This window comes from Symphalangus syndactylus, chromosome 21 (assembly GCF_028878055.3).
Source record: "Symphalangus syndactylus isolate Jambi chromosome 21, NHGRI_mSymSyn1-v2.1_pri, whole genome shotgun sequence".
In the NCBI taxonomy this organism is placed as follows: domain Eukaryota; kingdom Metazoa; phylum Chordata; class Mammalia; order Primates; family Hylobatidae; genus Symphalangus; species Symphalangus syndactylus.
This window is the reverse complement of record NC_072443.2, coordinates 34,770,994-34,915,172: the sequence shown is the minus strand read 5'-3', so window position 1 is coordinate 34,915,172 and position 144,179 is coordinate 34,770,994. Positions and strand designations below refer to the sequence as shown.

General features: G+C 37.2%; 1 protein-coding gene across 2 annotated transcripts; it reads left to right on the top strand.

The window, feature by feature from the left end:
- The first annotated feature begins 25,462 nt into the window (after positions 1 to 25,462).
- On the top strand, positions 25,463 to 99,262 carry LOC129471079 (uncharacterized). 2 transcript variants are annotated; one of them, XM_055259326.2, is made up of 3 exons: positions 25,463 to 25,616; positions 97,296 to 97,982; positions 98,520 to 99,262. In XM_055259326.2, the coding sequence occupies exons 2-3, from the start codon at positions 97,758 to 97,760 to the stop codon at positions 98,892 to 98,894; spliced, it is 600 nt and encodes a 199-aa protein (XP_055115301.1). In that variant the 5' UTR covers positions 25,463 to 25,616; positions 97,296 to 97,757; the 3' UTR covers positions 98,895 to 99,262. The 2 variants fall into 2 exon arrangements, with proteins under 2 accessions (XP_055115301.1, XP_055115300.1); XM_055259325.2 differs by lacking the exon at positions 25,463 to 25,616 and adding an exon at positions 88,540 to 88,630.
- The last annotated feature ends 44,917 nt before the right edge of the window (positions 99,263 to 144,179 follow it).

The following is a 144,179-nucleotide window of genomic DNA, read 5'->3' as shown; positions in this document are numbered from 1 at the left end:
ATAATGTTCGTGAACATTCTTAGATATTTGCCCAGCAGAGGGATTGCTTAGTTCCATCAAAAAAATTTATTTTAACATCATGAAAATCTTTGCACATAGTAGGCCCTGAGAAATGTTTGAATGAATTAATTTCAATAATTTGATAGTAGATTAAAGTCTCTTTAATATTCCCTAGCAAATATGTACTGGGGAACAAATACATAGGACATATTTGGAGGTAGAATCCAAGGTAAAGACTTAGTAATTGCTTAATTTCATTTACATTTTCCAGAAGGAACTAAACCCTTGTTGAAGAAAACACAGCACAACTAGAAAGGAATAACTCCTTGTCATTAAGTGTGTTCATGCTAGACCACCAAGCAAGAACATATTTGCTCTGCTAAGCTCTTTTAAAACCTTTAGGGGCAAGGACAGATAGAGACAAGCACAGTAAGTCAAATATTTGCCCAGCTGACTCTTCCTGTCATGTTGTTCTTTATATAGGTGGCAGTAAATTTTCCCTTCAGGTCTCTTCATGGTCCTTCTATTATGATTCATTACATTCCAATTCCCATCAAAAAGCATTTATTAAGTGCTTAGTTATTCATTGTATTGCAAATGAAATCATGGCTACAAAGTGGATTAGTATTCTTTGTTGCTGAAAAAGCTGAATAACTTTGTTTAACCTCCATCTTATGTTAGAACTCCAGCTGTACTATCAATTCTTCCCACAGTTTGAATGATTTATATGATATGCAAAAGCCTACACATTTGGAACACAAGGGTAACTATGATGACGTCCCTGTAGTCACTTGCAGCCCCAGGGAAACTAGTTTAGTCACCATCTCCCTCTGGCAGGAAATATTAAGAAATCAAGTACTTCCTGCCTTGGAATTAAGCTTTTCTGAGTTCTTGTGGCAGGGATGTTGATTAAGACACAGTTTTCGGGGTTCCACATTTGCTTGCCCTGATATCAGTTACCTATCTGATTTCTTTAGCTTCCAACCTGAATTCCTGGCTTGCAAAGCTTAGCTTATTTCTTTAATTGCTTAATAATTCTAATTCTTTATTTCCCAAATGATCATTGTAGATGTAATTGGAGGTGTCCTGACTTATAGCTTGAGTATGAATAACTGCCCCCAGCAGTGAACCACATTTCCAAGTATTATATTTGACTTCACTAATTTATATTAGTAGGAGAACAAGAAATCCAATCTCTCTCCCTGACACTCACCTAACCTACCTTTTGTATTCCAAGGGCTGAGCCTATTTTTGTCTTGTTGCTAGCTCTACTGCTTTTATTTTTCATGCAATTAAAATGCCCAAAACAATTCCTATGGTTAAAGTTCTCCTTTAAATCTAATATGCAGTGACTCCTAGCTCAAGAGTAATAGGACCCCTCTTAAAAAGTGAGCTCAGCTGCCATCTGCTATCTTTTCTCTTTTTTGTAGTATCTACTTGACAAGGTATTAAAGACACCATGAAGTCTAATGCTAATGTTTTCTATTATAATATTTTCTTTATTAATATTTTAAGTTAGAAAAATGAGAAGTAATATATAATTACCCTGCTAGAGTGTGAATTTGGGTTCATCACCTGATATAGTTGCTGGAAAACGGATGCCCAGTTAATCATGAATTTCAGATAAACAACAAATAAATTTTTAGTATAAGCATGTCCTTTGCAAAGTTTGAGACATACTTACACTAACAAAATTATCCATTGTTTATCTAAAATTCAAATTTAACTGAGCATTTTGTATTTTAGTTTGCTAAATCTGGCAATCCTACCTCTTGAGCTGGAGGACTTTGCAAATGACAGTAGATGTTGCTTATTCTTAAAAACCACTACCTTCTCCAACAGCATCCATCTGTGTACTTCCTTGTAAAATCCAGTTTTAGTAAAGAACCCAACTAAGTCAGTTTAGCAAGAACCACCCCTGCAAACATCTGATCATCCTCAATATCTGATTGGGTTCCTCATCCTCCACTATTCCCCAGGTGATAAATGATCGCTTCAGCCTGTCTTCAGCTAGAATCCTGTTAGGTCAGCTTAGCCAGAATCCCTCTAAGCCCTGATGTTTCCTCTTAGTAATTTTCTGTCAACTGACTCCCACCTTGCTCCTTGGCTAGAAACTCCCACTTGCCCATGCTATATTCAGAGTTGGGCCCAATTTCTCTCTTTCACTGCAAGACCCAGTTGCAGTGGTCTCTATACCTATTATGATTGTCCTGAATAAAGTCTTCCTTATTGTGCTTTAACAAATATTATTGAATAAGTTTTAGCAATGTACCGTAAGATGAAGCTTATGATGATGAACTATAAAATCCAGTAACTTTTGTATCAACCATTGCAGATCACTGCCCAGTGATTCTTCAATATTTCTGAGAAGGATAACCTTTCTCCCTAACATCCTCCTCAGTACTCTCTGATGGCAGTGGTATTCCAGAATGAAATTGTCCTGAGGTCCCAATATTCTAGCTCTTTAGATTTATGCACATAGTTACTTTGGGAAGACATAAGACTGCCCATGGAAAGACTAATTTGGGATATGCCTGGGCCCCCTCACCTATGCAGAACCACTCTTCTCCCAACAGTCATGTGTCTTGGGCTTAGCTTTTTCTGCCCTCATTGTGACCAAATTTCTGTGGCTTCTTTGCCTTTCATTGTCACTGAATCTCTGTTGGTGTTATCCTAATCTAACAAGTTTTAATAGTCTTGAGTCTTGGGGGGAATGTAGTTTAAGCTCCTATACTTTTACATATCTCAGGAAGCCACTAATCTTATTCAAATATGTTTCCTTCAAGCAATCTCAAAGATACAGCTAGTAGTAGTAGTTTCTCTTGACAAATGAAGGAAGGAAAGAAGGAAGAAAAAGGATGGGAAAGGGAAGAGGGAAAGAAGAAAGGGGGAGGGGGGAAGGAGGGAAGGAGAGAGAGCAAGAGAGAAAGAGGAAGAGAGAAATAGAAAGACAGAGGGATGGAATGTTCCACCTCTGGGCATACCAAAAAAGGAAGAAAGGAAGAGAAAAGTATTTGAAGTTCTATTTCAATGGACACAGTTAAATTAGTATTAAACACAGTTTAATACTTAATCAATAATGATTAAAATTAGGGGAAAATGAAGCAACAATGATTCCCAAATCTAGCAGTGATCACTATTACTATAACATCTTTGGTCTTTCAAAGATTTTTCTATGCATGCTTGTGTGAGTATATATGTGTATTTTTCTGTGGGAGTGTCTACATACTCACACAAACAAATGGATTCATACTCTGTATTTTCAAATATATATATATATATATATTCACTTAATAGTATATTATATTTTTTCCATATCATTATACTACAATGATATATCTAAAATATCATTGTAGTAACTATGGAATATTTCACTGATTGTAATGCTTAATGAATTTATGGATTGGATCCTTAACAGAAAAAAAAAACCCTATTTTGTACTTTTATTTCCAATTAACATCTTGTGGCTAAATTTTTGCACATATCTTTATTTCCTTAGTGTAAATTGTCAGTTGTAGAGTGTCTGAAACTGGGTAAAGGATATTTTTCATATAGATATATATATGTTTAATTTTATTTTGAAATAGTTTTAGATGTAGAGAAGAGTTGCAAAGATAGTGCAGACAGTTTCTCTATACTCTACATCCAGCTTCCCCAATGGTTACTATCTTAACCACAGTACATTTATCAGTACTAGGAAATTAACACTGATAAATACTCTTAATTTAGCTACAATTAGTAGTATTAAGACTAATGTCTTTTTTTTCTGTTAAGAATCCAATCCATAAAAGCATGTTGCATTTAGTCATCATGTTTTTTTAATCTTTTTCAAATTATTTTTCATGACCTTGATATTTTTCAAAAGTACCAGTTAGATAATTTGTAGAATGTCCCTCAGTTTGAATTTGTCTGATTTTTTTTCATTATTAGGTTGGAAACGTGTCAATATTGTTTAAAGGTTTTTGACATATACATTAGAAGCCCTCTCACCCAATATGAGTAATAGGTTAAAGAAGTTGTTTAAAGCAGGAGATCTTTCAAAATTATATATATATAATTATTATATATATATAATTATTTTATATATAATTATTATATATATAATTATTTATATATAATTATTATATATATAATTATTTTATATATATATATAATTTGCTTTTCATGACTTCACTTGGCAATATTTTTATGTTGGGCCAAGGTTTTGTTTGTTTTTTGTTATTAGTAAATTCTACTGCTTGGAGTTCTAAATCATCTTCCTTTCATAAATCACATGTAGAATTAATAAATAATTCATGATTTTAGTTTCAATTTGTTTAAAATGGAGAGAGAACTTAAAGCACTTGAAATTCAAGATTTTTACCATTTTATTTTGAATGTGACTCACCCACATCTGACAATTTTCTTTTTCTATTTTCTTTTGAAATGCATATTCATTGAGTGTTTTCAAAGCACTTAGTTTTCATTAAAAAACAAATCACTTTTTAATCTCATCATGCTGTATAATATTTACTTAAATAAGCATTATAATAAAGAATACGACTGAAATGAGTAAGTTTAGGAAAAACAAAACTGACTCTTGGTAGATAAATCCCTTTGGTCACTAACCATTGAGAAAGCAGCAGTCCTTAGGTGAACTTGAGAGAAGCCTGCTAGCTTCAAGTGTTCTGCATGCAGAGAGTACCTGGTGCTTTGTAGAGGCAATGGTGAGTTCCGATTAATCTAGAAAGCTGTTTAGGAAGAGACCAGTTAAGAGAGCTGCTGATGTATTTCCAATTGTCCTCCAGTGGAATTGTAACCTATTTATGTTCCCAATTACATTGTAGGAGAATTTCTGTTCCCTATCTTTGGTAACAGTGAATAAGAGTATATCAAACTTGTAATATTTCAAAATAGATTACATAGAAATAATTTATGTTAATAGTAGAAAATTATTTCTTGGTGATGACCGAAAAGACTGATTCTCTTGGTTATTTTGCTTATTAATCATCTGTATTTCTCTATTTGTTTCTGATCTTAATGTGTTTTTATGCAGATAGCAACCAAATTCTCTGACCTGATTTTATTTCAAAGTTTCTAGACGGTGACCCGCTTCAATTACCTGGTAACAATTGTTCTATTAACTGCTGTATTATGAATCTGGGACAGAATTATGTTTCTTTGAATCACTCTCTGTCTGGTGACTTCCAGTATGAACATTATAAGTATCTTCTGTATTTAAAAAGCCAGATAGAAAAAGAAAAGAATCATTCACCAACAAAGGGGGGATTTAACATGGGGATTAGAAACAACATGTCCAGATAAGCCATGCTACTTGCATTTATTTCATCTATCACCTCTCTACATACACTCCTACTACTATTCTTTCGCTGGCCTTCCTACTGTTCTTGGAACGCACTGGGCACATTCCCACTCTGGGTCTTTCTGCTGGCTGTTCCCTTTGCCAGGAACATTCTTTTCCCAGTTATCTGCATGGCTAGCTCCCTTACCTCTTCCAAGTCTTTGCTCAAATGACATATTTGCACAGAAGTCTACACTGATTACCCTACTTAAAACTTGCTACTCCAACCACTTTTGACTACCCTGACTTGTTCTTTATTTTTATAGCACTTACAACTTTCCTCATATTATACCATTTACATTTTAGTCATATACATTAGTTTTTAAAAAAAATTATGAGTGTATAGTTGGTGTATATATTTATGGAGTACATGAGATATTTTGATAAAGGCATACGATGTGTACTAATCACATCAGGGTAAATGGAGTATCCATTATCTCAAGCATTTATAATTTCTTTGTGTTATAAACCTTCCAATTATACTCTTAGTTTTTAAAAAATTTATTTATTTATTTATTTATTTATTTATTTATTTATTTATTGTTTGAGATGGAGTCTCAGTCTGTCACCCAGGCTGGACTGCAGTAGCACGATCTCATCTCACTGCAACCTCCGCCTCCTGGGTTCAAGCAACTCTCCTTCCTCAGCCTCCCAAGTAGCCAGGACTACAGGTGTGCACCACTATGCCTGGCTAATTTTTGTATTTTTTAAATAGAGACAGAGTTTTGCCATGTTGGCCAGGCTGGTCTCAAACTCCTGACCTCAGGTGATCCACCCACCTCGGCCTCCCAAAGTGCTGGGATTACAGGCGTGAGCCCCCAAGACTGGTCACTCTTAGTTATTTTATTTTATTTTTTATTTATTTATTTATTTATTTATTTATTTATTTATTTATTTGAGACAGAGTCTCGCTCTGTGGCCCAGGCTGGGGTGCAGTGGCGCAATCTCGGCTCACTGCAAGCTCTGCCTCCCGGGTTCACGTCATTCTCCTGCCTCAGCCTCCTGAGTAGCTGGGACTACAGGCGCCCGCCACCACGCCCGGCTAATTTTTTGTATTTTTAGTAGAGACAGGGTTTCACCGTGGTCTCGATCTCCTGACCTCGTGATCCGCCCGCCTCGGCCTCCCAAAGTGCTGGGATTACAAGCGTGAGCCACCGCACCCAGCCTACTCTTAGTTATTTTTAAACGTACAATAAATTATTGTTGGCTGTGGTTACTCTGTTGTGCTATAAAATACTAGATCTCATTCATGCTATCTGCTATTGTACTCATTAACCATTCCCACTCCCCCTCCCCTTACTACCTTTCCCAGCCTCTGGTAACAATCATTCTACCCTCAGTCTTCATCAGTTCAATTGTTCTAATTTTTAGATCCCACAAATGGGCGAGAATATGTGAAGTGTGTCTTTCTGTACCTGCCTTATTTAACTTAGTGCAATGAGCATCCATGTGGTTGCAAATGACAGGATATCATTCTTTTTATGGCTGAATAGTACTTCATTGTGTTTATGTACCACATTTTCTTTATCCATTCATCTGTTGATGAACACTTAGGTCACTTACAAATCTTTCCTATTGCGAATAGTACTGCAATAAACATGAGAGTGCAGATATCTCTTTGACATACTGACTTCATTTCCTTTGGATAAAGAACCAGTAGTGGAATTGCTGGGTCATATGATAGCTCTATTTTTATTTTTCTCTGGAAGCTCTATACTGTTCTCCATCTTGGCTGTACTAATTTACATTCCCACCAACAGTGTACGAGGATTCCCTTTTCTCCACATCCTCACCAGCATTTGTTATTGCATGACTTTTGGATAAATGTAAATTTTACTGAGGCAAGATGATACCTCACTGTGGTTTTAATTTGCATTTCTCTGATGATTAGTGAAGTTGAACACCTTTCCATATGTCTGCCATTTGTGGATCTTCTTTTGAAAAATGTCTATTCAGCTCTTTTAACCATTTTAAATTGGATTATTAGATCCTTTCCTATTGAGTTGTTTGGGCTTCTTGCATACTTTGCTTATTGATTCCTTGTCAGATGGATAGTTTCCAAATATTTTCTCCTATTCTGTGGGTTGTTTCTTCACTTTGTTGATTGTTTCCTTGCTGTAGAGAAGCTTTTTAACTTGATGTGATCCCATTTATCCATTTCTTCTTTGGTTACCTGTGCTTTGGGTGTATTAATTAATAAATCTTTGCCCATTCAAATTTCCTAAAGACTTTCCCTAATGTTTTCTTTTAGTAGTTTCATAGTTTTAGGTCTTGGATTTAAGTATATAATCTATTTTGTTTTGATTTTCGTATACTGTGAGAGATAGGGGTCTAGTTTCATTCTGCATATGGATATCTAATTTTCCCTGCACCATTTATTGAAGAGACTGTCCTTTTCCCAATGTATGTTCTTGACACCTTTGTTGAAAATGAATTCACTGTGGATGTATAAATTTATTTCTGCTTTCTCTATTGTGTTCCATTGGTTTTTATGTCTGTTTTTTTTCTGCCTGTACCATGCTGTTTTGGTTATTAAAGCTATGTAGTATAATTTGATGTCTGGTAATGTGATTGCTACATTGGTGTTCCTTTTGCTCAGGATGCCTTTGGCTTTCCTGGGTCTTTTGTGGCTCCACATACAGTTTAGGATTATTATTATTTTTATTTCTGTAGAGAATGTCATTGGTAATTTTATAGGGATTGCATTGAATCTGTACATTGCTTTGGGTAGTATGAACACTTTAACAATATTGATTCTTCCAATCCATAAACATGGAATATCTTTCCACTTTTTTGTGTCCTCTTCAATTTCTTGCATCAATGTTTTATAGTTTTCATTGTAGATACCTTACACTTCTTTGGTTAAATTTATTCTTAGGTGTCTAATTTTATATGTAGCTATTGTAAATGGGATTACTTCCTTGATTTCTTTTTTAGATTGCTGCATATAGAAATGCTACTGATTTTTGTATGTTGCCTTTGTTTTCCTGAAAATGTACCAAATATGTTTATCAGTTTTAATAGTGTTTTTGGTGGAGTCTTTAGGTTTTTCCAAATATAAAATCACATCATCTGCAAAGAAGGATAATTTGATTTCTTCCTTTCCAATTGGATGTCCTTTATTTCTTTTCTTGTGTGATTTGTGTAGTAGTTGTGGGTCTGCAATTTATAGCTTATATTGTTTTGAAGTAAGGTCTTTCTATCCCCAGTTTTTTTTAGGGTTTTTATCATGATGGTCTGTTGAATTTTATCAAATGCTTTTTCAGTATCAGTGGAAATCATCATACCCTTTTTTTGTCCTGCATTCTGCTGATGTAATGTATCACATTCATTGACTGGTGTATGTTGAACTGTACTTACATCCCTGGGATAAATCCCACTTGGTCATGCTGGATGTTATTTTTAATGTGTTATTGAATTTGGTTTGCTAGCATTTTGTGGAGAATTTTTGCATCAATGTTCACCAAGGATATTGTCTTTTTTTAATGTATTTTTTTCTGGTTTTGGTATCATGGTAATATTAGCCTTGTAGAATGAGTTTGGAACAATTACCTCCTTCTCTATTTTTGGAATAGTTTGAGTAGGATTGAATTTAGTTCTTTAAATGTTTGATCAAATTCAGCAGTGATGCCATCGGGTCCTGGGCTTTTCTTTGCTGGGAGATGTTTTATATGATTTCAGTCTCATTACTTGTTATTAGTCTATTCAGATTTTGGATTTTTTCCTGGCTCAATCATTGTAGGCTGTATTTGTCTAGGAATTTATCCATTTCTTATAGGTTTTCCAATTTATTGTCATAAATTAGTAGTTGCTCATGGCAGCCTCTAATGATCCTTTGCATTTTTGCAGTATCAGTTGTAATGTCTCCTTTTTCATCTCTGATTGTATTTATTTGAGTCTTCTCTCTTTTTGTCTTATTTAGTATGACTAAACGTTTGCTAATTTTGCTTACCGTTTCATAAAACTAACTTCTTGTTTTGTTGATCTTTGGTATTATTTTTGGTTTCAATTTCATTTATTCTTGCTCTGATATTTACTATTTCTTTTCTTCTGCTAATTTTGGGTTTGGTTTGCTCTTGCTTTTCTAGTTCTTTAAGATGCATTGTTAAGTTGTTTATTTGAATTTTTAAAAGCTTTTTCAATGTAAGCACTTATTGTTATAAACTTTCCTCTTATTACTGCTCTTGCTCTATCCCAAATGTTTTGGTATGATGTGTTTCCATCTTCATTTGTTTCAAGAAATTTAAAATTTTCATTTTAATGTCTTCATTGACTTGCTGTTCAGAAGTCAGGAACATATTGTTTAATTTCCATGTGTTTGTATAGTTTCCAAAGTTTCTGTTGTTATTGACTTCTCCTTTTATTCCATTTTGGTCAAAGAAGATACTTGATATAACTTCAATTTTTTGAAATTTTAAAGACTTGTTTTGTGGCCTTACATATGGTCTATGCTTGAGAATGATCCATGTGTTGAGGAGAAAATGTATTCTGCAGACATTGAATCACTATCACTATTGAATATCTATCAGATTCATATGGTCTACAGTGCAGCTTAAGCCTGATGTTTCCTTGCCGACTTTCTGTTTGGATGATCTGTCCAATGCTAAAAGTGGGGTGCTGAACTCTCCAACTGTTACTTTATTGAGGTCTATCTCTCTCATTAGCTCTAATAATATTTGCTTTATATATCTATGTGTTCCAGTGTTGGGTGCATGTATATTTACAATTGTTATATTCTCTTTTTTGACAAAATTGACACTTTTATCATTGTATAATTACCTTCTTTGACTCCTTTTATAGTTTTTGTTTGGAAATCTATTTTGTCTGATATAAGTATAGCTACTTCTGCTCTTTTCTGGTTTCCATTTACATGAAATATATTTTTCCATTCCTTTATGATACTTTGTTTGTATTTATAGGTGATATGGGTTTCTTGTAGACTACAGATCATTGGCTTTTGTTTTTTTATCCATTAAGCCATTCTATCTCTTCTGATTGGAGAGTTTAGTCCATTTACATTCAGTGTTTTTATTGATAAGTAAGGGCTTACTCCTGCCACTTTATTATTTGTTTTCTAGTTGTTTTGTGCTCTTCTATTCCTTCTTTCCCATCTTCCTTTTACTAAAGGTGATTTTCTCTGGTGGTATATTTTCACTTATTGCTTTTGATTTTTTATGCATCTATTGTAGGTTTTTTGATTTGAGTTACCATGAAGCTTGCAAATAATATCTTATAACCCATTATTTTAAACAGATGACAACCTAACACTGATTGGATAAAGAAACTAACAATGAGACAACTTATAAAAATTCTACACCATCCCCCACACAACGTTTTAACTTTTTGTTGTTTCTATTTACATCTTATTATATATACTATGTCTTGAAAAGTTGTTTTTCAAGTTATTTTTGATAGGTTCATCTTTTAGCCTTTCTACTGTAGATATGAATAGTTGCACACCACAATTACAGTGATATAATGTTTTCTGTGTACTTACTGTTACCAGTGAGTTTTGCACCTTCAGATGATTTCTTATTTCTCCTTAACATCCTTTTCTTTCAGATGGAGGAACTTTCTTTAGCATTTCTTATAGGACAGGTCTGGTATTGTTAAAGTGCCTCAGCTTTTGTATGGGAAAGTCTGTATTTCTCCTTCATGTTTGAAGGATATTTTCACCAGATATATCATTCTAGGATAAAATATTTTTTTCTTCAACACCTTAAATATGTTATGCCACTCTCTTCTGGCCTGAAGGTTTCCACTGAGAATTCTGCTGCCAGACAAAATGGAGCTCCTTTGTATGTTATTTTTTTTCTCTTGATGCTTTTAGAGTCCTTTCTTTATCCTTGACCTTTGGGAGTCTATTTAATGTATTGAGGTAAGTCTTATTTGGGTTAAATCTACTTGATGTTCTATAACCTTCTTGTACTTGAATATTAATATGTTTCTCTAGGTTTAAGAAGTTCTCTGTTATTATCCCTTGAATAAACTTTCTACCCCTTTCTCTCTTTCTCTACCTCCTCTTTAAAGCCAATAACTCTTGAATTTGCTTCTTTGAGGCTATTTTCTAGATCTTGTAGGCATACATTATTTATTTATTTTATTTTATTTTGTCTCTTCTGACTATGTTTCCAAATAGCCTGCTGTTTGCTTGTGAGGGTTACTGTGGTTCTGAATGAAGGGGGATGAATGCAGAAAGGAAAACTAAGATAAAATAATCTGTTTTAAAGAAGGGGCCAGGGGGCTCCTTGCTTCTAGTGAGCAAGGGCCCTGAGCTTCCACAGTCCTTCGTATTTATTGGGTAGAAAGAGCAGGGAGGAGGAGCTAATGTTGGCCAGCTGCTTGATTTATCACAGGTTCATGTGATTGCTAACAGGCTTCAGATGTGCCTGTAGATAATCACCAGAAACACTGCGCCTGGGGTGTGACTGCACTCAGTATTCCTTCTGGGTGGCAGACACAGTTTGCTAGCTTGCCAACATCCTGCTTTCATGAGAACAGTTTGCTGTTTGCTCATGTAGCCTCCAGCGGTATACTGAGTTGATCATGACCCTCATTCCTTCAGCCTCCAACATTTGCTCACGAATACTTTCTTCTGTTTGATGAATTCTGCTGTTAAGAGACTCTGATGCATTTTTCCATATGTCAATTGCATTTTTTAGCTCCAGAAATTCTGCTTGACTCTTTTTAATTATTTCAATCTCTTTGTTAAATTTATCTGGTAGGATTCTGAATTCCTTGTCTGTGTTATCTTGAATTGTGTTGAGCTTCCTCAAAACAGCTATTTTGAATTCTCTTTGTGAAAGGTCACATATCTCTCTCTCCAGGATTGGTCCTTGGTGCCTTATTTAGTTTATTTGGTGAGGTCATGTTTCCTGGATGGTCTTGATACTTGTGGATGCTTGTCAGTTTCTGGGCATTGAAGAGTTAGATATTTATTGTAGTCTTCACAGCCTGAGTTTGTTTGTACTTGTCCTTCTTGGGAAAGCTTTCCAAGAATTTAAAGGGACTTGGGTGTTGTGTTTTAAGTCTTTGGTCACTGTATTAGGGGCACCCTAAGCCCAGTAATACTGTGGTTCTTGGGGACTTCTAGAAGTACTCCCTTGTTGGTCTTGAGTAAGAGCTGGCAGAATTCTCTGGATTAGCAGGCTGAGACTTTTGTTCTCTTCCCTTAATTTCCTCCAAAAGGAGTCTCATTCTCTGTGCTGAACTCCCTGGAGCTGGAGGAGGGGTGACATAAGCACCTCTGTGGCCAACACCACTAGGCCTCTGCTGGGTCAGATCTGAAGCCAACACAGCACTGGGTCTTGCCCGAGGCTGGTGGTGACCACTGTCTGGCTACTGCCTATGTTTACTCAAGGTCCATGGGCTCTACAACCAGCAAGTGGGGAATCTAGGGAAGGCTTGTGTCCTTCCCTTCAGGGTGGAGAGTTCCTCTGGACCCTGGGAAGTTCCAGAGATGCTGTCTGGGACCCAGGGCCTGGAGTTGAGACTCTGAGGACTACCTGCTGCCCTACTCTACTGTGGCTAAATTGGTATCTAAGTTATAAAACAAAATCCTCTTTACTCTCCACTCTCCTCTCCTGAAGCAGAAAGAAGGATTCTCCCTTGGAACTACAAGCTGAACTGCTTGAGGTTGAGGTAGGGTATCACAAGCACTCCCTTGGCTTCCCTTGCTCGTGTCTCACTAGGTAATGTGCATCCCAATTCCACTGGCTCTGAGCCCAGCACAATACCAAGACTTGCCCAGGAATTGCAGTTCTTGTAGCCCAGACTGCTTTCAAGTTTATTTGGGACCCTAGAGCACTTTAGCACATGGCAGTGGGGCTTCCCAGAACTCCAGTTCTGACTGGTAGCATGGACAACTTGCCTTTGGCCAGGGCTGGTTTAAATGCTCCCTCCATGGGGCATTTAGTGTGAATAGTTGTTCAATATTGTGTCACTGTGTGGGGAATGATTGCTGGAGGCTTCTGTTCAGCTATCTTGCTCTGCCCCCTCAACATACATTGTTTAATTCTGACTCCCATTACTAGAATGGAAACTCCATATCATAGGTAAGAATCTTGGTTTTGTGATCTGATATAGTCCAACATCCCAGGGCAGTGCCTAGAACATGGTAAATACTCAACATTATTTGTTAAATGAATAAATCACTTTAAAAAGAAGGTTTCTACACATGCAAAGGAGAGACACAGTAAAGGGACGTCCCTAGTAGGATACTCTATCTGGGAAAACGTAAGTGTTTTAATCAGAATCTTTTGAAGATGTTGTCCCTTCTTTGTTGGCCATCTTCACGGGAGTGACTTTTGGATCTTTAAGGCACATAGGTCCATCCTACATATCTCTTCTAATGGTTTGGTTTACCCAAGCAAGCCTATCTTGATGTTATACAAAAGCCACTTCTAACTAAAATCTCTCTAGATTACAGATTTTCATAGTCCAATGCCAAACCATCACAGTTTTTGTTGGTATAAGGAATTTTTCTAGACAAAATTCTTGATTGTCAATACTGAGTGATCAGGACCCTGAGTTATGCAGGCCTGACTATGAGAAGCTAGAGGAAACACTTCTCACACCCATCTTTTAGAGCTTACCAGCAGGGTATTTGGCCTAAACAATAACGTTTTTTTCTAAGTCCTTTGAGGAAAAATCCAGAGAAAGTTCTGTAGGCAAAGACACTGTTGTTCCTCATTTTCTTTCAATTCACTGTGAATATTAAAGTCTGATTTAAAAATTTTATAAGAAAGTTTTAAGAATGTTTTCTTTTAGATAATAATGAAAAACTGGAGGTTCCACTTCTGCTTAAGGATGTAGAAAAACGCAAAAAAATGTTGCCCCCATACTAACAAGAAGAAAAGTCCAGACATAATCTAAAAAAAATCTTTTCTTAAACTCATCATATAACTGAAGTTGCAAAACAGCTAAGGGAATTGAATCCCAATAAGTATCAAGCCCCTCTGTGCAGGGATAGGGCACATGATCTGTTTCATCTTTAGCACAGTATGGGAGGAAGAGGTGGCTTCCATGAAAGCAGGGAAGAGAACAGCTAAAATTTCAACACATTTCTAAATGCCAAGTGTGGGCTAGCATATCAATTTAGAATAACTGGGAGCTCCATTCACAGTCATTTACAAAATCTCCTCCATGGGCTTACACTGGATGCTCACAAGAAAGATTGGAGGTCAAGGAGAAAGAACAATAATAACTGTTCTTGTTGCTGCCAGAAACAAGAGGAGGTTTGTTTGCAAGGAGATAGAGGCAGGCATGCTAAGAGGGCCCTGTTTCCAAGGCCCAGGTGCACAGATTCTGCCTAACACTAAGGCTAGACGAGAAGAATGGGGCATTACTACAGTTCCCAGCATTAGCTCAGCATCAGATAATAAGCAATAAAAGTCTACTGCTGAGGGAGGGGGCAAGCGTTTGGAGAGACATGCCCTCTGAGGCATATGCGTACAGGGTCTGATGAAATCTAGCGGTAGAGCAGGGACACTGAGAAGAGCCCTTCAGCACTTCCATGCCCCACACTACATGCAAACCCATCACTGGAGAAATATGAAGATTGGTGTGCTGAGAAAATGACAGCAACAACAATATTCAAACAGGGCTATTAGATTGGTTGCAGAAGAGTTAAGAAAACATAAATCTGATGGTATAATTTTTCAATATTTTCCGCATTACATCTGGATCAAGGCTTTTGATCTTAAAAAAAATAAGTATTTGTGTTTGAGATTTTTGGTAACTCCACTGTTGGCAGTGGAGGCCCTCCCATAGGAGGTAACTAGGAAAACAGTAGGTTCAGGGGAGGAGGAATTAAGAAATTATCCTTCTGCACTCATCTCTTTGGTCCTCAGTTATATCAATCTTCAGCATTCTATGGTTCTAAATCAAATGTTAAGGGAAAAATCTAATTTTTGGAGTCCCATGCCTGCTTTCACCTGTTGCTGCAGTTGTCGTGGTTTGATTTGGTATCTACTGCCTGGTCCTTGCACCTATATTCATGATATTGAAGCCAGACTAATGGCTATGGCCAGAGTGAATTATAAGGTAATTCATTTGTCATCATTTCCAGTGGAATGATTTTTTTTGAATATTACATGCTGGAAAACATGTACAGGCAATTTGGCTTTATAAAACTTCTGCTAAGGAAATCAATATAACATAGACAATGTTAAATGTTAAGGTTATTTTTTAAAGCAATATTTCCCTAGATTTTCTAGCACATTCTCTAGCAATTCTCCTCTAAATTCTGTAAATATTCATAAAAGGCTGTAAATAGTTGAAGAGATAATTCATTTTTCAAGATTAAATTTACTTAGAATGCCTTCTTCTTAGAAAGCTCTCCACTTTATATTCTGCATGTAAACATAATAGCACAGTTAGGAAACACAAACTCCAATATGTTGATTACAATATAATTCCCATCACTTCATATATGAATTGCCCAAGATTTCAACTTCAACTTTAAATATAACATATTTAATACATAAAAGAGAGAGAGGAAGAAAACAGTAACAACATTTACTCATACTGTTCTTCAGAATTTCAAATGAAAATTTGTTGATTACTAAATCGAAGTTGGAATTCAAGATTACACTGAATGTGTACAGACACAATTTTTCTAAAAGCAACAACCACCAAAAATAACTGTTTTGTATTTAAATAATGAGTTAAAAGCAACTGACAAATTTGGTTTGTTTATAAATTATAACATAGGCCTGTTATATGAAAAGCAGAACAAATACCTCTATCTTACATCAATTTCCTTCCTATTCTGAAGAAGCTGGGAAAAGACAACATAAGCAAATTAACATTTCTTTTGTTTGTGGTAATGACAGTCCTAAAACTAAAGTCAACTCCACCTATATTAGAACTTTAGTATAAGAATATGATGATTTGTCAGTGTTACAGAAGGTAGTCAGAAGAGTAAAAGAAAAGAAAACTCATGGCATCCGTCCTCCTAGCCTATCTTCAGACATCAGTTTTCACCAAATAAAAATTGGTTGGGAGTATACACTCTGTTTTTCTCATGTCTTTAGGGCAAGGCTGGTCTTTTTCAATGTCTATATACCAACATAAGCAAAAATGTACAAATATATAGATATACAATATTTACATATTTTTTTTTCTTCCTAAGATAGTCTTTGATCTTCTTGTTAAGGTATTTTAACCTGTAGAAAAATGTAGTAGACACTTGATTTGCTGAGGCCCACACAGTGCTTTAGAACTAGCTCTTGTTATAAAAGCCATTTACTTCAATAATTAATTGTCAACAACTTCCGAATTAGTAGAACTTCAATTTTATTCCAGTGTAATTTGAACATCTAGCAGATTGCATAAATCTTATCTTGTTTTTTTTCCATGCTCTCTTTTTTTTTAAGTACAGGAGTAATACATGTTCATTATATATAATTCAAATATTACAGAATTTGTCTCCTATATGCTTTCCCAAAGACATTAATAGTTTACACCAGTGGACTTTTCATTTTGTAGTTTAAAGCAATGTGATGATAGTCTGGGATATGGAGAGAGATGATATTCATAGACAATTAGAATATTTGTTAGGTTTCTAAGATATTACCACAATGTATGTGGCTCTAAAGTTAAATATCTATCTTCTGACCCTTCTTAGACCATATTTTGAGTATATTCTTTCCTTACAAATTATGATATGGCTATTTTCAATCCAGCATAAAGAATAGCTTCAGGCTGAGCTCAAAATTTCAATGATGCTATTAGTAGTTTTCCCAAAGGAATCCATTTTGTTTGAATTTAGATCTTGGCTCACTAAAAATATCTTTAGTTTACTTTCCAAATGATGAAAAAATATATAGGCCAAAAAGAAAACACTAGAACTGAAGGAGTTTTGGCTTAGTATCATTCATTTAAAATTTACTAAAGGTTAATTATTTAAATTAATCATATTTAGTAATTTTATTATACTACTTATGTACAGTAATACCTTACCTATTATAACTTTGCCAGTAACCTCACCTCCCCAGAATGTAGACTGAAACAAAAAATAAAACTAAAATGTATGACATGAACTAAAGCTCTTGTGGGAAGAACTAAAGTTTTCTTGTGGGAAGGTTTTAATTTAAATTTCCTTAATTTATATGCCATTATTCAAATCTTCTTTCTTTCTTTCTTTTTTTTTTTTTTTTTTTTTTTTTTTTTTTTTTTTTTTTTGAGATGGAGTCTCACTCTGTTGCCCAGGCTGGAGTGCAGTGGTACAATCTTGGCTCACTGCAACCTCTGCCTCCCAGGTTCAAGCAATTCTCTGCCTCACCCTCCTGAGTAGCTAGGATTACAGGTGCCCACCACCACGCCCAGCTAATTTTTGTATTTTTAGTAGAGACAGGGTTTCACCATCTTGGCCAGGCTGGTCTTGAACTCCTGACCTTGTGATCCACCCACCTCAGCCTCCCAAAGTGCTGGGATTACAGACATGAGCCACCACGCCCGGCCCTCTTTTTCTTTCTTTTTTGAGACAGGTTCTCACTCTGCCACCCAGGCTGGACTGCAGTGGCATGATTACCGCTCAAGGTAGCCTGAACCTGCTGGGCTCAAGGGATCTTCCCACCTCAGCCTCCTGAGTAGCTGGGATTCCTGTTGCCTACCACCACACCTGGCAAATTTTTGTATTTTTTTTAGAGATGGGGTCTCACTATGTTGCCCAGCCTGGTGTCAAACTCCTGGGCTCAAGCAATCCTCTTGCTTCAGTCTCCCAAAGTGTTGGGATTACAGGTGTGAGCTACAGCATCTAGCCAGATTTTGTTTTTTTTTTTTTTTTTTGTATTAGTTTGGACTATTTGTCTTTCATGAAATTAGTTCATTTCAATGATGTTATCCAAATTATTGACATAAAGTTATTCATATTTCTGTCTTTCTTTTTTTTAAGACATGGTCTCATTCTCACACCCAGGCTGGAGAGCAGTGGTGCAATCATAGCTAACTGTAACCTTGAACTCCTGGGTTCAAGCAATCCTCCCACATCAGCCTCCTGAGTAGCTAGTACTACAGGCACCTGCCACCATACCCAGCTAATGTTTTTATTTTTTGTAGCTATGGAGTCTTTCTATGTTGTTCAGGCTGATCTCAGACTCCTAGCTTCAAGGGATTCTGCTGCACCGGCTTCCCAAAGAACTGGGATTACAGGCATGAGCTACCACACCTAGCCTATAATATTTCTTTATTATAATTTTTATATCTGAGTTACCCCATGAGATATCCCCTAATATACACAATATACTATTATACTTTGATATGGGTAATTAATGTTTTCTCTCTATTTTTTTCTTAATCAGTCTAACTAGAGATTTATTGATTTTATTAATCCTGACAAAGAACCAAATTTGTTTTTGTTGAATTCATTTTTAAAAAATTGATTTCTCCTCAGTTTTTATTATGTTCTTTCTTCTACTCACATTAAATTCAATTTGTTCTTTAGCTCCTTAAGGTAGAAGCATAAATAATGAATTTTAAAACATCTTTCTTTTCTAATATAAATATTCAAGGCTATTATTTTTTCTCCAAGCCCTGGATTAATAATATTTCATATATTTGTGTATATTTTGTTTTCATTATCATTTAATTCAAAATTTAAAAAATTGCTCTTATAATTTCTTCTTTGCCCTAACGATTATTTAGAATTTTGTTGTGTAATTTCTAAGCATATGCATCTAATTTTTTTCTTCTAATTTAATTCTACTGTAGCCAGAGAATATGATGTGTATTGTTCTGATTCTTTGAAATGTATTTCTGTAAGGTCAAGTATATTCCTTGTTTTAGTAAATATTCCATCTGTATTTATAAATAATTTGTATCCTCCCGTTTTTGAATGTAGTGTTCTATAAAATCAATTAGTTTAAGTTGGTAGCTACTGTTGTTCAAATCTTCCATACACTATTTACACTTTATTTTTGCCAACCTAGTTTTTCTGTCAATGCCTTAGGAGAAGTTTTAGAACCTCCCACTCTAATTTAGCTATTTCTATTTCACTCTTTTGATTTTTGCTTTATTTTGAACCTTTGTTACTAGGTACATACACATTAACAATCATTATGTCTTTTTGGTAAATTAATTCCTTCTTAATTATCAAATGTCCCTCTATATCTCTACTACTTTTTGTCTCAATGTCTATTTTGTCTGCTATTAATATAGTCACTTAAACGGCAGCTTGTCACATTTTCATGTTTTTTTTCTCCTTATCCTTTTACTTTTAACCCTCTATGTCAACTTATTTCAGTGACATTTCCTTTAAACAGAATGTATTTTTATCTCACTTTTTAAATCCAGTTGACAATCTCTGCTTTTAAATTTGTATGTTCAGTGCTACTACATTTAACATGTTTATTGATATTGATAGATGTTGATATTATAACATTTAACTATGCCACTTCTCTTTTAATTTTCTATTTGTCTCATTTGTTCTTTGTTCATTTTTTCCTTCCCTCTGTTTTTTAGACTAATTTATAAGTATTTCATTTTATCTCATTTCTTGGCTATGTAGTTTTGATATAACTCTTTGGTTTCTTGTTTATGTATGGTCTCTGCAAGATTTACTATATGCATCCATAACTTGTAACAGTCTACCTAGAATTAATATGCTATCATAGGATGCATAAGTTAAGACTCTTAGAATATACTTACATTTATCCTCTTCTAGATTATTGTGTCATTGCTGTTATTCATTTTACTTGTACTTTTATATTTCCTACAATTAATTTTAATTATATTTTATTTTAAAAAGTAAATTTTCTTTTAAAGATATTGAGAAACAGGAAGAAAATGTTTTCTATTTACCTGCATATTTACCATTTCTGGTGCTCTCATTCCTTGGTATAAGTCTGAGTTTCTATCTAGTCTCATTTCACTTCAGACTAAAGAACTTCCTTTAAGATTTCTTGTAGTACAGATTTACTGATGTAAAAAATTTATCCCTTTCTTTTTATGCCCATAGCCATGGCCACACCTCCAGGGTCATTAGATCTTGCATTACCAGGAATCCTTCAGTTGGCCCCTAACTTGTCCTTTTATCACTAATGTCATATTCTTGGTATCTACTCTTCACATTTCTGCCAGAATCATCCTTCCAAAATGTGAGTCTGATCCTATAAGTTTCTCCTTAAAATCTCCAATGGCTTCCAATAGTCTTCATGGTAAATGTCAAACTCCTAATCTCGGCATTCAAAATTCTTTATTTTCTAGTCTATGCCTACTTCTCCACTACTATCTCTTGTAATTCTATGACCTATACTCCATTAAAGTGCCAAACCAACCCTTTGAGTTCCTAGAATTCCAGCTGTAACTTGTTTTTAGTTACGTAATTTTAGCAACAATGAAGACAACCATTTTGTTGTATAGAATAGAAGAAAACAAAACCTTAGATTATCAGGCAAAATTACAAAGTATTGTCTAAAATATAGAGCAGAAGGGAACAGAGATTTCTTGCAAAGAAATCTGTCAAAATTTCTCTTCACTTAAATTATCTCTTTTAAGACAGGCAGGTTCTGCCATTTTGAGTAAGGATGAACAAGTCTTGGCCCATTGTTAAGTCTTACCTCTGTTACAAAAGTTAATAATAGTCTCCATTTATTATTTGATTTGGTACCTTTATATATATCAGTAAACTGAGAAGTGAAGCAATTTGCCTCAGGTAAAACAGAGGTGATAGATAGTATTTAACCTCGGCCCTGTATGACTATAAACCCTATAAGTATCCTACTGAACACTCTGGAGTACCAGAACCCCTTCTGTTTTCATGCAGTAGACTATTGTTCACCTAGATAGTTGTCAAAACTATCCTACTTTTGTTGGTAACCATGGATCATAAACACAGAACCTAATGTAAGAATTGTTGCTACCTGTTTAGCTTTTTTACTAGTGAATAACTCCATCAATATTCCAGTTTTCTTATTTGTAACATTTTATTCATAATCATTCCTTACAGGAGAGAATAAAAATCATTTGCAAGATATTATAAGATATTTCTAATACAAACAAATGCCTTATAAACCCCTTTGAGTTGCTTGAAGAAATGTGTAATACGAAGACAAGTTTTTAGTGGTTGAAATGTATTTTCCACAAATCCCACCAGTTGTTTTAAACACAATTTCATGGTAACAGTTTGTTCATCCAAGATTAACATAAGCCAATATACACATTTGTAGAAAAATGTAACCCAATTACTTTGAGGAACACTGATATATTTTAGATCAAAATGCCAAAAAAATGAATTTTCTTAAGAATTAGTTTCAAAAATGACATTTTTAAGATAAAAACTGTTCTGAAAAACACCTCTATGCCCTTATGTTACATCTATTTTACCAGATATTGAGTAACATAAGTGGGCAAAAATAACAAGAGCAATCCATCTCAATAGTTATAGCTCACATTTTTTTCCTTGTTGACATATGAGGCAAATTGCCTTAAAGGTCATTAACCACGTGTTCTGCAGATAAATCTCACAACTGTTGCTGTTTATCTTGGCAGCACTGAAAAATATTAGAAAGCTTTCATTAAAATTCTAAGTTTTTGTAAAGCCCTAAAACTTTAAAATTTTAAGCTATGAAAGGGTTTATTCAAGTTTTTATGTTGTAAAATCAAACAATAGCAACTTCTGGCTCTTTTACCCGCTCAAATACAAGTATCCCTTTCTTGTTCTAGAGAAACATATCTAAAGATATATAATGGCTAAGAATTCAATATGCATATGTGATATTTATTAGAACTTTGGGAAAAAGCCTCGAGAAATATACCCATTATATTACTTTATTTTGTTATTCAGAAGATTAAAGCAAAATTAACAGACTATAAGGCTAGATGAGTAAATTTTAACAAAACATTTTGGAGATGAACACTAGGCAAGAACTAGCTAAAAATTATCATAATTTCAGATGTTGACTGTATGAAAAAAATTGTAACAAATGAATTAAAGCATTTTAGAAGTTATGAGAGCTGATAGGGAGAAGGACATTTAGAATAGATCAATTCTAGACTTAAATCATATGTGTAAAATGTGTTAGAATTTGAAGTTCTTATTTCATCACAACTTGGTGTAATCTTTCATACACATAGTTCTTTAGCTCCCTGGGCCTGGAACACAGTCTCAATTCTTCCTAAATTTTTAGAGCCTACTGATTCTTCAACATCGAGGTCACGTATCACTCAATCCTTCATCTGAACAGTCATATTATTTCTTGTCTAGACCATTCATTTGGACTACCTGGGGTTACTCCTGAACTATTATCTAAGAGTCTAATTTAATTCTTCAGATTTTCATGCAGAAAGCAAATCCTTTACTTATTGCTATGCCTCCTATCACCTAACCTAGTAGAGAAACTTTAAAATTCACTGAAACCTGTCAGGTAAACACGGCTGATTAAACAAATGTGTTAATCTCTGCTCCCTCTCAAGTTTCCAGCAAAATTACAAGAAGGTATAGAAAATATACTGATTCATACATGACAAGACAATGAAAATTGAAGAGAAGACTGCAACAGGCAAGAAAGAGAAAAGTTAGAGAGGAATATGACAAGGGGATGAAAGAAACAATAAGGCACAGGAAAATGAATCTTAAAAGCAGGCAGAAGGAGATAACAAGGTGCAAACCTATTGATGTGTCAAACCATGGAAATATTGAGATAATAGAGGTACCAGTTATCAAGAAGGAGGGGTATCATGGGGATTAAAAACAAAGGAATTGGTTTGAAATATATATAGATTTAAGATATGAATTAAAATTAGGCAGACATCCAGGCCTTCACCCCTATCTGAGAAGCATGTGCCCATCCTTCTGCCACCTCCAAAGGAGATGAAAGGTTTGATTTCACAGAAATGTCACCATAAGGACTAGACTTGTGGTTAGCAGTCACAAAGGGTAAGTTGTCTAAATCAAATCAGAATAGATTAAGTGAAAGTGTACAATATATGATGAGAACACATCTTTCCCCCTTTCCTGCACAGCTCTCAGAAAATCAGCAGTCACCTCCTTCCTGAGGCAGGAACCTGGAGGGTACCTCTCTGAGGATATTGAAGAGCCAAAGTGAAACTAACCACAGATATTGACATGTTGTATACCCTAAAAAAGGAGCTAGCTGGCCAATCTGCACAGTGAAGTGAATATTCTTAAAAGACTCACCCACGTATGGAGTTTCCTATCAGCTTTATTGTATATCACTTTCAAATATGAATAAATCATCAAGGATAACCTGACATTTGAGGAACTCCTCCCAACAAGAAAGAAGATAAAACAAAGAAAAAGAAATTGACAAAAATAGAAGCAATACAAGAATCAGAGAAAAACTAAAAACAAATTGTGATTCTCATTCTCAGAAAAAAATGAAATGATGTCATTTTAATTAAAGAACTAGATGCTAAAAAGGTAAATTATTGAAAATTAAGAATGAAGTCATAGAAAATAAAACATGATACCTGAAATAATAAAAAAACCAATATGCTACTTGGAAGTTAAATCAAGGAAATTTCTCAGAAAATAGAATGAAAAGGTAAAAAGGAGAGAAAAGCTTAGAAAAATCAAAGATCAATCCAGTAGTTTTTATAGTGGATAAGAACACATCCCCCATCTATTATAGATGACTAATAGATGATCTAGAAAGAGACAATAAATTAAATGAGAAAAAAATCTCAAGAAAATAATACAAGAAAATTTCCATTAATAAAAGGCATGAATCTCGAGATTGAAAGGGACTTCTGCGGGATTAGAATAATTCATTTACAAAAACAAAAAGCAGAAGAAAAAAAAGTAAAATAGACCCAAACCAAGGTATGCCCTCATGAAATTCATACCAGCAGGATAATGAGACAATCCTAAAATTATTCACAGAATGAAACAGATTGCATACAAAAGATTGGGATTAAGAATGCCGTCATATTTTTCAACAGCCATCATCAGAAGGAATTCCTTAAAAACTCTGATAAAAACAATTTTCACTCCCCAGACTCAATCTACAAGCAAATTATAAAGAAATTGTGAGAATACCATAATGTCTAAAAACGTTTACTCTCCTACGCTATTTTTTAGGTAGTTACTCTAAAATGAGGGGTTAATTCCAAAACCACAACCACCAAACAAAAACAAGACAAAATCTGGAAATAGGAGATTCAACACTAGGGAGGTGAAAGCACTTTCCATGATGATGGCAAAGAAAAGTGCCAGGATGAGAGCTTTTGTGCTTCAAACTTAGCAACAAGCTAAGAGAAGGTAGAGTGACTTTGGAAAAAGCATAGAACTCATGGATATTTAAAAAAATAAATGTGACTGTGTGGAAAAGTGAAACAAGAAATTGTTGGAAGCTGCAAGTAAAGTTATAAATGGACCAAAAAACGTTAAAGATGTACAAAAAAAGGAAGAAACTGTTAACTTTAGGGGAAACTGAAATTAAGAAAGAAAATGTAATAGTACATGGTCTTGCAGAAAACAATGTTGATACTAAATACCAACTTTATAAAAAATATATTTTAATCGTATTAGGTGGAGAAAGAGAAAGCAGAGTAAGACTGCTATTGTCTTCAAATAAGATAAAATCAGAAGCCCAACTTGATAAATCAGGACATAACAGATTAGGCATATTATTTTTTAACATGAAGTTAAATGTCAGAAAAAAGATCCACCACCTTGTAAGTGACTGTATGGTAGGATAAGTTAGAGGCAGGGGACTGCAGTTTCCATTACAACCCTTTAAATTCTGTGCATATATTACTCTGATAAATATAAGAATTAGCAATTAATTATTAAATATTGGGATTTAACTTATTTACAATAAGAAGGTTCATTCTATTTTACCTTGTTGCCTATGGTGTCCAAAGGTCTCTGGTTCCTAAAGGAGGGGCAAGGAAAAGAGAGGCACCTATTTCTCCTTTCACCCTGAAATATTGCTTGGAGTGTAAACTGCAGGCCTCCACACTACCTCCATACCATGATCTCAAACATCAACCCAGAGAGAGGGCCCTTTCTCCTTCCAAATATTCTTTAAAAAGGCCACACTGATGTTCTCAGAGGCAAGGTTCAGGATCCCTGTAAGGAACAATCTTCATTTTCAGCTCCTCTGGTTTCCTGGAGGAAGACTTTTCTTGTAACACTTACGGTATCCTCTACCTCTCACTGGCTCCTCCCTGAGCAAGGAAGAAGGACTTGATCATATTAAGGGATAGGAGAGGAGGAACTGGGCATGCCTGTTTCTGCTCCTTCCAGTCATCTTGGAAGTGCACTTCTGAGGATGTGCAAACCGAAGCCTGCTCCTCTGTGTTGTACCAGGTATCGTCTCTTACCCGAAGGCTCTGAATGGGGAAGTCTAGCTGTTTATCCAGTGCTGCCAGTGACTGCGTGGGGTTAGTTTGCTCATTTCTGCAGTTCACAATTAGGAAGTCCATTACTGTTCCATACCTCTACTGGAGCTTTCAATAGTAGTAAAGGTAATGTTTTGTTTCCATTAGCCAACTATCTAGTTGTCCGTAGTTATTATTTATGGGGCCAGATCTAATTCAACATTAACTCTGTCAAATATCTGACTGTGGTGTCTTTGTGTTTCTTGGTTTTCCTGTGAGATTTTCTGTGGTCAACTTGGTGGCAGTGTATAAATACCATTCTAGTACATTTTAAATGCTATGGTCTTATGTAAAATTTCTTTGCATTATTGGGGTTGTAAAGTCAACTACTTAATGAAAAAAATGAAGAGATTTAGTTAAATTTTCTTTATTTGCAAGCAACCAACGTTGAAAATGTAAATAAAAGCTGTCAGTTGAAAGATAGAATAACACTTTACATTCTCCTCCTGGGAAAACATGAAAATTAGGAATTTGAGGATTCAGTTAAGGGAAAAGATAATGAAAATGTCATATATTTTCATATTGTATCCCAAGAGAAGTTGGGATTGTAATATTTCATATTGTATCCAAGAGAAGTTGATCATCTTAAATTAGGTAAATGATTTATATAACAAACATACTTTGTAACATAGAATTATTGAGCATCTGCTGTGTGCCAGACATCTTCTGTGTACCAGGCACTGTTTTAACGTTAATGATACAAAATTTGATGGTGATGATACAATAGAGAACAAACAGACAAAAATCCCTGCCCTTGTGGAGATTACTTTCTGATGGAGATTACTTTCTAAGAGAATAAACCATAAGTAGGTAAAACATATGGTATGTTAGAAGATAATGAGTGTTATGGAGAAAAAATAATTTATCTAATTTTGGTCATTGTAGAAAATAAAATAAGTAGAGGTTCTTCTTCAAAGGGACTTTCCTCCAAGTCTAATTGAGAATAGATAGTAACCTCTCTTAGAAGCAAAATTTACTCAAAGAATTGTGCTAATATTCTTAAACATCTGCTAGCTGTAATAAAGAAATCAATATACTCTGTGTTCTTAGCTCCCACATTTTAGCCTAGATATTCGCCCTGGCATGCCTGAACAAGTCCAAGCAAGCATTAGGTCATAGCCTATTCCTCTTATTTGGAAGTGCTTTTGCCTCTCTCAGCACTCCACAAGTTACTTCCTCTCTTCCTTTGTTGTCCTCTGCCTTTGCCTCTTTTGGGAAGTTCTAAGTTGCTAGCCAGTCGGGTCGAGTACAGAATGTAAGGTCCCATTCCAGCCAATGGAAATCGAACACAGCAGTAGGGTGGACGTGTCAGGTTATAAATGACCCTGTCTCCTTTGTTCATGTGTGCTTTCCTGAAGACTGCTAGTGAGCAGCACCTTTTCTGCAGAAAGTAAACTAGCCTTGCTGAGAGATTCTTTGTCTCACTGTTGATTTTTGCAACACTGAGCACGGGTTCCCAACAATTTGGTGACCCGTATGGGGAATAACATTCCCCTCTGGGACAGTCTTTGCCCCTCTCTCATGGGGAGGTGCCCTGCCAACCGTTGTTGCCGCGGCCCCAGCAGGAGAGCCGGGACCTACCTGGTGCGAGGAATATACTTGGATTCTCAGCAATGCGGGGAAAGAGAGAGGCTTGCGGGACCGTGGTGACCAGGTGACTCCGTGCGTGGGCCAAGGTAGGAAAAGCCGCAAGAGGGCGGCAAAGTACTTCCTTGGTGGTCAGCTTTTGGAGGCTGAGTAATTGTGTGTATGTGTAAATGATTATCCGTGCTATTCGGCACGGATTATCCTGCTGTTCGGCAGAATGTGTAAACACAGACAGAAAGAATGAAAGGGACCTCCAAAAGGGAGAGGGAGAAAGGCTAACCTCTTGGGAAAGAGAATCAGCGAGACATCTCTGGTTTGAGAGATTGAGCCTTTAGCAAGCTTTTAGAGACTGGACAGGCGAGAAATCTCCAGTATGGAGGATCTGGGGGATTGGGCCTCCCTGGGAGAAAGATAGGTAAGACATCCCTAGTATGTGGGATTGGATTTATCTAGGATCAAACATGGGAAAAGGCCCTTGGCAAGCCTCCAGAGGAAGGGAGGGTGAGAAGCCTCTAGTAGAAGAGGTTGAGCCCCCTTCTGTGCACCCAGGAGTGCTAGAAATCTCCAGCAAGGGGGGTTGAAAGCTCCAGGGAAAAGTCTATTCTAGTTAGGCACCACCCCAAACCTTCAAGATAGGAAATGTTCTGAGTAAAACAGGGAAAATAAAGAGCTGCGGCTACAGCAGTATTAGTTGAAGAAGGTAGAAAATTAACCTTTGGGGGGGAAATTAATTGTAAGCATGCCCCACCAAGTTAGAGCTGTTTTAAATCAAAAAGCAGGAAGGTAGCTTACTGACTCCAGAATCTTAAAATATAAGGCTATTTTGCTAGGAAAAGATGATTTCATCTTGACTACTGATAATTCACTCAACCCAGCAGGTTTCTTGTCAGGAGACCCAAATCTTAAAAAAAAAAAAAAAAAAAAAAAAAAGAACACTTGTGTCTAGATTTTATTGACTACCAAACAAAAGTCAGGCCAGATCTAGGAGAGGCCCCTTTTAAAACAGGGCAACACTTGTTTATAGATGGTTCCTCCAAAATAGTCAAAGGATAAAAACATAACAGGTTTTCAATAATTGGTGGAGAAACTCTTGAAGAAGTAGAGTCAGGAAGACTGCCCAATAATTAGTCTGCCCAAACCTGTGAACTGTTTGCACTCAGCCAAGCTTTGAAATGCTTGCAGAACAAAGAAGGAACTGCTTATACTGATTCTAAGTATGCCTTTGGTGTAGCACATACAGTTAGAAAAATTTGGGCTGAGCAAGGTCTTATTAACAGTAAAGACCAAGATCTAGTCCACAAAGAACTAATTGTTTGTGTTCTAGACAATCTCCAGTTGTCAGAAGAGATAGCTATTGTACATGTCCCAGGGCATAAAGAGGACTTTTTTTTTTTCACAAGTTGGGGAAATAACCAAATGACCTTGCAGATCAGATAGCCAAACAAACTGCTGTTTCTTGTGAAATGTCTTTCACTTAACTCCTTGCCTTCCTTCCCCTACTGTAGTCCCCATCTTCTCTTCCACTGAAAAAGGAAAGCTAATAAAAATAGGAGCTAAACAGAACACAGAAGGAAAATGGATATTACCAGATCAAAGGGAGATATTATCCAAACCTCTCGTAAGGGAGGTCTTAACTACGGTTCTCAGAGTTTATAAGTGTGTTGGAATTTATACCCTAGACAAACAGGTCACAGACAATTGTCTAACATGCAGGAAAACTAATAAACAAGCCCTAAGAAAATCACCCCTCTGGCAACGAGATCCGGAGCTAAGACCATTCCAAAATGTTCAAATTGATTACACTGAAGTGCCTCCAATCGGTCGCCTCAAGTATTTATTAGTAATAGTAGATCATCTCACTCGCTGGATCGAAGCTATCTCCTTTCCAAATGGAACAGCTAATAATGTAATTAAAGCATTAATTGAGAATATACTGCCCCTTGTGTTAATAGAGAATACTAACTCAGACAATGGAACCCATTTTATGACACATATTATTAAGAAGGTGGCCCAAGTGCTAGACATAAAATGGGAATACCATATTCCCTGGCATCCCTCATCCTCCAGACGAGTAGAAAGAATGAATCAAACCCTTAAGAATCATCTGACTAAATTAATTCTAGAGACTTGTTTACCATGGACCAAATGTCTTCCTATTGCCTTATTGAGGATCAGGACAGCTCCTCGAAAGGATACAGGCCTGTCTCCATATGAAATGTTATATGGATTGCCCTATTTACATTCCTAGCTGATGTTCCTATGTTTGAAACTAAGGATCAGTTCCTCAGAAATTACATACTTGGTCTCTCCTCTACCTTTTTTTCTCTTAAGATCAAAGGTCTCTTAGTACAGTTGCCATCACTAGAATTTCCAGCACACCAGCACCAACCCAGGGACCACGTTCTCATCAAAGGGTGGAAGGAAGGGAAACTCGAGCCCACCTGGGAAGGCCCCTATCTTGTGCTGCTAACCACTGAGATTGCTGTCTGCACAGCCGAGAAAGGACGGACCCACCATACTCGAGTCAAGAAATCATCTTCCTCATCAGAATCATGGGTTACTGTACCAGGATCGAGTCCTACCAAGTTAAAATTAAAAAAAGCTTAATTTTCATAGCCTTGCATATTGCTTCCTTTCCTTTCCTTATTCTGTTACTAGCTCCTTTGTTATTAATGTAACTAAGTCTGACTCACCTCAGACCATTGCTTTTGATGCTTGCTCTGTCATACCTTGTGGAGATGTGAAGGATCAACAATAGCTAGCCTTTTCACACAAATATTTATGCCCCAGCCCGCTAACTGACACAGTTACTCCTAGCACTCATCGTTGTGATCACCTGTAGCTGAGATGCCAACTTACTGCTCCAACAGCCTGGCAACCTTGTAGTAGACGGGACTACATCCTTTGGACTACTCAGGAGCTAGGTTGGACTTCTAAGGAAGAGGTTTGTGCAGATCTAAAACCCTTTATCTATTTCACTAAAGGGACTACCCCTTCTCAGTCTTTCTCTTTATTACCACCTCCACCTTAACTGACTCTAGACCTGCCCTTAGTTGCTTCTATGGTATGGGGATTGATGTAAATGGGAAAGACCCCCTAGGCATTTTTAAGATATGCAATATTCCCCCGTCTTCCCCTTCTTCAGTAGCTTCAGTTTTAGATCCCATACTGGTTGCTTTTACACCTAATAATAAAACCAGGGTGTCTATTATGAAGGTAAAAGATCTAAGACATACCTTAGCCATTGAGACAGAATATCAGAATGCAAATGCCTGGCTGGAATGGAATAAATATTCCATTCACACTTTAAATGAGAGTGATTGTTAAACTTGTGCTCACGATAGGCCAGAGGCTCAGATTGTCACCTTTCCACTTGGATAGTCTCCTCATTGACTAGGTACGGACTGTATGGTGACTCTCTTTCAGAATCCCACTGCTTGGGATAATCCATCATGCTGAGCTCTCTCTGCTGTTTCCTGAAGTTCAACACCCTGTGGGTCAGCCCCTGAGGGCAATCCAACTTCCACCTCTAAATGCGAAGTTTACTTCATGCCTCTCTCAGCAAGGGGAAAATTTGATGTTCCTTGGAGGCATAAAAGGATGCAAGGAGCTCAAGCCTTTCCAGGAGCTTGCCCATCATTCCGCGCTTAGCCATTGCCAAGCAGATGTATGGTGGTATTGTGGTAGACTTTTACTAGACACTCTGCCAAGCAACTGGAGCAGAACTTGTGCTCTGGTCCAATTGGCTATCCCTTTCACCCTGGCATCTCAACAGTCTGGGAAAGTAAAAACAAAATGTCATAAGCCAAAAGAAACTCCTTATAAGTCCTTTGATCCTCAAGTTTATAAAGATGCTACTGGGGTTCCATGAGAAGTGCCAGATAAATTCAAAGTGCAAAATCAAACAGCTGCAGGATTTGAGTCTATGTTATTCTGGTGGGTAACTATTAATAAAAATATAGACTGGATAAACTATATCTATTACAATCAGCAACGATTCGTAAATTACACTATAGATGCCATTAAAGGGATAGCTAAACAATTAGGACCTACCAGTCAGATGGCCTGGGAAAATAGAATAGCCTTAGATATGATATTGGGGAAAAAGGAGGTGTTTGTGTTATGATTGTGACCCAATGTTATACCTTTATTCCTAATAATACTGCCCCTGACGGAACTATAATGAGAACACTGCAGAGATTAACAGCTCCATCTGATGAACTTGCCAAAAATTCTGAAATTGATCTTTTTTCTAAAATAATAGAACATTGGTTCAGTGGATGGAAAGGAATTTTGACTTTAGTTCTCACCTCGTTTGCTCTTGTTATTGGTGTACTTATTCTTGTAGGCTGCTGTATTATTCTCTGTCTTCAAAGTTTTATACAAAAACTTGTCTCTGCTACTCTCAAAAAATTATTTCCTAACTCTCCTCCACCCTATTCAGAAAGATTATTTCTCTTAGAAGGTCAAACAGCAGTTGAGTCAAGACATAGTATACAAGTTTGAAGAGGAATTGTAAAAGAGGGGGGAATTGTAGAAAATGAAATAAGTAGAGGTTCCTCTTCAAAGAAACTTTCCTCCCAGTCTAATTGAGAATAGATAGTAACCTCTCTTGGAAGCAAAATTTACTCAAAGAATTGTGTTAATATTCTTAAATATCTACTAGCCGTAATAAAGAAATCAATACACTGTGTGCTCTTACCTCCCACATTTTAGCCTAGATATTTGCCCTGGCATGCCTGAACCAGTCCAAGCAAGCACTAGGTCATAGCCTATTCTTCTTCCTTAGTTGGAAGTGCTTTTGCCTCTCTCAGCATTCCACAAGTTACTTCCTCTCTTCCTTTGTTCTCCTCTGTCTTTGCCTCTTTTGGGAAGTTCTAAGTTGCTAGCCAGTTGGGTTGAGTACAGAATATGAGGTCCCGTTCCAGCCAATGGAAACCAGACACAGCAGTAAGGTGGACCTGTCAGATTATAAATGACCCTGTCTCCTTTGTTCATGTGTGCTCTCATGGCAAGACTGCTAGCAAGCAGCACCCTTTCTGCAGAAAGTAAACTGGCCTTGCTGAGAGATCCTTTGTCTCAGTGTTGATTTTTCGACACCGAGCACCAGTTCCCAACAGCCATTCAATGCTTTTTTGCTTTGTCAAGCGTGTATACTGGTTCCTGATCTTTTAACTGTGAGCAAAAAAAAATTGCTTACCTGTTAAATAGGAACATTGAGGCCAGGCACGGTGGCTCACGCCTGTAATCCTAGCACTTTGGGAGGCAGAGGTGGGCAGATCATGAGGTCAAGAGATCAAGAGCATCCTGGCCAACATGGTGAAACCCTGTCTCTACTAAAAATACGAAAATTAGCTGGGCGTGGTGGCGAGCGCCTGTAGTCCCAGCCATTTGGGAAGCTGAGGCAGGAGAATCGCTTGAACTAGGGAGGTGGAGGTTGCAGTGAGCTGAGATTGTGCCACTGCACTCCAGCCCTGGTGACAGAGTGAGAATCTGTCTCAAAAAAAAAAAAAAAGAACATTGAATATATCTGTTATGAAGATTCCCAAATGTGCTTCTTTCTAAACTGTCTTTGTATTTTTATGCATCTTCTGAACTGTCTTTTGCAGTTTTATTCATCTTCCAATTGTTTCTGTTTCAAAGAAGGATGTGTTCCTTTTCCTTTTCAAAGCTGGTTCACTTTCTGTGCCTGGGACCCTATAACCTCAATCTTTTTTTTGGACTTTGTCTAAACAACCACTCTCTCTTGCATCTTTTACCATCTCCTTATATACTTACTCTTTTTCCTGAACCTATTCATTTTATGAAATTTCCCCTGTCCTAAAACAAGAAAAAAAAAAAGGACCACTGGCACAAAAATGTCTACCTCTATTGTTACTATTTTTCTGCTTCCTTTTATTGCCTAACCTCATTTTTAAAAAACTTAATGGTTTTGTTTTAATTACAAAAGTAGTAAACACCTCAGAAAACTTGGAAAACAAAGAGCTCAAAGGAAGAACATCCACAGTTGAAAGATTATTAACATTGTAGGGCATATTCTTACATTATTTTTCTAATACTGTACTTTTTTCTGTGACCAATATGGTATTATTCAGTTTACATATATCTTTTTTTTTTTTTTTTTTTTCTGAGACAGAGTCTCGCTCTGTCGCCCAGGCTGGAGTGCAGTGGCACAATCTCAGCTCACTGCAAGCTCCGCCTCCCGGGTTCACGCCATTCTCCTGCCTCAGCCTCTCCGAGTAGCTGGAACTACAGGCGCCCGCCACCATGCCCGGCTAATTTTTTGTATTTTTAGTAGAGACGGGGTTTCACCATGGTCTCGATCTTCTGACCTCGTGATCCACCCGCCTCGGCCTCCCAAAGTGCTGGGATTACAAGCGTGAGCCACCGCGCCCAGCCTCAGTTTACATATATCTTATAGTGCACATTACAAATTGTGATATATTGGCATGTCATTATTTTTGTTTGCTTATTTTGTTTGCTTCAATGTTGTTTTAATGGCTACATAGCATGCCATTGTATAAATATACCAAAATTTACTTACCAACTTCATAAATTTTCTTATTGCTACCAGAAATTATATATGTATTGTTTAGTTTTTAATGGTTTGTCTCTCCCACTAGCATAGAAAATCTGTGGAAGTAGGGAACTTGATTTGTCTTACTTCCTACTGTCCAGTGCCTAGAATGGCTCTTACTACATAGTGGTCACTGAATATGTATTTGTTAAATGAGTTTATATATGGTTGCATATTTAAATCACTTCTCATTTTAACTATTATAGATAATACTGCAAGAAAATTCTTATACATATATCTGCACATTATGATTTGTTTAGTATACACTTTTACAAGGTAAATTTCTAAGTCAAATTATGCAAAATTTAAGGTTTATAATAAATTGCCTAATATTCTCTTGAATAATCGTGCCAATATACACTTCCATTGGCTGTGCATGAGTGTGTCTATTCTAGCAATTTTTTCCAAAATTGTATTTTAGTATTAAAAAATTATTTCCAAGTTAGTAGGTAGATTCATTTTTAATGTGCATTTATTTGATTATATGATGTTTGAGAATATATTTGTTTAATGTTTTTGTATATGCTCAATTTTTTTTTATAACCCAAAATATGGCCTATCTTGGTGAATATTTCCTGTACTCTTAAAATCATGTGTATTCTGTTGTAATTGGGTGGAGTGTTATACAAAATATCAGTGAGGCCAAGTTGGTATTAGGTTTCTATATCCTTTATCTACTTATTTATTCAATTACCAAGAAAGGAGAATTAAAATTTTCAACTGTAATTGTGAATTCATCTATTTTTCCTTTCATTTCTATTAGTTTTTACCTTACGTATTTTGAAACTCTGTTGTTAAATGCATAAATATTTGGATTATTATGTTTTAGATTAGTACGTTTTCTTGAAGAGTTGACCTCTTTATCATTTTCTAATGTTTCTGTTCATCCCTGGCAAGATTCCTTGTTCTGAAGTTAGCTTTGGCAGATATTAATGTAGGTACTCAGTCTTTCTTTTTATAGTGCTTACACAATAAATCTTTTACTTTAACCCCTCTATGCCTTTATATTTAAGATATCTTACAGACAAAAATAAGTTGTGTTGTACTCTTTTATCCAGTATGATAAATTTGCCTTTTAACTTGATATATTTAGACCCTTTACATATAATGTAATTATTGAGATGATTAGTTAAAATCTACCGTTTTGCTGATTGTTTTCTATTTGTTTTTTCTTATTTTTTCTGCCTTATTTTAGATTGAGCATTTTTTTATGATTCAATTTTTAACCACTTTTGCCTCATTATTTGTTCTTTTTCATAAACTATTTTAGTGGCTTGTCTAACATTTTTAGTATTCATCTTTAAATAGTCAAGGAATATATTATGGCACTTAACATGTTTTGTAAGAACATTATAACAATATACTCTCAATCCTTCACTCTCATTGTACTATTGTCATACATTTTATTTTTACACATACTATAAGTTTTTATACATACATACACACAATACATACAATACATTGCTACTATTTTTGCTTTAGGCAGTCAGTTATCACTTAGAACCAATTAAAAATAAAAAATAATTTTATATCCACATTCATTATTCCATTTCTAGTGCTATTCATTTCTTTCCGTATATCCAGGTTTCTGACTGGCATCATATACCTTTGCCTGAAGAACTCTCTTAAAATTTAGTGTAATGCATTTCTGCTGGCCATGAATTCTCTCTGAGTTTATTTGTTTCAGGAAGGTTTTATTTCTCCTTTATTTTTGACTGATATTTCACTAGATATAGAATTGAGGATTAACAGTTTTTCTTTTGGCGCCTAAGATGCCACTCAGTGTTTTTCTTTCTTGCATTATTTCTGATGAGAAATCTGGTGCATTCCTTATATTTTTTCTTCTGTACATAATGCATCTTTTTTTCTGCCCCTGGTTGTGTTCAAGATTTTCTCTTTGTTTCTGGTTTTCAACAGTATGAATATGATATGCCTAGTTACTTTCTGTTCTTTTTTGTATTTATCGTGCTTGATGTTCTCTGAGCATCTTGGATCTATAGTTTGGAGTTTGTCATTAATTCAGAAAAATTTTTACCCATTGTTTCTTAATTTTTTTTGTCCTATCTTCTTCTCTTTTTGATATTTTAATTGCACACATTTTAAACTGTTTGATATTGTTTCATTACTCTCAGATGCTCTGCTCACTTTTTTTTTTCACTCATCATTCCCTTTGTGTCTTTTTCTTCTTTTGGTTAATTCCTATTGACTTATCTTAAATTTCATTTATTCTCTGCTGCGTCAAGTCTATTGCTGAGCCTATTGAAGGCATTCTTCATCTCTATTATATTTTAATTTCTTGGATTTCCATTTGATTTTTTTGTTGCAGTTTCAGTTCTGTTACTGAAATTACCTGTCTGGCTTTGCATGTTGTTTAATTTTTCCACTAAAGCCTTTTATATATTAACCATAGTTATTTTTAATTCCTAGTCTGATATTTTCAACATATATCCTATCTGAGAGTGGGTATATTTTTGCTTTGTTTCTTGACAATTTGTTGTTTTTTATTTGCTTTGTGGAATGCCTCTTAGTTTTTTGTTGGCATTTGGACACCACTTCTAGGATAGCAAAGACTGAGATAAACAATTTTTATGCCTGGAAATGGTGTAGTACCTTTCCTTTTGCTAGCCCTTTTGTATAAGGGGAAGTTGAGTCAGTTAAGTCAGAAATTGGGCTCTAGTTACATTTTGTTGTTGCTATGGTAACTTTTTTGTGCAACACCAGCTTTCAATCTTAGAGTAAGAGCTGGTTTGCCAGAGGTTGTTTTTTGAATGTTTACCCTACCTCTGCTTTATATCTTCTCAGAGAGCTTCTCTCTTCAAGGTCTTGCTCCTTTTCTTTAAGCACGCTGTTGTTCCTTGACGGATAGTTCAACTTTAATTGCACGGCAGTAGATGTGTGTGTGTTGGGGGTGGGGGTGGTTGGGGGGCTGACGTCGGTGGTGGAGGCAGTATTTTCTGCTGTTTTGATAAAGCTGCAGACTTAGACAGGCACTGTGTTCTGGGTCACAGGAGTGGGACTTCTCAGGATGTCTCTGAGGAAACCTTTAATGATCTGGGCCCAGCACTTGTTCCAGCCTCTCCCCTAGTGGTAGAGAGTTTTTTTTCTATTCCCACTCCTTAAATACAATTGATTTTCAACAGCCCCGCCCAACCCCCTTCCCCTCCCCAAGGCAGGGAGGATTTGTTTTACTTCCTTCAACAATTTAAGGCCTTTGATTCCAGGAGAGTTAGGAGAGAAGGATCCAGATAGGGTTGTGCGCTTTTCCAGCAGGAGCTGTCCCCTTCCAAGAACTGCATCTCAAGAGAGGTTTTCTTAGTATCCTCACAGTTGTTTTTCTGACATGTGACAAGGTCTTTGGAGACAAGCCTACAAGTGGATGCAAGTTCTCCTTGTGTCTGCAGGTCACAGGAGTTATGTATTTTCTGGTTAGCCTGATTCTTTAAATACTTTAGCTAAATTCTATTTATGTTTGCCCAGCAGCGTCTGCTTCAGGTCAGCAAGTTCTTACTTTCCATCTGTCTTTGGAGGTGCCCGCCTTTCCTTAGATTTAGGTTAGTTTGTTGCTCTACAACCTTAGCTAAATGATGAAAGTATTCCTGACTTTCTAATATTTTATTGTTGTGAACTCATTGTGAGGTGATCTGAAACTTAAATAATGAACCACTATACTTTGAATGTAGAATTGAATCAGGTATTGAACCCATAAGGACTCAAGCAGGTTAGCCAGTCCGTCCACCTGTTCTATTCATAGCACTTGGCCACTGGGGGACACTCACAAACTGAGAAGTCGTATACCTTTTCTAGAGAAGACACATCTTGTTGAGACTGCTTGTAAGAAGTGGGAAGAATGATTTCTGATCTCTTTAGAGTAGTGACAACACAAATAGTTGGATTTTACAATTCTTGTTTTCAAGTGCCCTTGATACATGTTTAAACAAAAAGAAGAAAAAGAATAAAATGACAACTGAGATCAGAATAATGCTGAACATTGCTGGAAAACCTCTTGGCCATCCCAGTTATCTCATATCACAGCATCCATTTACCTATAATCTTAAAGGACATTTGATAAATTCAACATGGTTAATATGTGGCAATAATACAGACAGGATGCAGGACAATACTGGGTAGAAGAGGGTGGTTCCCCGACAAAGGCCCCACCCTCAAGCCTGGAGACCCGTGGCCCTAAATGGGGACAGGCATTCCTGTTTTTGTGCCCAAAAAGTTGTCTTTTGGCCTGCCATGCGCACTATCCTGTACCCATATAAACCTGAACCCCAGGCTCCAGAAACAGACAAACAGACGAGGAGACAAGCAGATGAACCATGGAATGACACAGCAGAGAAAGAGAGGAGGAGGAATATCTGAACACTGAGAGGAATTTGACTGGGGGCGGTCAGAGAGGAGTTTGGCCGCTGGATGGCCAAACTCCAGGGGAAGATATCTTCCCACTCCATCCCCACTTCTGGCTCCCCATCCATCCTGATGAGAGCTACTTCCACCACTCAATAAAACTCCCACATTCATCCTTCAAGTCCATGTGTGACCCTTTTCTTCTAGGAAACTAGACAAGAGTTCAGGATACAGAAAACTGTCACACTGGTCCTCTGCCTTGCAGAAAGACAGAGGGTCCACTGAACTGGTTAACGCTCAAGCCATGCACAGACAACAAGACTAAAAGGACACACTGTAACACATGCCCATTCGGGCTCTTACACCTCTCTGTCTGCGTATTCCTCCTCCCATCAGGGGTTTCAGCAGTGGCGACGAGGGAACAGATGAGCCACACCCCTGTCACATGTCCTGTGAGGAGGATCTGGGAACTCTCCTGTTTCAGCGAGACTGGTGACTTTTTGGCATATACATATATACCAGCTGGATAAACAAGCATGGAGCCCTGTTGATTAAAAGACAGTACAGCTATTATTTTATTTTTTTTATTGTGAAATTTAGCCATCTCATTATAGGTGAACGAAACTCAAATTGTCACAGTATCAAGTATATGAAAAGCTTTATCTGCTTTCCTGTCCTTCCTGCCAACTATATACTACAAACACACATTTCACTTTAGGAAAAGACTTAAAAGTGCTCTGAAGTGAAAACTATACAAAGGTCTCCAGTTTCTGCAATAAGAACACATAACAGCAAGGCAATTGCAGATCAGACTGATTTTTAAGGTAAAAGGATACTCTTTAAATCCCTTAAACTGTGTCTCTTTTGTATATTGACACTACAGAAGTATCAGAGAAAAGGATGGAGAATCCCATAGTACCTTTGGATCTGAAGTTTTAAAAATTGAATTCATTTTATATTCAGTCATAAAAAATGCAGGTCCTTAAAACCTGATGTTCTGTACAGTTTACTTGATAGGATTGTATTGTTACTGAACACTGCCAGTGATACTCTTTAAATAGGAGTCTTCTTTGTTCTATTTCTCTGCCTTCTGTCACACCACGGCCCATCCTTTGTGCCTTAAAATTTCTGCACAAACTCTCCATTTTTTTGCAGCTTTCAGATACATGGCCCCAGGGCCTGGTCTCTCAGCAACGGTGCAGCCCTCATGTTTGATCCTTTACATAGGTGAAACTATCTGTGTGTTTTTCTCTGTGTTTTTATATACTTACATATTTATGTTTATTCTATCAAGCAGTAGATGATCTGCTTTTCAAGTACAGAAAACATATCTACTTCCTTCACAGCTTTCTACAACATCTGTTGCACTGCTCTAGTGTCATATTTTTCCTTTGAATTAGAAATAGATATAAAAATCAAGCTACAAAGTACTGACATTTTGGAAAATCTTATTAGCCAATTATAATTGCAAACTGACTGTCTGGGGTATGCAAAAGAAAGATGCTAATGTTTATTGAGCACAGGGTAGTGGACAGGCAGTAATTTAATTTAATATTTAGTTTTCTTTAAATTCCCCATATGTATATGTGGTGTGTGTGTGTGTACATGTGTATTTGGCAGTCTTTGTTATTCTAATCCTTATAGATGGGACAAATGAGCTCAAAGTTAATGAACTTTTTCAAGATCACTCATGTTATATTTGGAAAGAGAGAATTTAAACAAAGAAAGAAGTGTTCACTTATTAATACATAGCTTGTGCTGTAGCCATCTACTGCCTGTCTATATAAACTCACCAGTGATTATCTTGAAGTCAAGATGGGATGCCTATTCAGTGAATTACTTATTGACCACTTCCAAGGGTGAGATCTTGGCATATTAGTTTAAGTAGTAATTAGTAATTTTGTAAAGAGCACATGTCAGGGTACCAATTGTAGAGCAGCCCCTTTCCTATTGGTCTTATTGGTAATACCTGATGCGTGAAAAAATCCACCTGAGTTTAGAAATTTCTGCTAAAGTTTATACTTAAAGACACTATTATATTGGGCCTTTGGAAATAAAAGTGTAAATCAACACTGTTTTACTAAATAGTTGTCTTATACACATGTATAACATTCTATAATTGGGATGGAAAATTGCTGTTTAGAATAAGAGCTAACTACAGAAGTTTTAGTATACAAGGGAAGCTGCAAGATTCTTATCTGTGAGCTGCTATTGGTTTGGAAATGGAAACGATGACAGATATAACAGACTCACCCTTCCAGGATTCATGGTTCAAAATAAGGATTTGGAAGCACCTAGGAAATTTTTACAATCCTAATATCTGGAGCTGGAAGCCAGACAGTAGTAGTTCCTAAAGATGTTCAGGTGATACTAATGTGGAACAAGTTTGGAAACCACTGGTCTAGAATCTTGCTACTCAAAGTGTGGTCCTTAGTAATTGTTAGAATTGCAGAATCTTGGGCTCCACTCTAGGTCTACTAAATCATAATCTGCCTTTTAAAAAGATCCCCAGGTAGTTCTTACAAACATTAAAGCTCAGGAAGCACTGGGCTAGAAAAGTTTTCTAGCTTGTACATTAGAATCTCCTAGGGAACTTTTAAAGTATAATGATATTCTGGCCTTCCTTACTGAGACTGTAATTCATTTGATATACGGTGGGGCCTGGTCTTTGATATGCCATATGCTCCTCAGATGGTTCCAGTGTGTGGTCATGATTGTGAAATAGAGGGCAAAGCTGAATGCTGATTAACTTTGCATAAAAAATCTACAGTTTGCTCAGGTAGCCTGGGAGATACAGGTTAAGAACACTTAAAAAGGAGAAACTTAAGGATGCATATGGTGGGGGATACAGCAATGTATTAGGCAGCTTCACTTGGAGAGAAAATATTTTCCAGTGAAAAATTTCCTTGGGGAGAGGGCTTGGTGGAGGGAGGAAGAGGTGTGGGTTGAAAGACTTTAAAAATACAGAAGTGTAATAATTGATTTTAGGTTGTTGGTAGTGCTGTTATGAAGCAGGATAAGAGGTGACCATGAGAGCATTCGACTCCAGAAATTCTCAGATTTCTTGTGAAAAGTGTCCAAATTCTCAGAAGATTAAGAAGGATGGAGGCTTGAGTTATTTAAAATATAGCTAAAGGAAGACTGACCCCAGAAGCCTGGAGGACCAGAGTTGGAGGCATTTTGTCATTAGTCATTTAGGAAACAAACATATTGTGTAAGGAGAGTTCTTCATTTTACCACCGGCTGCTTCTTCAGAATAATGAGTTGTATCTCTCTAGCCTGAGTCTAGGTTAGCGTCTCATTCTTGTCTTTTGTTATCTAGCCTTCTCTTCTTCGGTTACTCATGCTGATGACTTCTTGAGTACCATGTTGCCCTTTTACTTGGAGGAATTTTCAGAGTTTCACATGTAGTTATTAAGCCATTATGAGTTTTCATTATAAATTAAAAACACTTAATGCTGCTGTTTCTCTCTGGCTCTTTGCCATTACATTCAGATACTTCCTAAGCAATGATGAAACTTGTCGGGCTGTTAAGTTCCGGATACCTCACTTCTAAAAAAGAAGACAAAATAACACAAAGAAATGACAAACTCAGAATTCTTTCCCTCTAGAATAAGAGGGGTTATTTATCTCTACCTTCTGATTTCAGAAGGAACTGTAAAAATAAAACCTCATCTTGAGGCATTCAAGTCATTTTCCTTAAGTTTGGGTATACATTTACATTGTGTGGCTATTTCCTGTAACAAATACTCTTAAACAACAGAAAAAGAAAGAAAGAAAGAAAAAAAAGCTGTAGTAGCAAGAGCTCAAATTATTGAGCAAACAGATTTTCAAGTGGGGAAATGCTTTACCTCATTGCATCTAATTTCTCCTGTCCCCTTCTGAAAGAAGGAAGGATGAATATGAAATAGGTCTTGGGGAAAATTTTGCATTTAAGGTTGTGATATGTTTCCCAATTGTATTATTTTTGTGTACCACCTATCCTGAACTTCATAACAGATCAGGGCTTCTTTGGAGCTTTTGTGTGAACACAGAAGTAGCCATGTGAGAAATAGGAAAATGATCAAGGCTGAGTATGGACAGTTGGAATAAAGTTGAATGTAAGGGGAAAATCAGAGATGAGGGAAAACAAGGTAACACCAAGGCACACCACCCCTGTAGCTATCAAGTAGTATATAACTTTCATTATCCAAAATTTGGTAGGAAATACCTTTAAAAAACAGCCAGTGCACAAAGATATGTTTTGCTACCTAAAGTAAAACCACAGTTTTCCTCTTTTTGAGTCAATACTACATAAGATAAAAACTAATTTTACCACTGTCAATCTTTACTTAATGTGAGGTTACAACCAGAAAGCAAGCAAGGTGGAGGGGGGCTGTCTAGAAAGCCAACCTGGGGATTAAGGGAAAAAAACTGATTAAATAACTGGAGCAGCAGACAGTCTAATGTCATTGGTGTTGTGAACTGCCCTCTATACCATTGGAACTACCACATAGGGAAGAGATACCAAAATTGTCCACCTGAATAGACTTAGTAGGTGGGAGGAATTCAGTGAATCCGGTCTGAAATCTGTAGTCCTCACTGGCATTGAGATGTTCAGAACAGCATGATGTTCATGATAAGGATTCTGTGTTGCAGGAAAAGGTTAAATCTTATTCTTTCTGTTGGTTTGAACAGGAAAGAATATTATACTTGGTGAGTTTTGTTTTGAAACATATTTTAAAATTGTAAATTTATAAATTATAGTTATATATATTTATGGGGTACAAAGTGATATCATAAATTATGAATTATGAAACAGAATATTAAATCAAGTTAATTAACATATCCATCACCTCAAATACTTACTTTCTGTGGTGAGAAGATTTGAAATTTACTCTCTTAGGAATTTTGGAATGTACAATACATTATTATTTACTATATTCATCATGCTGTGCAGTATATCTCAAAGAAAAAAAAAGCTGTTTTCTAATTGAGCCTTTGTTGTCTTTGACAATCATCTTTCCACCCCACCCCAGTGGTCTCTGGTAACCACCATTATTCTCATTGCTTCTTTGGGTTTGATTGTTTTAGATTCCACGTGGAAGTGAGAACATGCAGGAATATCTGTCTTTCTGTGCCTGGCTTGTTTCACTTAGCATAATGTTCTTTAGTTCCATTCAGGCTGTCACAAATGACAGAATTTCTTTCTTTTTTAAGGCAGAATAAGTGTTCCATTGAGTATATATCACATACTTTCTTTATCTATTCATGTGCTGATGGACACTTAGGTTGATTTTATAGCTTGGCTATTATGAATAGTGTTGCAGTGACCGTAGGAGAGGAGTGCCGACAACTCTTTGACATACTGATTTTAAATCTTATGGATAAATACCCAGAAGTGGAATTTCTGGATCATATAGTAGTTCTATTTTTAGTATTTTGAGAAACCACCATAGTGTTTTCTGTAATGGCTGTGCTAACCTACCATCTCATCAACAGTATACAAGGATTTCCTTTTCTCTGTATCCTTGCCAACACTTGTTTTTTTTTGCTTGTTTGTTTTGATAATGGCCACTCTGACAAATGTGAAGTGCTATCTCATTGCATTTCCCTAATATTTAGTGACGTTGAGCATTTTTTTTTCATTTAACGGTTGGCCCTTTGTGTGTATTCTTTTAAGAAATGCTTATTCAGGTCCCTTGACCATTTTTAATCAGCTTGTTTTCTTTCTATAGAGTTGTTTATATTTTTATTTTTCTTTCTCTTGTCTAATTGCTCTGCTGAGGACTTCCAGTACTATGTTGAAAGAAGTGACAAGAGTGAACATTCTAGTCTTGTTCATGATCTTAAAGGCAAAGCTTTCAACTTTATAGCATTAATTATGTTGCTATGTATGAGCTTCTTGTATATGGCCATTATTGTATTGATGTACCTTCCTTCTATACCTAATTTGTTGAGAATTTATATCATGAATGTATGTTGAATTTTGTTGAATTCCTTTTCTGCATCTATTGAGATGATCATCTATTTTTTTCCTTTGTTCTGTTAAGGTGGTGTATCACATTTATTAATTTGTTTATGTTGAGCCATACTTGAATCCCGGGGATATATCTCACTTGAGCATGGTGAATGATCCCTTTAAGGTGCCATTGAATTCCATATACTAGTACTTGTTGCAGAATTGTGCATATATGTTCATGAGGAATATTGGGACTGTAACTTTCTTTTCCTGTAATGTTGTTAGCTGGCTGATATGGTTTGGCTGTGTCCCCACCCAAATCTCATCTTGAATTCCACATGTTGTGGGAGGAACCCGGTGGGAGCTGTTCTCATGATAGTGAATAAGTCTCATGAGATCTTATAGTCTTAAAAGAGGAGTTTCCCTGCCCAAGCTTTCTTCTCTTGTCTGCCACCATGTGAGACATGCCTTTCACCTTCTGCCATGATTGTGAGGCCTCCCTAGCAACATAGAACTGTAAATCCATTAAACCTTTTTTTCTGTATAAATTACCCAGTCTCAGGTATGTCTTTATCAGCAGTGTGAAAACAGACTAATACACTGACTTTGGTATCAAGGCAATGCTCACCTTCTCAAAGGAATTTGGAAGTATTTCCTTGTATTAGTCCATTCTAACATTGCTATAAAGAAGTACCTGAGACTAGGCAGTTTATAAAGAAAAGATGTTTAATTGCCTCATGGTTCCACAGGCTATACATGAAGCATAATGCTAGCATCTGTGTGTTTTCTGCGGAGGCCTCAGAAAACTTATGATTATGGTGGAAGGTGAAAAAGGAGCAGGCACATCACATGACTGGAGCAGGAGCAAGGGGGCAGGGGGAGGTGCCACACACTTTTAAACAACCAGATCTCGTGAGAACTCACTCACTGTCATGAGAGCAGGATGAAGGGGATGGTGTTAAACCATTCATGAGAAATTCACCCCCGTGATTGAATTACCTCAAACCGGGCCCCCACCTCCAACACTGGGGATTACATTTCAATGTGAGATTTGGGTGGAGACACATTCAAACTATATCATTTTGTCCTGACCTTCCCCAATTTTATGTCCTTCTCACATTTTAAGATACAATCATGCTTTCCTAATAATCCTCAAAGTCTTAACTTTTCCAGCATTAACGGAAAAGTCCAAAGTCTGTTCTGAGACAAAGCTAGTTCCTTTTGCCTATGAGCCTGCAACATCAAAAACAAGTTAGTTACTTCTAAGATACCATAGGGTTATAGGTCTTGGATAAATATTTCCATTCCAAAAGGGAGAAATAGGCCAAGAGAAAGATGCTATGGGCCCCATGCAAATCCAAAACCCAGCAGGGCAGTCGTTACATCTTAAACCTCCAAAATAATCTTTGACTCCATGTCTCACATCCATGGCAGCCTGATGCAAGGGGTGGGCTCTCAAGGCCTTGAGCAGCTCTGCCCCTGTGGTTTTGCAGTATTCAACCCCTGCAGCTACTCTCACAGGTTGTAGCTGAAAGCTTCCAGCTTTCCCAGGCACAGGGTACAAGCTGCTGGTGGATCTACCATTCTGGAGTCTTGAGGGTGGTGGCTCTCTTCTCACAGCTCCACTAGGCAGGGCCCCAGTAGGGACTCTGTGTGAGGACTCCAACCCCACACTCCCCCTCCACACTGCCCTAGTAGAGGTTCTCCATGGGGACTCTGCCCCCACAGCAGGCTTCTGCCTGGGCACTCATGCTTTTCCATACATCCTCTGAAATCTAGGTGGAGGCTTCCAAGCCTCAACTCTTACGCTCTACACACCTGAAGGCTTAACAACACATGGAAACTACCGAGGCTTATGACTTGCCCTCTCTTAAGCAGCAGCTCGAGCTGTACCTGGGCCCATTTGAGCCATGGCTGGAAGTGGAGTTACTGGGAGACAGGGAGCAGTGTCCCAAGGCTGCACAAGATAGTGGGGCCCTGGGCCTGGCCCTTGAAACCATTCAGTCCTTCTAGACCTTAGGGCCTATGATGGGATGGGCTGCCCTGAAGGTCTCTGAAATGCTTTCTAGGCCTTTTCTTCATTGTCTTGGCTATTAGCATTTGGCTCCCATTTGCTTATACAAATTTCTGCAGGCTGCTTGAATTTCTCCCCTGAAAATGGAATTTTCTTTTCTACCACATGGCCAGGCTGCAAATTTTTCAAACTTTTATTCTCTGCTTCCCCTTTAAATATAAGTTCCAACTTTAGATCACTTCTTTGCCCAAGCATATGAGCATACATTGTTAGAAGCAGCCAGGTCACAGCTTCAGCTGCTTTGCTGCTTAGTAATTTCTCCTGCCAGATACCCTAAACCAAACCTCTCAAATTCAAACTTCTGGGGCAGGGGCAAATTGTAGCCAAGTTATTTTGCTATGGCATAACAAAAGTGACCTTTGCTCCAGTTCCCAATAAGTTCCTCATTTCTATCTGAGACCTGCTCAGCCTGGACTTCATTGTTCATATCACTATTAGTATTACGGTCACAGCCATTTAACCAGTCTCTAAGATGTCCCAAACTGTAACTAATCAACCTGTCTTTTGAGCCCTCCAACTTTTCCAAACTCTACCTGTTACCCAAATCCAAAGCTGCTTCTACATTGATATGGTTTTGCTGTGTCCCCACCCAAATCTCATCTTGAATTATAGCTCCCATAATTCCCACATGTTGTAGGAGGAACCTGGTGGGAGATTATTGAATCATGGGGGTGGTTTCCTCTATAATGTTCTTGTGATAATGAATACGTTTCACGAGATCTGAAGATTTTATAAGGGGAAACCTCTTTTGCTTGACTGTCATTTCTCTCTTGCCTGCTGCCATGTAAGATGTGCCTTTCGCCCTCTGTCATAATTGTGAGGCCTCCCCAGCCACATCAAACTGTTAGTCCATTAAACCTCGTTTTCTTTATAAGTTACCCAGTCTCAGATATGGCTTTATCAGCAGCATGAAAATTAACTAATACAGTAAATTAATACTGGGAGTGGGGTGCTGCTGTAAAGATAGACAAAAATGTGGAAGTGACTGTGGAACTGCGTAACAAGCAGAGAATGGAACAGTTTGGAGGGCTAAGAAGAAGATAGGAAAATGTTGGAAAGTTTGGAACTTCCTAGACACTTGTTGAATGGCTTTGACTAAAATGCTGATAATGATACTGGCAATGAAATCCAGGCTGAGGTGGTCTCAGATGGAGAAGAGGAACTTGTTGGGAACTTGAGCAAAGGTGACTCTTGCTGTGCTTTAGCAAAGAGACTGGCAGCATTTTGCCCCAGCCCTAGAGATCTGTGGAACTTTAAACTTGAGAGAGATGATTTAGGGTATCTGGCAGAAGAAATTTCTAAGGGTCAAAGCATTAAAGAGGAAGTGGAGCATAAAAGTTTGGAAAATTTGCAGCCTGACAATATGATAGAAAAGAAAAACTCATTTCCTGAGGAGCAATTCAAGCTGGCTGCAGAAATTTGTAAAAGTAACAAGGAGCCAAATGTTAATCACCAAGACAATGGGGAAAATATCTCCAGGGCATGTCAGAGACTTTTGCGGCAGCCCCTTCCATCACAGGCCTGGAGGCCTAGGAGGAAAAAATGGTTTTGTGGACTAGGCCCAGGGCCCCTCTGCTGTTACAGCCTAGGAACCTGGAACCCTGTGTCCCAGCCAGTTCAGCCATGGTTAAAAGGGACCAAGGTACAGCTCAGGCCATTTCTTCAGAGGGTGCAAGTCCCAAGCCATGGCAACTTCCATGTGGTGTTGAGCCTGTAGGTGCACAGAGTTCAATAATTGAGGTTTGGAAACTTCTGCCTAGATTTCAGAGGATGTATGGAAATGCCTGAATGTCCTGGCAAAAGTTTGCTACAGGGGCAGGGCCTGCATGGAGAACTTCTGCTAGGGCAGTGTGGAAGGAAAATGTGGGGTTTAAGCTTCCACAGAGTCCCCACTGGGGCACTGCCTAGGGGACCTGTGAGGAGAGAGCCACCATCCTCCAGAACCCAGAATGGTAGATACACTGACAGTTTGCACCATGCACCTGGAAAAGCTGCAGATACTCAGTGCCAGCCCATGAAAGCAGCTGGGAGGGAGGCCATACCCTGCAAAGCCTCAGGGGAAGAGCTGTCCAAGACCATGGGAACCCACCTCTTGCATCAGTGTGACCTAGATGTGAGACATGGAGTCAAAAGAGGTCGTTCTGGAGCTTTAAGATTTGACTGCCCTGTTGGATTTTGGACTTGCATGGGACCTTTAGCTGCTCCATTTTGGTCAACTTCTCCCATTTGGAATAGGTGCATTAATCCAATGCTTGTACCTTTATTGTATCTAGAAAGTAACTTACCTTTGATTTTAAGGTCTCATAGGTGGAAGGGACTTGCCTTATGTCAGATGAGAATTTGGACTTTGAACTTCTGAGTTAATTCTGAAATGAGTTAAGACTTTGGGGAACTGTTGGGAAGCCATGATTGGTTTTGAAACGTGAAGACATGAGATTTATGAGGGGCCAAGGGTGGAATGATATGGTTTGGTTGTGTCCCCACCAAAATCCCATCTTTAATTGTAGCTCCCATAATTCCCACGTTATGGGAGGGAACTGGTGGGAGATAAGTGAATCATGGGGGTGGTTTTCCCCATACTGTTCTCATGGTAGTGAATAAGTCTCAGGAGATCTGAAGGTTTTATGAGGGGAAACCTCTTTCGACTGACTCTCATTTCTCTCTTGCCTGCTGCCATGTAAGATGTCCCTGGCTCTTTCACCATGATTGTGAGGCCTCCCCAGCCATGTGGAACTGGGAGTCAATTAAACTTCTTTCTTTTATAAATTGCCCAGTTTCAGGTATGTCTGTATTAGCAATGTGAGAACAGACTAATACACACATTTTCAGATATCTTTGTAGCAATTTCCCACTCCTGGTACCAGTTTTCTGTGTTAGTTCCTTTTCTCATTGTTGTAAAGCAATATTTGAGACTAGTTACTTTTTAAAGAAAAGTGGTTTAATTGGCTCATATTTCTGTAGGCTGTACAGGCAGCATGATACTGGCATCCTTCAGCTTCTGGGAGGCCTCAGGAAACTTATGACAGAAGGGAAAGGGGAAGCAGCACATCACATGGCTGGAACAGGAGCTAGAGAGTGGAGATGGAGGTGCTACACCCTTTTAAACAACCAGATCTTGTGAGGACTCATTGTCATGAGAGCAACACCAAGGAAATTGTGCTAAACCATTCATGAGAAATCCATCTCCATGATCCAATTGCCTCAAATTAGGTCCCACCTCCAACGCTCGGGACTTTACTCCCCTCCCCTCCCCTCTCCTCTCCTTTCCTTTCCTTTCTAACAGAGTTTCACTCCTTTTGCCCAGGCTGGAGTGCAATGGCACAATCTCTGCTCACTGCATCCTCTGCCTCCCGGGTTCAAGTGATTCTCCTGTCTCAGCCTCCTGAGTAGCTGGGATTACAGGCAAATGCCACCACACCCAGCTAATGTTTTGTATTTAGTAGAGATGGGGTTTCACCATGTTGGTCGGCCTGGTCTCAAACTTCTGACCTCAGGTGATCCACCCACCTTGGCCTCCCAAAGTGTTGGGATTACAGGCGTGAGCCACAGTGCCTGGCCTGGGACTTTTCAATATCAGATTTGGGCAGTTACACACATCCAAAATGTATCATCCCTCCTCTTCAATTTTTTGGAAGAGTTTGAGAAAGATTGGTATTCGTTCTTTAGATATTTGGTAGAATATATCAATGAAGCTGTCATGTCCTGAGCTTTTATTTAGGAATGTGTTGTTTAATTTTCATGTATTTAAATTTTTAGAAATATCTTCTATTGATTTCTAATTTCATATCATTATGGAAGGAAAAACTTTATATGATTTTAATCTTCTTAAATTTGTTAAGGCTTGTTTTATGGCCTGAAACATGATCTATTTAGAATGTTCTGTTTGTGCTTGAGAAGAATGTGTTTTCTGCTGCTGTAAATGTCTGTTAGGTTAATTTTGTCTGAAGTCCAACATTTCTTTGTTCATTTTTCTGTCTCATTTATTTGTCTAGTGCTGTTAGTAGAGTATTGATGAACCCCACTGTTATTGTACTGCTATGTTTCTATTTTTTTAGCTCTATAAAATTTGTTTTATGAATCTGGGTGCTCAGGTGTTGGGTGCATATATATTTAGGATTGTTATATTCTTTTGGTGAACTGATCTTCTTATCATTAAATAATGACTTTCTTTAATTTATTTAACTGTTTTCTTTAAATTTTTTTGCTTGAAGTCTGTTTTATCTGACTTAAGTATAGATACTTCTGCTTGCTTTGGGTTTGTTTGCATGGAATATCTTTTTCCATCCCTTTACTTTCAGGCTATATGTGTTTTTACCAGTAAGGTGAGTCTCTTATAAACAGCATATAGTTGCATCATGTTTTATTTCAACCCATTTCACCAATCTGTGTATTTTAAGTGGAAGATTTACTCCATTTACATTCAGGGTTAATTTTTATATGTGATGTTTTGTTTCTCTCATATTGTTGGTTGTTATCTACTTGTTTTATTCTTTTTAAAATTTTTCTGTCTTTGTGGTTTGGTGGAGTTCTGTTGTATTGCCATTTGACTCCTTTCTGTTCCTACTCTGTGTAATTTTTAAATAACATCTGTGAATTTTATACTTTTGTTTGTTTTTATGATGGAAAATATGAAACTTTTGTCTTCATGTGTATGGCTTCTTTGAGCATTTGTCAGTCTGGGTGAGTGTTGATGAGTTTTCTGTGTTTGCTTGTCCGGGAAATATTTCTCCTTCATTTACCAAGGTTATTTTAGCTGGATATAACATTTTTGGCTTGCAGTTTTTTTTTTCTCCTTTTAGCACTTGGAAAATAGCATCCAATTCTCTTCAGGCTTATAAGGTTTCTGCTGAGAATTCTGCTGTTAGTCTGATTGGGTTTTATTTATAGATGAGTATATATCTTTCTCTTCCTGATTTTAGAATTTTTTTCTTTCATGTTTACCTTAGACAGTCTGATGATTATATGGCATGGTGGTCTGTTTTGCAATTTATTTTCTCAGTAATTGTTGAGACTGCTGTATCTGGATATCTAAATCTCCTGCTAGACTAGGGAAATTTTCATCAATTATTTCCTTAATTAGGTTTTCTACATTTTTTGCTTTTTTTGTTTCCCTCAGGAATACCCATGATTCATAAGTTTGGTTGCTTTATGTAGTCCCATACTTTTCAAAGACTTTGTTCATTCTTTTTAATTCTTTTTTTTTTAATTTTTTCCACCTGCCTTTATTAAAAAGACCTGTCTTCAAGTTCTGAGATTCTTTATTCTTCTTCTAGTTTGTTCTTAAAACTTTCAAATGTATTTTGTAATTCCTTTAATGAATTTTTTTATTTTCAGAAGTTCTTTTTGGTTTATTACATTTCTTATTCATATTCTGAATGGATTTTCTGATTTCTTTGTATTGGTTTTCAGATTTCTCTGGCATCTCAGTGATCTTTTTAAAATTAATATTTTAGGTTATTTATCTGGCATTTCTAGGATTTTTTTTTTTTTTTGGTTAGCATCTATTGCTAGAAAATTACTGTGTTTCTTTGGAGGTGTCGTAATATCTTTCTTTCTCATACTTCTAGTGTTATTATGCTGATTTATTCACAGCTGGAGAAACAGTCACTTTCTTTTGTTTGTGTTTTGAATTTACTTTTTTTAGGGTGGGGCTTTTTTTTTCCTGAAGATGTGACTATGATGTATATTGAATTGGGCTGTTTGGCTCTGCTTCTAGATGTTTGGTAGCAAAGACTCTGTATGATTTTTCTTTGTTATAAATAGCCTTAGTGAGATGACTTTTTCAAATTTCAGTTTTAACAGTAGTGTACCAGGCAGATGAGCAGGCTCATAGCCTCTTGAGTAGCTGAGGTGGCAAGATGCAATGGTTGTAGTAGAAGTTACAAAAAGCTTATCTTGTTCCCAAGTGGTATGCACTTGTGTCAGCAGATGTTGTAATGAATGGGCTGTGTGGGTCAACCTCCAGGCCAATAGGTGGCATTTGGAGATAGGAAATGGCTGTGGTGGTAGCAGTAGAATTTATACTTGACCTTTATGATCCCGGAGAAGTGCTTTGGTGTCCCAGGTGATGATTTGGGCCATGGAACATTCTGTGGTCCGGGTCCCATGTTCTGTCTCAGTGGAGGGTCAGGGAGGGAGCTGGGTAGAGCTGGACTGGGCAAGCCTGCACTTGGGCATCCCAATGGCAGGAACAAGCACTGGCCCTGATGGGGATCTGGGAGAAGTCCTAGGCTTCTGTATAGATGCCTGGGCAAAGAGTGAAGCAACCATTGCTGCACCAAGGTCTCAGCATGGGAAACTAGGGGTGGCCCAGGGTACTTAACATAAGTGAGCAAGAGTGGGACATGCTTCCTTCTCATGCTCCAGACCCAGCAGGGTACATTCCCCTGTCTCAACTGTCTCTGACAGTTGAGGCAGTTAAGTAACACATAGTTTGCTTTCAGTTTGTATAGCTGCCTTGGGCTATAAAACTTGCCACCCAGGTCCAAATCATACTTCTCAGGAAAACAGCCTTCTTCTCTGGTTCGTTGAAGGATGGGGCCAAAGTCCAGCACCCATGAGTAGACACCATACTACACTTGTTTTTTCCATTCTGGCTGTGGGATCCCCTCCCCACCTGCCTGCTAATTTGAGACCCAGATCTCCATTCCCTGGCCTGAGATTCTCCAATGCCAATGGCTACTGCTGCTGCTAGTTTTCAGGATCTTGTGCAGCTTTCTCTGAGCTAGGATTGAGAATGGCATCCTCATATCAATGCTTTGGTCTGGGAAAATGTGTGAGATACTGGCTAGTACCATTCTTCCTGACAGTCTCCCAGCCACTCCTCAAGTTAGATCCAGGGATGGGGAGGGTCAAGGTGCTCTCTTGTTGCCTGGATTACATGGTTCCCCTGTAAGAAGTGGATTGCAGAGAGACACTCATTCCCCTTCTCCTGTGTTGGGGATTCACTCACAGTTTTCAGCCAGATTGCAACATGTAGCCTGCCTACCTACCTTCTCTTTTCTGGTATCTGAAGTTTTCTTTTGCTGTGCTGTTGAACTTCTCTGTTCCTTTTTAGATAAAAGGTCACAGTTTCAATCTCTACACACTATTTCGCTTCTTTGAAATGAGTGAGGCACAGTGTAAAAGCCTCCAGCCTGCCAGCTTGGGGGCTAGGATTTCTATTTTTTAATTATTCTTAGATCATTGCCAAACTTTTCATTTTGTGTATTGTTTTCCAAATTCTATTTCATTTTTATCCATATATTCTTAGATTAATAGTTCATTAACTTCAAGAGGATTATTCTGAATTCTTTGTCATTTCATAGATCTCCATTTCTTTAGGGTTCTTTACTGAAGCTTTGCTAGTTTAGTTTCTTTTGGAGGTGTCTTATTTCCTGAGTCTTTTTAATCCTCATGTCCTTGTGTTGGTTTCTGTGCATTTGAGGACACAGCCATCTTTTCTGGATTTTACAGATGTTCTTTGACAGAAATAGATCTTCACTATTTAGTCTAGTTTGTGATTCAGGATGGGCCAACTGGTAATGATCCAGGGCAGGTAGAGTTGCTTTTGGGTTCTCTAGATGGCTTCAGTAGTTGTCTCCCTCCCTGGTTGGGGTCCTGCAATAGTGTAGAAGCCTAGCTGTCTGGGTATTCAAGCAAGGCAGAACTTCTCACCACTCACCACCTATGGGAGCAACTGGCTTGGGTTTTTGGGTGGTCAGTGCTGTTAGATGGTACCTTTGATTGGACACTACTGCTGGCAGGTACACAGAGCTACCACCAAGATCTGCATGCTGGTTGCTACGGGCTTTGCTTCCTTGCTTTATTTCTACCTGACTCCAGGTAGTCTCGCTGTGCTGTTTTCCCCTGCATTCTCCATTAGGTGAGACCAGTTTCCTGGGAAGCATGTGGGAATGCTAGGGAATCTGCATGTCTGCCTTTGGTTCTTTTTTTCACCCTGTCAAGACCATGGTCCCTGGGGGAATCCTTTCTGTGTGATGTTGCACTGACCTGGAGATGGGAGAAGGAAGACATGGTGAGATTGAGACTATTTCTTTTACCTTTTCTATGTGGTTTTTATTCTGTTCCGTGGATCATCCATGCAGGTGACTCAGGCTTATTTCCCATTTTTGGAGTTTTCACCAAGGTGTTATTGTCTGTGGATAGTTGCTAATGGAACTTTCTTTGGGGGATAATAAAGCCTGATACTTCCTAATTTACCATCTTGCTCTTCAGTTAGATTTTCAACAAAATAATTACATTGTTTTGTAATGAGATTTAAGGGGATAATATTTCATTACGTTAATTACTCGCTTGTAAGACCCACCCACCATGTTCCAAGGGATGCCACTTTGGATAACTAAGGTGTCATGATATAAACATTTGGTATTGGTTACCAAATAGGATGCTTCTTCCTCATCTACTTTGCTACTTGCATCAGTCCTATTTTTTTGTTTGTTTGAGTTGGAGTCTCACTCTGTTGCCTAGTGCAGTGGCGCAATCTCGACTCAGTGCAAACTCCGCCTCCCAGATTCAAGCAATTCTCTGACCTCAGCCTCCTGAGTAGCTGGGATTACAGGCACATACCACCACACTCAGCTAACTAATGTTTTTTGTACTTTTCAGTAGAAATGGGGTTTCACCATGTTGGCCAGACTGGTCTTGAACTCCTGACTTCAGGTGATCCACCTGCCTAGGCCTCCCACAGTGCTGGAATTATAGGCATGAGCCACCATGCCTGGCCACATTGGTCCTTTTAACTATATATTAATATCATGATTACAAGTTAACTTGAAATTGTATTTAATTGATTGCTTAAGAAAGTATGTTGGTATGGGCTTCTCGCTCTTCCCTTCTTTTTATCATGCACTTAACCCACCTTCCTCTTCCTACACATTTCTCAAATACTGGCCAAATATAATCAGTTCAGAGCATTTCCCGTATCCTCTCTCTAGCCTCTTGCTCTGTTTCTCATCTCCTATATTGAAACTAACACCTAGACAATTTATTTCTTCGTCATTGTCATTGTTCACCTCCAATTTTAGTTCTTCAAATAGTATCACACTTCTCTTTCAACACATATGCTAGTAATTCAGCTGCTCGACATGTTTACTCCTCACATTTATACAAAACACATTTAAACTCCCATTTCTTAATTTCATCTGCATTTTATCCATTTTAGAAGAAACATCACATAAGAGAAGCATCTGCCAGAAGTCCAGTTCTTATTTCAATTTTATTGTGCTTATCTTTTTTTATTTTTTGACCCATTTAGTAATGAGAGAAACTATGCCATGGTTTTGTAGTACTTGGCCCTTACTGTATCAAAGTACTAGTATTTCCTTAATAAATTTATACTTACATAAATATATTTGGGAGTGATATTTCTATATGTGTGTATGTGTAACACATATGGATGCACATGATCACATATATAACATGTTATTTACAACAAGGTTAGAAGATTGGCAGCTTAACTGTCCATTTTTATCAGTTAGGAAACAAACCTGCCTCTTCTGTAGCACAAAACCATCAGAGAGACAGTTCTATTTTCCATTTGCTTTCAGGTGACTGATCGGTTGTTCCTTTGCTTCCAGTTCTACTAGTGAAATTTCTACCCTGGGCCAGAAATACTCCAAAGCAAGAATGTACTCTTTCAGTACTTCCAGACTATAGCCCAGGTCATAGATTGTATCTTAAGAACCCAGTTTTTCTTTCATTTAATTGTATCCATGTAATAGTTTCTTGGTCTCTACTTCAGCCTCAGAATTCCCTCAAATATATGTACGTAACTGCTAATGATGCAGCTGGGAATATATGAATAAGAAGACAGGCTATTTTGGTAGCTAAGTAACAGGCCTAGAAGTGATAAATTATCATCTGCGTTACTTTGTGACCCTCAGCCACTTTTTGCCTTATTTCTGGTACGTAGGGGCTAGTGGGCTGATAGTGGGTATTGATGTGGCTTGTAATGGGCAAAAAGTATTTATTCCTTAAATCACAGAATCCCACTTTCCTCTCATCTTCAGTGAAACTTTCTCAGTCTGAATTTTATATTCAAGGCTCCCTCTGTGCTTGAAGGATATCTAAAAATTACTTTGTATGTCACTGTTTTTTTCCCCTTCAGATGTAGGGTTATCCATTGATTCTATCTGCCGTTGTGAACCTCATTGTATGTGACCCCAGGAAATTCATTAACCTATCTACTTCGTTGGGCTACTATATCTCCTGCACAATAAAATACACAAATCAATTTGTTTTCTATGTACTTGCCTCTATTATTTTGTCTTTCAAAGCACCTCAGTTTTTCTTTTCCCAGCTCTGCAATTATTTAGAGTCCTGGGAAACTTACTGGCTTGAAGCTTTAAAAACACTGCTCTCATATGATGTGAAGCAGCTCTCTTGCTTGCTAAGCATACCCTATTAGTAATAATGTTTGTTCGAAGTATCTATTATACTTATACTCTTATCTTGATTTACAAGAAAAGTTTCCTTTTGGAAATACAGACATCTGATAAATAAGAATTTTAAGTGAGGGAATTTTAACTTTTCAAACCAGTGGTGTGAATAGACCTAGGGAGCACCACCTTAGCTAGATGACTATAAAAGCCCTCCAATAGTGCATGCTAAACTTTGCTCCTCAGGAAATTCTTGTACTTTAGTTCACAGTGCCTGTCAAACATGGTAATGTGTCTGTAAATTTCACTTGACAGAAAACATGTCAGTTAATCAGCAACCTCAGAAAGTAAACAAAGCTGAGCTACAGACAACAATTGTGAAGCAACCAGAGTGTTTCATGAAGGTAGTGTTAGGAAAAACATACCAAGACTAGAAGGGAAACCAAACATCATTCTCCTTAGTCTGGGTGAGAAACTGCCCTCCAGTCACTTCCAGATGCTGTGACATTAAATACTTGTCTGTCTCCCTTGGCTGGTAATTAGTGGGTAAGACCATGTACCTTGCTATATCACACTTTGTCCTCAAAATCCTTCCCATCTGTCTCTCACTTTTTATTTTAAAAAGTTTAAAAAAACAAGACAAGAACACACATTATAAAAATATAGAAAGTAATATAACAAACACACGTGTACTCACCTGGAATTTACAAATGTGGCTGTTGTCATGTTTTGCATTGGACTTAAAGTACAGATAAAATTGACATTCTTTGGTTCATTTTCCCAGTCCCGTTCTTGTCCCTACTTCCCTCACAGAGGGGGCCATTTTATGAATGGAATGTAATTTTTCCAGTCAGTTTTAAAAACTTAGTTACAAATGTATCCCTAAAACATCATATAATTTCGTTTGTTACATAAGAAAGTTTATATAAATGATAGTCACATATACTTCACCTAACCAATTATTTCCTCACTTTGTATCCTTAAACCTTTGTAGCCCTGTCTTTCATATTTTTGTTGTATATTCTTTCTCCTCATTTATACTTATATGTAGCTTACTCTATACCCTTCATTTTTCTCTTCCTCATCTTTGTCCTATTTTCTTATTTCTAAGACAAACACATTTGACCATCTAAACTGTACAGAGGAAACATCAGCATAGCAGGCTTCACATATCCTCTTGCTGATAAACCTACCCAGAGATACCTTGGGTGATGTAACCCCTACTACCACAAAAAAGAGCACTAAGTCTGCACCAAGAAAGGAGGATAAGTAGATGAGCCTGGAGTCTCTAACCTCTTGACTAACTCAAGTGTGTTACAATCCTCTTAAGGAAAATGAGCCATTTGTGGGTGATAGGTAAGCCTTGTGAAAATTGACCAGTGAATGGTGATGTGGCTGCTTAATCTTTCCTGGGGATGGAAGCAGCTGGAGTTTCTTACAACTTGTACAGGGTTATAGGGATTTGACACTTAAAAAGATCTCAGGACCCACTTTTCCCCAGTAGTTTTGTGCTAGGTCTTAGAATTTCCCTAGAGAATAATGAAATTATCCTATTTAGTATATATCTACATATCTATTTATCTATATATCTATCTGTATTCTGTTGTAATTTTCTAGTCCACTTACTGAACTCCAGCTCAATCAAAGAGCCATATGTATTGACTCACTGCATTCTTGACCAACTCTTGCCCTCTCCTATGTTACCTGATGCTTTTGCCATGTGGCTTCTTCATCACACGCTCCTACCTTCAGTCAAATACTGACATTTACTAGTATTTCCTTGCACACTTTTGATTTACTTCTTGTAAGATTACCAGAGAGCATACTCATACTCAGACAAATTTTCAACCTCTTCTAAGAAGTTTGAGTTACATGGGATCCTGTTCTTCATTTTCACAGAACTTCTTTGATAGCTCACAGAGATACTGAAGAGAAGAGAAAGGGAGGTGAGGTCTCCTTTTCTCTGACTGATTTAATAATCTTTGAACACTTCTTTTCTATGTAGTTAATCCTCGATTGAGTCACAATTTAGTTTTATCTGCCCAAATGGATTTAATCTCTTTGAGAGAAAGGCTCACAGCTATGTCCATTCCATGTATTTATATGAAGCAGGCCTTATAAGAGGAACTCTATGCTCCAGGCATACTGAACATTTTTTAGTTTCTTGATTATAGTATGGATGTACCATAGGCCCTTGAACATATGGTTATCTTTGCCTGGAACATCCCCAATAAACCAATTTCCTGCTGTGTTGTAATCTACCCCAAATGTTCATCTGAATAACTCACCTTCATATATTACATCTCTAAAAAATATTCCTTGATATTCCAAGTCAGAGAAAAATGCTTATGACACTACTTTTATTGTTGGCTTCATTGTATGCCTCCCCAGCTAGATTGCAGGCTCTGTGTCTGACATGTTCAAGTCGTACCTTGAATGACTAGCATAGAATCTATAACCTAGTAAAATGTCTTCCAATGAGCTAGCATTCTTAGATTGAGAGAGCTTTTCTTTTACTCTGTCCAATAACTTTGTAGAAGCATTTAGCTTTTTCCACCTCCCCCTTTTACTTTGCCTAGACAGTTTTCTCCAGCATATTTCAGAGGAAGGAAAGTTGGTTTGCTCTTAACCTGTTTATGAGTTAATGCAGTGCACATTTGCCCAATCCAAGAGGTTGAAGAGAAACATCTTTACACATTATTAGCTACTTACGTTTTCCTGTAAAACCTTGAGTTAAATGAGTTGAAACTTACCTTGCTAAAAAATCTTCACCTTAAGGAATATGAAGCACATTAAGAAGAATCCATATTTCAATGCAAGAAAATGCAAATAATGCTGCTAATAAGTTCACCAACACCAATGAATATTGTATAGCATTTTTATTTTAGGATATCACATGGGTTACCAACACTAATTAACTGGTAGAAACGAGGTCCCACATGCAGAGATAAAGAGATGACATCAATAGCTCCTTTTGTCACTGTGAATTAAGAAACCTATAGATTCTTATCCATCAATGAGAAAGTATACATTAAAGTTTTGTTAGTTCAAAGCATTTCTTTATACAGGAACCTTTCTTGTTCTTTGGTAGTTAGTCATTCCTATATAGACTATCCATTCCTATATAGGCTACTTGAAAACTTTGAAAACCTTCACCCCTGAATGTATAGCCAAGCCAAACAACCCCTGAGAAGAGCCAAGTGATTATTTTTTTCCATCCTTTCCTGTATGGTCCTTTGTATGTGAAAAGAAGAAAACATCTGATAACCGATGTCAAATAAGTAAAGAAAAATGACCCTGAACTATACCAAATGGCAGTACTGGCTCATCACATTTACACTTACATTCTAGCTTATATTAATATACATTCAAGCTGCTAAAAATTACTCCCACAGGCAACTGTGTAAAGTCACTTTTTTCACACATTTTCTTGTAATAACTGAAATTGTACAGTAATTTCTTTAAATAGTTGTAGAAGAGAAAATGGAAATTATGTGCCAGTTTCCAAACTAGGAAAGTTTACCTCAGTGCATTGCCTATTTCCAGAGAGCTGAGGTTCCCCTTGCTTGGGAGAGCCCACTCCTTTCCAACATTAAGTCTTGGCTCCTACTAGGCTAGTCTCCTTATTATCTGTAATAGGTACCATGGTGTACAGCACAAAATTAGGTTCTGGATTCAGACAATCCTTGCTCAGATATTCTCTCTGCTGCCTTCCAGCTGTGTTACTTTTACAATTTATTTATCACTTATACTTTACCTCCTAGACTTGCTGTGAGGATCAAGTTAAATAATGTAAGTCAGGTGTCCAGTGCTCTGCCTAACATGTAATGTTACTTAATAAACATTAGTTCTTTCTTCTTTCCTCTGTGCCTTTGCACATTCTTTTTCCCTCTTAGTAAATTCTCTTCTACTGTCTTATCTCAAGGAATAACACTTACTCTAAGAATTTCCTTATAATTCCAGTCTACACTGAGTGGCCTCCTGCTTTAAAATACTCTTTTTTTTTTTTTTTTTTTTAGACAGAGTCTCTCTGTTGTCAAGCTGGAGTGCAGTGGCGCGATCTCGGCTCACTGCAATCTCCACCTTCCGGGTTCAAGCGATTCTCCTGCGTCAGCCTCCCAAGTAACTGGGACTAAAATACTCTTATTTTTAACTGGGTCATCAGTTTGTTATTACATTTTTCTAGTTATATGTGTAAGTATATCCAGAGTATTCAATAAAGATGTCTGTAGACTTGTGGCATTTCATTTTTATGTAACTATCATAGTAACTAGCATATGTCTAGGTAATGGGGGTTCCATAAACTATGTAATTGATTATTATTAGGTAGGACCCACCTAGGTTTATAAAATATCTAAAATGCTAACCTCTAATGAGAGACACACAGTGGCTTACCCACTTTGGGATTTCTAGCTTCTAGTTAATTAATAGTCATCCTTTGATTCTGTGAGATGACCTACTTTTTAAGATAAACTGTCATCTGATTGGGTTTTTTTAAACATTTTTTTCCTGCAAAAATTAAAACAAAAGCATAACTTCTCATTCTGTTATTGTGTTTGAATTTCAGTGACTTTGGATAGCTAAGTACTTACTGTGCAGTCACTGATTCTATCCTGAAGTATTTAGATGGTAGATTTAATTTTGGTGGCATGAGAAACAAGATTCAGGAAAATTAATCAGTAACATTCCTGCCAAATGTGGTAAAATATACTGGGGAAGAACAACATAGAAACAGTTCTTTGAAAGCTTCTAACATAAATTGAAAATATGAGATTCGGACTTAAATGTAGCCGAGTCTATTTATAAATACATGGAAAAGTTCACAGCAAAAACAGTTGCAGATTATGAGGTAAACTGAAACACTCTAGTACTTAGAAACAATTTATTTATTTCAGTTAGCTAGTATTGCTCCAAAGAAATTATTATCTATCATTAAATATATAAATTCTTCCTATGCCTCAGTCTAGAACACCATACATGGCATTGCCCATTCCAGAAGCACTCAAGTGCGGAATAATAGTCCCTAGTCTAGTTTTGTGATTTTTCCCTTTAGGGCTAAAGTGACCATACATTAGTTTGTTAAGGATAGTTTGGCTTATATCTGTTGCCCTGACATTAATTGTACTCACTGCCACTATCACAAGTAATTTAGTTTAGACAGTAATTTTTTCTTTATTATTAATTATTTTTCTAATTGCAGTCCTATTTGTTTCCTGTGTTCATAGCATCTCATATCCTGGGGCCCATCTTCCTAGATTGTTATTTAGAGCCTGGCATAAGGTGGCTTCTTCACTCATGTTGGGCACATGGTTCACGTTTGTTGAATTGTGTCCACCAAAAAGATACATTGAGATCTCAATCCCTGGAAACTGTGAATGTGATGCAGGTGTAACCAAATTAAGATAAGGTCATACTGACTGAGGATGGGCCCAAAATTCAGTGACTAGTGTCCTTATAAGGTGAGAAGGATTTGAAGTCACAGAAGAGACATAGGGAGGAAGACCATGTGAAGACGGGGACAGAGATTAGAGTCATATTATTACAAGGCAAGAAATGCAAAGGATTGCCAGCAACCACCAAAAGATAGAAGAAGCAAGTAAAGATAGAAGAAGCAAGAAGCAAGGAAGCAAGCTTCCTCTAAAGCCATTAGAGGAAGCGTGGAAACATCCTGATTTCAGACTTCTAGTCTCCAAAACAATAAGAGATCAATTTGTTTTAAGCCACTCAGTTTGTGGTAATTTTTTGTATAGCAGCTATAAGAAACTACTAACAATTTCCTCAATTCATCTGTTCTGAAAGATGACTGCGGGGTTCTTTGGGCCTCTAAAAGTGAAATTTGTATAATCCATATAACCCACATCTTAATTCAGAGCATCCTAAATGTATTCAGTTGACCCTTGAACAACACAGGTTTGAACTGTGTGAATCCACTTACACATGGAATTTTTTCAATACATATACTGAAAAATTTTTTGGAGATTTTTGACAATTTGAAAAAACTCACAGGCAAACCTCATAGCCTAGAAACATTTAAAAATGAAGAAAAAATTAGACATGTTGTGAGTGTTTAAGATATATGTAGATACTAGCTTATTTTATCATTTACTTCCCTAACATACATGAATCTACAATAAAAAGTTAAAATTTATCAAAATATATACAAATAAATGCAGGCCATATATGGCACTGTTCATAGTTGAGAGAAATGTAAACAAATGTAAAGATGCAATATTAAATCACAGATGTATAAAATTAATGACAGTACATACCATGCTACTGTAATAATATCATAGGCACTTCCTATTGCTAGTGCATTGAGCCCAGGTGTTGGGAGTATCCTCTTAAAAACATCATGTGATGATAATCATTTCCACATGCGTGGACTGTCTCTCCAGTAAATTGCATACTGCAGTAAAAAGTGATCTATCATGGTTCTTCAATATTTTTCATCATGCTTAGTGCAATACCATAAAACTTGAGTAACACGATGGGACCCATATGAAGTGCCATAGTGATGCTAGAAGTGCTCCCAAGAAGCAAAGTCATGATATTAGCAGGAACAGTTGAATTGCTTGATGTGTGCCTTAGATTAAGGTCTGCAGCTATGGTTGCCTGCCATTTCGGACAGATGATTCATCTTGTAAACAGATGATATAATATTATGGTCTTGATAAATACAGTACAGTACTACAAATTTATTTTCACTCCCTTATGATTTTAAATAACATTTTCTTTGCTCTAGCTTACTTTATTGTAAGAATACAATATACAATACATGTAACATACAAAATGCATTAATCAACTGTTTATGTTATCAATAAGGCTTCTGGTCAGCAGTAGGTTATTGGTAGTTAAGTATTTGGGGAGTCAAAAGTTATATCCAGGTTTTTGACTGCGTGAGGGTCAGCATCCCTAACCCTTGTGTTGTTCAGAGGTTACCTGTACTTCAAATGAGGTAAAAAGCCATCCTCAGTTTTGGCTACCTTAGAAAGCCTCCTGGATTGAATTTGGCATTTGACAGAGTCTGTATTTTAAGTCAGATCATCCCAAACACACTCTTTAAATTTGGTGGAAATCTTTATAGCTGGCTTGCCTTACATGTTATGGCAACCACAGGTAAACTGACAAATTGTCAGAAACTCTTTAAAAATCTTCATATGGATAGATGAACATGGATATATCTATCTATAATATTTTAAACAGTGTCTATTGTCAGTTTTGAAAATTTTATATCTATATCTGTATAGATGTAGCTGTAGATATACATATCTATATATACATAGTCTGTATCTCTACATGTGGTATTTTTCAAACAGTTTCTGTTCATCTATCAGTTTGACATAGTTATCTGTCATTTGTTAGATCAATTCAAGATATAGATATATAGGTATAAGGGTCATTTATATATCTAGGAAATGCTATGAATAAAAATCAACTTTTAGAATACTCCATAATTGGACCTCATTATATTGTATAAAGATATTTCATCTTTTCTAAAGTTGACTCTATTCTTGGGAATAAATGCTCTACTAAGCTGTTGTTAGAATTTAGGGAAAACATTAAGCCTGATGGCACTAATGGCAGAGAGATCAGGAAGGGGTGGATGCTGCTGAAACCCTGCTGGGGAATGAGGAATGAGCCATCTGGACCTCCAGCTGAGACCAATTGGATCCAGACAAGAGCTGCCAGTAGGAATGGTCTGGATTTGGATGAAGATCATCCCTGTCTAAGGAAGTGGGCTGGCCCTGGAGCAGAGAGAAAAAGATGGTCTTCTCAGGAGAAGGGACATGGAAGACAAGTTCTCTCAGAGGTCACAGTAGGGACAGACATGTTATAATTATTAACACTGACTGAAGGCCAGCAAGATGATGAGTGCTGTTGCGAACGTAGAAGCATTCTTGATTTCTGTCCAGAGAATCATTCCGGTAGAGAGGTCAACTCTTTGGTGTTTTTTCCGCTTAAATTTTTGCTCAGCAGAGGAGTCATTTTACTGGAATCAAAGAGATCAACCATTTTCTTTTATCAACCCCATCCCAGATGTTATGTTTCCATTGAAAACAGCTTTCCTCTGAGATTGCTGTCATTGTCTCTTTACTCTCTTTACTTTGTCATCAACTCTAGAATAAAAGAAACATATCCTGGATGGCCTAAATCTTTTCTAGTAGTATCTTCTGGATACTATAGTTTAGTATAATTATTGTAGCTTCACCTTCATAAATTAAGAATTTACTAGGTTTGTATAGGTACCTCATTAATTCTAGAGCAGGCAAAAAGGAACTCTGAAAAAACTCTCATTCTTTATTATAGTCCATTCATTGGATTTGCTATGGTTTGAAGGTGCCCCCAGAATGTATGCATTAGAAATGTAATCCCCAATGAAACAGTGTTGGTGGGTGGTTGGGTCACGAGGGCTCTACTCTCAAGAATAGGTTAATGCCATTCATGAGGGCATTAGGGATTCGAGGCTGTCAGTCTGATTTCTTGCTCTCTTGATGTGTGATGCCTTCCGCCATATTATGACACAGTAAGAAGGCCCTCACTACGTGTGGTCCCTTGGTCTTTGACTTCCCAGCCTCCAGAATGGGAAGAAATAAACCTCTGTTCTTTATAAATTACCCAGTCTGTGACATTCTGTTCGAGTAGCCCCAAATGGACTAAGACAGAGTTTAAAATGTATTCTTGGTGAAATTTTGTCTAAATATGTGATATTTTTAGGGTCAGAAGTTTTTTCTTCCAGCTTTATTAAAGTCTAATTGACAGATAAAAATTATGTATATTCAAGGGATACAATGTGATAATTTGATATACATATACATTGTGAAATATTTACCACAATCAAATTAACATATCCACTGTCATACTTAGTGTGTATCATTTATATGTGCATATCATTTATATGTGTATATATCTGTGTATATGTGTGTGCATGTGTGTATATGTGTGTGTGGGGGGGGTGAGGACACTTAAGATCTCCTCTCTTAACAAATTTCAAGTAAACAATGCAGTATTAACTATAGTCACCATGCTGCATGTTAGATTTCCAGAACTTATTTGTCTTTTAACTGAAAGTTTGCACCCTTTGACAATCGTTTCCCCATTTTCCTCAGGCCCCAGCCCCTGCTAACCACTGTTTTATGCTTCTATAAATTATAATTTTTTTAGATTATTCATATAAGTGAGATCATACAGTATTTGTCTTTCTGTGTCTGGCTTATTTCACTTAGCATAATGTCCTCCGGACTCACCTGTGTTATTGCAAATGGTGTGATTTTCTTGTTTTTTATAGATGAATAATATTCCTTTGCATACACAATATGTAATATATACAGTATATATAAACACATTTTTCTCTATCCATTCATTCATCAGTGGACACTTAGGTTGTTTCCACATCTTTGCTGTTGTGAATAATGCTGCTGTGATCATGTGGGTGAGATATCTCTTCCAGATATTGATTTCCTTTGGATATATACCCAGAATTGGGACTTTCATATTTGTATAGTTCCATTTTTAATTTTTTGAGGAACCTTCATAATGGCTGTACCAATTTATGTTCCCACCAAACAGTAAACAAGGATTTTCTTTCCTCCACAACCTTGCCTACCCTTGTCATCTTTTGTCTTTTTTATAATAGCCATCCTAACAAGTGTGAGGTGATACCTCATTCTGGTTTTAATTAAATGTGTGATTTTTTTAGTCTAGTTAAGATCAAGGTAATTGAAGGTGATTGCTATGTTTATTGACTTGATCTGTTCTCTTACAGAATGAGTCTGTGGTATTAGACACTTCACTGTGCATCAGTATCATGAAAAGCATATTAGCCATTGTCACCATGAGCACAGGCAGAGGACCCAAAGAAAACGTGTTGCCAAGGAATTTTTGTCATTTAACTATTCTAAACTATTTTATTAATTTTTATTGAATTAATTGGTTTTGGCAATATGTGGACAACAATTAAGCAGTGGTTTATTATTATTTAAAATGTGCATCAGACTTACCTGGATAATTTGATATACTGTTTTTAAAATACTTGTGTTTAGGCAACCTCTGGAGCTTTGGGTTCATTCTTTTAGGGTAGACACTAGCTGTGTGTATTTTTGCAAAACCAGCTCAAGTGACTAGATGCATACTCCTAAATAAGAACCGTTATTTGCAAGTATTTCTGTTGTATATTACATACTTAGCAACCCAAGGGTTTCAATACTAACCTTGCTTTTGTCTCACTTATTCCTCCCTCAAAATGCTAAGATTGTACTCTGTACCTGGCAACAAGTTGCTCAGTTGTCTCTGTGTATATATATATGTAGGTCTGCACGCCCAAACCCCTCAAATTTTGTATTCCTGGTAGTCAAATATTTCCACAGCTATGAACACCAAAAACTTTTATTAATGTGAGAGTCTTTACCTTTCTACTACTGACATTGAGCAGGACAAATTAAGTTAGCCTTTATCTTTTTGTTTCCTCCTTTATCCTCTGCTGGATATGATGCTTGAATAGTGAAAGTGTCAAGAGGGAGATTGGCTGTAGCAAGATGAAGCAGGGTCCTCATCACTCAGGTAAAATTAGTCACTAGATAGGCATCTCTTGGGTAATGGAGAATAGACTGAGAAAGGCTGAGATAGATGCAGCAAAGTAGAAAACTGAGGTGGCTAACACAGTCTGCCATAGCTGTAAACATAAAACAAAATAAAATACCAAAAAAAGGATTAACAAAATAATAGAGGGTTAAATAGTACTGTAATAGACTATATTTCATTTGAGACTGCTTCCACTGGAACATATCAGAAACCTACATTGGAAATAAAGGCTATTTAGTTTCAGTCAGCCCATGAAATTATTACTTCAAACATTTATTATTTTTCAAAGCTGTCTATTGACAGCCCCTTGCCTGAAGAATTATATAGCCAAGTCACAGTGGAACACAATCACTGAGTTTCAGATTATAAATTCATCGTTGTGTTCAGAAGTCCTTGCTGTTGTTTCAAGTAATATTTAGGTAAAATGTATGTTTATTTTTGCTTTTTAAAACCCTTTTGGTGAGATGTGTTATCTGATACAAATTATGATGTTGAGAACCAAAATGTGTCAGATTATGCACAGAAGCCAAAATTCGAATATCTTTGTATAACATTGAAATGTAGGATAGGGAATAAATAGAAAGGTCTGAGGATACAATTTTGAGCATATATGCAGAGTGAACTACCTATTAAGTGAATAGATATTGATTATTTGTCATTTATTCATTTAAACAAACATTTATTGAGCAGCTGCTTTGTTCCACATTCTGAGCTAGGCAATGGGAAAACAAAGTTGAGTCAGTCATACTCCTTGTTCTTAAGGACAAGTAGATAGTAGGTCAAAAACTATAGGGTACAGTAAGTAAATTCAGCCTCAGAGTTGTACATAAGAAGCTATGGGAGCACAGAGGAGAGACATTTAAGTGGAACTTGGTACTTAAAGTAGCACTTGCCTGCCATTGAGGTGACACTTGAGCTGAGTTTTTAAGGGACGTGTTATTTCATATTTTGCTTTGGTGTAGACAGAGCAAAAGGGGAGAAAAAGTGAAAAAAGTTATTCTGATAGGATGCTAAATGAAAATTTAGATCCCCAATACCCTTTAAGTCTCTTACAAGGCCACGGGCCTGATAGAGCTGCTAATCTTGGAGATCGAGTACCCACCATGCCTTTGGATACTTGATCTTCTGGGCTGCAGGACTGAACAAAATCCATTTTGAAAGTTGTTGGTTATTTTTATTTCTGAGGATCCTATTTTTGAGGATGACAACTTCAAAAAATTATATTTTTATTATGATTTATCTTCAGAGAGACATCTATTTTATAGAATTACAAAATTCTACAGTCATGCTCCACATACTGACATTTTGTTCAACTGCAGACCAATTATAAGACAGTGGTTTCATAAGATAAAATACTGTATTTTTACTGTACCTTTGCTAGTTTTAGCTATGTTTAGATACACAAATATCATTGTGTTACAGTTCCCTACAGTACTCAGTACAATAACATGCTGTGCAGGTTTGTCGCTTAGGAGCAATAGGTTATACCACATAGGCTAGGTGTGTAGTGGGCTATAGCATCTAAGTTTGTGTAAGTGCACCCTATGATGTTTGAACAAAGCTGAAATCACCTAACAATGCATTTCTCAGAATATAACCCTGTCGTTAAGTGACACATTACTGTGTTTTCTTTATTCATTTTGAGTTTAGTGAGGTACCATATACTGCAATAGAAATCTGGGGAATAGATGATTCTTCTTTGAAACAAAGACACTATTGAAGTGATCTGATACATCAGTTCTGATTAGAACAAAGCAATCTTCAGTTCAAGTTGAGATATCCATTTACATAGGGCTTGTATTTACCAAAGCAAGACAAATACTTTTTACAGGTCAGTGTCCTTTGAGAATAGAATTTGGTACATTTTCAGCATATTAAGAACCTTTAGATTTCTATCTTACATTTACTGTGTCAATAGAAACCTGGTAAATTTCTGGATTTCTCTTGTCAGGGAAATATGGAAAACAATTTTGTTTGATATTTTATAGAGACAGTAAGGCATACAAACAAGAACATACATATTCTAGAAATAATGAAGTAATACTTAAGAACATACATTTAGAAAATTAGTCTCTGAAAAGGAAAAATTGGGTATTTGTTGAGTTATTATTTGCTAATGTTTGATTATCATATATAGAATGATTTTTAACATATAGTATATATTTGGTTGACTACAATAATCATATTATAACTAAATGTACATCTCGTGTACACTTAGTACATACTTGGTATAATCATAGCCTGAGAATAAATTGAGTCATGAGATAAAGTATTTTGAGAAGCCTGGAAATTAGGGCAAATTTGATGAAGTTTCCATGTTGAATTTATGGCAGCAGCTGAAGAGAAATTCATTTTTCTGGTATTTTTTAGTATAAATTTTGTGTATCAAATGACTTCTTTCTCCCACCCCATTTTCTAAAACTTTGTCAGTAGGTTAACATGTGCCAATGATAGAATTTCAAGTGCTTTGAACACTGTAAGAGCATGATGAATTTCAAGTACTTTGAAGACTATAAGAGCATGAGAATATGGATTTGATTTCTTTAGGCTCTATTTTCATATTCTCTTCTTTTCCCTCCTTCCTTTTCTTTCTTCAATAAATATTTAAATATTAAATATTTAAATATTCCATTTATTGTTCATCTAATTGTTGAAAACAATGCCAACCCCAACAATTTTAGCCATCTAGTGACTATTGAGTATCTAACACACATGATGCCTTCAATGTAGTAGAGTTTTCTTAAATCAAGATTGATCAGAGTGAGGAGGAGCCATAGATGAACAACTGGGAGGTGACTATGATTTATATTTTTCTAACATTTGAACTTTTTGTGTCTACATTTGCCACTTGAAATGTTTCCAGTCTCATCTTCTATATCCACCCATGTGTTTGATGGTTCAACCTCATTAGATTTCAAAATTTGCAATGCACTTTTACTCCCCTGTTTCTTTATTCATGTTTATCTCTCTATCTCCATCTATTGTATCTTTCTACATCTTGATGGATCAGTTCAAAGTTGTCTCCTTGGTATGATGGCATGGCATTCAACACAGAGAGGCCTGGACAGAACTGTCTGTTGTAGTTCAGTTCAGATATCTTGGGCAAGTTTTTAAATTCTTGTGAGCTTTAATTTTTAATCTGTAAATTGGGGATAAGACTATTAAGCAAGAAAAAAGTATTTTCTTCTTCTTCCTCTTTAACCTCCTCCATTTGTGAAACTTTCTCTGATTACCCTAACCATTACCTCACAATCAAAATCCTTCCTATGTGTTACCATGCTTGCTTTGCCTCAATAATAAAAGTACTTTGTTTCATTATAATTGGCTATTTACATGTCCAGTTTTTTTAATGAGCTCAAAGCCTCTTGAGGGCAAGGGTAATATTTTGCCCAGTGCATGCCAAATATTTTCAATAAAAAACATGATAATGTACTAAATCGGAGCTACATGATTTCTTTCCACTCTCCTCCCCATACCACCCAATTTTCTATATCCAACATCATTTTTAGGCATTTTCTAGGATTGGAGGCTATAGAATCTATATGACACTAAAATTGTAACAGAGAGTAGCATAATCTCAGTTCAGTTTGTTTAGTTGGTAGTTTGTTTTGTTTTTGTTTGTATTTAGGATCAGAGAATTGAGTTATTCCTAGTGAATTTATTATTATATTGTTGATACATTGTAGGATGCCTTGTTTTGTTTTTTTTTTTTGTTTAGGTTTCTATCCTAAAATGGGTACATTGTTAGGGCAATGATGAGATAAGAAGTATGACTGGCCCTCTCCCTGTGTCTTACTTCCTGGGGAACTCTAAACACTGCACAGCAGCAAAGCCTTCTTCCTCACTTTGACTTTGTAGTCCCCTGCCAGAAGTGCAGGGCAGGAGAAAAGTGTGTAGGTGATGAGTGTGTGTGTGTGTGTGTGTGTGTGTGTGTGTATTAGAGAGCAAGAGTGAGCTCGCATGCATGTGATTTAGGTGACGTTGGTGATAGGACATTTGGCATGCGTCTCCTACATCTGTTGGAAAGAGCCAGCCAAGCCACCTGTTGCATTTCAATTCCCCATTCCTCAGGGACGTGATACTTGCAGCAAAAGGTTTAAGATAGCAGAAATCCACAAGAATAAAGAAGTTATAGGTCACCCAGTTCTTTACCCCAGGGATCCCCATCAGACCATTCTCTACCATAAGCTCTTTAATACAATATAGAACATTTCTAAAACAGTGCACTCTTTGTCTAGCCTAGTTTAAAACATTCTAAGGGACAAAGGCTTCACTCTCTTCTAAAGGAGATGAATCCAGAAGTTCCATTGTTTACAAGGTCAAGAAGCGTGTCCCTGATTGTTAGCCGATAGAGTCACTTTTAAAGCCTCCTGGTATTCTCCACCTCATTTCTTTTGTACATTGGGTCTTGAATGGAGAAGGCTGTGATTTGTCTTGGCCCATAAAATATCCTACAGGCTGTTTTAACACACTAAGGAAAGGTTTAATCTATTTCTATTAAAACCTGGAGAAGACCTTTCACCCCTTTCTAGGAGCTGCTAACTTTGGGATGTCTTCTCTCTCTCTCTCTCTCCCCCACCCTTTCTGTCATCTGTTCTACCTTTCTTAGAGTCATTAGAGTCACTATAATCCTAAACCCCTGCCTCTATTAGCTTATTTTTGAAGTGTTAATCTTTCTTTTCCTTTCTTACCTCCCTCCCCTCCCCTCCCTCCCTTCTTTCCTTCCTTCCTTGCTTCCTTCCTTCCTTCCTTCTTGCTAAAAGTTTATAGTAAAAATATAAAAACTGCTTTCCCAGTTTTCTGATTCAGAGAGTCTTTATTTCTTTGTCACACAGAAATTCGGAGGTGAGCTGTTCGAACTCTTTCATTTTATAACAAAGGAAACTAATACCTAGAGTGAGGAAATAAGTTTGTAGGAAACATCAGGAAGAATTAAAGTCTCCTTAAGCCTAGCCCAGGTAAGTACCAACAGTGGCCTTCCCAATATGCAGAGAGTATCTGCCTCCCGCTCTGTCCACACCAAGGGAATAAGAATTCCCCCCAGGTGAGCGCCATGGCTCATGACTGTAATCCCATCATTTTGGGAGGCCAAGGCGGGCTGATCACTTGAGGCCAGGAGTTCAAGACCAGACTGGCCAACATGGTGAAGTCCCATCTCTACAAAAAATACAAAAATTAGCCAGGCCATGGTGGCACACACCTGTAATCCCAGCTACTTGGGAGGCTGAGGCAGGAGAATCGCTTGAACCCGGGAGGCAGAGTGAGCTGAGATAGCGCCATTGCATTCTAGCATGGGCAACAGAGTGGACTCTGTATCCAAAAAAAAGAAAAAAAGAATTCCCAGCCTCTGTGAGCAGTTCCCATGGAGTCTCAAAGACAGTGTGGCAGCAGCTGCAGGAGTGCTGAACAGTCCTATACTGGCCTCAGCCTATCTGGCTGTATATCAGGCTGCCTGCTCTGGGATGTTTCCTTACCAGGCTATGGAGATTTTTCTGGCTCATTTTAAGAGTGAGATCCTATCCCCTACTTAGCTGTAGTACATACGTAGCTAATGTTAAACAGCTGTACCAATTTTAGCCTTTATTGAAACAAAGAATTTGTATTTAGCTTTTATAACAAGCCCTCCTAGCTCCTTCCATAGTGCAAGCAGTAGCTTATATTACTTGTGGCTATCCATCAGGCTCTGGAACTTCATTAAAATCTCTAGGCTATTACTGATCAGCTCCTAGCTTTAGGGCCAATTACTTCATCTTTTTAGGACTCAGGTTTATCACCTCTAAAATGAAGAGGATAGTAGTATCTTTCTCATAGAATTGACTTGAGGATCAAATAAACTAGTAAGTAAAAAATGTCTGTTCAAAGCACTCAATAAACATTAGCTATATTGTTATTATTTCCACTCAGTGCACCCTGAGTAAAAATAGGGTCATTTTGGTAGTTTTACCATGTTTCACTGCTGTCACTGGTCATTGCCAGACTCTAGCCCTCTAAACACCTTTAATCACCCTGCTCAGGTATTTCTGAGAAGGCAACAAGGGTGACTGCCATGTGCTCGTGAACAAGACCGATCATAAACTGTATGATGTATTCTGGGTGCTGCCAGTGCATTTACACGGCATTGCGACCTCCTCTGGGTGCAGGGTGTTGCTGATTGCTCATATTAGTCTCTCCTGCACTGCTGCCTCTTCTGCTGGGGACTACTTTTTCCATTTTGGGAGCTATCCTTTATTAGAGGTTCTTTCAAAGTAGTAGTAACTTGCACCCCGATGTTGTTTAATTTTTATTTTTCACAGCCTTCTGTCTTCTTTGGACCCAGATATGAGTCCCTGGGGAGATGGCATGACAGAAACCATGCTGATTTTGTCACCTGAGGCTTTGGGCCTGATTCCTTCTTTTCTTAAAAAGAATTATTTTCCAAGAGGTTCCAGACTGCCTCGGGCAGATAGACTGGCAGCCAGATCTCCTGTCCACAGCATCTCCCAAGTGTGTTTGAATCTCAGCTGTGAGACCCCGACTATGCCCTTTTAATGTGACATAGCAGAATTCATATCAATAATACTCATCTATGCTAAAGAAGATGTTAACCCATTTAAGAGGAGGACTATAAGGTACAGTGTATGTGACCAGCAACCATCTGAGCCACTGTTAAAACTTCTTTTAGGCATTAAAACCTGCCACACAGGAAAGCTATGGGACTTAGTTTTTTTATCTTAACAACAAAATCCTATATCTGTCTCAAAATGGCTGGCTGAAAACTCCAGTCTGCCTAAGTCGTATCAGTATTTAAATTAATTATATTGGTTTTCATTTTTGCTTCAACTTTCAGCATCCCTTAGAGCTGTCACTTAGTAATGGGCTAGGTGTGGAAGATGCCAGGGATAACAAGGAAGTGATTTGTCAGCTTAAGGGATGTCACTGGTCATCAAATAATCTTTTTTTCTGTGGTATGAGCTGCAAAATCCATTTCAGTCACAAAGTCAGATTGTGACACTTGGCACATCTATAGACACTAAACATTTATGCCAATTACAGACTCTGTACATGGAGACGAACAGAACTCCACCATGGGGCCCTGAAAAAAAGAGCTTTATGTTAAGTAACAACTAAAATAGGAGCTAAATTTGACCTGACTAGTTCCAATCTGCTGCCATCACTCTATTTCATTTAAGGTCATGGAAACAAATCTCATGAAGGGTTGGGTTTCCCAAAATAAGTTAAATGGAACTTTATGAGGCAGAAATAGTAATATTTATATACAGTATATTTATATACAATATAGAAGTTATACTCAATATTAAGAGTATAAATATATATGTATTAAGAAGTGCCAAAAATTAGCCAGGCGTGGTGGTGGGTGCCTGTAGTCCCAGCTACTCGGGAGGCTGAGGCAGAATGGCGTGAACCCGAGAGGCAGAGCTTGCAGTGAGCTGAGATCGAGCCACTGCACTCCAGCCTGGGCAACAGAGCCAGACTCCATCTCAAAAAATAAAAAAATAAAAAAGAATTAACAACATGTGTGATGTAGTTCCTATTCTCAAGTTTCTGCAGTCTAGTTCAAATAAAGATATATACTTGGGAAAGAAACTGGTAATTCCATTAAATAATTTTGTGCTAAATAAGTGGAATAGACACCTGGCATTTACAATGGACTGTCTATTTTATTTGGCATGGTCAGAGCATTTTCCTATAGGAAATGTGATCTAAATTGAACTTTGAAAGATGGGAGAGGAATGAGTTTAGGAGAACAGAGGTGGAAGGGGAGATAGAAATGCAGGTTGGGGCTCCATTGTGGGTTTTCTTGAATACTAGGCTAATGATTTATTTAATATATTCTTGAATAGTCAAAAAGAGCTCCATTGAAACTGATATACATGGTGTTTGGTGAGTCAATTTTGGAATTGTATGGTATGGATCAAGGAGGTAAGACTGAAGATAGGCAGGCTTATGAAGAGCCTTGGTATATTGTGTGAGGTGATCATTAGTAGAGTTTATGGTGGCTAGTATTTAATCTAGAAAGAAAAGTCACGTCAAGAATGTGGGGTAATTAAATAAGTAAAAAGTCACAGGCCTTGGTGTGTATATAAATATGAAAGAAGAAGGAGAAAGAGAAGTGACCTCAGGGTTTTAAGCTTGGATTGAATGAGAGCATAGTGGGACCAATAAGAGAAGTGGGAAAATAGGAGGGGAAAATGGTATTTGCTTGGATTATTGCTAATACTTCCAAAGTGTCCTTTTTTTTTTCTTTTTTTAAATAAGAAATAAACCTTTTTAAGTTGACAAGTTAAACTTTAATTCAAATCAAATTGCCACCTATGGAAAGCAATTAAAATTACATATGGGAGGGTGGGTTATACAGTGTAAAATATATAGAAAGATAAAGTGTACTGACAACATCATTGACTGATCTTCACTTAGAATTTCTTAGAAATTATTCTCTGAAAATGTAATGTTTATATTGTACTGCATTCATTTTTCTCTAATAAATCAGTACTCTCCCTAGGGGATTGATTTTAAGAGATTAAGTAGCTAATGCCTTAAATGAACAGGGCTGCAGCTATTTATTATTTTCTTTACTAAGATTTTCATAATAGCATTTGAAATTTGAGATTGATAATACTGGCTGATTTCTTCTATATTGCTAAACTGATCTTGAATCAGATGGGACTGAGTTGAATGCTTGCCTTTCACTTAATGATTGTGTGATCTTTTGTCAAAGCATAACATGGTGAAGATAAGAATAAGACATGATGAAGGTTAATATGTGTGAAGTGCTTGCTGCTATGTCTGGCATACAGTAAGCTTGGAATAAATGTTAAATGATGTATTTTTGCATAGATTCACTAGCATTTATGAACCTCAGAACCAAATGGGGACATATCTCTTTAAATATTCAATTCGGCTTGACCTGGAGCAGCCATCTTAGCATTATAAGGATACCACTGTTCTAGCAGAGCTCAATAATCCAGAGGCTATCTCAGATTCCTTGGGTAATTGAGATTATAACCAAATTCCATCAAGAGGAAATCAGTTGATTGGTTATCTGCAGTCTCTGGCTTCACTGGGTAGGTGTTGGCTGTTGAAAATGGTGCTGCTTTCTCAGTGTGCCCTGCTGAGATTCCAAAGGTGTAGGTCTGAGTAGGGAGAGGAAGCCTTCTGAGCAGTGGTCACCTCAGCCATGGTTACCCCTTGCCAGCAGACAGTGGACCCAATATCATGCAGCCACATACATACACACACTCTCAACACATATGTGCTCACACAGCTTACTTATTTATTTTCTTTTTGTGGCAAACCCACTGTGTCAAGGTGGTTGGTTCAGGAAAGTTTTCCATAGAAGAAAACCGTGCCTAAGAAAACCCAGGCCTAATCTGCAGCCTGACTCTGTAATCCAGAATCTATTCTTTGCGGTTTTTCAGGGGATTCTAAAGTTCCAGCTAACCTCAGCCATATCATCCTCAGTCAACTTAAGGTGTTTGAACAACCTGCAACCTCAAAGGAAACAGGGGTGAGGTTTTCCATTACTTTCTTTCTAGAAATCATCTTAGAAATTTGTCCATCCCCCTCACAGCATTCTTAGAATTTCATATTCTAAGGGATTTAGAGTGGAGCAGCTTCAGTCGCAGGGGAAAAATTGAAAAGAAGCCTAATACACTTTTGCCCCAGAACAATGGATGCCTATTTGTCTTATATCGGCTTAATTAAAAATGATTCTTCCCACAGTGAAGTGATGTCTACACTGGTAAAAGTCAAAGTATTTGGCAGTTTTTAAAATGCATAATTTCTCATTAGAAGACTTCAAGTTCTGCCTCAGTAGTCATCCATCTACACTATTATTTTTATTCTTGTTGTTTTCATTTCAAAATTGAGGAGTTTAAAAAGTCCCTTGAGAAGACAACTTGAGATAAAGTGGCAAATCTGATTCTTTTAAAATCCTGTACTCTAGTCAATTACCATTCTGACTTTGGTCTATCATACACAGGAAGATACTTTAGCCTTCTAATGAGATTTCTCAAATGATATATTGAATTTTAGGTTCATGTCACATGACCAGAGTTATCTTTTTTTTTTTTTCAATTAAAAATTTCTTGGTAGTTTGTTCCTTTAAAAAAGTCTTTGGAAATTCTCACTTCTCATAGTTCACATGAAATCCAGATAACTTCTTGCAACCCGTGGCTTTAATAAAGGAAAAAAAAAACCTAGTTGTTACAGTATGATCACTGTTAGTTTGACATACACATCAAAGAAAATAGCTCTCTAAGCAAGGCTGTCCTTAAAACTGGAGACAGACTTGTCAGTAACTTGGAGCTGGAAAAACTTGATTTCTAGAACCATGATCAGACTGTCAGGACAATGCTCCTTCCATGAGAATCAAGACAAGCCCACCTGTCTGATTTTTTTCCAGACATAACTAAGAACACCAAAGGTGAGCCAACAAACCAAGTGAAAGACATCAAACAATTGTATCCCTATTTCCCTTGAGGGATTTTGTCCTAAAGACTAAGAAAACCCTCTTAAATTAGCTCTAATTAAATGCTGTGAATGTATGGTTCCACCATTCAGAAAATGGATTGCCTCATTGTGTTTTTTCCATGTTACTAAAAGAGAGATTGGGATTCTTTAAAGGAAGATTAAAAGCACGGAAGGGACAAAAGGAAATGGGGTGAAAACAGAAAAAAAGTATGTCCAAGTCTATTCTGGATACTCCATGGATAGATGGTGGCCATAGGTAATCATTTGGTATGTGTTGACAGAATTGGTTTATGCGATCACTCTAGTGGTGTGCTAGCCGTATTGATTATGGGGTGATACATATTCATTAGTATAATGACTAACAGTGTTTTCACACCACACTGGCTGACTGCATATACAGACAAGATCAAGTTATTCTGTATAGACTATTCCTTAGGGAGTGTTGGGGGAAGTAAGGGTACGTAGGGGGACTCACCAGGCACTCTGCTGACAATAGGATTTATCCTGACAATAGGATTATTTTAAAATTTATTGTGAAGTGTTTCTACACAAAGGAAATGTTTTGTGGAAGGAATTCATGATATTATACAAGTATGTTTCTTTAATTGGAAACCAGACACACTCTACTAAACATTTTATTGGAATATTTATTTCACACTTCACAAAGGATCCTGAGAGAAATGCTTTGTGATTAACTCTGATTGTCCATATATGAAAAATGAGGGCAGGATAAGAATAAATATGCAATTAATAGAGCAGGCCTCCGATTCTCTATTTGTTTTCTGACATTTCCAGCAGTATCTTCTCCCAAAGATGAAAATATTAAGCAGGACATCTAACGCCAAATCTTGTCAGATTGATCTTATTATCCTTTATTGTTGTTTTAATCTTTAATACAATTTGGCTGTAAATTGAAAGCTCTGTATACCATTATAATCCTGCAAGCTGATTCCCTTGATTGAAGGGAAAAATGAGACACAAAACTCATGCTGCTTTTATGTTCTTAGACAACACTCCTTACCCACTTGCAGACTAGAGGCTTTTCTTTAGTTTTGATTTGAGGTTTTTTTTTTTTTTTTTTTTTGGTTGGCTGGTTTGTTTGTTTTTAATGGATAGATCCTTTAAACTATGCCGGTATAGTCTCTGGATGAGCAGCATCAGCATCACCTGGACACTTGTTAGCAATGCAGATTTTCAGGTGAATTCTTGACCTATTGAGTCAGAAACTCTGTGCTGGGGGTCCAGTGATCTCTGTTTAACAAGCCCTCCAAAATGATTCTGAAGCCCACTAAAGTTTGAGAACCACTGCATTACACTGTCAGACTCCTTCCTCTCATTGTTTTGCATCTAGAAGCACACCATGCGTAGAATACAGTTATAACTTAACACAAAATGTAGTTCACTGCCTTTAACTAAACCTGATGGCTTTGTAGTTTTGTTAGCACAATGCTGCAAACAGTTGGGCTACATATACATCGACAAAGGACATAAGTGAGTTTCCTCCCACTTTCCCTTTTTTTTGGGAGGAAGCATGGTATTTAAAGGCAGACAAGTCTAATTTCAAGTTCTGATGCGTCTTAATAGGTGGGCGATTTAACCCCTCTAGCTCTTGTGTTCTTTACCTATAAACATATATTCTTTGAGGTGTTGTTCTGAGTATGAAATGAGATCAGGGCTAATACTAGCTCATACAGTGAATTAGAAAAAAGTGCCCTCTCTGGGGGAACCAATTAGGAAAAAGCATTCATTTGTTAGGGCTAACATTGCCCATGTTTCTTCTCAGACTTGGCAAAGAGAACCCAAACTGGATTTCAGCCCTGACTTCTGCCTGCTCATCTGGACAGTTTCGTCCAAGGCAAGATTGTACGCAGAGTTCTTGATTGAAATAATGTATGTAAAGCAGTTGGCATATAGCAGTTGCTTTTCATACAGTGAATTATATACATAACACATATTCCGCATAAATATTTTTTCTTAGATGTATCAATTATAGTCCAGGGAGAGTAACATATGTAATCATTTGGTTATCAGTAAAGATGCTTAGATTACCTCCTATAGTAAGTTTAAAAATAGTTATTTTATTCCTCAATTCTCTGACTCATGGACCAAATTAAGAATTTAATTGAAAGCATTTAATTTTATCCTTCATGCAGTGTAGATATGGTCTCTACCTGGATCTTTAAAAAATAGAGAGATCTGAAAGAAAACTGCTTCCACTTTTGCTACCCAGGTACTACCCATGATGACTAGCTAATTAAATAATTTAAATGGGAAACTGGTATTTACAAAATAATAAGACTTAGATACATATGAAATAAGGAGAGTAAGTTCTCTGACATGATATTTTCTAGGTGCTAAAGCCTGATTTCAAATACTTTCTTAAGGGCAGGAATCAATAGGGAGAAAAGCCTGGATTTCTGCAAAAGAGGATAAAGACTGAGATCCAAGAATGGGACAAGTGAAGCTTTCTGCTTCGTCACAAGATTACCAAGGATTAATTCCTCTTAGAGTTTTGTATTTAAGAACTTGAGTGTTGTTATCCTAGGAAAGACACATAACCCACTGTAATGTTTAGTTGTCTTAGATTTTGGTATTCACTTTAGCACGACTCATTAGCAGTTCCCTGGTATAAGGAGCTGGGATCCTGCCAAACACTTATCATTACATATTAAATCAGCACAATAAAAATGACAGAACAAAGCACTGGCTTTAAAGGCAACAAATTCTTTTAAGGCTACGCTAAATCCTTGTCTCTCTATACAGTACTAAGTTACAGTACTGCTACTGTAATTAAATGCTATATGAGGAAATGTAACAAGATATTATGTGGCCAAAGTAAAATGCTAACCTAAATAGCATCGTTAAAACATAACACATGAAATAAAATTGGAAATCACTTTTAGAACACTGCTCATGTGTCTAAAGATGTCAGAATCATGCATAATGCAAGAGTGGAACTGCTTACAGAGTTTACACAAGAGAATTTAAACTTGCTTCCAGGGACATGAGGAACTGCTCTTTGAAGCATGGGCTCTGATGAGATTCTGCCTGGCTCTAACGATATTCCAAGGGAATGTTCTCGTTCTATCTGATGCATATTTATTTATAGGGTGCTGAATGAAGGAGCATTCATACTACATGGCAGATTGCACTTTCACCATATTTTTCATTAATCACCTTTTCTTCGGCATCTTCACCATTGCTGTATTATTGATCTGTTTTTGAACCCCCTTTGTGAATAAACCTACAGTCAAAAAATTACCCATAGATCAATGTCAGCAAACGCATTCCTGCAAACACAACCTTTATAATTCCTTTTCTCCCTGAACCTTCATTCCATTTCATCTCTTGGGCAAAGGCCTGAAAAAACAGATGATCCTCGTATTATTCCCTGAAGGGCAACAAATCCAGACCTTGCTAGGTTTACAGGCTGAACATAAAGCCCATCCCAATGACAATACTTTTTCACTGCTGCTTAGATTTTAAGTCAAAAGGTCCTTCTTGCTCACTGTAACATTCCCCTTTGCTCTGTGTTAAAGACTATTGATCACATGTTGGTCTTTGTTGCCACATGCAGAGAAATCACCGTCTCTGAATACATGAACCAAACACAAACATATTTATCCACACACTAACCTCTCTAATTTGGACATAATTAGAAAAAGGGCTATTTAATTAGTGAAAAGTCTTAAATTATAGATGCCTGATTACTTTTGAGTACATAAAGTAATAGCAGGAAATGACTAACAAAGTGTTGCCAAGTACAGGACCTGCCAGGACTGTTTTAATGAATAGCTAAAGATCACTGAAATTAGCACATTAATTGTATGCATGTAAATTCCTTCTGCTAAGTGCATTAAAATGTTGTTCTCTTTGTAATCATGTTGAAGTTATTTATTTGGTTAGTACACCCTTTTCATAATTATTCATGAAAGACAAAAAAGTGAACTTCAACATAGTTCCTGCCTGAATCCGAATACTATCATTTACAAACCTCCACATTTTACTGTGCATGCAAAGGACTCATGACTTATTTTTTTAAAATTCAACATGCACATTTAATAAAGCCTTTTTTCAAGTTACCCATTTCCTTTCTTAGTGTCTTCCTTTCAGTGTCTTGTAGAGGGTAATATCTCAGACTCCAGGTCAAACTCCCTCACTGTGAATCCCTCTCTATCATTTAATAGCTATGTGACTTTGGGCACATTGCTAAATAACTCTGAACCTCAATTTTCTCATCTGCCCTACAGGATTGTTGTGAGGATTAAATGAAATGATGTTTTGAAAAGTATTCTTAAACTTCCATGATGATAAAATTCACCTGAGGCACTTGTTAAACCCAACTTTCCCAGGCTCCTTGTTCGACTACCCCACGTGATTTTTTTCCTCTGGGAAACAGTTTGGAAGCATCTGACTCATAGCAGCTTCTCTTCTGTCATATACTGTGTACTGTATATTGCATTCGTGAGCCAAGAAAAACAAAGGAAAAATAAATGAAAGATATAAGGAACCAAAAATGTCATCACAGTGTCCCTGCCAGCTTTTCCTTAAATGTGTCCAGGGCAGAGGCATTCACGCTCTTACAGAGAGTAGTTTTCTCCACATTTGAACAGTTCCATTGGTTCAAAAGACAAATCTCTTATTGTGCAGGAACCTGTTTCTTTTGAAGTTCTATTCATTGTTCTTGCCTGATATTTGGAGCAATGTGGAATGAACTAGTCAGCTTGTCTGTCCATTTGACAGCCGTTCAGACATTAAAAGAACTCTCTTATCTCCTCTTGATCTTCTCTTTCCAGGCTAAATATACCAAATTCCTTCATCCATTATTGGTGATAGAACATGGTTTCTATAGTTCTCACAGTCTTGATCACCCTCCTCTGGAGCCAACTCGAGACTGTCAATTTTCCACTTAAAATATGTTTCATGACAGAATTGGACAGAATGCCATACATTTCTGAGCAAGACAGAATATAGGCAAACCATAGTTCTCTTAAAGATGCTTAAAATAAATTATTTGAAAAGAATGATGTGCTTACATTAAAAGTTTCTAACCCCAGTTCTTTGGTTTACTGTGTGAGCTCGGACCAGTCATTTAACATTTCCAGAATCTTAAAGACCTTGTCTCTGAAACTGGGATAGCAATATTTCCCTGCCTACATGCAGACCTCATAGGGTTGTTCAGAGAATAAGACATAAAACAAAGTGGCTTGAATGATTATGTGCTACTTTTATCACCAAGTCAACATTAAAACTGTATTCAAAATAATCAATAGTTATTAAAAACTAAGATATAATTTAAATACTAGTTTGTTCGCTATAAACTTTATGTTAAAAAGTTTCTCCATTTGTATTGTCCAAAGTATGAAGCCTCCACATTTCAGTAATGATGGGGAGGAGATTCCAGCCAGATTTTAAAAATCTCAGAATTTGTTTTTAAAAGATAGATTGTTGTCCAATCAGGTTACTTTGTGCTATATTTGTGCAACCAAGTCTTTGAACTGAAATTCCAAACTTAAAAAAAAAAGCCATATATGCTTCTAGGATGAAGGTCTATAGTCAGGACCCTGGACTTTACTATAAAATCGTAAAGACCTACCTGTTAGATCTGAAGAGAGAATTGGACACTACCCTCACCTCTTGTGACTTTTCTGGAATTTTCTTCAGGAAGGAAAGTGAAGTTTGCAGAAATATCCTATTTCTTAACTGATTTCAGCGATTTTTTTTAACAGTATTTTCCTCTTTTTACTTTTCCGTTGGTGTGTTCTCAAGGTAAAGTTTAACGTAAATGAGAAGTAGCTCTGTCTTTCTTATAAAAGATTTGGACTTAGATTAATGGGAGAAATAAAGTCATAAGTATGAAGATAGCCTTGCTAATGTTTTAAAATAATATTTAATTTTACAAACATGTGTTTTATTTTTAATGATGAGAGAAAAAAGCAGGATACAAATCTATACATATGTGGCATGATAACAGGTATGCAAAATATTTGTATGTTTGTGAATACTTATTTATGTAGAAAAACGAAGAACACTGGAGGGAAATAAACCAAAATATTAGAAGTGATTATCACTGGTTAGTGAGCTTACAGGTTTTCTTCTCTTTATACTTGCCTATATTTTATAAATTTTCTACAGTGTGCATGTATTATTTTTATAATCATAAAATAGGTAGCAAGAAAGTGAAAGAGCTTTGCTGCTAGGTGAAAAGTTGGTGTTTGTATTAGAAACACAATTTCATGAATACATTTTTCACTAGTGCCAACTCCGGAAGGTGGGAAAAAGACCTTCTCTTATTCTTCCCCCCGTTTCATTTCATCTGACATGTAGGAGTTTCTTTTAATGATAGATTTCACTGAGGGAAAAGCACTTGGGGCAACAATCAAGGGAGATTGCATTACACTGTGACAAAATCTTTAGAACCACCTTTCTGTCTGGGCTGCCAAACAGACTGAAAAAGGCGTAAATCCTTTCTGTCTTTTTAAAGTAATTTTTAAGAAGACTTCTTACACATAGAGATACACATTTAATATTTTAAAATCTCTGGCCTATTTCCAAATAGGATTATCACTTCCACATTAATATTTCTGGTCTTTTATATAAATTTTGGAAGTCAGGGCATTGGTACATGCCTATTAGACGGAAAGCTCCATGACACTAGGAACCATGTTTCTTTACTTGTTTGTAATTCATCTTTGTATCCTCAGCATCTAGCCTACGGCATGATACTTACTAAGTGCCAACAGAACAAGTTGGAAGCAAGCCCTACAGCCAGCTGACTAGGATACATAACAAAGCTCTTTTCCCTTCTCCCTGGGGTGTCAGTACCTGGATGGACAGAGAAAACCTGAAGGACAAACCTGGTCAAAATGGAACCAAGTAGACTCTGCCAAAATATGGGCAAATAGGGGAGGGGCAGGTAAAGGAGGGCTGAGGAATCTGGCTGGAATCTCCTGCATATCGTTACTGAAGTGTGGAGGCTTCATACTTTGGATGATACATAGCAAAGAACATTGATAAAGCTCTCTAGCTTGTTCTCCCCTCCCCATTTTTTAATTGAAAGGGATGGATTACAGATGGCTGTAAATTTACTCTAAAATGTTTGAGAAAGGGTTGGGACAGGGCCCAGGCTGACAAAGTGACAAATGTCTGTGTCAGTAGGCCCCACATCTGCAAGAAATGGAGACAGGGACTTTGGCATACACTATGAATGACCAGAACAGGTGAACAAAGCAAAGAGGGGCCAGGTCTTGGGAACAAGAAGCTTAATGTGACTTCAGATAGACTCCCCTATTATTGAGTGAAACTCTGTAAACTTATGACAGAGGTCAGGAATGGCCTTTGGGTTTGGGGTGAGGGGAAGGGCAGATGTATGTCAAGTAGCTAAGAAAAGCTGTTGGGATATTTGGCTTGAGGAGGCTGAGATAAGAGGTGGATGGTGTGACATGGTGCTAAGAGGCCTTAGCTGGCTGACCTGAAATAATAAAGCAAGCCACTTTTATTATTATTATTATTTATTGTTATTATTATTTAATATTTGTTATTCTTTTGAGGGGAAGCGAGAAAAGACAACTTGGTAACCACCACATACCTTCAATTTGCTGACATGCATATAATAACATGTGTTCAAAGACTCCCCTTCATGCAGTAAAGCTGTGGAGATTCTGATGTCTTCAATTACTGGCTGGAGTGTGTGAGGATCCAAATGACTCATTATGTAAAAGAACATTATGGATAGCTGAGTTCCTAAAGCTGGAGTTTCAAGAGAAATACCACTTTTGTTCCCTGGTGGTGACAGAAGGAGCAAGACTTTGAGGTGCAGGCTAATATATACCAACTTCAATAGGCCTTAGGGAGTCAGCACCTTTACCTAAAGTAGTGCCTCAAATGGTAGGAGTTTATAATGCAGGGAGAAACTTGAGAAAAATATGAATAGAAGGTTCTGAACCTCTTCTATCTGGATAATATGGACAGCTCCATGTTAAGGCTGTGTGTGGTTTTCAAGAGATTCTCTATCATCTCTGGAGAGATTTGGAAACAGGAGGGCCAAATTATCCTTATTCAAGGTCTGTTCCAGGCATTAGGAATCCTTTTGAACTAAAGTCTCCAAATAGCAACTTTGTGCTAGTCAAGCCAGTTCTTTGAAATCTCAGCCTTCTGTCCTGGATCATTTCCCTCCCTGGAGCTGGCCGTAAATCTGTCACCCTCCTTCTAACGGATCCTATCCACTGCCTCTAGATTAACTTTCTCAAAACACTGTTTCATCATATTGCTTTATTTTCCCCTTCTGCAGTAAGTAAACTTTGATGGCTTCTTATGGAGCACTGGGTCTCAAGATGTTCTTCAACCAGCCCCATGAGCATTACCTGGAAAGTTGTGAGAAATGTAAATTTTGCGGTCCTACCCCAGACCTACTGCACACCTGTAATCCCAGCACTTTGGGAGGCCGAGGCGGGCAGATCACGAGGTCATGAGATTGAGACCATCCTGGCTAATACAGTGAAACCCTGTCTCCACTAAAAATACAAAAAAATTAGCCGGGCGTGGTTGCACATGCCTGTAGTCCTAGCTACTTGGGAGGCTGAGGCAGGAGAATCACTTCAACCAGGGAGGTGGAGGTTACAGTGAGCTGAGATCAGGCCACTGCACTCCAGCCTGGGGGACAGAGCGAGACTCCGTCTCAAAAAAAAAAAAAAAAAAAAAAGAAATTCTGCTGGTAGAGCTCAGTGATTTGTTTAACAAACCCAGCTGTGTACTAGAGTTTGAGAACTATGGCCATAGAGCTCTTCAACTTGATATTTATTCAAAGCACTCTCCTCTCTGCTGTCTTACAACACTTGCCTCTTGCATGGCCAATTGTACGGCACTTATCTTGTCATATGTTATTGCCATTTTCTGTGTGTAATCTGATGTCAGCTTCAGAACTGTAAACTTCTTGAGGTATTGGTCTGTGTATTTTCTTAACTATAAAATCATAAAGCTAGAAAGGACCTGGAAAAGCAACCCCTGAATTTTGCAAACTTTTGAACAGTACCATGCATATAGTGGACATTCAATTAACATTTGTTGAATGAAATAACATGCCTACAGGGGCCCCTGAGGTGAATTGAGACTGCCGAGACTTCAGTGTCATCATCTTAATTTAGATTATTGCTTTGGACACCCTCCAAGGGTTTCTGAATACCTGGGGAAAGTCTTGGATGCCATTGCCAGCTTTTCCCTCATGGTCTTTGCATGGGCTTTGGAATTTTCTTACTGAATGCAAGGCAGTGTGGTGGTTTGAGATACAAATAGCAGAGCATTTGAATTGAGAAGAAAATAAAAACAAAAACAACATTGGTGTTTCTATCTTATTGCTGCTTTGAGACTCAACATGAAGTATGAATCCATCATACACAAGAAATAATATCTTGCCTGGATATCTAAAGCATAAATAAAAATTAATTGCAGCACACAGCTGTTAATTATCAGGCTTTGGAGCATTCCAGAAGCAGTTGCTCATGAATACTTATTCAGCTAAATATCACGTGCTCATTAGGACATGCCAACATTGGCTATGAAGACACTTGCCAGTTGTTGATTCTTGTTGCTTCTGTATAGTCTAGGGGTCTAGGCTGCCAGTGGTCTGGCTGTTACATTTTAGGGGTAGGCTGTCACAACAGAAATTGGCAAGTTTGGGTTATGAAACTACTCCCTCTTCATCTTATGATTGTTCATACCAAAAGAGGAGATCCTTGACTTCCAAGGATGGCTATGTGGTGATTCTTCTCCAAAATGAATTGGGCCATGGGTATGACAGATATTTTGTGTGTGAGTGTCACTTTGTGGCAGGCAGTAACACATAGTGGTGTGCTAAATACATTAATAACTTTTATATTGCATTTTTATTATTAGGGTTCAATGCTTTAAGGCCCCGTTAGAAGATGTTGCTCTCAGAAGAATGACAAAAACTTGAAAAATGTATTTACTGTTTTTTTTTAGAGATAGACATCTTTGTATTTTAGAGATGAAAAGAAATTCAGAAAGGCAATTCATTTTCATAGGTTAAATTTACACACTAATGAAAAGGAGAGAAAAATAGGAAAACGGTTACTTTTATTTTTCATCTTCTGTGGACAGTGGACTGAGTAGCAAAAATAACCTATCTTGTTACTATAGGTCAAATTCATTAAAACAAACATACATGGATTTTCTTAGTTATACGTGCAACTGTTGTACTGAGGTTTGATTTAAATAAGAGTGCTGCTACTTGTTGCTTAGAAAGTTTCAGGATAATTATATTGATTACAAAATTGGAACTATGGGCCTGGTTTTCCTGAGCTTGTTATTGTCAAGTCCTTCCTAGTTTCCAGTCTCTGCAGACCTCTCTGCTCACCATGACTTCAGCCTGTTCACTCAGCCTTCTAAGCTCCCTGTGGCCAGGCTTTACCTGGAAGAGGAGGCATTTAAGGAGTTCCAGTCCAACACTTTTCTTCCTTAGCATCAAGTTAGTTTGGCTTCTGGTCTGCCTTTGGCTTTTGCTGTAATTTCTAGAGTCATGTATGTCTCTCGTTCCTTGGATTCGGTATCTACCTTATGCTGCAGTTCTCATACCCGCATTCTTCTCCCATTACCCAGAATCAAGTTCCTGTTTTAAAAGTTTGCTGGGTCTGCCCAGGTCCTCTAAGAACACCTAAGACCCAACCTTACATTTGCCATTCTTTCTCTCTCTTAGCCACCCGGGTCCAGCTCCTGCTCCACAGTCTGACTGTGGCTCTACTATTGTGGATAAGGCTTTCTGATGCTGCCTGCCTGAATTTGGGACATGTTTAGCTGCTTCTTGGCACCAAGCCGTGCTTTCGTATTGAGTGAACTTCTGCTCTTTCATGTTTGCCTCCTGATACCAATTTCCTGGCTGCATAATCAATCCTTGTGTTCTGCCATATTCTTCAGATACTTTGTTCTGCTTGCCAGACTGGACATTCTCCAACTGAGCCATCCTCTCTGATGGGTAGGTCTAGCTTCAGTTCCCAGTTTCTTCCCTTGTGACCTGACCAGGCAGGTGTCTGGTTTACCAAATTCAACAAATATAAAGCATGTCCTTCTAAATGTTTGTTTTAAATACAATCATTTAATCATTTTTGTTTCAATTAGGTTTACATTTAAATAATTACTCCCATACTTTTTATTACTCTATGTGGATTGTGGAAATTGTTGCCTTTCCCTATTTGCAGTTCTTTTAAGTAATAACATGCAAATGAACCTCACTTTCAATTGAAATTCTGAGAAAAGTTCTTAGGGTAACTTTACATTTAAGGGTGCTTTAATTCGACTGAATTGTGCCTATTTATTGCCTGATGTCCAAGACAGAAACCCTGGGCCTAATTATTGTGCTTATTTACTGCTCTCAATTATATTCTAGATATGAGGAGTTGAAGAGCAAGAAAAGAAAAAGCAAAGCAAATATATGTGTGCATGAGTGAGTGTGTGTGTGTGTGTGTGTGTATTGTGTTGAGACTGAGGGGAAGGTATGGGCAGGGGAAAGCAACTCTGTTCACTTGACAAATGTAAAAGGGATCCCTGTTAATATAACCCTATCACTGATGTAAGCACTTATTGTAGTGTGTCAGGCAGTGTGCTAATAAGAACTGGGGTTACTTCATTTAAGTCCAATTAAATAGTTACTAATTTTATTCCTACTTCACATGAGGGAAAGCTGAGGTTTGGAGAGGTTAATTTACCTGAGTCCACGCAGAAAGTAATTGCTGAATCAGGGATTTGGATCCCTTTGGTGTGACTATAATTTGAGTCCTCCAGATTATACTGCTTTCCTCTTCTTTAGTATGGTGTTTCCAGATTATTCTTGTATAACCTGAGAAGTGATCGGGAATATGGAGGAAAATAAGTGACATTAACTAGTTATAGTAACATTTACTAGTTATAATTTTCTAAGGGTTTTTGCATACAGTATCTGCTTTATTTTCAGAAAATAATAAGGTAAATGATATTGTCTTCATGTAGGAGGTCAAAACAGAGACTCAGAAACATTAAATAACTCCATATTGTTGTGAGTAGCTGTAGTTTCTTCATTTGACTCTTGTTTACTATTCCCCTGTGAAAGTCTACTATAGTATCCTGACAATGAACATCTGATTTTTTCCAGGTTTTTGCTATTGTAATAGTACCACTATGAACATTTATATGAATTCTTCTAGTGCATATTTTGCAAATTTTTTTCTCAGCTATATACCTTAGAGTATGTGTGTTAAAAATGCCAATTTAAAGCAATAAATTAAAAAAGAGGGCCATGCATGGACCAATGGCCAAAGTGTGTCATAAACCAGTGATTTCGATTAAACAAATTCTGTGAACTAAGGTAAAAAATAAAAATCTGTAAACCTGAGACCTCACTTTTCTCCCCCAAAAGCAATCACCTGACTTGGTTACTTATCTGGGGCAACAGAATGGTAGAGCTGGTTCTAACCCCCAGTTCTGTAATTACAGACAATTCTTAGGCCTGTCCCACATTAGCACATGAACATTATTCTCATTATTCTACTTGGGTGGCCTGAGAACTACAAACTTCACAGGTTCAGAGGAGAGATTACACACCACTGGGTTGCTAGTCTGTTTTTGAGAAGGGATTTGGTTTTGAGAAATTACTCCAGAGTGTTTATATTGCTTCACCCGTGGGCCTGTGTGCTGTTAAGCTTGAAATGAAAAGAATGACTCTGTGGTTTAGTTTTATGAGGGAACCAAAGCCATAGAGTTATGATCTAGTGCATATCACATTGAAGGATCACAATTTAAAGTCCAATAATTCTTGCCATTTGTCTACACAAGAGGATCTCAAAGAGTTTTATGAGAAATTATAGACTAAGAATTTGGGAGAGTTATGTGCAATTTATGGTTAAAAAAGGAAGTGCTAAAGTTTTCTGGAATGCTTCAAGGCTGTCATTAGAAAAGGCATGAAGAGAGCCTAGGATCATTGACTCCTTGGCTAGGAACCCTGGCAGGATTAAATGCAACCAAACAATTCAGTGATTCGGAATGGCTTCAGCTTTCTTTGAGTGGCAATTTTGCTTTTCTGGGGGCCCTACTAATTGAAGGAAAGCATAGAGGAGCCAGAGTAAATTGGTTCTTTAGAACCTTTAAGAAATATTGTGGGGATCATATTAATACAGCTTTTGTAATATATTCTCTTTCTAATTAGTTTTTTCTCTCTTTAGTGGGAATTGTAAGGACTGCAATGGAATGAGCCAACAGAGATTTTTAAACAGCACAAATATAAATGGTTATTCTAAATTATATTTGGAAGAAACTCTACTTGAGGTATTGAAGTTAGTAAATAAAGGCACCAAATTAATATAGGCTATTTTAAGAACAAATATGTAATGCTATAAAACTTTGGTGATCTGTATACTTTCTAGTGGCTGGCCAATAGGATTTTTAATTGAATTACTACAGAAAATTCAGCACAAAATATTATCAGATTTAACCACCCACTGAGTACGTTATTTCTTACTGTTTTATTAGGCTAAATCAAAGGTCATAGCATCTCATCTTCTGCATTGATTTTCAGCCCAGAGGGGTAAAGTTTTAAAATGAGATCATGAAATTTTAGTAAAGAGCAAGTACTTAATAAAAGGATAATACTCAATTATTTTATTTAGAAAAGTAAAACTATTCTGTGACTACTTTATATGTGCATTCCTAGCCTTTAAATAGTTAGACAACTTCATTGACATTCACATTTTGGAGCTTTGTAACCAGTCTGAGGTTGAACCTGGGAGGGGATGTGTTGGGTGCAGGGGTCCTCATGGAGAAAAGACCTGTTGGTGAATCCAATGTCAAACATACCCACATTTCAGGCATATTGCCTTTGGCTATATTCTCTGAAAAGCCCCAAGATGGTGGACAGCTTGGTTGGAGTTTACAATTCCCCAGATAATCATTTCAGAATCTATGCATCTTACATTTGGTCATTGTAAGTGGTTAGAAATTCCCGTTTGTTTTTTTTTTTTACTTATTTTGTGTCAGTGTGCCTCATTGCAGCTGTTCTCAGAGTGCAGTCTCCAGACCAGTAGCATTACCCAGGAACTTGTTAGAAATTCAAATTCTCAGATTTTTGTTGGCTGCCTACATGTCTTCTTTTGAGAAGTGTCTATTCATATCCTTCACCTGCTTTTTGATGAGGTTGTTTGTTTTTTTCTTGTAAATTTGTTTAAATTCCTTGTAGATTCTGGATATTAGACCTTTATCAGATGGGTAGATTGCAAAAATTTCCTCCCATTCTGTAGGTTGCCATTTCACTCTGATGATAGTTTCTTTTGCTGCGCAGAAGCTCTTTAGTTTAATTAGATCTCTTTTGTCAATGTTGGTTATTGTTGCAATTGCTTTTGGTGTTTTAGTCATGAAGTCTTTGGCCATGCCTATGTCCTGAATGGTATTGCCTAGGTTTTCTTCCAGGGTTTCTATGGTTTCGGGTTTTACATTTAAGTCTTCGATCCATCTTGAGTTAATTTTTGTATAAGGAGTAAGGAAGGGGTCCAGTTTCTGTTTTCTGCATGTGGCTCATCATCACTGGTCATTAGAGAAATGTAAATCAAAACCACAATGAGATACCATCTCACGCCAGTCAGAATGATGATTATTAAAAGTCAGGAAACAATAGATGATGGCGAGGCTGTGGAGAAATAGAAACACTTTACACTGTTGGTGGGAGTGTAAATTAGTTCAACCATTGTGGAAAACAGTGTGGCAATTCCTCAACGACCTAGAACCAGAAATACCATTTGACCCAGCAATCCCATTACTAGGTATATACCTAAAGGATTATAAATCATTCTACTGTAAAGACACATGTACATGTATGTTTATTGCAGCACTATTTACAATAGCAAAGACTTGGAACCAACCCAAATGCCCATCAGTGATAGACTGGATAAAGAATATGTGGCACATATAAATCATGGAATACTATGCAGCCATAAAAAATATGTGATCATGTCCTTTGCAGGGACATGGATGAAGCTGGAAGTCATCATTCTCAGCAAACTAACACAAGAACAGAAAACCAAACACCACATGTTCTCACTCATAAGTGGGAGTTGAACAATGAAAACACAGGGACACAGGGAGGGGAACATCACACACTGGGGCGTGCTGGAGGTTGGGGGACAAGGTGTGGGAGAGCATTAGGGCAAACACCTAATGCATGCAGGGCTTAAAACCTAGGTGATGGGTTTATAGGTGCAGCAAATCACCATGGCACATGAATACTTATATAACAAACTTGCACGTTCTACACATGTATCCCAGAACTTAAAGTAAAAGAAAAAAACAAAACAAACAAACAAAAAGAAATGCAAATTCTCTTGGATCAAGACCTACAGAATCAGAAACACTAGGGATGGAGCCCAATGATGTATTTTAAAAGCCCTCCATGTGACCCTGATGTCTGCTACGTTAGAAAACAACTATTTAAATTATGTTGATGAGTGTAAGTTTTTTGATAACCATCTTGAAGAGCTCCTATTCCAGTGTCTGATTCATGGTAGACTCTAAGTGTTACCCAGAAAATGGAAGATGCACTTAATTTGTAATGCAACAGTCTGTGATGTTTACTATTATATTCTAGTCTCTTTCTCTCTCTCTCTGTTTTTTTTAACTGTCTACTCAGGAATGAATAGTTGCCCTCACAGATTATTCATTTTCTTTTCCTTTGAGACTAGCTCTTCAGCTTTTCATTTAATATGAAAAAGGTCATCTTCAAAGAAAATTGTTGCTTGATGCTTCAGTTATTTAATTCTCTAGCGAGTCACTGAGAAACAAAGTTGGTTCATGCCAATCATTTCTTTCCCATTAAAGAAGGAAAGTCACTTCATTGTCAATAATGATTAGTGAATTTTTCTCTAGTCTCTACTTCAGGACCATTTAAAACTTCAGCGGCCAAAAATTTGTCGTTTAAGACTTCTAAGTTGGCTTTGAGTCTGCTTAGGCAGCAAATTCATCTAAGGGCTGTGAACCTCTCAGCTTTGCCTAGGGTAATAGGTGAAAATGGGGAAAAAAATTATTCACAAAGAAAGTTGAAGTGAAACAGGTTTGGGGAGACAAATGGACTCAGATTGTGATGTGAATTCATATGTTTTATATACCTAATTATTTCTAATGTGTGAAATCCAGGGAAATTATGTGTTCCAGACTCAGTGAGATTCATGTGGTACAAACCTCTTTTGCATCTTGTTATGTAAAAGATCCATGTGGTTTGAATAGCATCTTTGCATGTCAGCACATCTAGTCCCAGGGGAAGAGGTTCCTCAGGATAGGGACACCAAACAGAAGATGCTGGGTGTGTGTTCTCTGGGGATGAGATAGCTGATTCTGGGTTAAAAACTGAAAACCCAGGGATCATTGAGATTTCAGGGAGGCTCCACATGGACCAGCATAGGGAGGTAGGGATGGCCACAGCATGCTGAGAGTCTACCAGGAATACAGAGAAATCTGGTAAGGCAGGAAGGAAGTGGACCTGTGGGGGAGCCAGGGGTCTGAATGACCAAAGGACCTCCTTAGGTAGCATTCCTTATTCGTATGATTCTAATAAGAAAGTGGGTGGAAGAATGCTTCTAGGATAGAATTGGACTCAGTGGTGTTAACTACTACCTGAGCAGCTCTTTTCTGAGTGCCTAGCCGGATCTGTTCAGCTTTGTCCTCCTCAGAAAGAGGCCCAGATAAAGGGGAGAAATGGCCCCTAGAGCCCAGGTTCTGGGAGGCGGTCTATAAAAACTTGCATTTTGAAATCCACAGACATTGACTGAATGCCCTCCTGGTGCCAAGCACCATGCAGATGCTAGGGATCAAGTAATTAGAGAGTTCCTGCTCTCAGGGAACTCCAGGCCTTATGAAGGTGATAGATATTTAAACAGCTTATTATAATTCAGTCGAATGGTATTTTCAGGGACAGAATGTTAGGCAAGAATATAAATCAATTTTTTTCTGCCTGAGGAAGTCAGCTAAATTTTCTTAGAAATGGTAATATAGGTAGGCCAGGTAGTGAAGAGGGGCAGGGGCATGGCAGGTAAAAGGATGAATGTTTATAGAAGTATGGTGATCTCAGGAAATGGCAAGCAGTCTGTTTCTGCAGCAGCATAAGATACCTGAGGGTGAGTGTTGGAGTTGAAGTTGGACAGATGGCATGGAATCAGATCATCAAGGACCTGTAGGGAGCAGAGCTTTAGTCAGAGTAGTCACATGATCAGATTTCTTTTAGAAAGATACATTCTAGCTCTTTTATGGAGGGTGGATTCCAGAGAACAGAGGCCAGACTCAGAGTAGAACCTTGTAAAAGTACACTTGAAGCATGATGCAGGCCTAACTCAGGGCCATTTCTAAGGTGATGGAGAAGCAAGGTTGACTTTTTGAGGCTTGGATTTGTCATATTTACTCCTTTTTTAGTCCTATCTCCACCTCTTTGGGGGCTTCTGTGGTTGATGCTTTTATAGTTGCTGCCTCTATAGAACAGATAGAAGGTGGGCCAGCATTCTGTCATATTACGTGGGCCTTTTTCCCTCTCAGAGATTTTGCCAAACTTTCCCAGCAGTATTAAACTAAACCCAATTACTAATATAAAGAATTTCATGTTAATATATTAGTAAATAAATTCTTTTGATACCATCTTTTGTGACAGGTAATTATAACTTAAGTGGCCTACATCAAATGTATTAATTCATTCATGAAACTTTCATTGACATTTGCGATGTGAAGGCACTGTTAGCTTCACCGAAGGGTAACAAAAAAGCATTGAATATCCTCTGGCAGAAATTGCCAGTCCTGCTTTATTCTCTATAGCCACAAGCCAAGAAACTTTCTCAAAGCATTTGGTTTATTCATTATTTCACTAATCCTTCAATTTATAAGTCAACAAATATTTGTTCAGCATCTACTATGTGAAGGCAAAATAATGACATGAGGTGAGGAACACGTTAGAGGTGGAGTAAAAATAGAACAGAAAGTTCAAGATGGACTTCAAAGTTCTCAGAAATTCCCTAATTTAAAAATACTCTCAAGACTTTGGGCAACTTAATCTTTAATACTCTTACTACTTTTGTTATTAAAGAGCATCTTGGTTTAAGAGGTAAAGTTTTAGCTTCTTCGATAACCTAGGAATCATATCTCTGTTTCCATGTTTCTCTGATAGTTACTTGAAACTTTGATCCCTGGACTCTGCAATGTGGAACCATATTCACAGGTCACAGTAATTTCGAAAGAGGAGCAAATAAAGTATTTTCCGTTATCTATCTGTAGGCTTTTCTATTGCTTAAAAAGAGACTGAATAGCATGGTTTTCTAGGCAAGTATGACAGAAAATGTGGAGCCTAATTCCCCTCCCTCACCCTTTTGAAGGCCAATCTATGAATTTGTTTGAAAATTGTCCAATTTCAGAATTTAGCTGACTAGTTGTGTAAATGACTAAGGGTCATCAGAGAGCATAGAAGTATTATTTGCCTAGGCATATTTTGACCTTTTCTTTGACAGCCCTTCTTTTCACTGAAAAAAATTCTTTCTCATTCTAGTCTTCTGCTCTTCTGTAGAAAGAGAACTTGCTGGGAGTTAGGTGACTTGACTTCTAATCTCAGTTTTGTGGCTAACTAGTTGTAGGACTTTAAGCCAGAGGTTGTCAAACTATAGCCTGCAGGCCAAATCTTGACCACCATCTGTTTGGGAAAATAAAGTTTTATTGGAGCATAGCTATGACTATTTGTTTACTCATTGTTTACGAATGCTTTCTTGCTACAATATGAGATGAATACTACTGATAGTACCATGTGGCCCACAGAGGCTCCAATATTTACTGCCTGGCCCTTTACAGAAAAAGTTTGCCAACCTCATCTTTAGGCAAGTCGCTGTCTTACTTGAGCCTCATCTTCCCCATTTGTAAAATTTGGGAGTTGGACTAGGTTGTTCCCAGGGCTCATGTCCTCTTTACATTGTTACTCTAGAACTCTTCTTACAGAGCAGTCTCATCTCACGTCAGTCATTTTATACTGGGACATAAACCTATTCATATTTATATTCATTCAATTTACTAATTGAATACTGGCAAACCAGAGTGGAACACTAAGTCTAAGAGCATCCCTGCCTTTGAGAAACTTATAATCTAGTTAGAAGATATACCTACAAGGTTTCAAACTTAAATTAAAATAGAAGGTAATAAGGGATAACATACCAAATTCAGTGATAATGATTAAAAGATTTCAGAGGGGAAATATCATTATGGACTGACATCATTAGGGAAATATCTGTAGGGGAAAGTGAGATTTTATTTTTTTAACAGTCATCTTCATAGCCCTGTAAAATACTGGATTCAGTGTCCCTCTAAAGCAGTAGTTTTCAAATTTTAGGATGCATAAAAATCACCTGAATTAGTAGGAAAAAAATGCAAATTCCTTACATCCAGCTTTTGAGATTCTAAGTAGGTCTGGGGTACAGCTTATAAATGAGTATTTTCACAAACACGCTGGATAATTCTGATACACATTCTGATAAGCTGTTAAATATAATTACTACCTAGGAATTTATGATGTTTGGTAAGGTTTTTGTGAACTTGGTTATGTGTGACTAGAAGGAACTCCATTGTCCATGGAGCAAGTACTTCAATGACTTTCTTTCTCTTTTTAGGAAATGTGAAATCTCTTAGGCCAAGAAGAACAACCTGAGGACTCTTTTTCCGGAGGTAATTGAACTCCTTTAGTAAATCCAGAGGAGAAATCTGAGATCAGTACGTCTTTCGTATCTATGATAGCTAAGGATACATCACTTGAAAGATTTCTCTATACTAACTAGTTTCTTCAGCATTTGACTCTTGGTCCTTGTGTTGTGAGCTCCTTGTTCCTGCAAAGCTGGCTGGGGTCACCATAGTGGGTCAAAAAAAAATCCATCAATGACAGAGATAGAGAATCTCCAATCTCTATCCCAAGACATGTTCTCGATGACTTGAGCACATCAGCAGATGCTCAGGATACAGAAGAGTGATTTCATCTATGGGAAAAAGACCCTCTGGAAAGAAGTGTGAAATCATCAAAAGAACCATTGGAGAGGACACTTGAGAGTCATGTGGCTGAGGTTTCACATGATCCCGGCATGCTTCCAGTCCAGAGGAGAAAGCTAGACCCACTCCTCAAAAAGTATAGGCATCATAAGAAGGCCACAAGGACAAAAAGAAGGAAGAAGGAGAAAATGGAGGCCCAGTGCTCCCCTGTTCCTCCAACACCTTCAACACCACCACAAAGTGAAGAAGATGAGGCTGTAGACAAAAAGCCAACTCTACTCAGTGCCCAGGAAGATACTCCTGACCTTCTCCAGGAGGTAGGGGTGGCAAAATCCTGGGATTGTCACTCTTCCGTAGGAAAAATAATGACAGCTCTTCACCTGGAGTAGGAAGAATTGGGGGTAAGGAGCTTGAGAAACAAACTGGGATCATTGGTCCCAGATAGAACATAAAAGAATTGGCAGCCGGGCACGGTGGCTCACGCCTGTAATCCCAGCACTTTGGGAGGCCGAGGCAGGCGGATCACAAGGTCAGGAGATTGAGACCATCTTGGCTAATATGGTGAAACCCCGTCTCTACTAAAAATACAAAAAATTAGCCGGGCGTGGTAGCGGGCACCTGTAGTCCCAGCTACTCGGGAGGCTGAGGCAGGAGAATGGTGTGAACCTGGGAGGCAGAGCTTGCAGTGAGCCGAGACCATGCCATTGCACTCAAGCCAGGGCGACAGAGCTAGACTCCGTTTAAAAAAAAAAAAAAAAAAAAAAAAGGCTTGGCTCAGAGAGTCATGTCCTTTTATCTTTATGCACATGGTTATTGTCTTTGAGGGCTTTTTAATTTCTTTCTTTTACTTACAGGACAGATTACAGTGTCTGCAGGAAGAGGGTTCCAGTGTGATGCATCAGGAATGTCAGATCCAGTCCTGTGAGCTCTTGGTGGCTCAGAAGCCCAGGCCCTCTTCTCCTGCAGTGACATCCTTGGCATCACCACCACTCTGCTTTGGCAGTTTCCTAAGCTGTGTCTGCCAGACCTTCTCAAGGTCTAGGAAGCAGAAGCCTCCCAGAAGAAATGGTAACAACCAGGCTGAGGCAGGAGGTGATGCTGAGGTCCTGAGACCTGGCCTGGCAAAACCAGAGTTGAGCCTCAGCAAAACGTGTAGCCACTTGCAATTGATACAGCTTTCCTTTGTGTTTAGTTTTATAGTTCTCTCTGTATGTCATTGTTCTTCTTAGTTGAGTTTTTGCCTGTCAAAGAGACAGAGAGCTGCTTTTATGCTGAGATCCTCAAGCCAAAACCCACAGTAAAAGCAAAGTAAAACTTTGAGGCTTTTAACTTTTACTCAGTGGTGGAATTACTTCCTACTTCCTTCCCATTAGGTTGAAGGTGGGATTCTCTCTGGAGTAAGTTGTTCCCAAAATTCATGTGTATTTCACTCAGGAGTGAAGTGATACAATTTCATCATTTTCAGTAGTGTTTCCTGATATCGACAACCAAATGGAGATCTTTCGTGTTCAACTCCTTTCATTTTCTTTTACCTTTGACTACAGATTCATTTTGTATTCTTCTTCAATATTTTGTTGAAATTCTGCCACTTTTTTTTTTTTTTGAGACAGAGTCTCTGTCGCCAGGCTGTAGTGCAGTGGCGGGATCTCAGCTCACTACACCCTCTGCCTCCTGGGTTCAAGCAATTCTCCTGCCTCAGCCTCCCGAGTAGCTGGGACTACAGGTGAGTGTCACCACACCCAGCTAATTTTTGTACTTTTAGTAGAGACGGGGTTTCACCAAGTTGGCCAGAATGGTCTCGATCTCTTGACCTTGTGATCCTCCCACCTCAGCCTCCCAAAGTGCTGGGATTACAGGAATGAGCCTCCGCGCCTGGCCAATTCTGCCACTTTCTAGCTGGAATAAGCCTCAGGATGTCCTGGCTGCTACACAGCTATCACTTCCTCCATCTCTAACCAATATCTGGTTTCTTTTTTTGTCACTTGTTAGTAGGGTTCCTAGCTCTCCCTTCTGAAAGGTGCCTTTGGTGTTCTCTAGCCATCTATATTGAAAACATAGTCACACAAAGTAATGTTTCTTTCGTGTCATTCTGTAGTCAGATTTTCACAGAATCCTGAGTTCTTCTGAGAATCCTAAAGAAGATAAGTACTTTACTTTAAGAAAAGTTCAAGATCATTCCATTTCCCTCTTGTTCTGGTATGCTAGGTTAATCCTTTTCCCAGGATGTAAGAGTTTAAATTAATCTTATACCTTCTTTTGAGGGAGTATGTTTAAGAAGAGTTTAGGAGTTTCCCTGTAGCTTAATTACTTGTTATTTCCTAAGTGTCCCAGTTTCCCAATTCATGTAAGAATAATAAATAAAAATACAAATATAAATAAATGTGCAAAGTATCTGCATAAGTAAGAAATAATATAACTTTTTTTTTTTTTATCCTTAGCACTGACTCTGATGATTACTGGAATAATTGGAAATGTGACCAGTATTTTGGTTCTTTTCATGCCTGGAACAAGGCTTTGTACTGTTGGAAGAATACAGGTTTCAGATAAGGAAAGATCTACACAAGCAGTTAGTTTTGAAACTTTTCTGCTGCCATGTGTCTTGACCCCTTACTCATAAGCAAGAGAAAGGGAGTTTACATCTCCTCTGATGCATTTGTAAATGAGAAAGTATATGTTTCCAGGTTTCAAAGTTTGTATTACTGTAGTTAGGAAGGTAATAGAATGTGTTGCAAGAGTGGTGGCAAATATCCTCAAGGATGCTTTGGAGGTAACAGGTTACAACCACATTTGAAGAAATTTCATGGTTTGGTGAGGATTTCAAATTAGAATTAGAAATTTTGCAAAATGTCATAGTACTTAGAGTAAAATAGGACACCTTTCTAAAGTCAGTCATGCTTTGATACTTTTAGTTGTCTAAAAAGTGGTTGATTTCTCATTTTAAACAGTATTGAGTTTTCTTGAGCTAATTGACCATGATAAATGGGTTTTATTACATAAAATTTCAAATTATCCAAACTATATCTATATTTACATACATATTTTCTCCATTTAATACAAGAAGCACACTCCCAGGTGAGGCATAATGTATGAAAGTCCCAAGTCATAGAGCCTGTTATTAAAAGCTCACCAGAATGCAGGTATTCGTGTTGCTATTATACTTTATTATTGTTATTATTTATCATAATAAGTGTTTCAGGTTAGTTGTTCTATCATAGAAAAACTATTAGTGGGAGCCTAGTTAGCCATATCTTCAGCCGCATCTACAATACTGATTTTCACATAAAAGTTATTTGCTACAAATTTGGTACATAGGTTTCAGATAAGGAAAGATCTGTATAAGCACTTAGTTTTGAAATTTTTCTGCTCTGTGTCTTGACCCTTTACTCACAAACAAGAGAAAAGATGTTTATATCTCCTCTGATGCAATTGGTAAACAGGAAAGTGTATATTTCTGTGTTTCAAATTTTGTGTTGCTGTCTTTATGGTTTGAATTTTTAAACATGATTTATGACTTAATAAAGCTGCTTTTGAAAAATATACTTAGAAAAATAGTATAGCTGTTTCAAAGTAAAAACCAATTTAAAAATAAAACTTGCGACTACTGATGAGAGACAGAGCTTATGAGTCATTTAAAAAAATTGTTTCCCCTGCAAAGCAGATAGACAGTTTTGCACATGTATTATAAGCAGACGTAATCGACAAGTATAGAGGTGATCATGTTTAATGTATTTAGTTCTCTTTTTTATCCTCATGGGAACCTAGAGAACTAGGTAGGTATCAGATGTTGCTGTACCCATTGCTACAGGTTGATTAAGCTAAGATTAAACAGGTCAATAAAAATTTTTCAGCAATTTTTCTAAGATCACTTGTTTAGTCTGATAAAGAATTATAATACAAGGTTTTAAACCAAATTATCAAACTATTAGTTTTGTGGTTTTGTCTTGTAAATGTGATTTTTTTTGCTGTAGGTTCTTGTCTCAACATTCAATATCGAAACATTTCCTATGACCATTTTGTTTTTGTCAACTTATTCTCATATTAGTGTCCAAATTCCAACTAATGCCTTTCTTACTCCCTGGGAAAATTTTAACATGAAAAAACCCTGGCTAATGTAAAATTATACGCCTCAAATAAACCAGTAAAAAGGGTTTACTTATTACCTGAATTTTGACAGAAATAGTAGAAAGTATCTAGTCCTTTCCTCTTATTTATCAGAGGAACCTGAACAGAGAAATTGAATAGCTCTCTCAAAGTGACATAGCTGGTTAGTGACAAAGCTAAAACAAATAATAGCTACCATTAGATTAAATATTATACTTATTCACACATCAGTAATTTTCAGGCAATCTGCATAGGATTGGTATGATAGTTTAAGTTCAGAAAGGTCCCAGGACTGGCAAGTCCTGATGCAGAATCCAAACCTAGGTCTGTTAGTCTCTGAAGCCAATACTTATTACATTGTACCTCTCAGTATTATAATATAAAATGCCTGTTACAAGTCTTAACTGTAATATTAAGAATAAATAATTTCACTTATTTGCCAAAATTTAGATTTTAGCTTTAGCACATATACAATAAAAATAGTCTAATAAAAAAAAGTCCAACTAAAAAGACTATTTCTTTGGGTAAAATTTCTGTACTGAGCTGTAAATAATAAAATAGTTAGAACCTAAGTGATTGATAAAAGAAAACTTTGGTGTAATATAAATAAACTTTTAATCATTACAACCAATTAAACTGAGACAATTACTTAACTGAAAAGTGATTAAGAAAAAAGGGATAGCACATAATCAAAGCAGGGTCCTTGACTTGACAGGGTCACAAGACAAGGCACAACAAAGACGAATTAGGCTCCATAGAAATCTAATAGACTTAAAGGCATTTCTAAACTGTTTTCAGGTGAAGAGTTTGAGACTTGGGTAGCAGAAAGACAGGCTCTTCACCATAACCCAGTGACCCTTGAAATAAGTAAGTATACTCCTGCTAATGAACTCCAGGCTTTACATAGGAAATCTGAATTTTCTCACGCTTCAAAACATTCTTTTCATTCTGATTTGACAAGGCCTTTTTCAAGACAGAAGAAAAGAACAACAGAACTGGAAGATTCAAACCACTTGGCTGTGTGATCAAGGGATTTAGTTCTTCATTTTTGCAGATTCAAGACACGAGGACAAGTGCGTTGTATGTGGGAGAGCAGATTGGTATAGATTTCTTGAGCTATTTTCTGACAGCTATAAAGAATTACAGCACTGCCCCCAGCCTGGAACCTTCGTGATAGACTGTCTCAGGCACAGATATAGTTATCACCCTCCTGGTTCACAGTGCTCATCTAGAGAAGGGCTTTGACTCTGATCCTTGGTTCTCCCATCCTACAACACCTTGTACCTTAGAGTTAGTCCTGCAGTTGGTGAGAGGGCCATGATGGCTATTTTAATAGGAGTTTTAATACTCTACATAAAAAGATAAACTTCAAAACAGATGACAAAATTCTTTACACAAATTGCTAATTTTAAATGAATTCAACATTCTGCGATTCTATTACAAATGATTTCTAACACGAACTTGACTTGTCTCCTAGTTGTAATGACCATTCTGATTCTAGAATGCCTGTGAAAGTACTCAGTATTGGATCCTTATGATGGTAACTCTTCTGGTGGATGACACAATAGATCCATTCACAGAAGAGTGATGAAACAGCAACTGAGATTTTTAATAACTACTGTGAGAAATATTCCTTTATACTTCTCCTTTTATTTGGAAGAAAGAATTAAAATCCTTGAAAAGTTTTTAAAAACACACACACATTTCAACCAGCATGTAGTACCAAAACTTCTTCTTGGCCAGTGATGCTCAAAAATAATGTCTGGCTAAAATTTATATACAAACAATAATAGATTAAAAAATAAAATAGTAATCATCTAACCTCTTCTCTAAAAGCTACCCTTCACCCTAATTTAAAATGTAGTATCATTTTAAAGTTAAAATTATGAAGTAAAGGTCTATATCTAATTTTATAAGGTATCTAATTCTAAATATTTTGTAATTACATAATAAGTACTTGTGAAATATCTGCCTAAGTCTGGACTTAAAAGACAGATATTAGCTCCTAGTTTTGCCACTGACTACTCTGTAACTTTGGCTATTTATTTAAACTCATTTATCTCTGGTTTCCTCATCTAAAAAAAGGAGAGTATTAACATATCAGATGGTTTTTCTGAGGATTGTATGAGATAATATCTCTGAAAGAGACTAGTGGCTGTTTTATAACAGAAAGCTTTTGCCATTATAATGTCTGTTGAATTCCTGTAAAGCAAAACGTTAACTCCACTAAATGCTACAGGAGGGTAAGCTATTCATGTAAATTCTTATTTGAAAGGAAAGGAAATTTATATCTGGGGGGAATAATGTGCAAGCAAATAGATTTAATATGTGTTTATTCCCAATTTGTGTGTATCTAGAAAAATTTTTGACCCCAGAATTACACAAGCCAAAAACCCTTTATTGTTGTTTATTGTTGCAACCTGTGAAATCGATATTAGTTGGGCCTTTGTCTTTGATTTGTAGGGCTGCACAGACACTCTTCTGGTCCTAAACTGCTGTGATTTATGCAACATCTTTTTATCTTTTTTAAAAATAAGTCATTAGCATTTTCTTTCTTTTTTTTTTTTTTTTTTTTGAGACTGAGTCTTGCTCTGTTGTCCAGGCTGGAGTGCAGTGGCGCAATTTCGGCTCACTGCAAGCTCCGCCTCCCGGGTTCACGCCATTCTCCTACCTCAGCCTCCCGAGTGGCTGGGACTACAAGCGCCCACCAGCACGCCCGGCTAATTTTTTGTATTTTTTAGTAGAGATGGGGTTTCACCATGTTAGCCAGAATGGTCTTTATCTCCTGACCTCATGATCCACCTGCCTCGGCCTCTCAAAGTGCTGGGATTTCAGGCGTGAGCCACCGCACTCGGCCTTTTTTTTGAGACGGAGTCTCACTCTGTCACCTAGGCTGGAGTGCAGTGGCGCAGTCTCGGCTCACTGCAAGCTCCGCCTCCTGGGTTCGCGCCATTCTCCTGCCTCAGCCTCCGGAGTAGCTGGGACTACAGGCGCTGGCCGGCCACCACGACCTGCTAATTTTTTTGTATTTTTAGTAGAGACGGGGTTTCACCGTGTTAGCCAGGGTGGTCTGGATCTCCTGACTTCGTGATTCGCCCACCTCGGCCTCCCAAAGTGCTGGGATTACAGGCGTGAGCCACTGCAGCTGGCCATCATTATTATTTTCTAAAAAGCATTAATTGTAAAGACAGTTTATTCAATGGCTGTCATAATGTAGTGGTTATTTTTCTGCTTCAACCCTCTTGAATGATAGGAGCTATTCTATCAATAGCAACACTTCAGTATGACAATGATTATTAATGAAATGAGGTTAGAAGGACCTCTCAGATATATTAGAATTTTGAAGATATTGTCATTGGAAAAGCTCTCCTGTATTCTAAAATTCCCCTTTTCCATTTCTTCTGTCCACCTGTTGAATTTTACACCAAGACTGACTATGTAAGGGATCGTTAAAGTTTTATGATCTGGAATTTTTTTGTTCCACTAGATAGGCATGTATGGAACATCTGTGCCTAAACTAAAGCTATTTTATCTCAAAGTCAAGGAAAGTAAGCATAAATAAAAAGTAGAAGAATGTGTCCGTGCTGTTAAATATTCAGTGTGTTCAGAGAAAATAAGACAAGCACTTGTATAATGACCACTGAACAACCGCAAAAGTATCTAAAGGAGCTCAAGAGAATGTTATACAATGTGAGTAAGAACTGATGGGATGCCTTGTAAAGGAAGGATTATTGCAAGGTAGAATATATGGGATGGCTTCTCTGAATAGGTGATTTACAAGCTGGACTTTGAAGGAAAAGAATATGGTCTAGATTTATCCAATCCCACATGCAAAGAGGTTAAAACCACTTTACTGAGTAGAGTCATCTTGGAGGCTGGTCAAACCAAAGCACAACTGTGAACCAGATCCAGGACATAAAGCTGATAGAAATTGTGAAACCTTTATGAACAGGTCATTATGCCTAAGTGTAGGCAGTCCAAAAGGTGGGTCAGGAACAGAAGAGAGAGCTAGAAAGTTAGGGTCTGAATAAAGGCAGAAATTATTTAAAGGCATTCACAAAGGCTGGAATAAAGAGAGGGCCCAGGACTTTTATCTGAACAAGAGAAAGGTCTATGGGGTGCTGGCCATGAAGTGTTTTTGGTGGTGAGGTCCCTTCCAAAGAAAAATAGGGCGGGCAATATTGAAGGACATAAAAGCAAATGATGTAGATAAAGAGCATTATGTACAGATGTAGCAATTTCTGTCATATATTGGAGACATGGAATAGCGTAGAAATGTGTAGTGGGAGCAATGAGAAATAAGTTAGGGGCCAGTTGAATTTGATACTTCAATTCTATACTTGGCTTTTATTTTATAGGTGAAAAGGAGCTACTGTAGATTCTCAGTCTTCTCTGAGAAGATAACATTGCCCAAGTTAGTAAGCTCAAGAAGGAACGAGTGTAGGAGAGATGTGCAAGGGCATAGACCTAGATTCAATACTGACCTCTAGGAATATGTTGTTTGGTTAGCTGCGTGTCACTGTATGTGACCTAGATGATTGCCTCTTTTTGACCACTTGCTTGTAACTAATTTATTTTTGTAAGAATGGTGGATAAAACTAAAGGAACAATTACAAAAAAAAACCCTTATGTATAAGCACATAGTATTTTGTATTTTTAAGAATGTGGAAAATTATGATCTCTTGACTTACGGTTTTACATTTTACATTAAATTAAACATAAAAATTAAACGTGATACATTTGTTGGAAAGTTTCAAATATTTATTTTTCCATAAGACAACAGGGCAATATAGCATAGTATTTGAGAATGCATCTGTAGATAGTTTCTGGGTCTAATTCCTGACTTTATCACTTAATAACTACCTTAAACAGAATTACTTTTTCCATGCTTTAGTTTGCTCATCTGAGAAATAGGAATAATTATACCTATCTTACAGGGCTTTGGTGAGAATTAAATGAGATAATAATACATTTTAAAAACTTAGGATGGAGATTAGCATAAAGAGTGTAAGCTCAACAAATATTCATCTGTTAACATCATATGGGCAAGATTTTTTTTTAAATACTTATTTGTGTGAGGAGAGGTTGTAAGGTCTCCAAGGGGAAGGTTGCATGAAGTACATGAGAAGTCTGACCCTAAATGCAGAGGCTCCCAGAGTCACTAAATATTCTGAACATGGCTCAGAGATGGTAGAATCACCAAACCTAAAGGGATCCTATGTGGTAAAACATAAGTTAGTAAGCAGAACCCCAGTTATTTCATGACCATAGGGCATTTTTGTTGTTGTTGTTGTGGTTGTTTTTTTGAGATGGAGTGTCACTCTATCTCCCAGGCTAGCAGGTAGTAGTGCAATTTTGGGTCACTGCAGCCTCGACCTCCCCAGGCTCAGGTGATCTTCCCACCTCGGCCTCTCATGTAGCTGGGACTAATTATTCTATTTTTTGTAGAGATCGTGTCTCACCGTGTTGCCCAGGCTGGTCTCAAACTCCTGGGCCCAAGTGATCTTCCTACCTTGGCCTCCCAAAGTGCTGAGATTATAGGCATGAGCCACCACACTGGGCCTTATGGGGCATGTTCTTAATACCTAATTGTGAAGGAGTCCAACTCACCTATTCATACCCAGTGCTTAGCATAGTGTCAACCACAATAAGTACATAATAACGTTTCAGTAAGTGTCTGTTAAGTGAATGAGTAAATGATTCAGTGACGAAAAGAATTACAGTATATATATGATTAGATGTACCACTCATAGAAACAACAATTTATTTCATCCAAAGATAGCTTTTACAGTCTTTGGCGTTGAAGACAACTCTGATTGTGGCACACTAGGGGAGATCCCACAAAGAGATTGAGTATGAATTACTCATCAGTTAAATGGGATTGAATGAGATCAGCATTGGGCTGATTTTAGAAGATAGATTCAGAACTGCTATATTCAGTGATTAAGAAGAAGTAAGGCATTCTCCTTTTTAGTCCTCTCAGTACTTTGCTTTAAAATGCACACAGGTGCACACACAGACAGACAGACATGCATAGGCACAAATATGAAAATACATCACAGTTAAAATATCAATGTACTAATTTTTGGTTAAGTGCTACATAGCAATCCACCTGAAAATTTAGTAGCTTAAAACCATGACAATCATTTATTTAACGTATGACTCTTCAGTTTGGTTGAAAAGACTATCTGTGCTCCATGTAGCATCAGCTAAGGTGGCTAGAATTTTGACTGCAGGTTTCACTTTCAAGATGGCACAGTCACATAATTGGCAAGTTAGTGCTTGCTGTTGGCTGGGAGCGAAGCTGGGCTGTAGGCCAGGGGCCTCAGTTCCTGTCTACATGGGCCTCTACAGACTGCTTGGCTTCCTCTCACAGCATGGTGGCAGTGTTCCAAGGACGAGCTTCCCAAGAGAAACAGGTGTAAGCTAGATTTTATGATCTAGTCTTCGAAAGCACCTAGACTCAATTCTGCTATAGTCACAGGCCACCCACCTTCAAGGGGAACCTCTTCCCTCTCACTCCAGCCTTTATCTCTATGGGATGACTGTCAGTGTCACTGTGTTAGTCCGTTTTCGCACTGCTGATAAGGACATACCCAAGACTGGGAAGAAAAAGAAGTTTAATTGGACTTACAGTTCCACCTAGCTGGGGAGGCCTCAGAATTATGGCAAGAGGTGAAAGGACTTTTAACATGGTGGCAGCAAGAGAAAAAATGAGAGGGATGCAAAAGTGGAAACCCCTGATAAAACCATCATATCTCGTGAGACTTATTTACTACCAGGAGAACAGTATGGGGGAAACTGCCCCCATGATTCAAATTATCTCCCAACAGGCCCCTCCCGCAACATGTGGGAATTATGGGAGTACGGTTCAAGATGAGATTTGGGTAGGGACACAGAGCCAAACCATATCCATCACATTGTTAGAAGAGCACGTGGGATGGGAGATCTTGTGGCTGTCTTGGATAATACAATCTGCCACAGTGAGCTCTACATTTTTGGACACTATTTAAAGGAATTTTTAATTCAGTCACCTCTGAGTTCCCAAAAGTGACCAGACTATTGTGGTATGTAGGAAATCTTTTCAGAAAGAAGCACATTCTAAGGGAGGAAATATGTCTGTGGAGATTTCAACTAGATATAAAAGGCACCAGGAATAGAACAAAGGGATGGGGCATTCGCTGACAGATAATTTAACACGAAGAGCTGAGGGTAAACAATTTAAAAACTGAAGTTAGGAAACCCCCTCGCCCTCCTGATGTCAGTGAAAGGTATTATTATAAACAGCCAAGGACCTTCAGCCATGGCTCTTTTGAGACTTCATAGAGTGCACATTGCTAAATCTAGCTTTTCCCTTTCTGTGACTGAACAACATTTTCCGTGATGACTGGAGGCTCAGAAAAATCTTATGACAAGAATCTGACCCACTAAATTGAAAGTAGACAGGAAAATCGTAGGTAAATGTCTTTCTAAAGTATGTATCAACATTCTTGGTTAGTAAATATTTATTTAGCTCTTGCAGGTGAAATATAAATAATGTCTGTAGTATTCCTTCAAGGCCTATTAGAGCTCAGCCAAAAACAGTGATCAGCAAATCAAATGCCAGAAGTTTTGACCCTTCTGCCAGAGGAAAGCCATTTACATGTGCTTTTAAAGGATCTATTTTAGGACTTTGTGTGGAAACCCAGCAAAATCAGTTTGCTAAAATCTATACCAGCTGGCCCAGGTGGCTTTTCCTAGTCTCTGCCTGCATCTGTTTTATTCACAAGTGCACTGCTATTGATTTGTATAATGAGGCAATAGCATACAAGTGATAGCTTCCCCAAAAGCCATATTCTTTCTCTGTCTAGGATTTGGAGCGGGAAAGAGACCATAAACAATACATTTTCTTCCTCAAAATATATTTGTCACTTTCAGCTTGCTTTCTTCCATGCCAAGAAGACTATCAAAGGCAAGTTATAATTGAACATGACAATGTTTTTCTCTTTCTTATGGAATGTTAACCTGGCAGACAGAATCTGCCCTGGCAGAAAAAAAAATTAATCATGTTTGATGTCTCACTTTACTGACCTCCGAGAAGTATTCTTGTCATTTGTTTTCCACCGTTGTATTAACTGATCTAATATGCTTCAGTAATTTTCTTTTAATCATTTAGATTCCTGATGAAGAACCAGGGTAGTTAAACGATGATGCATTTGCGAAAGTCATGTGTACTCTGTATCTGACCACTCATGTGTACTCTGTATCTGACCACTGTCATCAGGATGGGGAATCTCTGGTAGTTCAAGGGAAAAGGCTAGACCTGAAGAATTAGGAACACACAAGAAAGAGGATTTTTATCTCTTTATCTAGGCACTTCTTAGAATGGGAGCTGTGGGTGCATTTACCTAGAGCTGAGGCAGAAACAGGATCATATGACTGTCAATGTCATTTAAGCCTTCTTGCCATTTACTGATTGGTATCTGATCATTTATTGAGTCTAGACAACTTCATGTACAGGATTAAAGGCATTGCCTTGATCACAGAACCTAAATTTCAACACCTTCTGAGGCTACCGGGGCATAGAAATTGTGCGACTGCATTTGCTGCCAAGGTTACTCTCCCTGACACTAGGCAGAGATTGAAAACAAACTTGGAGTTTTTATTTCATCTCCTTTAGTGATGACAGTCCATAAGGTTGAAAATTGTACATTTGTGAGTTACACAAGTTCTTTAACCTATGACCTGTAACTGATTGCATGCACTTAACATTGTGTTTGGAATCATGTTCCAAAAGGAGTTATTTTGAAGCTCGGTGTTCTCTCTTCTTCAAGTTTAATTCTTTTTCTATTCCAAGTTCCATTTGTGTTTTCACATGACTACCTTTGCTTTCAAAAAAGTCATTCTAAGGTGTCTTGAAACACTAATATGACATAGACCACATAAACAGTTTAGTTTTGCAGTGTATATGTTTCTCTTCTTTCCGAAGAAATGTTAAATGAACCTGTTACATTTTGCTTTAAAGGACTTAGACTTAGAAAACCCTTCAAACAGCATGACTTCTTTAGACAGGTAGTAATTTATTGTTAGGCATTCTGAAATGGTTTGCCTGGCAGAAATAAACATACAATAAAATTATCCAAAAAGCATTCAGGTGAGTGTTTTGATTCAACGATTGACAGGAAAATTTAGAATTTGAATATTTTGTGAATTGTAGTGGCATCTTTAGCATTTGAAGGGATATGATGACAAATCAAATGGAAAGGAATTTTGATATTAGTATGGAAAATGTGCAGTTATGTAGAAGATACTGGAGGTATTGAAAAAAGACTTCAACAAGGAACTGAAAATTATATTTAAAATCCATGAATATCAAGGACACTTGATGATTGACAAGTATTAATAGAACTATTAAAGATGTTTTGTAGCAATTGCATGACATATTTCAGCATTTCTCCAATGATTTTAATGCAATTTTTTTGTCCGTTTGCTGATTGAGGTTTAGCAGATGATATGTAAAAAGCCAAAAGACTACATGATAGGAAAAGCTTTTTAATTGTCTAGCTGCCAATATTTTAAAATATATATACACATGTATATACACACATACATGTTTTATATATATATATAATATAAAACATTTTAAAACTTGTACACACACACACGGAGAGAGAGAGAGAGAGAGAGAGAGAGAGACACCCACATTCCAGAAAATAAATCAGCAAGATAGGTTGTGATTTTATAACTGGTAGGAAAGACAAAGGCATATCTGATTGGAATATCACACACTAAAAAAAAAAAAGAGTAGTACATTTATCTGTGTTGGACAGAACTAGACTCTTTAAATCATAATTTTATATGCTATTTTTTTTCTAGGAAGGAATGTGAGAAAACACATTTTTATTTTAGGGGACCAACACTATACTTTCCTACAAAGGAATATTTAAGTAGTAGAAAATCAACACAATGTTAATATGAATAAGAGTCCAGTGTTGGAGTAGAGATGTTATAAAGATTAATTAATTGAAATTTCTTTAACATTTATCTATTCCAGGATTTCTCAGCCCTGAAAGCCAAGTATGCAGTCAAGGTTTCTCAAACTTTGTGAGCATTGGAATCACTGGAGAAGCTTCTTAAAAATATTTTTGCTTGGCCGGGCGCGGTGGCTCACGCTTGTAATCCCAGCACTTTGGGAGGCCGAGGCGGGCGGATCACGAGGTCAGGAGATCGAGACCACGGTGAAACCCCGTCTCTACTAAAAATACAAAAAATTAGCCGGGCGTGGTGGCGGGCGCCTGTAGTCCCAGCTACTCGGAGAGGCTGAGGCAGGAGAATGGCGTGAACCCGGGAGGCGGAGCTTGCAGTGAGCTGAGATTGCGCCACTGCACTCCAGCCTGGGCGACAGAGCAAGACTCCGTCTCAAAAAAAAAAAAAAAAAATATTTTTGCTTGAGTTCCACCCTCAAAGAATTTCGTTCAGTACATCTGGGCTAGGCTTCAAGAACCAGTGTTTTTAACAGTATTCTTTGCCCTACTCCCTAAATGTGTTATGATGTACCACAAAGTCTGAGAACTATTGGAACAGACAACATACACACACTATGATAGGATACTGTGGGACTTGCATGATAGAACATTAATTTCTTTAAAATGTCAGCACTTATCTGAAATCTATGGTCCACATGAAGTACTTTTTTCTAGATTTTGCTTCCAGATTATTTTGCTTTTTACTTTTTCCATAATTCCTCTAAGAAATATTCAAAATGTATTTAGATCTCACATGTTTAATTTATGAAAGGACCAAATTATTAGGATTGGATTACTTCTATTAATGGCTTCATTTTAACCTGTTATGCCTTTCTTTTGGCTTTGGTGGAAGGTGAAAAAAATCACAACTGTCTGTAATACACAAAATTTGTACATGGACAGATATTTAAACCAAGAGAAACAGTATTGAAAGATGCAAGGTGTTCGCATGTTCTCACTCATAAGTGGGAGTTAAACAATGAGAATATATGGGCACAGGGAGGGGAACATCACACACAGGGGCCTGTCAGGGGGTGAGGGGCAAGGGGAGGGATAGCATTAGGAGAAATACCTAATGTAGACGGTGGGTGGATGGGCGCAGCTAATCACCATGGCACATGTATACCTGTGTAAGAAACCTGCATGCTCTGCACATGTATCCCAGAACTTAAAGTATAATTTTTTAAAAAAAGAAAGATGCAAGATGTTATATTTAAAGTGCCATAACTTCTCTACCACTGCATTAAACATACACATTAATATTCCCTTCCAACTGGCTATTTGCCCTCAAATCACTATCCTATTAATTGGCAAGAAATGAAAACAAAGGATTTTTAATAGGCTTGCAGCAAGGCTGATAATGGTGCAAAATAGCTAGGCCAATCCTTTGAGTGGAGACTAACAGTTTGTGAAGAGAGTGCTAGCTTTGATTGGATAGCCCTGATTGTTTGAAGCATGAAAAAAGATGGTATAATTGATGTGATCAGGCCACATTTTAAGGTATACATGATTGAAGACAAAGAGATGGGGTTGCTGACCATAAGCCTAGGGCCAAGTGACATATGAACAAGTTATTGGGAAGGCTGTGTAAGATCTGTTTTGAGAGGTGACCTGGTGTGTTCAATATAGGCACAGACTCCAGAGCTAAGTTCAGGAGTTTCAATCACAGATCTGTCACTAGCTATCTGACCATTGACAAGTCACATATTCTCTCTGGTCATCATTTTCCTTTTTTGTAAAATATAGATAATAATAATAGTTACCCGTATTAGCCTATTTTTATGCTGCTGACAAAGACATACCTGAGACTGGGCAATTTACAAAAGAAAGAGGTTTAATGGACTCACAGTTCCACGTGGCTGGGGAGGCCTCACAATCATGGCATAAGGTGATAAGTAGGTCTCACATGGTGGCAGACGAGAAGAGAGCTTGTTCAGGAAAATTCCCCTTTATAAAACCATCAGATCTCATGAGACTTATTCAGTGTTACGAGAACAGCACAGGGAAGACCTGCTCCCATGATTCAATTACTTCCCACTGGGTCCCTCCCACAACACATGGGAATTGTGGGAGCTACAATTCAAGATGAGATTTGGGTAGGGGCACAGCCAAACCATATCACTACCTCAGAGGAGTTTTATATGGGTTAAATAAGTTGATACCTCTTTTAATTGAGGTAGAGTAAATAATAAATATTCTCAAGTGTCTAACACATATTGAGAGTAGGAACTATTTGAGATGGAAACATTACCATTAAAATAAGAATGGTTTCTATGAATGCCACATCTAACGTTATGTATATTGGAATTCTTTTATTTATTGAACCATTTATTGTATGGATATTTATGATTATTTATTATGTGCTTATTGTACTTGGCAATGTGCTAAGCACTGGGGAGAAAAAGGTGGGTTAGACGCCTTCACAATAAGGTGTTAGGAAACATGCCTTATAGTCATAATAACTGTGGTAACTTGTTATTAAAAGGGAGTTACTTCAATGAATTAATTAACTTTTAAAATTAGTGAATATTGGAAGCTTAAGGAAGTCCCAGCCATTTACTGCTCCCAACTTCCCACCTTTTTCTCACTGGAGTATCTAATAAATAAGATGAAGGAATAAATTATATGGAGATCAAGATATTCAATATAATGTATTGAAATTGAACAATGTTGCTTCTATAAGGAAGTCTCCTAGTACTGAACTCCAGAATTAGTGAGACTTACCTAAGTCACAGTAAGTGCTGCACCACACATGCCTCTCCTGTAAGGAAAGGCTGTTGTCTCTTAATTTATCATATGACTTAGAGAAATTGAGAACACAGTTTCTTTATGGGGAAAAGAAGAGGGGAGATGAGGTAGCTGGGCAGCATATTCCCTTATTTTTCTTCCAAACTCACCAGTTATTTTAAGTCACTCCTAATTCCTTAGGGAACAGTAGGTTAGAGTGAAGAGAGAAGTGTTACAAGGAAGGATATCTAAAGACTGGCAAAAATTTCCCCTCCCTGTACTCTAACACTTTACTCTATTTTTAGTGTTTTAGTTTGCCAAATGTATTCTATCATTTATTCTTCTTGGTACACATATTCCTATTTTATAGTTTTCCTTTCTTTTCTGTTATCCACAGTTTAGGAATTTTATAAAAAGGGACTTTTGATTCTAGACACAATGGAGTAAAGCCTCAGGAAAAAAAATACATTAAGCAATTAACATAAAAATTAAAGGTAGATAAAAGCAAGTGGACTAGGTACAGAACTTAGAACCGGAAGAATGATCTTGCAGTGAGTTTCCTGTTTATTTTTTATTCATTTTATTTTTTAACACCCTTCCTTCCCCACTAGCATGCTGCGGCAAATCCTCAGGAGAAGAGCCCTGTGAACTCTCCTTGCCTTACACCAAGAAAGTGGCAACAAAGAGGTAGGACCTCCTCACTTCCCACTATCATCGCAGCAGCAAACACCATAGGGTTGGGTCCTGTAAAATTGCCCAGCCCTATAGCCCTTCAGAATGCCAGTAAAAAGATGGACCCGCTCCCCCTCCTCATTGGTGTGGAAGAGGCCTTATAAAGGGCAGAACACTGGCATCAGTGTGGGGAGGCTAACTTTCCATGTTTCTAACAAGAACACCTGCAAAGGGAAACCCTGGGAACCAAAGTCAGGGAAATGATAATGGAAAATAAGTAGCCAAAGAAAGTGACCATTTAAATCTGCATTTAAAGTCTTGGACAATCCCCGAGTTGTTCAGGCATGAAACTAAATGGAATCAGCTCAACAAAAACTTTGAAAACTGAACTTCAGTGAAGACCAGTGTCCAGGTTTCAGTTTGAACTCTGAGTGGCTCACACACTGGGCAAACCAGATATAATTACAGATACTTTGAAAATTCTATTGATATGGGAAAGATAAACCACAGAATATGGGCCAGGATATGTATTTACTGTCTGTTAAACAGAACAAAAAATTAATGTTCTACAGAAGATTTAAATAGGATCTAGTGCCTCAGGATATAATATTTGAAATGTCCCAGATACAGCCCCAACTATTCAATATACAAAGAATTAGAAAAATCTGAACAACTAACAGGCAAAAGAAAATTAACAGGCACCAACTACAAGAGGACTCAAAGGTTGGAATTATCAGGAAAGAAACCTCTGAAGTAGTTATTTAACTGTGTTCCAACAAGTAAGGGCAAACATTCTTAAAAACAATGGAAAGATAGAATTTTCAGCAAAGAAATAGAAGCTATACCAAAACAAACAAACAAACAAACAAACAAAAAACTCAAACAAAATTTTAGAACAGAAAACTAGAATAATAAAAATTTAAAACATCACTGGAAGGGCTCAATAGCAGAAAATAGATGTGAGAGGAAGCAATTAGTGAACTTGAAGATATAGCAATAGAAATTATTCAGTCTACACAATGAGAGGAACCGAAGAAGGAAGGGAGGGAGCCAGAGGGTTGGGGAGAGAGAGAGAAACAGAGCCTCAGGGATCTGTGGGACAATATCAACAGGTGTAAAATTCAGGACATAAAAGGAGAAGAGAAAGTTGAGTAAAACACAAACAAAAAACTCAAAATGCATATGGAAGACTTAAATGACATTACCAGCCAGCTTTACCTAATTATCATTTATGGGACACTCCACCTCACAATACCAGAATATATTGTTTGCAAACACAGATGGAACATTCATCATTAAGATAGTCCATGTTATGAGTTACAAAGCAAACCTCATTAAATTTAAAATAATTGAAATTATTGAAAGTATGCTTTCTGATTATAACAAATTAAACTAGAAAACAGTAACAGAATCATATCTGGAAAACCCCCACATATTAAAAAATTAAATAAAACATTACTACCTATCAATGGGTCAAAGTGGAACTCTCAAGGGAAAGTAGAAATAATTTTGAACAGAATAAAACTGAAAATATAACCAATCAAAATTTATGTGAATCAGGTAAAGCAGTGCATAGAGTGAAATTTATAGCATTAAAAATTTATATGAGAAAAGAAGAAATGTCTCAAATCAACAATTTAAGCTTCTGCCTAGCAAAATGCAGAAAAAGATAAAATGAAAAAGCAGAAATCAATAAAATTGAAAACATAAAATCAATATAACCAAAAGCTGGTTCTTTTTTAGAAAATTAACAAAATTGACAAACCTCTGGTGAGATTGACCAAGAAAATATGAGAAAACACAAATGATCAACATTAAGAATGAAAGAGGGAATATTATCATGGATCCAATAGGTTAGGAAATGATAGAGGAAATTATGAGCAACTTTATGCACATAAATCTACAGCTTAGATAAAATAGACCAATTTCTTTGAAGATGCAGATATCAAAACTGAATTAAAAAGATATATAATATGTCTTCCTATAGCGATTGTAAAACATATTTCATAGGTAAAAGCCTTCAAAAAATTATTTCCAAGCTAAATGGTTTCACTGGTGAACTCTACTAAATATTTAAGGAAGAAATAACATCAATTCTTCACAATCTCTCTTAGAGTTAGAAAAGGAGAAAACATTTTTAGCTACTTTGTGGCACCAGCATTATTCTAATATCAAAGATAGCACAGGAAATGAAAACTACAGATCAATATTCCTCTTGAACACTGATAGAAAAATCTTCAACAAATTATTAGTGAGTCAAATCCAGCAATATATAAAAATAACAATAATTATGACCATGTGAACTTTATCCTGGGAAAATCTTAAGATATTAGAAACACCAGATTTTTTAATACTCTAAAATTAATCAATGCATGTAATCACATTAACAACAAAATGAATACACGATCATATCAATAGTTGCAGATAAAGCGTTTGACAAAATTAAACATCCAATTGGTGACAAAACTCTCAGCCCACTTGGAATAGAAGGCAATATCTGCAATCTGTTAACGGACATCTTTGAGAATCCTACAGCTAACATTGTACTTAATGGTCAAAGACTGTTTTCTCCCTAAAATCAGAAACTAGGCAACGATGTCTGCTCTTACCAGTCCTGTTCAATATTTTATTAGAAATCTAGCAAATGCAGTTATGTCTAGAAAGTGAAATAAAAGACATTTTCCTTTTGATTATTTTCTTTCTAAATGATTAAAAAGAAAAATATATAACTATTCTATCTTGCAATGACATAATTGTATAGAAAAATCTCAAGAAATCTATTAAAAAACTACAAGAATTAATAATTGGGTTTAGCAAGCTTGCTGTATACAAAAGCAATAGAAAAAATTCAATTTTATTTTTATACACCAACAATGAACAGTTGGAAATTGAGATTTTTTAAAAAAGCAGTCATATTTATGATAGTTTGAAAATGTAATAATGTGATGTAATGAGATAAATATAACAAAAGATGTACAGAATCGGTACACTGAACATTAGAATACTTATGATATTAATAGCCAAACAATTTGTATCAGAATAGGTAAAGAACTCTCAGAACTCAAAAATTAGAAGATAAACAACTCAATTTGAAAAAATGGGGGAATAGATTTAAACAGTCACTTCACTGAGAATGATACACAAATGAGAAATAACACATGAAAAGATATTTTTCATAATTAGTCATTAGGGAAGTGAAAATTAAAACCACCAGGAGATAGCATTTCACAGCTATTTACTTGGCTAAGATTAAAAAATACCCATAATACCCAGTGTTGATGAGGGTGCAGAGCAAAGGGAACTCTCATACATTGCTGATAGGAATGCAAAATGGTACTGCCATTCTGGAAAATATTTTGGCATTTTTTTAAAAAGCTGAATATATACTTATGCTTAGCTTTTTGAAAAAGTGCCAAAATATTTTATGACAAAAATTACTCATATAACTCAGCAACCTCACTTCTAGCTATGCATATTAGAGAAATCAAAGTTCATGTTCACACAAAAACCTACATATAAATGTTTATAGCAGCATTATTAATGATCTAAAACCAGAAGTACCACAGATGTCCTTCAGTGGGTGAATGGATAAACAAAGTGTGGTGCATCTACATAATAAAATACTCGTACCAGTGACAAGGATGAACTATTAATACACTCCAGAACTTGGGTGAATCTTCAAAGAATTATGCTAAGGTCGAGAACTTAAACTCACAAGATTATATACTGTATGATTTTATTCATATAAAATTCTGGAAATGTTCCCCCTCTGCCTTCCAGAAAAAAAGGAATAGAGAACAGAACTATGTTTACCAGGGTTTAGGATTGAGGAGGTTGTGAAAAAAAAAAAAAAAGTGGCAGTAGAAGAGATCTTTCTTGAATGCTGAAACTGTCTTGCATCCTCTCTATGGTGATGGCTGAAGAATCAATATATGTAAAAAACTCACAGAACTGTACATCAAAAATGTGAATTTTACTGTTTGTAAATAGAGTTTCACCTGAGTCATCATCACTGTCTCATGCGGAATTTAAAATAGCTCAATGTACTTTCAACTCTATAATATAATTTGTAGTTATATGCTAAATGAAGTGTTTCAATATTTTACTCTTTTATTAATATGTTTTAATATTTAGCTGAGAACTTAATAGATGGCCCAAAGGATAATGTGACAACTAATAGCTTTAAATTCTGGTGTTTTCAAGGATTTTAAGCCCCCGGTATCCCTTCTTCATATACTAAATTATCCAGTATGCATTTTAATTAAAATGATAATTTATATAAACTTATTAATAATTTATCTTCAGTAATGCTTTCTTTAAACTAGAATAATATGAAAACTCTTTCATATTCTTCTTAGCATCTTTTTCTCCACCTTTCTAAATTTGTTCTGACATATAAACTTTTATTACTACTAGAGAAGACTTAGATGAGAGCTTTACTTAAATTGAGTGGATGTGCTAACGTTTCTTTGAAATAAAAAAGGTGTACTGGAATGTTCCACCCGTAAAAGCAATACTTTTTCAAAACTAGAAATCAGTAGAGTTATATTTTCACCAACTTCTAATAAGAGGTTTCAAGACCAGTTAGATGTCATAAACTGAAGAACCTGAAATTTTGCAAGCTAACAAGATAGGCTGCCATAGTTTAGATGCCTTTTGCCAGTCTCCAATCAGCAAGGTCATCAGTCACAGAGAATTGTAGCTCAAGGAACGCGTAGTTTTGGGGCTCTGAAAGTAGATAGTGTGTTTCAACTTGATGTACAGACTTCAATTCAACCTATTGGTTGGTCCCCATTCAAAGGATACTTATTTGCAGATTAGCAGATAAAAATGATAACACGAGGCACATGCTGTCTTCAATATCCAGGAGTAAAATAAAGTGCTGTCTTGTTTTTGGTGGGAGAAGGGGAAAGGTAAAGAGACAATAATTTTTCCTTTACTGCTAGAGACATCAAGTGCTGTAAACCTGCCCACATGGTTCTAAGAGATTCCTTGGTGAAGTTTCCTCCTCTGAATTTCATTGGAGTTTATCTACAACCTCTACTGATAGAAGTTTGCTAACATGACAGTCAGGGCTATACAGACTGAGGGTTCTGATTTGCCAACCCACAGGACATCAACTACAGAGTGAAAGCTTTAGACAACATGGGGTAGAGGCTCTTGGGCTAAACCCTAACCCCTCATTGGTGGCAAATAACAGTGGCGTTTAAGTGCCTTAGCAAAATATTGGAAGCCTGGCCACAAACATGCAAATTGGTCTTGGTAATCAGGTGCCAGTGGCTAAGAAATAAGGCATTGTTAGTGCCCAAGGCAGCATACCAAGTGCTGTCAGTCTGTGTGATGGATTAGGTTCAGTCACAATGTCTGAAACAGCTGGAGCTATGGGAGTAAATACCGATTTAATTGGTGATAATGCCACTCTAACATTCAGCTGGCACTTTCACTTGCCATATCGGCTGTTGCATTTTTTACCACCCTTGCTGCTTTTAAGTCTTTAATCACAGAGTGGCAATTTCTCTTTTTTTCTCCTGGGATTCTATACTGTTTCTGTTGGAGGGAATACCTCCAATACCTTGGAGGGAACTGGGAGCTGGATTGGAGAGCCACTTAGATATTTCCCTAGCATGTCCCTAGGAAGACACAGTACAGATAAGTATTCAGAGTCCAAGCATGTGAAACATCAATGCCAATTATACATTCAGCAGTGAAAACTACAACACTGAATTGACAACACAGTATGCCCCTTGAGGACAGGGAGATCTTGGCCCTACCCCTAGTTGGCTTTCTCTTTAATGTGGTTAAGTTTGGACTAGAGGAGAGAGGACAGGGACATAGGGAGACAATGACTTGGCTCCAGTAAGCAAGTCATGTTTACTTTCCATTTCGTGTGGTGCAGCAGCTTTGTGTGGCTAAACCAAATGAATCCCCGATGTCTTTGATCCAATCAAAACCCAGTATGAAGCAGCAAGGTCATCATAACCAACACCATCAATTTCTACTTTGGAGACCCTTGAGCCACACTGGTTTCTATGTGGGGTCTCCAGGTTTATATCCTTTGTCTGACTTGGTCTTGATTCTCATCAAGACAATTTTTATAAAGGAGTCCACCTTACTCTGGGGTATTTGCTGCCACCTCACCAAGGTAACTTCTCTTAAATTCTTAGTTTGTTTCAACACAAGAAATAGGGGAGTTTTTCAAAGCAGCAGGGCTGACAGCAAGAATTTCTCCAGATTTTCTTAAAACCATTTTTCATTCTCTAGTGAGTTACTTTCATCAACATTGCAAACCCAATCCAGGGCACTAAGAGTCTGAATAGTAGTCAATGCCTCCTCCATGACTTCTCACACGTTTGCCTGTCTCAGAGAAATCTCCCCAAACAGGGCAACAGTCTCCTAAAGAAGCCAGGATCAAGTGAAGACATCTCTGGGACATTTTACTGTTGCCTCTGAATGGATCTAAGATTGTCATGATAGACTGTGGGAGGGCTGGGTCATACACAGCCGAGCTGTTGCCATCTTTTCTTAACAAGCATTGTGCATACCCACCCTCCTCAACGCTCATCTCCCAATTGAATCAATCAGAGTTTCAATGATTTGCCTGCTTTTCTCTCCATAATGCTCACAAATTTATCTCCTTGCACACTTAGTGTGTGTGCCTCTCAGTAACTTGCCTAACAGGAAACATATTATGCTCACTCAGGATGAATCTTATATTATAATAAGGTGGACCTGAAGCTGACTGTTAGATTGACCAGGAAATCTCCTTGCTCTCCCATAGGCAGCTGTCTTTGAACTAACTTCATGCTGTCCAATCTGCAACCATCTCCCTAATTTCTCCTCATTAACAGGCAATAAAGTGGAGGACCATTTTGTGTACAGTTAACAGTACAATTTGATTAAATGTTCGATATTGATCAGTTTGGTGGGGGCAAGGGAAACACAAAGAGACAGCAGTTTTTCCTTTCCTTTTGCATCTCTGCTATCTTTCCCTCTGGCTTAATATGGAGATAATTGATTCTGTTTTCCGTTAAATCACACAGACTTCTGTTTAAAAGGAATCCAGGGAAAGAAAGAAATCACAAATTTCAATTTCCAGAAGGAAGAATTCACTTTTACCTAAAATAATTTAATCAAAAGAAGAATGGGACATTAAACTCATGTGTTTTTGAAAAAAAAAAATGTGAGGGGGTTGTTGGATATTGAAGTCTGAGAGGAGCTTAATAGTTTCTAATTGTTCCTGAAATGTCTGGATGAATTCTAATTAAATTTGCCACAGGCATAGGCATCAATGGAAGAAAGCAAGATATAAGACACTGGACAACTTACAAAGGAAGGTCAGTCTTTCATTTCTCTGCATTTTCTCGGTACATGCATTTGAAATACTTGTCAAGTTAGTTTTGGCATACTAATGTGGAATAGAACCTCCAGGTTGAAAGCCCAGGCTTAGAAATTTGATAGACCTAGCCATAAGTTTCAGCCACATCACTTGCTCATATGGTTTTATACAAATTTCTCAATCTTTTTACACCAAAATTTCTTTAGCTCTGTGGCAATATGCAATTTATATGATTGTTGTGAGGATTACAGGATGAGATAATATATGTGTGTAATTAGTACGGTGTTTAGCATATGGAATTTAAATTAGTGATACCCACTATTATTATTAAAAGATGAAGATCATAACAAAATTTTTCTTTGGTCTTACAAGGGTAGATATATGTAGGACAGGATTAACTAGTTTGAAGAATGGTAGCTTCCTACATAGCATAAATTCAGAAGCCAAGAATTCTCTTCCAAATAACTGTTTATAAGACTGATTTCTGGAATTCCATTATTAGAATTTTATTGCACTGGGATTAAGGTATCAAAAATGCTTTTTAAATATAAAATCACTGGTAGATGGTAGCATATTACCCTTTTTGGTCAGTTTAATCATAGGAAACCAAATTTGATTCTACCCTTTCCTGAGAGTAAACAGTCAGGAAAGAGGAGAGGCAATAAGCATTAGGAAGTTATACATAAGAAAGGGTTGCCTCAAGGAGGAGAAAGCAGAGAGTGAGGGAGTGAAGTTTATTTAAAGCTAAATTTCACCACCTTCATAATTTAGCCAAAGTTCAACTCTATTTCAGAAGAATTAATATTATAAAGAAATAAGCTAGTTAGTCAAAGGATTGAAGAGTTAATACAATTTCATCATTTTTCAATTAGTGTTTAAATCTTTTAATTCCACATAAGTAACTATAAATTTTGAATGAAATTTTGAATTTTCACATTGCTGAAGTAATACAAGTTAATTACATCCTTGTTAATGATCTATTGCTATGATTTTCCTTCATGCATGCAAATCAGGCATGGAGTTTTATTATCTTCCATGGCCTGTTGGGATGACCCATCACACTCAGGAAAATTTCTAATTTTTCTTTCCTGCATTAGATTTTCTCTGTCTCCTTTGGTTTAAATGTAGTCTATTTACTAATGCATGAGATTCTTGGTATTACAAAACCAACAAGTTATCATATATTTTCATGATAATAGCTATTTGTTATGATCTTCAAAGAGTCTTTGAAGGAACTATGTATACAATTCCTCAGTTACTGCGGAAAACATCTCACTGTACACATGAAAGGTGTCTACTCTTCCCCAGCTTGAATGCATTCAATGTATAAGGAGAACACTCTGGTAAGGCAACTTCTTCTGTTGTCGGGCAGTTCTGAAGAAAAGCTCTTTCTTACATTGAGCCTGAATCTGCTTCTTGATTACAATTCTGATTTTTGGCACAGGAGGGAAGAAACCTTTTCACTTTGCCATATGATCGCCCTTTGAGTAAGTTGCCCTCTTTTGGTCTCCAATGCCCACAAATAGACACACACTCACACACACAAACACACACACACACACACACAGGTCCTCAATCAGACTTATCTTCATGCTGAATATCTTCGTGTACTCATATCATATGATTTCCAGGATTCCAGGCATTTCACTGCTTGTTTTTTCTCCTCTGAAAGGCAAGGTATCTAGGGTGACCATATGTCCTGGATTTCCAGGGACGATCTTCTTGTTCAGATGTAAATAGTAATAATGCTCTCTTTCACCTTTAATAATGTTCTTGTTTTAACAATAAATTGTAATGTGCCTGTCGTGCAAATAAGGATGAATTGCAAAATAGCACTCACACAAGGCCTACAGGTGTAGTGTTCTGGAACATGCATTGGTACTGGATCAGTAATAGATTTGCGGGCACATCTTCCACACCTTCCACAACCGTTCTTTTTAGCACAGTGCACAATGATCTATTAGATTTGTTCATCAGACTCCAAGAGAGGGATTCTTGTCTCTTAGGTTATGGACTTTTAAACTGAATAATTTAAAAGGGGACAAGCACTTCTTTAGTGTGATCGAATCTGGGGTACAAAACTGTATGACCTGGCAGAACATTGGCTACAGCCTTACTGTCACCTGCATGTGTTTCAGGTTGGGCCTCTTGCCTGGCTTTTTCAAGGACCTGGGGGCCACGCATTGCAGTTGACTGTGATTGATTGCCTTAATCACTAGGCTGTAGGCAGTTCCCATGGAGCTTTGCAAAAGATCACCTCTTTTTATGTGAGACTAGCTTTCAGAGGATCAGTCAAGACAACCTTTCCTCTCAATTCTCCCTCTTCTCCCCAAACTAAGAAGCAGTGTCTAGGCATTATGAGCTATCATTTTAATCGATAAGAGTTGTGTGACTAGCCACAGTGTCACTGTGGTTGACACTGGAGGACAGTTAGAAATGGCTAAGTACTTCCAGAGGAATTCATGTTTACTTAAGGCAGAGTAGGAAGGGCCATTAATTTGAGTAGCCCTGGAGATATCTAGTTGCAAAAGTATAACAGGGTCCTTATTTATACCCCAACATGGAGAATTAGAAAAGACCATCACAGGCATCATTGCTTCCTGGTTTCTTCCAATGACCTGGGACTCTCTATTATTACAGTGCTATTCTATCCTGGCCCTGATCATATCAGGGATGGGCTTACACGTCCATAATCATGAATTTAAATTCCACAGTCAAGGGATCCATAAACAATCCCAGAAAAAAAAAAATGGGCAAGAGGAGACCTGGATACCTACTGTTCATGATGTCTTCATGGAATTTTCTCCAAGGGATGCTGTCCCAGCAATCTTGTGCCACTATTGCCTTGGCCACTTTCCCTTGTGTTGCAGACAGTTACTCTAAATTATACCTCATTTCAAAGATATGAAGACGAAAAGCAAGTTAGAGGGAGGAGACCATTTCTTGTTAGTTATTACCCTTTAAAGTACTTCTTTTGTACCATATCTTCTTACATATGCAACTATTGCTTAACTACTATATGGAATAGTGGGGATTTCCCTTGACTTTAGCTTGCTCTGGGCTTTTTCGCTGGCTTGCTGTGATATTTTGGATAAATCACTTAAGCTTTCTAGTTCTAATATTCTTTAAGTATAAAATAAGGAGGTATGGTGCAGGTCCATGACTGTCATTCTTTGAGGTTGGAAGCATGTCTTATTTGTATTTCCCTACTCATCCTCTACATATAGACACAATATATAGGTATGCTCTGTAAATATTTGCTAGATGAATAAAAAAATAAATGGACACTCCTCACATATCTTCCTGTTGGTGTTTATATGCTGTTTTAACCTGTTGAAATCATTCTAAATCTGATTCTCTATTTCATCATAAAAACTAGCTTTTCCTCCTTGGTATCATCTGCAGCTTAAATTATTCCTATCTTCTACATAGTCACTGATACAATGGTTTAGTAGACTAGATTGCTGTGTGCATTTTTATTTGTATCATAAGATAGATGGGAAGTAACAAATATACAAATTGGCCCCTCCATATTCTCCAAAATCTTTATATGTATTAGGAAAACCTATGAAGAAATAGAACATTCAATGGTTTGGACTGATTAAACTGAAAAATTACCAAGAACTAAGGAAATAACTGTTAAGATCGATTATTCATATGGAACATTATTAAAAGTTAATTTGGTTCTTGCCTTTAATGTTGTGTTTGTTAACTTTATGTGCCAACTTGATTCAACTACGCTATGGGATGCCCAGGTAGATGGCAAAACGTGATTATATTATTTCTGGGTATGTTTATGATGGTGTTTCAGGAAAATATTAGCGTTTGAATCAATACACTGAGTAAAGATCTGTTCTCACCAGTGTGGACAGGCATTAGCCAATCCATGGAGGGCCCAGATAGCACAAAAAGGCAAAGTAAGGGCAAATTATTTTTCTCTCTTCTTAACCTTGGATATCTTTCTTCTGCCCTTGGACATTGGAGCTCCTGGTTCTTAGAGCTTTGGACTTGAAATAAATTCTACCACTGGCTTTTCTGATTCTGCAGCTTGCAGACAGTATGCTGTGGTACTTTTTGGTCTCCATAACTATGTAAAGCAATTCTCATAATAAATTTTCTCTTATGTATCTATATATATCCTGTTGGCTCTGTTTCTCTGGAGAACCTGATTTATACAACTGTCTTGTCTAATTCTGAGTCTTAAGGGTAGGAGATGGTGAGGAGGGCATTGTTGCTCTGTGTTCTAGTATCCTGATTCTAAAGGCATACTAGACCATTCTTAAATAAAGAAGAAAATAAGAAAAGGGGAAACATTAGCTTTTTATTAGACTAAATTTGTTTCCAAATGTATAAAATGATATTAGACTATTAGTTAAACTAGAAGGAGCTAGACTAGCAGCACTGATCGATACTGCAAGGGTGAAACTCAGATAATTTTTAAAGTTTAACTTGTTATATAGAGGATAAAGAGTGAAACCAATAAGCCTGGAAAGTTGCAAGAGAGTTGTCAGCGTCTGAGTCCTGGATGGTATGTCCCACTAAAAAGTGAGAAATGTCTTTTATTACGTGAGCTTAAGTAAAAGCTTACATTACTATTAAGTGTGAGAATTACACACACAGTCCAATAAAGAGAACAGTTTCTGGTACACTTGGTTAATGCAGAATCATCAAATTTGTGGATTGAGAGGGACTTTTACAGTTATCAATTTAGGCAAGGATGTCATAAGAATTGTGCCACTTCCAAATTACATTTATTTTTCTTCTTTTAAAAAGTTATTTCAATTTTTGTGCCGTAAGTTACATGATTATAAAATAATTGGGTGCTGCTAAAATCTTGGAACAGGAAAAGGGTTCAGATTATCTCCTAGTTAACTCACTAACTTATGCAACTAAAAGATTGTTCAGAAATTAATGATAAACTTGGGGTCCAAACATAGAACTGTTTTACTTATTCCTCTTAAAAAATACAGAGATTACTGAATTTGGTGTTAGGGTAATTTAGATTGGCAACCCTGCACTTATAATTCTTGTACTTTAAGCTCTGTGTTGTTGGGCCAATGGCTTAAACTTTTAAATGTAACTTCCTTTAGTGAGGCTAAATATGGCTTGCAGAGAGTCAAATGAGACCAAGCAACAACACAACAATGACACTGCTGGTGACAAAGATATCAACATTTATTTAGCTCTTCCATAGGTATTGTGTAAAGTGTTTTAAACTTGTTTTAAAACTTAATTCTTGGCTGGGCGCAGTGGTTCACGCCCGTAATCCCAGCACTTTGGGAGGCTGAGGCGGGCAGAGCATCTGAGGTCAGGAGTTTGAGACCAGCCTGACCAACATGGAGAAACCCCATCTCTACTAAAAATACAAAATTAGCAGGGCACTGTGGGGCGTGGTGGCCCATGCCTGTAATCCCAGTTATTCGGGAGGCTGAGGCAGGAGAATTGCTTGAACCTGGGAGGCAGAGGTTGCAGTGAGCTGAAATCGCACCATTGCACTCCAGCCTGGGCAACAAAAGCAAAACTCCATCACAACAACAACAACAACAACAAAACTTAATTCTTACAACAGTCATATAAGGTGAGGGCTATGGTCTGCATGTTTGTGGCTGCCCACTTCCCTGCTTCCCACAAATTTATATGTTGAAATCCTATTGCCTAAGGTGATGATATTAGAAGTTGGGTCCATTTGGGAGGTTATTAATTCATGGGGGCTCTGCCTTCATCAGTGAGAATAATGCCCTTATGAAAGAGTTATCAGAGAGCTGCCTTGTTCTTTCTGTTATGTGAGGACATGGCTAGAAGGCGTCATTTATGAACCAGGAAATGGGCCCTCACCACACCCAAATTTTCCTTGATCTTGGACTTGCCAGCCTCCAGAATTTTGACAAATAAATTTCTGTTGTTTCTAAATTACCCAGTTTGTGGTGTTTTGTATTGTTATAGCCATTCAAATTGACTAAAACAGTGGGTATTATTAGAGTCGAACCTTGGACAAGGTGGGGGTTAGGAGTGCTGACTCCCTGCATAGTCCAAAATCTGCACGTAACTTTTGACACCCCAAAGTCTTAATGATTAATAGCTTAATGTTGACTAGAAGCCTTACTGATAACATAGTCAATTAACACATATTTTATATATTACATGTATTAAATATTGTATACTTAATGATAAAGTAAGCTAGGGAAAGGAAAATGTTATTAAGAAAATCATAAGGAGGAGAACATATATTTACTGTTTAGTAAGTGGAAGTGGGTCATCATATAGGTCTTCATCCTTATCTTCACATTGAGTAGGCTGAGGAGGAGAAGGAATAGGAAAGGTTGGTCGTGGTCTTGCCTGTCTCAGGGTGGCATAGGTAGAGAAAGTCTGTGTATAAGTGGGCCAGCACGACCAAAACCTATGTTGTTCAATGGTCAACTATATTTTCATATATGTGAAAAAAACTTAAAAATTCAAGGAGATATATTGATGCAAACTATTATTAGGAGTATTCTATTTCATCTGAATGAAAAAGATCATGTTTTATGTTAGGAATCCCCACCCAACTGTCATATATTTTAAGAGTACTAAACGAGGTCCTTTGGGTAAATAAATGTTATGCTTATTAATAGCTACATAAGAAAAAACAGAAGCATGACATCTTATTTTAAAATAACATTTCTAGGAAAGTTTATTTGTGTACATATATATACACATATATGTATACATATATTTTTTTTTCCTGCATGAATAAAGTGGAGGCTATCAGTGGTCACCAAATATTTATGTGATCTCCTATATTTTCTAGAACTCTGACAGGTAGGATAGAAAGATGTAATCAATCCTGGCTAATGAAATGTGAGCAGAATTAATGTATATCATTTCTGGGTCAAGTAGTTAAGAAGTAGATATGTCTCCCCCATTTTTCTTTTCTCCTGTGGTCATGATCTTGGAGGACATATGTTCCAGATAGTATAACAATAAAATGGAGGAGGGAACCTTGACTTGCATTGAACTTGATTGAGTTGCAGTAAGCCACTGAGATATTAGTATTTATTTGTTATTACAGCATAGACTTGCCGATTCTGGCTAACACAGTTCACTGTGTCTTACTCATGATTATATCTTCCCCTGAAGGATAATATTTATTCACCTAATGAATCAGGTGTAGTACCCTCAAAGTATATGACAGTTGGGTGGGGATTCCTAACATAAAACATGATATTTTTTATTTAGATGAAATATAATACTTCTAATAATAGTTCATATCAATACATCCCCTTGAATTTTAAATTTTTTTTCACATACATAAAAATATAGTTGACCCTTGAACAACATAGGTTTCAGCTGCGCCGGCCCATTAGTACACAGATTTTTCTGACTTTGCTACCCCTGAGAAAGCAAGACCAACCTCTCCTGTGCCTTCTCCTCCTCAGCCTACTCAATGTGAAGATGAGGAGGATGAAGACCTTTATGATGATCTACTTCCACTTACTAAACATTAAATACATATTCTCTTCCTTACGATTTTCTTAATAACATTTTCTTTTCTCTAGCTTATTTTATTAAGTATACAGTATATAATACATATAATATGTAAAATATGTGTTAATTGACTGTTCATATTATCAGTAAAGCTTCTAGTCAATATTATGCCAGCATAATGTGATAAATGAAAGACCTATTTGGTATATAAGAAATTTCTTACAAAGTAATATGAGTAATACAGTACAAGTAATACAGTAAAAACCCATAACTTTATAAAGTAAGTATCTTAGATATAGACAGGCTAGATTTAATTGCTTGAAGCACTAGAGATCACATTCTTTCCAATCCTTGCATATCACTTCACTAACAAAAGATGATAGTATTTATTTGGCACACCTGGATAAATAGTCGTGTTTACTCAAGGGTTAGGGTGACTGGCCTGGGAGTTCAGTCTGCTTTAGGTCCTCTCAGGCATGCTAGGGTCTAAAGGATCAATATCTTCACTCATTTATGCCATCCTGTTTAGGAAACTTACCTAAAATCAGTCTAGCCAAGGGGCCTGATATGCTGTTTTATGATGCTGGTCCTAGAAAACAAATTGAAATGATTCAGATGCCAGCAAGTGTTTTCTTCCTAATTTAACTGTGCCAGTTGAATTGAACAAATTTTGATTCTTCAGTTTCTTCATCTGTAAAATAAGGAATTAATCTCTAAGGCCCCTTCTGGCTCAAAAATTCTATAATTCTTTATGAACAAGGGAATATACTGCATGGTATGTGGAGCTAGTGCAAATTGAAATGACTGTTTTGTAATAATACAGTAAAACTGATCAATGCAGGCAGCTAAACCATGTAATTCAATCCCTGAAGTGGATTTTGTTCAGTTTGGCTGTCTATAGTCATCACATAAATTGAGTGATTAGGTAACCACGGTCTCTGTATGAGAAGCCAGCAATCTGCAGTCGAGCTGTGGATTCTGAAGGGACTGCCCACATTTCACACAGATCACACACGCTCAAGGCTTATGCATATGAAAGTGCAGTGTATATCAAGCTCATGTACAGAAAAGTCACCAAGGGCTGGAAAAACTTGATTCACATGCTTATAAAGGAAAATGGTTTAAAACATATTTAATATTAAATTTTAAAAGCTGCTAAAACACTGTGACTTGGAAAATTTCTGTTAACATGTTTAGTTTTACGTTGAAACAATAAATATCATCTTATTGACAAGTACTTCTGAACTAGCAAAATATTTTAATAATTCAATTCATTATCATTTCAGAATTTCATTCTGAAATGAAATTCTGAATTCATTATCATTCAGAATTTTGCTGCACATGAGAAGTTTCCATTTGCCAAGGTGTAGCCTGGCTAGTTATTTTACCCAGGTTTATAAGTGATATATATCATTTTGTACTCTTTTCCCAAATTATATTAATAACTCTCTTATAGTTGTCACATATGGCAAAGAGACCAGGAACATAACCCCTGTCTGTAGCATTTAATTGAAATGTATATTTTGCTGAAGGATATTCAACATGGATAATGTTCCTCTTAAAGAAATAAAAGACATATCACCAGTTGATTTTATGATCCTTAATTTAAAAATATGAAGTTAGCATGCTTACTTTCTGTATTGACAAGCATATACCACATGTCCCTCTGAACTGTCATTCCCTTCCTCTTGCAGCTTGCTTTTTCTCCATTAGGTGACGTAAATCTCTTTCTCAGATAAGACCATGCTGGTACACTGAGAGTTAATCCAATTAAAACAGTATAACTAAATAATAGAAAAATATTTGCTGCATATAGAAGGAGAATGACATTTGAGAACTCATTTATTAGATTGACGAACTGAGACGTCTGATGCAGTGCTCTCCTGATATGCCTGGCTGGTAGTGTGGGCTTCAGTTCCTGGGTTAGTTGACAGATTATGCCATGCCTCATTAAGGCGTACTTAACGCTGACTACCTCTGTAGACTCTCTTGTATTTTTTGTTTTATGTTCAGTGTGAAGAATGTAAAGTGTTTGTGAGATTTCTTCTGAATATTCTTTCTGGATATTCAAATAAATATGGACACAGAATGACAGTTTCTCATTTAGGCCTCATGTAGTAGAGACAAACTTTATTAACATCCATTTTGGTGGTGTGCCTGCACCCATCTTTTGTTTCTTTACACAATGTTTATCTTTGCTCCTTCCCTACAGCCGCCCTAGGCTGTAGTCACGTTGATTCCCCCCACCCTGCACCCCTGTCTCCCACTTCCTGATGATGCCTATTCATTTAAGACTGAGTCCAAACATCTCGTTTGCTGGGAAGGTGGCTCCTGGGGTGATGGCAGTGGTGGTGACTGAGGGAGGCCTGAGGAATACTAGCACTGCCTTGGCACCATGCATCATGATTTATTGTCTATACTGTCATTTAGCTTTTCACCTTTTATGCTGTGTCTTCATTTGGCTTCTTTGAACTTTATCTTTTGCTTTTATCATCCCGCTCTTTAGCTAAAACCATACTTCTTCTTTTTTTTTTTCATGAAGATTTAGTTCTACCTTGACCATGATATCATTCATTTACAACCTGACCCAGCTCTGGTGCCCGACTAATGACTTGTGCTTTGTCATTTCATTTCCTAAAACTCTGCTTCTACTTTGGTTCATGATAGGTAATACCTGTTCCCTTTGGTTTTCTTGACTGAGGAGGTTACCCATGAACAGATACTGACACTTGGTTCTGGAACTCACAGTTCTTCCATTGCAGGCTGGTAGAGTCTATGGTGCCTCAAAGGCTCATTTGTATGCAACTAACTGAAAGGGAAAGTGGCAAGAAAACTGTTATTTTTGGAGGCTACTGTAGGGCTCACAGTGTAGATTTTTAGTGAAAGTAACTGGTGCAATAGCCAGATACAATTAAGTTAGAAACAGGAGCATGAGATAAGTACAAAGGGTGCATCTGAGGAAGCTCAGGGGTCTCTAAAGTGGCTTGGAGTAAATTCAAACAATAGGTACACTACAGAGAATGATGGCATATTATCCTTTTTTATTTTGAAATGTATAACTTCTGTGGGAGTCCCAGGTAGAAGATGCTGAATACATTTTCTGGGTGTCTATGAATTTCTGAATGGCCTATAAATCTGAATCCTAGCATGATTATCAGGCTGATGGGGTAACTTTCATGTGACCTTGTCTTGTGCTCTTGGAATAAACGTTCACAACTGAAGGTAAACCACAAGTGTTTCTGCCTTGGATTTCTTAGGAAGAAAAGTGTCTACCTGTTGGAAGCTCATGACCTCTTGGTGGTAAAGTGCTCACTATTGCCTGCAGCATGCTAGGTCTTGTCAAACCCTCTGCACCTTGGGCTGCACAGTTATCTGGACATGTGCCAGGTTCAAGCTCCATCCTTTCTCTTCCTGCCCTGCTGCTCTAAGGTAAGAGAGATGAAAGCTGTCTGAGGGTCTCAGATAGTTTTTCCAGCTTCCTTCCTATGTAACACAACTAATATATAGATTTTTCAATAAATATTGCTTGATTGATCTAGAGTCAATGAGGTGGCTACTATCTGAGTTCTCAAATAAATGTGAGTTTGTCTCCCACAAATATGTGTGTATATGTATTTGTGAATGTGCTTGCATATACATAGAACATATATCATAAATGCTATGCACACATACATATTTCCAATACTTGGAATGTATCTGACCTAAATACTTGCTGCCATAGCCAGAAAGTCAAACTTAGCTTCTTTATCAGAAGTTTTAGCAAAGATGAATCAAATTCTTCATTATCCAGTGCTTATCCCAGGAGGCTTTTCCACCTATAACATATGCAGGCACAGTGTTGCTAAGTATAGAGGTCACTCCTTGTCCCTCCAAAGCATTTGTTGTGTTTTTGATGTCATGGTACCTCAGCTAAGTACTGCTGAATCATTACAAATGTGGCTACAGTTGTTGAGTGGTTTCATTATCATCATAGTTCTAATACTGCCTCCCAAAGAAAAAATTATTTGGGGCAAAAACATCAAAAAATGAATATGCTTCTATATATAATCTCAGTTGAAAGATAGTATTAGCTATGTTTTTGATTCTGAAGTATGAAATACTATTTTTTTGAGGTGGAGAAATAACTATTTTTTTGGCCTTAAGGAAGTTATATCAAATGATTCCTCCACAGCTGCCATCAGTTTTTACTCTGTAATTATTCCATGTCTCATCGCTGACACAGTTTCTGCTCCAGTAAAACAAACGTGCTTCTTTTGTATATCTCAGATAAATGGCCTCCAGCTTGCACTCTTTTATTCCCATTGGCTGGAATGCCCTAACTTCTTCCTGCCTTCCAATCTTCTTTAAAATTTGGCGCACAACTCACCTTTTCCTTGTTATTTTTCTGGATTAAAGTCAGACAGTTATGATTATCCTAGTCATCCCAGAACACTCCTAGCACATTCCAGAATGAATACCAACTATGATTGCTTCAGTTTCTGCCGTTTGACCATGAATTTGACACATACACAGTGGCATCTTAGTCATTTGAGATTTGTGAGTAGAATGGGGATGGTGAAGTGCTGATGTGTAGCTCAATGAAAAGGCTTTGAAATATTGAGGGTTGGGTACTTTGGGAGCATCAGGAGAGCGCCCTTGGAATTCCCTTTGCTGGTTTCTGGCCAAAGTGGCCCTTTCCCTCAAGTGTCTCAGAAAGCCATGAACATTGGTATGGGGGCCAGAGAGAAAAGACAGGAGTGGATGATTTGTGAACACATGAGAGCTTCACAGAGAATTTTGTCTCTGAATTGATGCAGGTAACAGAAATTGCCAGCAAAACACAGACGATTAGCTTAAATGCGAGAATAGAGTTGTCCTTACAGAAGATCTACCTTCTCTCGATTTATCAAAATTCCACAGAGAAACTGAGGTTACTTTAGGAGTACCAACTGCATCTCACTTTGCCCATCAAGTTGCCCTATCCTCTTTACCATACTGTAGCCTGTTATGTGGGTATAGAACTGTTCTGCATCATGGTGTTTTCCAGACTCATATGAGAGTAGCATCTGCTTTCAGTGCGTCCTTTATCTTATCTAAAACACATTCTATTGTCAAGTATGGAGAAGTTTCTTTCCTTCTACCTTAGGGCACCAAATCCCTTGGCCTAGCTTTTTTTTGTCTTGTCCCTGATGGGAACTCTATGGTCTGAGCACACTTGGCTAAATATACTATGAAAGTTAGAAAAATTCTCTCTTTTTCCATGCTTGATTTTCAAGCGTATTTATTATTTTACCAATAAATAAACCAAATATCTGCTCTCACTTTTCATGAGGCAATAATACTCAAGGTTTAGTCTTGGAGGTGGGAGGTTAGTAGGAGTCATGAGATAAGGGGCAATTATCTCATGATAATATATCACTATATGTGATCTGGCAATATTGAGATACTTTACAAATATTATAGTGATGTATTTATACTGCAGCATGCTAGGTATACTTTACAATATTATAGTTTTATATATTTATATGTATGTATATATAACATGTAGGTATTCTTTCATGTGTATATGTCCTCTTGCTTCATGTAAAATGTGGACCAGCCCATTCAGAACATGCAGCTTTTCTAAAGATTACTAGTTTCTTACATAGTGGCTGAGGTTATCAGATTATCTAATTTGTTTGAATGTAGTCAGCTAAACTGAATAAAATTCACTTTGGGAATTAGATTGCCTAGTGCTCTGTCTTGGGTGATTAGATCAACTCTATAATTACAAAATAGTAGCTTCATTTGGACTCCTTCAACACAATGTCACCATAATACATAGTAGAGTGAATTTTCTTGTTAATGAAAAATTATAAGTGTTAGAGCTGAAAGAATCCATAGAGATTATTTAAACCTCTTCATTTTACAAGGGAAGAAACTGAGGTTCACAGAAATGACAATTCAGTTGATACAATTAAATTTAACTCAAAACACTTGATAAAAGTCTGAAGTTGTTCAATCAGTGTGGTTGAGGAGAATGTGACAGAGGAGAAAAGGTCTATGTGTTAAACCACCAGCATAGGCCATTGTGAATGCTTTGACATTTCCACTGAAGGGAAAGGGGAACCATTGTAAGCTTTGAGCAGAGGATCAACACAAGGCAACTTATATTTTAAAAGGATCATTTTAGTTGCTGTGTTGAATAGATTAAGGGGGTTAAGAGTAAAAGCAGGGAGGTTAAGTGGCTGTTGCAGGAATCCAGGGGAGAGAGATGCTAGCTCAGATGTGGGTAATAGAGTAGAGGTCATGGGCAAAATAATATATTTTAGATGTATTTGGAAGGTGAAGTCAACAGGATTTCCTGGAAGACTGAATATAGAATATGAGAAAAAGAAAGGAACCAGGAATTACACCCACTAAGGATTTTGACCTGAAAACCAAGAGAATAGAACTGCCATTTAATAAGACAGGGAAGGCTATAGGTGAACACGTTTTATGGTAAGAGATCAGGAGTTCAATTTTGGACATGTTGAGTTTGAGATGTTTTTAAGACATCTAAGTGGAAATGTCAGTAGGTGGTTGCATACATGAATCTGGAAGATGAAAGGAAATTCTTATAAAAGATGTAAATGTGGGAGATTCTGGCATAGATACATAATTTAAAACTGAGGCAAAATGTGATTACCTGGGGACGTATTAGTTTGACAGGGAGTTCGTAACAAAGTACCACAACCTGGGTGGCTCAAACAACAGAAATTTGTTGTCTCACAGCTCTGGAGGCTAGAAGCTGGAGATTAAGGTGTCAGAAGGATGGGTTCTTTGAAGGCTATGAGGGAGAATCAAGTATCTGTTTTATGCCTCTCTTCTAGCTTCTGGTGTTTGCTGACAATCTTTGGAGTTCTTTGGCTTATAGATGCCTCACCCTAATCTCTGCCTTCAGGTTCACATGGTGTTCTCCTTGTGTGTGTGTCTGTGTCCGAATTTCCCCTTTTAAGAGGATACCATTTATGTTGGATTGGGGTCCACTCTACTCCAGTATAGCCTAATTTTAACGGACTACATCTGCACCAACCTTGTTTTCAAATAAGGTCACATTCTGAGGTAGAAGGGATTAGGACTTCAACATGTGAATTTTGAGGGAACTCAACTCAACCCAGGAACCAGCCACAGATTTTTAAAAGAGAAAAGAAAAGAGGCTCAAGCATAGTCTTTGGAACTTCACCTTTAGAAGCCCAGGGATGAGAGGAGAAACTAGGAAAGGAGATTGAAAATGAGTGATCAGAAAGGTAGGAGATAAAACAAGAGATTTTTGTCCTGGAATCAAGGGAGAAAGTGGAGCTTACATTCTTTTATTATGGTTAATTAGCCAATATCAGTTCATACCCACCAGACCATAATCAGCTCCATGAGTATCAAGAACAATTCTCTTGCACTGCTTTTTAACCATAGTAGTTGTGTAATAAATACTCAATGCAATATTTATTGAGAGAACTAATAAATGAATGAATTCCTTTCCTTAAATCCCTATGCCTTACAGTTTACCCCACAGCATGTTTTATTGCTCTGGGGTTCTAGTTTTATTTAACTTTATTGATATTATAATGCAAATACTCCAAGACAAATCATTGTAGAATTTGATCTATTTTTTCCAGCTTTTGATTTTTTTTTTTCTATTCTTGATTTTTTACATAGCTTTCTTTGTCTCTCTTCCTTGGTTGGGCTTGCATATGTCTTGTCTACTTTAGTAGATCCTGAGAATATTAAGATGAAGAACTATGACCTTTATGTCTTCTTTTCTTCCCTTAGCGGCATATAGTTCAGTAGGTCTCCTCCAATATCTACCCTGTCAATTTACTACTTTGGATTTGCAATAATTATTCAATGATGAATTAACAGCCTGATTCTCATATTCATTTCAGAGAAGATTTTCACTGTTTTTTTTTTCTGACCCCCAGTATATCCTTAGTCTCTATAATTCTGTCTTGTGAATTTAGCAACAGATGAACACTTGCTTAAAGCAGATAAAATCCAAGATGACATCTTCAGGGTCTTTTTGATAAATAATGTTCAGAGAAGCACTCGCTCATTTAGAGCACGTATCCGCTCTGTGATGTACCCAACACACTAGGGCTTTGATTTTGTTTTTAAGCACCTATTTAGGCACTGTGATTGAGAGTCAAGTGAGAAATAGAAAAGAGAATTAGGCAGCAAGCCTGGATCACTGCAATAAGCAGCAACAAAAACTCCCTTCATAAGCAATTTGGGAGAGGGAAAGGAGGTGGCTGAGGGTAGGAAGTAAATATTTTTCTTTTTAATGAATGCTAGTTGTTTTATTTATCAAAATGTGTCCACTGGAAATATTTTGAGTTTTTCTGTAACTATAATAATAAACTACAAATTAATGACTATTTGCTTTAAACCTTGGCAAAATAAGTAAAATATCATTGAATGCTGTGATATAACTAAATGAGCTACACTTTGAACAGACTACCCAACACAGAAATGTCTTTCAATTTGCTATATGGAGCATCCTTCAAGTCCATGGCAATAAGGTTTCACATATTTGCCAAATGTTCATGCTAGACTTTTATTTGGTTCACTGTTGGCAGAGAAATATAATTATGTTCTTCCAAAAGCGGCTATACAAATTTTTAGTTTCTTTTCTTAGAAGTCTTTCTTCTACCACCATGAAAACTAGGGTATATCTGATCATTGGGATAGATTGTTAAGAGTGATATATATATATATATAGAGAGAGAGAGACATTTTCAGTAAGAACTTTTAGGAGATCACAATATGACATAGAAGAGAGAGGAAAAATGACTGAACCAAAAGAAAGCAAATAAAAAAGGAATAGAGCCTTAGGGACCTATTGAACAATATCAGTAAGTATAATATACATGTAACTGGACTTCCAGAAGAACGAGAGAGAAAAAAACAAGACTGAAAAATATTAAAAAGAAATATGGGCCAAAATTTTCTAAATTAACCTACAGATGCAAGAAACTCAGCAAACCCCAAGCAGGGAACATACAAAGACAGCCACACTGATGCACATCACAGTCATACAAACCGCTGAAAACTAAAGTTAAAGAGAAAAAAAATCACAAAAATAGCCAGAGGAAAAAAAGACCTTACATACAGAAGAACAATGATAGAAAGACCCTTAAAAAGCTAAAAGAAAAACATATTGTCATCTCAAAGCCTATATTCCATGAAAACATCTTTTAAAATGGGCATGAGATAAAGACAATTTTAGATAAAGGAAAGCTGGCAAAATTTGTTGCCAGCAGACTAGTGTTACGAGAAATACTAAAGGAAGTTCTTTAGGTGGAATGAAAATAATATAAGATGGAAATTCAGATCTACAGACGGGAATGAAGAGTTTGAGAAATGATAAATATATGGGCAAACATAAGCAACTACTCATGTTTTTATTCTTGAAATTTAAAAAATAGACAACAATTTTACACAAAATTAAAAATATTTTCTTGTGTTATTTACAATGTAGATACAAGTAAAATATGTGACATCAGTAGCACATAGGATGGGAGTTGGAATTATATTGTGGAAAAATCGTTCCATTTCATGTGAAGTGGCAGGATAGTAATTTTTACTTATTTTTTGAGATGGAGTCTTGCTCTGTCGCCTAGGCTAGAATGCAGTGGCGCAATCTCAGCTCACTGCAACCTCCGCCTCCAGGACTCAAGCTATTCTCCTGCCTCAGTCTCCCAAGTAGCTGGGACTACAGGCACCCGCCGCCACGCCCAGCTAATTTATGTATTTTTAGTAGAGGCAGGTTTCCCCATATTGGCCAGGCTGGTCTCAAACTCCTAACCTTGTGATTCGCCCGCCTCGGCCTCCCAAAGTGCTGCATATTGTAATTCCTAAAGAAACAAGTAAAACAATAATCAATGCAAAGTGGTATAATGAAAAAGCTAAAACACAAAGTAAAATGGGACACCAAAAATTAAAAGACAAAAGCAAAAGCAGCTTTGGTTTTATCGGTGACTTTTCTCTTTCTCTAACGTCTGAGATCCAATTGTTTAGAAAATTTTGTTGGCTTTACCTTGAAACTATATCTACACTCTGACTATTTTTCACCACCTCTGCTGCTACCAGCCTGGTCTAAGCCACTATACTTTCAGCAAAAGTCACCTAACTGGTGTCTGGGATTCTATCCTTATTTCCAGTGAGTCATTCTTCTTAATACAGGAGCCAGAGTGATTCCATTAAATATCAAAGTCCTGACAATAGCCTGCAAGACACTACATGCTCTGGCCCCAGGGTTTGTGTCTACCCTCATCTCCTATATTTCTCCCCTTGGTTCTTTCTACTCCTGCCACACAGTCCTCCTTACTGTTCCCTTACAGTCACACCAACCATGATCTTGCCTAAGGGCCTTTGCACTGGCTATTCTTTCTGTCTAAATAGTTTCCCAAGATGTTTACAAAGCTAACTGCTCATGCTCTTCCACTTTTTTGCTCAACCACCCAAGGAGACTTACCTTGATTAACCTATTACAAATCATAACACTGTATCAACTCTCCTTCTTCCCTGCCCTTCTCTACTGTGTTTTTCCTTTTTTTTTTTTTTTGTAGTATGTAATACCTTCTAACATATTATGTAATTTGTTTATTTATTATATTTATTGTATATCTTCCCCTAATAAAATACAGTTCCACAAGGGCATGTATCTCATTTTCTGTTTGTTTACTTTAAGCAATGCATATCAAGCACATAGAGCAGATACTCAATATATAATTGTTGACCAAACAAATAAATGAATAAGGAGGCAAAGCTAGCTGTTTTGTTCATTGAGAATACCTACTATGTATTCTCAGTACATAGTACAGTGTCTGGACATAGTAAACTTTCAATAAAAATTTCTAAAGTGAGTAAAGTGGTTGCTCTGAAAATGGAACTCAATTCTTTCAGAATTGTTGTATGTGGGCCCAGTATAGAGTGCCACTTTCTCTGTTCATTTTCAAATTTAATGAGACATAAATCAAGAGAGAAGATGGAGAGGTAAACTGCTTTTATTACTGCTAAGACTGATACTGATGAACGTGGCTTTTGAATGCAGGCACTCTGTTTATTAATAGTGAACCCCACAAATAGACAGACTTACCTATTCTGTCACAGGCAGGGCTGTATCACACATGAGTGGACCCCATGCCTGGAAACTTGCGAATGGAGGAAGGGAGCAGAATATATGCTCTTTGTGTCTGATTTCTAAGGAGAAAGAAGAAAGTGATGATCCAAGCATTTTTCATTTATTCTTCTCAAAATTAGCATTGACAGATAATTTCTTCTCTCTTGGGGACGAATAAGAAAGGGTTATAGAGGGTTTCTCTATAATGGGAATCTCTCTATAAGAAAAGAAACAAAAGGAATGAGAGAATTATCTTCTTTGTACTAGAACATAAACCAAAATCAATCATCAGTGTGAGGATAGTAATTGATAATGTGGGTTTGTACAAACTTACCTGGGAAGAGAACACAGATAGTGAAGAGCCTAGGTCAGATGATTGAAGAAACATCTGATCTAGCTCCTGGTTCGAAGATAACAAACTGCCAGTAGAGAGAGGAAGGGGAAGGATGTTGTCACAAACACTGGGCAAGGGTGTTGTCAAAGAAACTAAGAGTGACAGAAACTAAAAACCGGGAGTATTTTAACATGAAAGGAGAAATCAGTGGCTTCAAATGTGGCTGAGGGGTCAAGTAATGTGAGGACCAATGTTCATTAAATTGATGACGTCCATAATTTTGCTCTCCCCTGGACTGATGGAGTTGGTGTCAGGGTGGAATTGAGACAACAAGCGTAGACAGTTGCTTTAAGAAGTTGGCTCTGAACAACTTTGGTATGCTGGATGAAAAGGAAAGGAGAAAGGGAGAATAACATTGGGAAGGCACAGAGGTAGGTGTTAACATGGACTTAGGGGACAGTATGTAGCCAGATCATTCTGAGCAGAGACAGGGAAACTGACTTAAGAGCTGACGGGTACATGGTTAAATAGAATAGGACCAGATTATGATTATTCTAGAAACTCAAATGAAAATAATTTTATTTGATATAGAGGGAAATGGATGGACTGGGAAGGTTTTTGACAATTTAGTAATGTACATTTATTAACCACTTATTGTAATTTGGTAACTCTGCTGTGACTGATACATAAATGAAGAGGTAATGTATACATCTATGTGTCTTTTTATAAAATTGAGACAGGATACATATTTTTGGTAGCTCAATTTCAAGTTCTTCTCCAATGATTTGCAAGGAATGCACTCATATTAGTCTAAATAAGAAAGTGTGTATTGCAAGGATTCATGTGAAATCATAAAGAAGATGGACTATCCCAGAAATCTGAGGACAGTAAAACAGTAACTGTAAGCCAAATACTCTGAGTTGGCTAATTCAATTCCCCTTTCATTGTGCTTTTAGATAAAAAGTTGGGGAGCTAGGAACTTTATGCTTCTTTTTTGCAGCCCAAAAGCTAAAATTCTGGATGAGAACTAGATTCTACCAATTAGGTTCTCTTGCACAAGATTTTGGAGACAGAAGTGAGGCAGAGGCCACCTTTTTGCATCTTTTTCATACAGTGTTCTGGAAATGTGCAGTTTTTATGCAGCAGCTCTCCAGTGTCTGTTCTCCAGCCTTCTCTCTGTTGAGGGATAGATACATGTGGGAGGCAAAATTGCCTTCTTTCTTCTGGCAAACCTCCAGTTGTAGCCTTAGAGGTAGTAGCTTCTTAAGTTTGTTGGTTCTGAATGCTGTTAAAAGCCATTCTAGGAAGCTTACCCTAAATCAGCAACAGGAAAACTTTTTCTTTAAAGGGCGGATAGTAAATATTTTGGACTTTGTGGGCCATTCAATCTCTGTTGCAATTACTCAACTCTGTGATAGTTTAAAAATAGCCATAAAAATACATAAACAAATAGACATGGCTATTCCCTATAAAACTTTATTTACAAAAACAGATAGCAGGTATGTGTTTGATCTTCAGGCTACAGTTTGCCACCCTCTAACCTAAACCTTTCTCCTTCAAGCTTTCCAGTCATTCTGTAGCACCTAGTCCACTTTGCTAATAACGTTGCTGTGAAAAGAATATGTATGGTCGTTTTTGGTTCTTCCATTGACCTCTGGCAAATACAGAGATAAGCTTGTATATCATTAAAGATGGGAACAGTCCCTTGATTGAAATTTGGAGCAGTCTCCAAGTCTCAGTGACTTAACACAGCAAAAGATGAATTTCTCATACACACTAGACATCAAAAGCAAGTCAGCAGAGGATACTATTCTGTCTCCTTACTTGGAGTCTTGGGCTTATATAGTACCTTCCTGTGAAGCATTGCTGTTACCCACATCAGAGAGAGAGAATCACCCTGGCGCTTAAAACTTCTGTTTAGAAATGACACATGTCACTTATACTCATATTTCATTGGCTAAAATAAGTCAAATGGCCTTACCTAACTTCAAGGGATAGGGAAGGACGATCTTACTAGGTGATAAGAAAGAGAAAACCAGAGTATTTTGGAAGCATCCTAATGACTCCCACAAGTGAAATCATCCAGCTCCTGTAAGGGGGAATAATTCTGGATTGAAGTTGGTTGAAAAGATGTTCATGGAACATTACACTGTACTTTAGTATCAACAAGGTTGAACTATGTTATACTTGTGTACTCCATTCTTCACACTTGTGTGAATTCAGTTTACTCAACTGGATAATAAGAATAATAGCCATAATGCCCACATTTTTTCTTGTCTTGGAAGTATCTTCCCCCAGTGTTCTGAGTAATGTGAAGCACTTTAGGAAGGTGCATGGTCCTTCCATGCCACTTGCTATATGGATTCACTGACATCAATTCACCTAGTTCTCAACATTGCCTTGCTTACAAGAGGAAAGCAGTTTCGAGTCTCAGGAAATATAATTCAATCTCTGTATAATTATTTTGTAGTGCTTTTTTGTCATCATCATATTTTTATTATTGTCCTGTGAAAGTAGCAAAAATTATAGATCTGGTTTTAAAATTCAAAACTAGGCTGACCCAGTTTGAATTCTGTCTTCAAAACTTACTGACAGTGTCATCATGCATACTATATAACCTCATTGACTTCAATGTCTCTTCTATAAAATGGGCTTCATACTGTTAGATACCTCATAGGGTTGTTGAAAAAAGAAGTAAATATACTTTAGCACTTAGAACTTGACACAGAGTTTTAGCTGAATGTTTCTTCTCTTCCTCCT

What these genes read in the sequence shown, in the direction of transcription:
- LOC129471079 (XM_055259326.2), top strand. Translation starts at nt 97,758, where the DNA reads ATGCTTCCAGTCCAGAGGAGAAAGCTAGACCCACTCCTCAAAAAGTAT. An exon ending in CTCCTGACCTTCTCCAGGAG is followed by an intron (nt 97,983 to 98,519) that starts GTAGGGGTGGCA and finishes TTTTACTTACAG; the next exon opens with GACAGATTACAGTGTCTGCA.